Source organism: Podarcis liolepis, assembly GCF_965112155.1.
Source record: "Podarcis liolepis genome assembly, chromosome: 4".
In the NCBI taxonomy this organism is placed as follows: domain Eukaryota; kingdom Metazoa; phylum Chordata; class Lepidosauria; order Squamata; family Lacertidae; genus Podarcis; species Podarcis liolepis.
This window is the reverse complement of record NC_139558.1, coordinates 59,203,662-59,347,840: the sequence shown is the minus strand read 5'-3', so window position 1 is coordinate 59,347,840 and position 144,179 is coordinate 59,203,662. Positions and strand designations below refer to the sequence as shown.

The window sequence follows — 144,179 nt, the reverse complement described above, 5'->3', positions numbered from 1 at the left end:
ACCACTCCATCACTCACTTGGAAACATTCCATATAATACAAAAAAATGTAATGGGAATTTGTAATGTAGGTATAAGAAGAGAGCCAAGAATAATTGCAGAACAAGAAGCAGGGTGGGGACAAAAGCCTTTAACATCTACTGAAGAAAAGAAAAACGCAAATAAAAATTCCATTTGCTATCATGGAACAAAGAGGAGGACTCATTTAATTTCATAGCCATTTGGCTAAGATTCAGATCACTCAAGTACCATAATGAGGTGGGAAAGGAAGTGTACAACCAGGACACAACTTCAGTGGCTGCTTATTCAAGAGGATTTAATCTGTACATTTTTGTTTTAAAAATATTTTCTTCTTCCAAGATAGTTTTAATTGTGAAACCTCTCACATATCACATTATTAACTAAGCAGGGCTGTTCTGTCTTTATAATTTTTGTTTTGTCCTCCATCTTGTACCTCTTGTTCTGTTCCCCGATGAAGTATTTAGCTTCTGGAAAGAAATAATTGCACTAGAATGTTAGTGTTATAAATACTGTGATATGTTGAGTAATTCATACGCCTGAAATATTTCTCACATCCAATGCCATCCATCTAACTGGATCTATGAAGACATGTTCAGCAGCCTCTGATGATTGTAATATTCAACCAAAGTTATGCATTTTCTCTCTCCTTTGTGTGCATGGGAAGTATACCTTTTTGTATAATTATATATAACCATAAAGGCAGAACCAACTTAAACCCCAAATTAACAATTTTAAGTGGTACATGTTTCCATATGCAGCTTAACTCTTTCATCATTATATCATTACATTTCATCATAATGCAATCTGAGAGTTTGGCAGCCTGGAGACAACACCTTCATAGGTAACAAATACAAGGAATAGCTACCACACTGTCACAAAATTGTCCTTTAGAGATTGCTTTGCTACATAACTGGCTGTCTTGTTTAGTTTCTTCTGACAGCGCAAAACCTAGACAGAACCTGAAGCCATAGTTTAAAGTTGCTTTAAGATCCTGGGTTGTTCAGTATGGGGTTCAGTTTGTGTTTCTATAGCATATTCATGAATGCAAACCTCCATTTACAAAAAAATAATAATGTCACAATTAGCACTGTGATGATAGTAGAGCTGACTAATAATTCATAAGGGATATACTTTAGTGAGTTGGCAGTTAGGTTGGCCAAAGGAAGCAAACATTTAAAACATGTCCATATTGTAAAGGTTAATTGATAAAATAAAATTTTTATTTAAGAAGTAGCCATGTTCACAAAACTAATGCCAAAACAATCACACAGCCACCAATCAGGAAAACTCCAAGGTAATACTTGGGAAAACTAGACAACAAATAATTGAAAGAAGGAAGTATTTATGATTGCATATTGCAAATACAAGGACACCAAGTGAACAGTGTCATGGTAGAAAGATTAGCAAAGCCCAATGGCAGAAGAAAATTCCATTCAAAAGATTTGGAGGTCTACTTGCATTTTCCTGAAACCAGCTTTAGTGTCTATTTTTGTAGCTGCTGGCTTTTAGCTACTTAGAACAGCTTTAGTTTCAGTCTCAGATATGAATACTTTACTTCAAACAGTCTTTGAAGTATACCTGGGTTCATCTTGAAGCTATTATAAGAACTGCTAGTTTCCCCCCTGGTGGGCAAATCAGGTATCTTCTAGGTCCTAAAGCTGCTCTCTTTGTGACTGAAACACCTGTGTGAATGTAGGCTCCGAAGAAATTCCTAGAAAAGCATTATACAGCACACTTATTAGTTATGGCCCACTGCCTTGTTTTTACACTTTCTGAAATTTGACAGATTGAACTGCTTGTTAATTTATTGGGAATTGCAGATTCTCGACTGGGCTTGCGCACAACAGGAGACACAAAAAGAAAGGAAAGCAAGCAATGTCTTCAGTATATTTGTTATTGTACTGTACTGCTCATTTGGAATGAAAGAAAAATTGGGGATGGATGGGAGTTGTAGTCCAGCAACATCTGGCGACACTCAAACCTGCACTGTAGCAGGGGTGGGGAACCTGTAACCCTTCAGAAGTTGCTGGGCTCCAATTCCCATCATCCCTATCCATTATGGACGATAGTCAGAGATAATGAGAGTTTCAGTCCAGCAACATCTGGAGGACCCCAGGCTCCCTATCCCAACATTAATTATATGAGATTTGTTCTACTAAGATGCATGATGCAGTTTGTAAGCCTTAGTCTTTATTTTGAGATGCTCCTGGTACCACGATAGTCCCATTTGCAAAAAACATAAACAGATAGTCCACAGTAGCTGTTTTTTTCAGGCATTTTTTCATGTGCATAATAAACAATATGCAACACTAAAAGAGGAACATATGCTATTCAGTGCCTATATGATAGGGTCCAGGAGGGCATGAGAATCAAAACAATGCCAGAATGGAAGAGCACAAAGCTGGCTTAGAAATCATAGGATGCAAGCCCCTCGGTTCAATGTTTTTGTGTTCTTGTGTATTATCATATGTATTTCAAGTTTTTCTGCCTGGGGAATTATAATGCTGATGGAACCCATAATGAACTTCTGCAGAGAGAATTGAACCAGAGTTATATTTTAAGGAACATGTCTCCAGGATGGTAAATGAAGTAATGGATTAGATGATAATGCACTAATTAAGGTTGTGACCAAATTTGGTATTGGAACTAACTCTGATTTTTTTACGACTGTTTGGCTGTTATATGTTATCTTTATTTATTTGTTGCCTTCTCTTTGACATGTGGTTTTCCACATGCAGGGATGCTGTGTGTAGGAACATTTCATCATGCAAGTACTGTAGTTCAGAGACAGGTTTACCACCTCACCTGCTAATATCAGAATTAGGCCTCAATGTCATTTAGCTGGCAGGATTCATTAAAGTGAAAATGCAGATAGAATGAGGAAAACACATAAGACAATCAATGTATGTTTCTGACTTTTGCAACCTCTCCATTATTATAAGCCGCCCCCTCAACGCTGCCTGTAGGAAATAATTGCCCATATGCAGACAGATATTTAAATAAAGAATTATTAGTTCAAATATGCCAGCTTTATAGCCAGATTGATATAGCTCCACTTTATTTACAGAATCTTATTGATTTTGCCAGTTCCTAAAAGGCCCTTGGAAGGCACAGTAATGGAAAGGATAGTTACTTTTCCTTGTAGATCAATCAGTGTGAATTTCATGGATGGTATAAAGTGGGCGAATTTACAGAGCTCAGCAGATTATTCTGGCTGCTTTCAGCAGCAGCCACTTAGTACTAGTTACCTACTTTCCGGAAAAGCTAGTAAGAAGAACCGAACAATCAAGCACAATTTTTGGCAGCAGATATACACGTTTCAGCTGCTTTAATTTCTGCTGATTATACAATATCTTGCACATCTCCAATGAAATATTACAGTCCAGAACTGCACTGTAAAACGTTCCTTTCACTCTTAAATCAGATGCACAGTCATCCTGGTACCTAACACTCAAGACTTTGCTGAATGGGTAAAGCATTCATTTTTGTATGGATTTTGTGTACGTTATCCCCCTCTGTTAGCATTAAGAGAAACAGCTGATTAATTTTTGTAAATTAATTGGTTTGGAGGCAAAGGTTCCTTCCATCCCACTGAAGGAATCGTCAGAGAGAAAGACGGATTCTGCTCACAGAAAGACTGCTCCCATCAGAGGAAGTTCATTCCCCTGGAGCAAGGGATTTTTTGGGATCCAACGCATTACCTATTAGACTGAAATATTTTTATGCTGCCCAAATGATATAAATGGCCCTCTTTTGCCAGTTAATCTTTCTAATGTAAGCAAAGTGTGTAAATACAGTCCAAACCTGGATCTAGGCATTCAGGAATTTTCCTTTTATGATAACATTTTTTTCCCTTTAACCAAAATACAAACAACAATAACAACAACTTTGTCACATGAGCACATTGGGAGAAGACAAAGATGCTTGGATGTAGTGTAATTCATACTGTCCCCCCTAAGAAACTGACCTGCTTTAAGCATGTTAGGGCAGTTCTGTTTATGTATGTTAAATTAGTATGCTACCAGAGTGTTTAACTTCATAATTCCCAGGCATGGATAAGCAGATGCCCTACCACCACCACTTCCAATTCTGTAATAAATAAAATTAATTTTGTGACTCGAATTATTATTATTAATTTCCCATCTGTCCTCCTGTGGAAGCGCAGGTTGGCAAACATTCTAAATGCAATTTAAAACATTCTAAAACTAGGATTGCCAGAAGCAGTGTCGTTTAGCCACCAAATGCCTGGGGAATGTTTAAAAATCCTTCCTGAATGTTAATAATGAGGAAGACAGATGCAGCTCACCAGACTCACTAGAGAGGGAATTCCACAAATGGAGAACCACCACTGAAAAGGCCCTATCATAGGTCAACGATAACTGGGCAGCCCCCAATGGTGGCACGACCATGGTTCAGCAAGCATTTACTTTCCTGTTTTGTCCCACTGACTTCAGAAGCATCTAAGGTTGCACAATTTTGCCCCACATTGAGGATTTTATTTTTATTTTATGTATTATTGTTGTTCATAGAATTGTAGAGTTCTATAGGGTCCAGGGGTCATCTAGTCCAATCCCCTGCAATGCAGGAATCACAGCTAAAGAATCTCCGACAGACAGCTATCCAACCTCTGCTTGAAAACTTCCAAGGAAGAAGAGTCCATTTCTACCAAGGTAGACCATTCCACTGTCAAACAGCTCTTACTGTGAGAATGTTGTTGTTATTATTAATTTTATTTATTTACTACCATTCCTCCTTAAGGAGCTTATGTATGTATGCATGCATTTACATGTATTTACATAACTTTATTTATGTTTTTATTCATAGCCCTATCAATGTACATGGCCCTTTACAATGTACAGGAGAACAGATTCCTGCCCTGAGGAGCTTACAATATTAAATTTGATATGGCAGGCACAGAGGAAAGAAAGAAAATGGAGCCAGGCCAGATAAGGAAGGGGGCTTACATTGATTTCAGGGAAGCTATGCTCAAATGAATGGAATATTAATAGATTGTTGAAATTCTTTTTCACCTACTCACCAAACTGTTCCCTCTCCCCATCTTCAAACATGGAAATCTGCATTTCATAAATGTCTACCCTCATTTCAAAGCAATGATTTACTGAAATAGTCGTGTAATTCAGATACACGGCTCCCCACTCCTCTATTGACACATACGAGAAAGAGTGAGAGTGCTGGATAAAAGAGTGAAAAAGCACATTAAAAAACTGAAAAGAATTAAAATATCATCCACTTCCATTAGGCTTGCAAGCATTTCTTCTGAAAAAGAATAAGCTTGTAAATTGTGGAATGACTAGTTGTGACCAAGCCCAGGCTATTAGCATTACAAGAAGCAATTTGTGGGAAGACAACATCTTAAAGTTTATTGGAAGTGGAGACAACTCAAAGAATCTCAACGATAATAGAATTTAAGAATATGTTTATCTCCTTACACTCTGTCACAGTCATCATGGGCCACTCTTTAACATTCAAGAAATGGCAGAATGAATGCATAGCATTTATTCAAAGGTTGCAAGAGTGGCACTTCATGGAGTGAATTCTTCAATATGCATGCATTTAAATAGGTTAATTAATATGCAAATTTTACTGTGCTTTTCTGCACCTGGGTTTTTAAATTTTATTTTCACTCATTTCATTTCTGCGGATGAAATGATTCCTTCTGGAAAGGTTTTTCAAGAAATGGAAAGCAGTAATTATTTACCCAATAAAGGCATGCTATATAACCTATGGTAAACAGTATTCAGTTACAATGGCAGCACCTGCTTCTCAAGAAAACCCTACTTTTCCTTAATTTTGTAGGTTGATAGTTTACGTAGTGCTGTAAACACCAATTGGCAAAATCTAAGTTTTAAGGTCTTCCCTTTGCATGAGCTCATGGGAACCACTGGTCATGTAAACACGTTTTCTAGTTGTTAACTAAACTATATTATGATTCTGCTCCTCTTTGGAGATAAGTGGGAGTTAAGGGACCATTTACACTCCAAGGCTGCCATACTTTTGAAGCACATTTCCACCCCAAAGAATCCTGGGAACTTTTAAGCTCCTTGACTTGCTTGGGAAGCCAGGCCACCTCTGTGTTCTGGCTTTAGATGCCCTAGGATGCGGCTGCGAGATTTCATGGGAATGTGAAAAGCTCCACAAGATCTCACACAAGGGTGGTTCCAAGGGTATGAGTAGAATGTGTTTTTGCAAATCTGGGGGTCCCTTAAAGTGGGCACGTGTTGCAGTGAGACCTGGCAACCAAACCCTGTGTTGTGGGTGGGTTGATTGATTAGCCACAACACCCAATTGGTAGGTCCCTTGATGCTGGGTTTAATCAGGCCAATGGGACACAAGCTAAATGGATCGAGGGACTTATATATAACCATGCATGTGACCCAGAGCTTCCTCTTTTGGTGTGTGCTTCAGAATACCCGCCCACCTCTCCCTGCTTTTAGGGCTTGTGAGCTTGACCTTGCTATGCCGTTGTATGTCGTCTGTCGTTGGGACAGGGGCACGGCAGGAATTTCCCCCACTTGGCTGATTGGCTGGTGCCCTTTGGGTTTTGCCTGCTGCATAGCAAATCGCCACAACTTGTAAGGTTGTGGATAGGCTCTGGTTCAGGTGATAGGGATGGGAGAACGCTCTCGCCATCCCTATGTGAAGGGTATTCGGTTAAAGGTATCCAGGGACTCGATGGTTTGGTCAACCCCTGAGAGGGGGTTGTGCCCGTGCCTGAGTCCAGGAGGACATTTGGGTGGCGGAGATAGCCTGTTCCTGGCTTTCCGCTTATCCAGGTGTTCATCCTAGGCTGACCTATGCTGGAACCTTGGGTCAGCGCTACCTGCATGGCAGGGAGCTAGTCAAACCAGAGCCTATGCAACCACTCACATTCTGTAATCAATAAAGTTGTGGCCTAAATTCTTCCAAAAACCAAACCAAAATTTGAGTCATGTCTGAATTTATTTTAAGGGGGGGGGGTTTAAAGGTCTGAACACACAAATAGGCGGAACCCTTTTCACTGCTGCCCCACATCAGATGTTGTATTCAGAGGCATCTTTCCTCTCACAACATCCAGTGGGAGCTAATTCCATAGTTTAACTAGCCACTGAATGAAGAAGTACTTTCTGTTCTGAATCTTCCAACATTCAGCTTATGAATTACATTGCTATTCATTGTTTGGGGTTAAAGATGCTAACATATGTGGTGGCATTAAAACCCATCCTTCAAGACAAGTTGCTTTATTCTGGTTTGTGGCTGTTGTCTTGCAGAGAGCTGATTTTTGACTGTGATGATCAGGAGATGAAGGCAAAGAAATGCAAAAATGGAACAGACTGCGATACAATGATCTTGTCTTCAGCACTGAACTTACTCTTGATAAAATATGTTGTAAATAGAAAAGGATAAAATAGATATGCCCTCCTACCATGAAAGCATTTCCAATGAATTATCTTTGTTTTAATTGTCCATGACATGAGAGTAGGTGAGTGTATTAATGTTTTAGACTGCATAATTCTACCTGCCCCCTTGGGTTTTGCATGGAAGAAAGCTAAAATGGTTGCCAAAGAAGTAGTTGTTTCAATATATACCTGTAAGAAAAGAAGAGGAATTAAAGTTTAATTACTAAATGCATTAAAACCTGGGTATTAATTAAGTGGTTGCTACTCATGGCAAATCAGGCATCAGCACTTTTCTCTGCTCTCACATTTTGCTGACTCCAGGCAGTAATATGCTTTCAAGCTCAGCACAGGCACAGTGAACACTCAAAGCAACCAGCCAGGAAAAGCAGCCAACAAATTTTGTCGATGTTAAAGACTAGGGCTCCTTCCCAATTATGTTAAAAGTCAAGTCTGCAATTGCTTCTTGACTATCGAGAAAGCAAAGTAAAGTGGTTTCTGTGGTAGAGTTTTTAATTAAGGGTTTGGAACATCATACCTGAAGCCCCCAAAGGTCCACAATCAGCTAGATCTCTCTCTCTCTCTCTCTCTCTCTCTCTCTCTCTCTCTCTCTCTCTCAGATAGTAAACATGAATTAAGAGCTGTGCAGACAAGATGCCCAGTGCCCAATCAAAGATGGCATCTGGGCAAGAACTCATTGGTTGATTGACTGGCTTTCCAAAACAGCTTTGAGATTAGGCCGGGAAGACTGGCAGAGATGAGTTTTTTTATCTGGCTGGTCCAGCTTTTGTTGTAGTCTTCCTAGGATGCTCCCTCTGTTTCAGTCTAGACTCAAGGGTCAAATTAAAATCTGAAATCTTTTAATGGCAAAAGTAAAGAGCAAATGAAAAAGAGCAGACTGTTTTAGAATCTCAGAGAAGCTCATGGATGTGAGATTGATGAGGAGCTTCCAGGATAAGCTTTTCTCTGGCTTTTCACTACATTCTCCAACATCCGTAGGCTTGTGCACTTCTATTTGGACTTTCACATATTCAGTGCAAAGGTCTGAAGAGGAGCCCACAAATTTATGGACATTGAGCCCCTACTCTTCATTCATTCATTTTATTCGTATGCCACTTTCCCACAAAAAATAATAATCACCATGCTCAGAGTGACTTACAAGAGAGATGCATTTCAAACAAACACTACAAAAACTATCTAATAATAACATTGCAAAACAATAACATAGAAAGTATCATAAAAAACACATTTCAATACTATAAATATAACAAGATTACATAACACGCAGCATCCAATAGCAAAAATGACAAGGGAGCTTCACAATTTCACTTTAGTCCTAGAAACATCCCTCCCATGATGTTGTTCACAGTCCCTCTTCAGCAGCAGCTTCTTAAATGGCTTCCAAGAGCAAAGAGTGAGGTAGCTGGAAACCCCCCTCCCATGATGTTGTTCCATGGAAAACTTTCTGGGGGAATAGATACAGCTCTGAGTTTGTGAGTTCATCATTCCTGTTCTGCCATCATTTAGCTCTAAAGTATGCTTTTTCAATTTCCACTTTAACACCATTTAACGAATGTACTTCTTCCTTCTACCTGTATCCTCCTGAAAAGTACACTCTGTTGCTGTTGAGCTTTGTATTCTGAGACCAGAGATTTTTTTCAACAACATTTTCACATACCCATCTGTCAAGACTTGCACATTCCACTATGGTAAGTGGGATAGTGGTATTTGTAAATATCTTCTTCTAGTTTAGTAGTTCTTTACATTTTTTTCCTGGAATATATGGGGTGTTAGGGGAGGTAGAGTACCTCTGGTGAGAGACATGTCATTCTCCTTCTGAGGTAAGTTTGTCCACCTTTGGTCCCCACTCTGTACTCAGGTCTCACCTGTGGCTCCTAGAAGCTGTCAGCATGCAACAGTGGCCGCACTCCAGGAAATGGCTATCAACTGGTGGTCTAAACCAGGTGAGAGGGGCAGATGGGGCTCATCAACCTGGGAAAGTATTCCATCTAGGAGAAGGAAACTTCTGGTTGTAAACCACCTCTGCTTTGAAGCTATGCTCTTTCAGGCTTCAGGAGTAAACCTCAAGGAAAAATCCGTAATTGCTGCCTTGCTAGAAAAGGCCGACAAATAACCCTACACAAATCTGGCATGCAGTCCCTGAGACAGTTGGATGGCGCTTTGAACATGGCCTTCTGCTAACTCCCAGAACCAAGTTGGTGCCAAATGTATTCTTCTGCTTTTCTTTGGACCACACCAGCAAGGCCAAGAGGGGAGTCTTGTCATTTGGGCAACCTAGGACCTCCCTATACACTGGCCAGGTTTGCACACTGGAGTGGTCACTATGTGCTCCCTGGAGGTGCACTCCATTGTCTCTTTAGATAGATGGATGTCAACAACCAACTACTGTACAACAACATTTTTTCCAAGTCATGGACCCCTTTGATAACCCGATGAAAGCTATGGACCCCCCTCCCCAGTAAATATACACACACAAGTTTGCATGAAATTTATTTGATTGCATTGGGGGATGGGGCCTTTTTCCAGTTCGCGGCCCCCCTGAAGCCCATTCATGTACCACAGGTTAAAAGCAAAGAAACTCAATCATATAATGTACAAATACAAAAGCTGATTTCCTTTTATTTTTTAAAAAATGTTTCAGATCAGGAGTCTTGAAACAAAAGTGATAAAAGTAGGAAGAGACATTTGCTTACTCTTGAAATTTCTGCTGCTGGAGGCAGATAGCCAAAAGAGATGCTAAAAAAATTCTCCTCAGTTTCATCTAGCAAAGCCATTCTATCTCCTTTGACATTTCTGTAAGGCAATTAAATATAAGTGATGACTGGCAGGTCAAACCGGCAGAAACAAATTGTTTGTTTTTGAAGATGCATTTGCAAAAATCAATATGAATCTATTCGAGAAAGGGGAGCAATTTAGAGAAATATCCACTTTCCTCATTTTGGTTCTGTCCATTTACCAAGAATACCGTGTGAAACAATAATGAAAAACACCAGGTACCACTAAACATCTGCAATGAATAGCTTGTCGGACAGAAACATGATTGTGCAGTTATTATCAAACCAACGTTTCTCTCAGGTTTGGTCATTTCCTCCCTTTATACAAAACTCATTTGAGGAGGCATTTAAACAAAACTGCCTTAAGTAAAATCCTGACATGATGTGGTGAAGTTGACTCTGTAAACTTTGGCTAATTGCCTCCAACTTTAGTGTTCTGTTAGCAAGCGGCCTGTTGGGACTTAACAGAAGAGTGGTTGAGGCAGATTGGTTGCAGCCTTTATGCACTGCAATAAAGTCTTTCAGATTCACACTTGAGACTCTTACAACTGCAAGATTAATATCAGCTCTTTATAAAAAAAATCCTTTAGTAGAGATTCATGTGGAGGCTGAGCCTTCCCCAAAGACCATGCAGAGTCTGGCTAACTCAACTCATTCCTGGGATCATATTCATCAATGACTTAAAAGCAATAACAACAAAACTCCCATGTGCATTTTCTCCCTGACCTTTCAGATCTTATGTTTCTTCACTTTCCATGCCCTTCTATCCAAAAGAGGTGCACTCCCACCCACAGTGAAATGAATTAGATATATGCCCACCAATATGACCCATCCGTAATTTCAAAGTTCATGGCTTTGTCCGCAGCGTTACTGACCATGCAGTGTTTTCAGTCATGAATCCAGTCAATCATTTCACACCGTTTGAGATATTGTCGTGTCAGGCCCAGTTTGCATGTTCTAGGTGCCATGTGGAGGTCACTTTAAAAGGTCAACGTTTCCTGGAGTGTGTAGTGGCACACAACAGCCTGGCATTTTCATGAGGCAATAGCTTGTCTTAGGAAAAACTATCCAGCTAGCTGCTGTGCACAACCTGGTTATCACCACAAAATGTCACTCACAACTTAAAGTGGCATGTCCACTTTCTTGGCAGCTGGAACGTGGGAACGCTGCTTTGTTTTGTGCCATATTCTCTGAGAAGGACATCATTTAGGAAGTAATTTCATTTGTTTTTCCCCTCACTCTTTGTTTTCTATATTACATTATAGTTTCAAAATAAATTGACAAATGCTCTGTACGAATAAATAGATGAAACATTAGGTATAAAGTTACAAGAGCTGTAGTTTCATTTACAAAATTAAACTCATTTAAAACATTTCAGAATAATTATGAATAACCGCAGTAAATCTCTTTCCTTCATTATTCAGGTTATATCCCACAGCAGTTCTTCTCTTATAGATGAATATTGATCTATATTTAAGGGGCTTAGGGATCCTTCTCTAGGATCTGCATAACAAATAAATCAAGTCAAATTAAATTAAAAAACTGAAACATTTACCATGTCAATGTGAGGGAAATGGGGCCATTTTCCTGTGACAAGAAAATACAACCGTAAGTCTTGTAGTATCTGCAAAATTCTATTTAGAAATATAGGTAGGGAAATTTTGTCCCCTTCCCCTTTTCACTGTGCTACTGCTAATATTGATGCCTAGTCCTTGGGTCAGTGATGTGCAATGTACTTCCTTAAGTTTCTTTGGTAAGACCAATGTCCTTTCTCCCACCCCATGCACAATAGTTTGGTTTTCATGGGGGCTGAAAATGTTTCCAACATATTGGCTACTTTTAACATGTGACTAATCATTTGTCTGGAGCATATGGACAACTGGGTTTCCAACAGGATACAACCACAGTGTTTCAGGACTAGTCCTAACATATAACAAACTGGGGGCTGCTTCTATTGGCAAAATTTGGGGGCTCCTTTTTCATGGCAGTGCTCTCACAGGACAGCAGCCATTTTTAAAGTTCTGCCACTTAAAAACCACTGTCCTCCAAATGTATAAAATATAGGAAAATGAGAATTGATGTCTGGCAAGTGTTAGCTTCTGGCATTAACTATGTGGCACAGGTGTAGGCAACATCTACAGATGTTGTGGACCATGGATTCCAGTGTCTCTGAGCATCATCTATCATGGATGGGGCTGTTGGGAGTTGTAGTCCACAGCATCTAGAATGCATCATGTTGACTATTACTGATGCAGTCACAAGAAAACCAAAAGGAAACACACATACACACAACAACAGCAGCCAGGAAGCAGCATCTCAAAGATGCTGGAAAGGATGGATGTTTATTCTTATGAAGTTAGCCCATTTAGCTAATTTAATAACAAACACTAATTCTTTCCAGCAACATTTCTCAACACAGATAAACCTGAATTCCTAGATCAGCAGTAGGAAATGATCTTGGGTTATAGCTCCCATCAGCTGTAGCCAATATGAAAATAGTCAGATGGGAGCTGTGTACAAACATCATCTGGGGGGCAACACATTAGCTATCTCTGTAGATGGATGGACTGTGGAGAGGTGGGCTGAAATATCAGCACATTTTATGCACAATAGCCTGGAATTCTTGTGTTGCTGGGTCGAAGTACTATCTATCTGGAGAAGCAAAAGCAGGGGAGGCAAGCATGGGATGAGGTTGTCAACTGCAATATGGTTCAGCTCCATCTGAATGCAGATGTCTGTCAGAGAAAAGGAGGAAGTTAAAATTATAGTATGCCTGGGCTCCAGTTACCCTCTCAGTGAACCTGTTCAAAGTAATTACTTATTTTAAAAATAGTCTGTTGGGATCTGCTCAGCAAACAGCGGCTGAAGCCTCTCCTCCCCCAGTTGTAAAACTGTCTGTACAGAATGGTCTCTACTAATGAGGTGCTTATGTGAAAAAAGGTGAATGATGAGGTCTGTTTCCCTTTGCTTGTTAAAAGAGATCCTTGGACATCAATCAACACTCCCATTGTTTGGCTTGTGTGCTGCTTTTAGCTGTATCTCTGAAATGGTCAAACATGCAAATGTAAAACAGGAGGTGAATAAGTATGCAGAAGGATACTGCTTTTGATAGCAAGTTATAGCTTGATAGCATATCATATCCTATCATGAAGGAACTTTTATTTGCATGTAGGTGATTTGAATAGGAGCATTAATATAATGTTAATGAACAAAATTGCACAGTGAACTGTCCCAGGCTGGCTATCAAACACCCCTCTCCATCCTCATCTAGTTCTCACCATTTGTGAGAGAGTCCCTCTTTTATACAGACACAACACTAGGCCGTATCTCTATCAAGCACGCTCTAGCAGTCTGCTGCTGTAATGGAGGCTAACATATCAGAGTTACATTGTATTATCAGGGTTCAAGGACATGCTCCAGCCAGGCAAAATACCACTTTAATATCTATTCCATATGCATGAAAGTGCACACATGGGAGGCATGGCTTCCAAGCGCTTGGGCCTAGAGTTATGATGGACCATGGGGTTGTTGCCTGGTACACCAATACAGGGGGTGGACAGTGGAGAGTAGCAATAGGACACAGACTCTAACTTCGATAAAAATGAACAAATAAAGGTTTGTATTTATTGAAAAACACAGAAGCAGTTAGTAGATAGTTACAGATATACATGCCAAGGTTTTATCCTGATAACATTCTGCCTGGTCTACCAGCTCAACTGACTAGTTCTATTGAGAAGAGGAGAGAGAGATGTGTGTGGGGGGATTACTCTTGTCCTATAGGAAGAGAGAAGGGTACTAGGAATTCAGCAGACTAATGGAGACTTAAGTACAACTGCGTAACTCAAAATGTAAATAACTTGGGTGTAGGCCAAATGAGGTTTGAATTGTGAGATCAAGAAAATGAGAAAGAGAACTGGACAGACTGGAATGCCAATAAACTGGGCTTCAGGTTCCCTTTAGGTTCTTAGCTCAGACAGAAATGAAAAGAAAGAAAAGAAATGGAAAGCAGACAAGAGTACAGGGACATAGGTTTGCCAAATGAAAAGGTAGAGGGGCATCGTTCGTAAAACTGAGCACGGAGCCTAAGTTCACATTGATCTTGACCATTAGTACCTGTCTAATGCAAAAGTACTTAATGCAAAAATGTTCTTTCTTCAGACCTGACACAGAAAATCCTTAAGAAATGCAGATCTGATGACTGAATATAGTGGCGGTGGGGAAAGTGCTTGTTGGAAGTGCTTTTGCTCTTGCGAGGGCTAATAAATGACCAAACAGGAGAAGATATGGTATTTTTCGCTCCATAAGATGCACCTGACCATAAGACGCACCTAGTTTTTAGAGGGTGAAAGCAAGAAAAAAATATTCTGCACAGAGCATGTAAGCGACTCTCGCTTTTCTTGCTTTATACCCTGAGAAGCCAGCAGAGGAAGCTGCGCAGCTCTCACTGAAGCCAGCAGACCAAGAGCAATAGCTGTACAGCCGCTCTTCTGCTGGCTTCCTAGCAAAGCGGAATGAGGGACGAAAGGGAGCCCTTACAAGGGAGCACTGAGCAGTGGCTCTTGCTGGCTATTCCGGGAGGTGTGGGAAGGGACAGAGTGCAGTCCCTTCTCCCACCTCGCGGAAAAGCTCCCAAGAGCTGCACACACGCTCTGCGCGGCTCTTTAAAGGGAGCTGCCTGCATTCGCTGCATAAGACGCACACACATTTCCCCTTACTTTTTAGGAGGGAAAAAGTGCATCTTATGGAGTGAAAAATACAGTACTTGTGGTGGCTGTGTACAAAAGGAGTAAGGTGCAGAGTAAGTCACTCACATATGTCTGGATTCCTTGAACTTTGTCGAAAAGAAGGGTAGGCGTAATCCAGCCACCGTATGCAAGAGGAACAAACCATGGTTTGCTTCCTCTGCCATGTTGGTCTGCTATCATATGTAGAATGAAATGCCAGGAGACTATTTTAATTAGGAGATGATTATGATTAATGATTGTATTTATATCCCACACATTTCCTCCATGGAGCTCAAGGTAGCCCCCCTGGTCTTTCCCTGCCCCTCCCCCCATTTCATAGTCACAACAATCCCAAGAGATATGTTACGTTGAGAGATAATGACTGACACAAGCTCACCTAATAAGCTTCATGGCTCAGTGCAGATTTGATTTTGGGTCTCTTCAATCCTGCTACTTGATCTCAGCTATGATCCCACTAGTAAAAAATGGTCTGGTCTTCTCCTTTGCCTTTAGATCAATTAGCAGCTGATTGATCTGAGGATATCAGCAGACAGAGCTTTTCATGGCACACAAAATACACATTATTACCTCCTTCACACAATGCACACATGATGGAGGTCCACAAATAAGGCAGGGAACAGGGGAATGATGCTGAAAATGCTACCTTAAATTTCATGCAGAATTCATCCCCTTCCCCTTTTATTGTCAGGGAAAGATTTTTCTCTAATTCGGCATTGGAGCATAAATGAAAATGCATATGGAAAAATCTCCAGCTCCTTTATTAAGACCGCCAATTTATTAAATTCACCAATCACTACCCAGTATTGATTTTGGATGATCTTGCACCAGGGCAGTGCCTTGTTGTGATTGTGTACTCATAACTAAACATATTAAAAATAAGAAATTTAGACTGATTAATCTTCAATCATGTAAGCAACTTTATTCATATTGGAGTCAGCCTTACACTTTGTAACTCCAAGCAAATTTTTGATGGGTCTAGGCCTCTCAAACAGCTGGCCCACAGTTTAGTATGAAATAGACAAGTCAATGCACAAGGCTAATCAATAATGTTGACACATATTTCTAAAACTGCTTTTTTCAACTCATGCTCAAATGAAATTGGCTTTAATTTCAGTGGGTGTATGGATATCCGTTTTTATGCATGTTTCCAAGCTAAGCTCCCCAATGGGAGAAAGGGCCAAATATAAATCAATCAAACAAAATTCAGTTGTGCACTGAAACACACACCCTGTGCCCAATGACAATGTAAAATAGGATAGCACAATGCAATTTTATTTCTCCACCCTTCTCTTCTGCCTTTTATTGATCTTCTAAACAGATCTGTGCAAATGCTATTATACAAGATCAATAAGCCATGCTCAGAACAGGTCACAAAATATATTGACATTTTCATCTTGGCAATTATAAAGAAGCTGCATAATAGCAATCAGAATGATTGGCATTAAACAAAGAACTGGAAGCACGATTGTGTGAGGTTTATCATCTGGTATGAGGCTTATTGATACATTCTTGGCTGTGCTTTGTTTTGTTTGGGATGTAATGATTAATTGCTTGTGATTCACAAAAGGTGCTACAAGTAGGTCGCGCACCTGTCCCATTGCCCAGATAGGATAATGTAACTGTATGCTATATCTCTATGTGGAAAGACCAACAGAAGTATATTTTTGGAACAGAGACTGTAATAGAGAGAAAGCTGTAAGCTAAACAAATCTTGGGGTGCAAAAAGGAGCCATTTCCCAACCAACCAATAAATGTCTGTTGTATTAGCCACAGAACATTACAGTACGTTCAATAGAACTAAATTCTCTTCTTTTAAATCAACATTGTACTCTTGACTCACTTCAATTTGTAAAGGAAAAGAAAAGAGAGAGAGAAAGGAGCCATATTATTAATTGTGTAGATTACCACTTTTCTTAATACTTTTAGAATTTAAGCTGCTCTGGCTGTGGAGTAAGTCTATTGTTTGAAATATATGTCACTGGGAATGAGAGGCTGTACATTTAATATGACCTTTGCAACTTTTGAATAATTTCCAGCTGACTTCCAGTCTTCAGCAATTTCTCTGAGAAAATACCTCCCGCTTAATTAATTGAAGAAAGTGTTAAAAGTAGCCAGTTTCTTGACCCTCAGTTTTAGTAGGTTAATACACCTTCTGATAAGAACCACTATCTGCTTTTCTGGTATATCAATTTATGGTAATAGCACATTATATTCAACAGTTTTCAAAATTAATCAGAAACATTTGGTCAACACACATATTTCAACAGATTTCATTATTTGATTGCTTTTCTAAGTCAAAGTTATTGTTGTACTTTTTTGTTTTAAAGATCCTCTGTGGCTCTAGTTACTAAGTATGGTACTGTACACCATATTTTTTGTCATTATACTGTCCTTGAGAAATTCGGGTGCCTATTTGGGGTCATTAATGTACTCCATTTATGCGGGAAATTTTTTCTTCAGTTCATCCAGTGATTATTTTCCACTACATGTGGAAATTGTGCAATAGACATACAAGTGTCCTTTAAAATATGAATATTGGAGTATTAAGAGGATTGCCTTTGTCATTCAAGGAAGACACCAGAAAAACTAGCTCATATTGCACTGTCCTTTGTCCTTTGAGACAAGACAATACCATTGGTTAATACTTATTGTGGATGAAATCAATCTTAACTCTTTCATAACCAAAACTTGCATTTTGGGTGTTAATCCTGGAGGACCTGCTTGCTGCCCTGACTAACTTCAGCTACAAAAGCTGAGGCTGTGAACAGAATATTGGGCAGGGGTTTTGTTTGCGGGTTTTTGTTGTAGGGCCATTGTTAATGATGCTACTTTTTGTATCTTTATTTTGGATCTTATGATTTATGTGGAAGCTGTTTAATTTGGTTGTGTACTTTTTCGTGCTTTGTTTATCCTTTTGTTATATTTGTAGCTATGCATTTTTTTAAATATGTTGTCAACTGCCTTGGACATGGCTTCAACATTGGAAAGATGGTGTACAAATAAAATGATTGATTGGTTGGTTGATTGATTGATTGATTGACTGGTCTACTGAATGACAAAGATTCTGAAAGCACAAGATGCATGGCATCCTTTACTATGACAATGACTAGAATTAAAGCAAAGTATGAAATATTTTGGCTATTATTTCCCAATTTATTGACACTGTGACAGCTTTTGAGTTATTGGGTATATCATTTTATTTTTTTAATTAAATTATTGTATGCGTTGATCATAGTACATATGGAACAGATTTTTGAAAGTGCTGTGAAGTGAATTGTTGTGGTTTGAAAACCCTGAAGCATGAGTTGGAGGATAAGATTAGATTCAAAACTTACATTCACCATTTGTATATAGTCCTCACCTATGCAACAGGTTAAAATTTAAAACTTTATGTTGGAACTTACAAGTTGAGAGCTCAAAATCCAGATCTGGATTTTGAAGCTGAGCCCCACTCATACACTGTTAAATACACATCTTGGCATTGTTTAGGAAGTCAAAGAATATTCAAGTTATGTGTGCTGAAAATGGAAGGACTGGTGTGTTTCCATTACAGCTCACATTTCTTCAAAAACACTTATCATATAATCTCACTCACACAGTGATGTGAAGTAAGAGAACAACACTTAGTTAGATATATTGTGTAAAGAAGTGGAACATGTTTCATATAATTTTCTTCCCTTTAATTTTATGGCAGGAAGTTTATCAACTTCTGATGGGAAATCATTTTTAAGTCATATAAAATCTGTGCAAATAATTGACTCCCTTCAAATTCCTTTCTGGAGAAATCTTCGTGTCAAGCATTTTTCTCATAATATATTCCATAAATTAAAAGTTAAGTGAACTGTATGTGAAGAAGCACTGAAAACACGTGACCACCAGTGTCAAGTATTAATTGAATGGTTTGTGTTTCCTCGTAATTTGATAATAAATCTCCTGGCTTTTAAGTGGTACAAGCTAATATCAATGGAAAAATCATTTAGTTTTCAATAAGGAGAGGTTATTTCTTCTGCTCTAGGAGGTAATATCCTGACCAATATAAAGAAGGTAGTAAATATTCTTCTTTGTCTATAAAGCTTTAGCAGACCAATCACTCAGTGTCAACGTGCGGACTTTGAACACCAATCTTGAATGATACATTATTCAACTGCCAGGAAAGGAAGACTGTGCCCATCATGGGCTGAGTGATTTCCATCTGCTCAGCCTTGCTCCCTTGCCTCAGAAAATTTTGGTGGAAGTTGCTGCCTTGTATGACATTAGGGAACAGCAAGGAGGAGGTCTGAAAATGCTGCAAGTTCCATATGGGCACCATGCAATTTTTGTTCCTGTGCTAGATCTGAGTGCAATTTTATGTTAAGAATCTTCTGTAAGCTGCTTTGAAAGTCTCTAGAGGCTGCAAAACAGGCTATACATATTTTAAATAAATATTCATTCATTTCCTTCCAGCTTATTCAGAACCAAGAATTTTCTGAGTTAAACAATTAGTCAAATGTTAAAATCTAGCTATTTGTTTTTAGTATAGAATATCTTGTACTGTGGATACAGGCCCATGTTTAGGAAACTATACCAAATCACAAGAGATTAGAAAGCATGTAAGTTATATTTGGGCATATCACTCATTTGTAAAGATTACAAATGAGTGGGGCTGAATGTGCTAAGGTCCTGCATACTATGCCTGTTCTTCTGCATGACTTGAAGAGCCAAATCTGAAGCTCAGCCACTTGTAAAGGATCCCTATGTGATATAGAACCCCATTTTTTCAGGCAGTTCCTCACTTCAGACTTCACTCAGCCACTTGTGGAGAGCACCAAGTACAGCAACATAGCAGGGTGCAGAGCTTAGAGCACTTGTCCCCACTTGGTCTATTTGTGTGCAGACAGCCTTTACCCACAAGTAACATACCCAAATAGGGCTATAACTGGGGCCTAATAAGAGGGTTGTGTTGAGGTGCGGCCTGTGTGCCCCATTCTAGGCATGGACCTCCTTCACACGAGTAATATGTGAAGGGAGCTTTCCATTTTTATAAGTGTTACACCAACAAATAGTCTAAAATCTTCTTGCTGACAATGAGTGATCACTAGAAATAGAGCCACGCTTACAATATTTGACACCCTGATTTGCCCAGCGTATACTGGCTTTCAGGGAACAAGAGCACATTGTAAGGAAACTCTTCTAGTTGTGTCCCATCAGTTAGGGTCCCAAATAGCTCAGCTGGTTAGAGCATGGTGCTGATAATGCAAAGGTTGCAAGTTCAATCCCCCTAAGGGGCAGCTGCATATTCTTGCATTTCAGGGAATTGGATTAGATGATCCTCAGGGTGCCCTCCAACTCTATGATTCTATGAAATGTCTGCTTACCAATTGAAGAGGTTAGATCCAAAAAATGCTTTTGCTGGCACAGGCAGAACACGGGTAGGTTCAGCAGTTTAATGCAGGACCTCTGTGGATCTGACATCCACTCTTTTCATATGGATCATATCTTAGCCGAGAGACCTAGCAAGCCACTGCCTGACACTTCTAGCATCCCAGTTAAATGAAGGGGTGGTGGAAGTCGTTCGGTAATTATAGTAATGCAGGAATGACCAAGTTGTGACTCATAAGAAGTATTTCTCTCAAAATGGAATCAGCACCCTATTAATCAAGAATGCATTTGGGTGTATTTAAATGTTGCAAAAAACCATTAATTAGAATGTTACTGCAAATATGTAGAGGAATTAATTGGTCTTTTCTCCTCAAATATACGGACAATGTTTCTCGTTCGTGTTTCAAGGAAATAAAATCATTAGTGTCCTATGCACAGAATTATATATGTGGTTTACTTATTACAATGGTTCCCAAACATCTCCAGCCTGCAGCAGGCCTTGAAATATGGCATGGAAGAATCCTGAGCCACTTGGCTCCTAAGCAATTTGTCTTGATGTCTGCTCAGATCTCTGCAAATTCCAAGTGGGAGTTGATGGCTGGAGTAGGGAATACATATATAATACGTTTATAAGGCAAACTATGCAGCTCTCTTCCTTCTCATCCCCCTTTGTGACACCTCAGAGGCTACAACAAATTGCTGATTGATTATGGCAGAGGAAGGAAATATTTGTTTTGAGGGAAGAGAGCATGGCCTGTGGGGACATCTGTCTACCCTATTCTCAATAAGTTTAACACACATTAGGGTTGTCTTTAAGGGACTTGTCATGACACACAATATCTGAACTACTTTTAGTCTCTGATCTGTCACATTTTCATCTTGCTCTTTCTCCATTTATCTTATCTCATTACAGCCTTTTGAGGTTGCTTAAGATACATTCCTTAAGCCACCAGGAAGATCTATATATGAGCATGGAATTAAAGCCAGATTTTCCTAGCTGACAGTCCCCACCACACCTTTCTGTGGGTGTATTCTGCACCATGTCATTGACACAAGAACGCTACATGGCTACTGGACTGTCAACACCCTATTCCACTTTATTAATTGTTTTGTGATGTTTCTCCAGTCCAGTGTTACTGCATTATTGCCATCTGGAGGGGCACTCCAGGAAAGATTCGAGATTTCAACAGGAGGCTATAGGACATACACCAATTGGAAATGAACAGTATGACCACCCAAAACTATTGCAGGTGCAGTGGCGTAGCGTGGGTTGTCAGCACCCGGGGCAAGGCAAGTAATTTGCGCTCCCTAACCCGGGGCAAGGCAAGTAATTTGTGCCCCCTAACCTGCACAATAAAAAGGTTGTCTGGAGGCTACCCAAGCTCAGCTCTCTATCTTCTACACTTATCAAGTAATTTCAAGAACTGACACAGACAGACAGACAGACAGACAGACATACTATCTTTAGGTCAAATATTTCTTTTCAAGCCGGCAGTGAGATTTAGCCAAAATGTAAATGCTTACTGGTCACACATTAAAGTGTGTTCAGAGGAGTGGGCATTAAATCACTTTCATTTGAGCCACAGCTATTCCTTTGTTGGTAATATTTAGTTATTGAGAAACATGATTCAGTTTAATATTAGAAATCAGCTTCTTTCCTGCCTCTAATTATTTACATGAGATTGATATTTTGTTTCTCTAAACTGAAGTTATAAAAATGCAGTCTCAATACAAGTTTGAACTAGAGTTGGATTAAAGTCATGACTATAAATCAATAATACCTATGGTTAAGCAGACTTCAACTCTCAGGATGAACTCATGCCATGCAATTGTCAAAAGAAAATGCTGAACAAACACCTGTGTCTAACATTGTTATATTTATTGCCTGAAAACAGATGGTCGATATTAGCCTGCACATTAACTAATAGCACCAATGATGCCCCTGCCCATACAATATCATAGTTAATAGCAATCATAATGTCTTGCTACCACAATAATTGGCTCCCTCAGAAATCGATGGACTCCATTTCTGACGCAGACAGAACAGTTGAAAAAAACATTTTGCATTTAGAAAGGGTTGTTTATTCAGGTAACATGGAATTTAGAAAAAAAATAAGATGGATTTATTGGGCCGTGTGTGTGTGTTTGTGTAAATTGCTACAACATTGATGCATGAAAGCCAGTGGCAGTGCAGAAGAGTCTGCTAGGTTGGAAGTCCTGAAATACACTGAAATCCAGGCATACTTGGTTGCCCCATCTATTAAAAAAACCATTGTTGTTTTAATAATATACTGTTTGTTTTAGACTGTACAACCACTTAGAGATTCTTGAAATATTTTAATATTTTTGAAATATTAAGTGGTATATAAGTGCTGTACAGCAAAAAATAAACTAAAATTGATACTTCTTGGGATCTAAGGTCTGAATTGACACAATTTGTTCTCATTCAGGTTTTGCCTACTTTCCCTCTTTCCTTTTGGACTCATGGCAGCTGAAGAAAATACAGAGATACTTAAGTGTCAAGAAAGGGCTTTCTGTCTGTCAACTCTGCCTGTTCATCTAAACAAAAATTCCTAACTTCTCATATACATTAAGAAGGTATGAAATGATGATAACTAACCAGGAATGAGATCTTGGGGTTGGATGAATAGCCCAATGAAAATGTTCACCTAGTGAGTGACATCTGTGAAAATGGTGAATTATGTGTTCCATAAAACTACCAATATCATTATACCATTAAAGAAATCTATTGTGTGACCACACCTGAAAAATTGTGTACAGTTCTGGAAGAGCTGGAATGGTGCAGAAAAGGTACTGAAACAACTCCCTAGCAAAGATACCTTACAACATTTTGGACTTCTTAGATTAGAAAAAGGCAACAGGGAACACGATGGAGGTGTGTATGCATGATATAGAGAAAATCGATAAGAGATATGTCACCCCCTCCTCTCACAACACTAGAAGCTGGCCCTGGGGTCATCCAGTGAAGCTGAATATTGGAAAATTTTGGATGAAAAAAGGAAGTACTTCTTCACATAGCACAAACTGGACTTCTATACCACAAGATTTAGTGATGGCTACTGTCAGGGGCTCAGGAACAGAGGCACAGGGGAGAGAGGAAATGGAGAGCGAAGGGGAGGGATCTGAGGGCAGCGTAGGGGAGTATGACAGTGATCCGAGAGATTCCATGAGCTTCTCCAGCGAATCAGAAGATTCCCAGAAGGAGGCGCCGATGGTCAGGGCAAGGGGGGTCCCAGGGGGGACACACCAGAAACAAGGGGCCAGCGGGGACTCCCAAAGCAGCAGCGGGAGATCAGGACCAGCTTCCCCACCAGAGCGTAGTGAGGGGGAAGAGTCCCATGTGTCAGGGCCAGCGTCTCCTCCAGCAGGGAGAGAAGATGAGTCAGGGCTGACCACGCCTCTATCGGAGAGTGGGGGAACGGAGGGGAGGTCAGGTCCAGCTAGCCTCCCCGAAGGGGGAAGCAGTGACAGGAGCAGTGTAACGGTCAGGAGGAAGGTTGCCGGCTGGGCGCGCACGCCAAGTTCAAATGTACAGGTGCGTGGGACAGCAGAAAACCCGGATTGGGAACCAGGTCCTAAAGCCCGCCGGAGGCAGGGAGAAGACTCAGGGGACTCAGCGTCAGAAGAGTCTAGGAAGGGCGAGACCCCAGCGGACAGGCGGACCCAGAGGAGGAAAGAGCAAAGGAAGAGGTGGAGCAAGGCTAGAGTCTTAAACTGGCGTCTGGGGGGAGGAGATTCAGACAGAGCTTCAGCGGTCTAGAGTTTCAGACGTAGAGCTGCGCGCTGCGGCTGTGAAAGTAAAACTGAACTTCAATAAAGACTTTTGTATATAACAACGAACCAGCGTTGGTCCTTTGTGAGCTGGGACCTCGGGCAGCTCTGACAGCTACCAACTTGAGCAGCTTAGAAGATTCATTGATGGTTAATACCCATGCTTAATAGCCATGAAAGCTGTGTACTGGAAGTGTTATGCCTCTGAAGACTAGCAGCTGGGGAACATAAGCAAGAAGAGTGTTATTGCCCTCATTTCCTACTGGTGAACGTCTCATTAGCATTTGGTTCCTCACTGTGAGAACAAGATTCTGGACTAAGTAGGTCTCTAGTCTTTTCAAGCAGGGCTCTTTTGATGTCAAAACGAAATTGATGCAAGCTAACTTATATGTATCCATACAAATTTAGAAATTGCTTGGTGTGTTGTTTAGGTGCTAACTGTTGATGGGCAATTTCCAGGCCTATGTTCTCCCTTCTTATGGATCTTTATCTGGAAACTGGGCTTGGACCACACATCCCTTCAAACTGGGGACTATCCTTTACAGATGGCCACCCTCTAATCTTCTTGAAAAGGAAGTAGGACTCACAACATGATGTGGGGAGAAGAGATTTAACATAAGTGAGTGGGCATCATCACCAAGCTAAATGATTTTTTTAAAAAAAATTAGACCTTAAAATGTTTAACCGCTCTGATATAGGAGCATGATTTTTAAAGGATGCTTGAAAAGATCATTGCATTCAAATTAAACCATGCAGTTTCCTGCAAACCTTAATGGACAGGCTTCAAAACAGATGATGGATCTGAAAGACATGAAAGACTTCCATCACTATCTCAGCAGCTCTTTGCAGATGATGATAATAATTTGCTAACTGACCACATTTTAAAGTTCCGATCATCTTCTCTTATCCATGTTTCCACACTATTTATTGAGATCTTAATTAATTAAATGCTTTAAGTGCTGAAGTAAATCGACATTGATTTTTAAACTGGAATGGTAATTCCAAAAATAGGGGAAAGGGGATATTTATGAAAAGCCATAGCTTGATTCATTTATAGGTACTTTCTGGCACCAGCTAGTATGCAAGTTATTAACCAGCAGTGCTTTGATTATTGATAGTATTGGAAAAAGAAAGCTTGCAGCTTTTTATAGAATATGTAAATGAGGTTTCTCTGGCATAAATACTAGCAGATTATTTTTTTTTAAAAAAAGTCATAGGGCTTGTCTATATATACATTTTAGTCAAGATGATCACTCAGCATTTTACCACCAGCTGGTAATCATCCAAATGCAGCAGTCCCCCTCCCCACTTACTTGTATTACTGAGGCACAGTCCTGGTGGACTTTTTTCTTTTGCCGAAAGTGCAGAAAAATATACATAGACAAAATATGTACAAATTTTAAATGAAACATTTATTCAGCAGAATTTCCCTCCTGTCCTTAATACCCTCTCCCCATATTCTCTGGCTTGGCCTCTGTTGCACAGTGGTGGATGCTGCTTCTCTGTGGTGCAACAGCAACAGGCCAGCCAGATGCCTGCCTGCCCCCTAGAAGTCATCTTAAAGTGAGAAGTTATTGTCAAATGGGGTGTCAGCTGTCTAGCTAGGAGCTATTCTTCCTGTTGACCCAGCTCTCCACCTAACCCTGATATGGTAATAATGAGGAACAGCTTCCCCAAATAAGCACTCCTTCCCTCGTTCAGGTATTCAAAATCTGATGGGACAAACTGTTCTGTTGAGGTTAGCAATCTTTGGCCATGATGCCTCTCCATAATGAAACCACCCTGAGACCTCTAATATAGGGAGGTACAGTGGTACCTCGGGTTAAGAACTTAATTTGTTCTGGAGGTCCGTTCTTCACCTGAAACTGTTCTTAACCTGAAGTACCACTTTAGTTAATGGGGCCTCCTGCCGCCGCCACGCGTTTTCTGTTCTCATCCTGAGGTAAAGTTCTTAACCCGAGGTACTATTTCTGGTTTAGCAAAGTCTGTAACCCGCGGTGTCTGTAACCCAAGGTACCACTGTATATAAATTCAATAAATAATAATAACAATAACTTACTATAGAAGATGCTAAGGGATGGTAGGGAGAAAAAGAGGAATGCCTATTTAATTAATTAAATATTTTGATTGACTAAGACTGTATCTCAACTAATCAGGCAGCAACTTCTTTTTTTAATGATGATAGACAAGTACTTATAAAAACTGCAGGTAGCAAATACCATTTTAACCAATGCATTTCCACTTTTCTCACTTAAAAATAAATACGTATCTGGTATCAGAACTAATGTTTTTACACACATGATTGATAGATTAAACAGTTCAATTGCAATCCCATGCACATTAAGAAGTAAGCCCCACTGTGTTCAGGTTTACTCCTAGGTAAGTTTGCATAGGATTGCAACTTTCATCAGCTAAAACATATATGAATGATCAAATGATATGTCATTAATTGGGTGATAGCACTAGAATAAAGCTATTCAAATGAGCCATTTAGTCACATGAGCAGTGGGAAAAAGGTGACCATGAAAACATGTGAGATCATGCTCCCATTTTTTGTAAACAGAAAATGCATAAATTATCATCTTTCTTTTCGTGGCAGAGAAGGCAGGATTTTGTATTGAGTTTGTGCATCACATATCACATTGTTTATATGAACAGACCTCTCTTGTGAACGCAGCCCCACTGCCATCATCAGCCTTGGCATTTCAGCAGGACCAAACTCTCAGTCACCCTGTCTTGAAGGATGGAAAGAAATACTGACTTGTGCACTTTGTTTGTGAAATCAAGCACTGACCCTTGTGGAGAACAAGCTTCTGGGAGGCAAGCTAAATCTGAAAACTTCTGTATATAGTATTCATCCCATTTTCTCCAAGTATATCAAAAGGTCTCCCGTGGTGTATGCAAACATCCCATGTGCTGAGAAACACTTTCCGATTCCACATGTCCCGTTGCAAATATTATGCACTGCAGGAGAATCATCTTCTTTGCTGCCATTTAGGCAACTGCAAATGGAATGTGCAATTTACTTCGCCAAAGCCTGGCATAAATCACTAAATGGAAAAGACAGAAATTTATATTTATTGAAATCAGGATTAAGCTGCACAAGTGCCAGATTTCTGGAAGCCTACAGAAACTGGCCGGCAGCCATAGACATTGAATTTCTGCTGAATACAGTTTTATGTGACCACTGCTGTAAAAGTAAGCTTGCCCACAGTTACTGTATATCATCCATAAGACTGTCAGATCTGTTTCTTTGCACACTCTTCACAAAAGCATCCATTTCTCCCATCTTATACTTCTTTCTTTTAAAATAGCTGATGTCAGATTAAGCCATCAAATCTGGTTCATTTTCCCCCCTAAGAGGGCAACAAAGATCACTTCTTTGCTTGTCAGCAACGAGACTCCGTCGCAAAGTTTGAGGCACCTGTAGATCAATGAATGTAGAACATCTAAATATGAATGACTTGTTATCATAGCAAGGGAAGTACATCTTTCCTTTCTTTTATTACATTTGTACACTTCATCCGTTTTTGGAGTAATCTGTTGAGAAAAAAATTTCCATAAAGAGAAGCAGTCTTGATAAGCATGTCTGATGCTCATAATTACAGTGATTTTTCAGGATCATTCATGTCTTCTCTCACTTGCACTCATGTTTATTTTGCCATATTCTCCTTCAGCTGTAGTGGCAGATAGTAAAGCTCCTTAGCTGAAGGTAATCTTATAATCAAAGTATGTGTTGTATGACAGTAGAAATAACGCACAGTTGCTACTTGAATGTTCTCTTTCCTTCCACTAGAATAAAAAGCCAAAGCTGCAGAAATAGGCCAGGGGTGTGGATTGAAGATTAGGCTTTGTATCTTGCTGATATAGTCTCTGAGATTCCTGCATTCCAGGGGTTTGGACTAGATGACCCTTGGGGTCCCTTCTAACACTACGACAGCTGCCCTAAGGAATTTACACCTAACATGTTTAGGCTCCAGCAACTCATTCAACAAACTTTTTAAAAGCACCTCTTATGGTCTTTTCCTTTCTAATTTTTTTAATGCCATCAGTGCACATCAGGGAATGACTTGTACATCTGCTAAAATGTACAGACTCGCCCTCAAATGTTTGTATAATAAAGCCCATGAGCAAACACATAAGGAAGGCAGAGTGATGCATGAGAAGTGGATGAATGACTGAGAACAGCCCTCCCACCCGGCAATCCACAATGATTTGTCCTTGTTGTGTTTGGAGTCGGAACATCATGATGTGAGTATATTTGCTATTGCAGCAACATATGGAACCACCCGATCAATACAATCGACTCTTCATAAGCTATTTGTTAGATTTAAAATTTCCTTTGGGGATTTGATTTCCCTTCACTACAAAATTTGGGGCTCCATGAATATGCTTCTGTCAGACAAAAGGTAAGCGATCTTGACATAAATTAACTGCTGCCTGTCACTGCAATCCTACGGATCAGCTTAACAACACAGTGCTACAAATAGTGAAATGCGAACCATTCCTGTGTTTAGCCAGGCCAGCATCAGCACCTGGTATCCTCAGGCAGAGGTTGAGGCTTCTACACTCTCATGCCCCATCATTGATGGGTGCCCTGGGCTTCCCCTTTCCATTGCTCTGATGAGTGCTGGGATGCCTCAGAGCCACAGTGTAAACATCCCACAGTGCCCTGGATTGCCCCCATTGCTCCACCCATTCCCAGGGAAACCTGCCAAGGCTCATGGAGGGCACTGAAATAAAAGAGGCCTATCAGAGGACACAGCTCAGAGAGTTTTCTTCAAACTTCAGATCAACCTGCTGCCAAAGAATCAGGGTGGTGTTGACTGGCAAACAGGGATGGGTGAAGCATTCATGGGGTCTGAATTCACAGGGGAACTCTCCTTCCACACTAGTGTGCTAATTTGGATGGAGTTCACCTGAGGAATCTGTACCACAACAAATAGTTTGAGGTGGTCTAAGGCTGCCTTTCAAACCTTTCCATATTTTTTTTCCAATCAGGGACGTGGGTAGCACTGTGGTGTAAACCACTGAGTCTTGGGCTTGCCGATCGGAAGCTCAGGGGTTCGAATCCCCGTGACAGGGTGAGCTCCCATTGTTCGGTCCCAGCTCCTGCCCACTTAGCAGTCAAAGTGCAAGTAGATAAATAGGTACCACCCTGGCAGGAAGGTAAATGGCATTTCCGTGCACTGCTTTGGTTTTGTCAGAAGCAGCTTAGTCATGCTGGCCACATGACCAGGGAAAACTGTCCATGGACAAACGTCAGCTCCCTCAGCCAGTAAAGTGAGATGAGCACCGCAACCCCAGAGTCATTCGCAACTGGACTTAACTGTCAGGGGTCCTTTACCTTTACCTTAATAACTGCATGGAGCAGTGAGCATTGGGGTCTTGGGTGGCTGCCTTTCCCTCTGTGTGATGCTACAGTTCATCATATCTTCCCATCATGGACCAGGGATATGCTGAGCCCCCATTTTCAGGATATGGCAAGAGCAGTGCTTGCTAGTTCCTCCAAGTAGCTGTTAACTGCTTTTAAAAAGTAAGAAAGAAGATGTAGAAAATAGACCACTATGTAAAAGTGAGTGATTCATTTTGTTTTGGAGTGAGAGGGGCAAAATATAGTGTTGTTGTTTTCTTAAAATCCAACAACTATAAAAATACAGTACACCACTTGATCGTAAAAAACCTCAAAGTGGTTTATAAAATCAAGAAAAATTCACAACCATACTTTAAAACATACTAAAACATATTAAAATTACCTCAAATTTCTAAGCATCTGGGTAGGCTTGTCTAAAGAATAATGTTTTTAGCAGGCACTGAAAAGATTAGTGCAGTGGAACTTCTTTGTGGGTAGAGACTACACCAAAGCCATGTTCACGTCCAGGCAATGATGTGCAGGGATGAGCTGTAATGGTCAAAGAGTCATGGTTCAGTCCTCAAATGACGAACTTCAGAACAGCTACACTCCAGCTAGAGCAAAGCAAAGAACTTTAGCTGCTATCGTTTTCCTACACCAAAGAGACTGAATTAAACATGCAGCTTGCCAAATGTGTGACAGCTCTGAACACGTCTTGGCAATCTTCCTAAAACATCTCTTGCACGTTTCTTCTTTTTATGCTCTGATTTATTTATTTATTTTAAATAAAATCTAGGTGTTAACTGCATAGCTGTAGAGACTGAAAATAAAGAACAAAAGGCAATGAATTGAAACGTTTTTACCAAAGGGATTTACCATAAAATGGATCTGATAATTGCTAAGGAATATATAAGGAATGGGGGAATCATAAGAAATAAGCAATAAGGAATCCCCATATGGTCTTAATCTCCTGTCCCAGTAACCTACTGCAGAACTGAGAACTCAAATATCTTGTCTTTGGCGTGGATCCAACTAAGGCCTCAGCTACACCATACATTTGAAGCTGAGCCATAGCTTCTCTCAAAGAAGGGTGCTGAAAGATGTTAGGTTAGCCAATTCCCCTCACAAACTACAATTCTCAGAGCAGTTTAACATTCAATCCCTTCTCTCAGGAAACAAAATTTCTGCCTCTGATTCCCACTTTGAGCCTCTTATCTGAGAAAAGTCTGATTAGTTCTTCCAGAAAGCAGCCTAGTAACATGATACATCATAGGTAGCAAGTTTAGCAGACAGAGAGCAAAAAACTCAGAATGACCCATGCAGATAAAAATTAGGTATCAGTGAAGCTCTCCAAGTTTGGGCTCAGAAATTAACTTGGGAAGCTTATTCCAAACTACTATTCCAGCTCTGATTAAAATTGCAGAAGCCCTGGGAATACTACATCATACAGCATGTTCTACAGTATGCTAGGGTGATAGAAAGTAGAGGAGGGAAATGTCTCTTCTCTATGTGTGCATTCATTGTTACACCTGCTACTGTTGATTCAAGGTAAGGAAATATAGGTTTGGAGTGTTTTGGAGGAGTAAGGAATAATGAGGGTTGTGGAAAGAAGCAGAGTTTGTCCAAGACCCTGAGATTGGAGTGGAAAAGTTACCCGAGAACTTCCTCCCCCCCCCACTCTAATCTTTGATAATTGCTGAGTTAACCTGAAGCAAGTTTGAACTGCTTGTCTGATTCCAGAAAAAAAAATGCTCTTGAGAAACCTATATTTATTTCAGTGGACCTTGTGTGGGAGATGGCCAAGTGGCCTGACCCTGAGTGAAACCCTTTGACAACCTGTCAGTTTGTTAAAATATTCCCAGACTATGAAAAATAGATTATAGTGATTTCACCACTACATACCAACTTTATTGCTCCTAAGTGCTTGATACAATGTCAACTGCTTCTGACTTACTCTAGAGGCTTTCAGTTCCTTAGTGACACGGTAGGAACATATAATTGGTGGCTGCTTGAAATGGAAACCGCTTTACCATATTGATTTGCTTAACAAGAGGGTGGCACAACATTAATAGTACCCCATTACATGTGACAAGATGTTCAGAGACCAGATGTTATTGTAAGGCTCTGTCATTTCGGCTGTAATAAGATAGGGGTTTTGAGCATTCTAGCTGTAGAAACTGACATGGTAACTATTATATTATCCTTCATGGAGAAGACCTTGTCACCATTTCCCTTCTTGAATATGTCTGGCAGGGTAGATGGATTATAAAGTGGCTGGCTAGGAAGGAATAGGACTTTCAGACAATTGGTTTTCAATTGGACAAAGCCTGGACCCAAGAATGGGCAAAGCCTGCCAAATTACAGGCATCTAAGCCCATGGGCTGCCATCCTAGCTAGGGATCTTGAAAAATTGCCTGGGTGGTATTCAACTAAGTTTTACTCAGAGTAGGCTCATTGAAATTAATGGATGTGATTAAGTCAGGTCCATTCATACCAATGTGTCTACTCTGAGTAAAACCTGAATTTGAACCATCCATATTGTCAAATCCACAATATTTTTCAAAGGGTGCATTTGGTTTGGAAAGCTTTTGAATTCTAGTGGCTTGAAACTGAACAATTCTTCAGAGGAAATGTCAAGAAAATAAAGATTTTTTTTTAAAGCCTATTACTTAAAGTCCATAAAAGCGTATTTAATAGAATGGAAGCTTTCAGAACCATTGAGAGTGGACAGCATGTCTCCTTACGTTGCTGATTTATAAAATAGTGCAAGAGTTATTGGTATTTTACAATCCGTTAACCACTTTATTGTAGTAATAGCAGGGATTGTACAATCCTCTGTGTCTTATAGCAGTAATTAACTGAGGCCTATTTTAAAGCTCCTGTTACTAACTGCTCGTACAGGCAGCTCTAAGTGTGATTTTCCATATGAACGCACGATTCCTTATATTTCACTGGAGCTATTAATAAGATTTGGACAATAGGTACTCTAGAAAATGATTTGAGGCATGCATATTCAAACATTTTTACTCACATTTAATGCCAACATGTGTGTAGCAAGCAAGGCCATGCTGAATGACTGTTCTTCAATGTATAATACAAACATCTGAAAATGACTTTTGGTGTCTACAGGCTCTTCTTGATCTGGAACCCTAATCAATTGCTCATGGTTCAAATGCTTCCATGGAAGGGCCTGTTCAGTAAGTCTCCACTTCCTATTAAGATCAATGCAGACAAAGTACAAAGTAAATCATGCTAAGGGGAAACAAGCTAAAACCCTCAAGAGCTGATCAGATCTGAATTTGCTTTGACTGCTGAGGAAAGAGATATCTGAGTCATGATAGGTCACTGAAAGCATACAGTGTTCAGTGGTAGTGAAAAAATGTAAATGTGGAGTAAAACCTAGGCGCGTATGAAAGTAATTGCAGCAACACTCAGTGGGACTTACACCCAATCGTATTTTTCGCTCTATAACACGTACCTGACCATAACACGCACATAGTTTTTAGAGGAGGAAAACAAGGAAAAAAATATTCTACATGAAACAGTGGATGTATGATTTTTGTGGTTCATGCTGTGGTACCAGACATGTGATCTGATGGTGAGTTTGGGGTAGCCCAATGCAAAAATCCTGAGGATCCACGTGGATCCCTGCTTTGTAACCACATTTTAAGTGGGGAGGCAGGGAAAAGCACTCAAGGGGCAAGGAACACACATGGGGTGGGTGGAGAAGGATGCTATTAATAATGCAGAAGAGGGGTATAAGAGGAGAAGGCTCCTCTCCTCTCCCACTTTGCTCCTTTAAAGGCTCTGCTTCTCTCCCTCCTCCCTGGCTCGCTGAAAAAAACAGTTCTGGACTCGTGTAAGCGGCCCCTCTCCTCTCCCGCTTTGCTCCTTTAAAGCAAGCAGGCTCTCTGTCCCTCTCTCCTCCCCACTCAGCAGCTCTTCTCCTGCTTTGCTGTTTCAAGTGAGCCATGGAGGAGGGAAGGAAGGGGAACCATGGATCATCTGCTCATGACTGCAGCAGATCCCCCCCGCCATCTGTAGGCATTCGCTCCATAACACGCACAGACATTTCCCCTTACTTTCTAGGAGGAAAAAAGTGAGTGTTATAGTGCAAAAATACAGTAAGTGTAGACATGACCACCACCTTAATGGAATTATTAGAGAAAAGACTGAAATTAATACAAGGATTATTTAGATTAATTTAAAAATGTAGCCAAAAGATGGTATACTGTGTGCAGTTCTAAGGGCCCCATTTCAAAAGGGACATTAGAAAGACTTTACATGATCAAGTCGTTCCTTCCTTTTGCTAGTAGAGGCAAAGTATTTACTGCAAAAGAGCAACCTGCCATGATCTCTTCCATTAGACTAGTCAGTGTGCAGGGCAATATGGAACTTCAGTATGTCAGATTTAGGAGCAGCAAATACATGAGCTGTCACATCAGGAATCCAAGGAAATGCAGCCAGAAACAAATATGACCAAAGTTGGATTCAACATGTCCTTAAGATATTAAATATATCGAATTTTAGATGTCTGCTCATTAAAAAGATTTCATCACAGAACTTTCAAATACAAATTTGTCTCATCTCCCACATTTCAGGGGATCTAGATGGATGCCTACAACTAACCAAAGTTGAACGCTAAGTTGAAGGCTATGGGTATAAAAATAGACATTTTGTCAAGGCCACTGAACAACAGTCCCATAGATCCTTCTTTAGTGTGTATGAAGGCAGTGCTGTAACAGGCACCTTAGTTCTTTGGTTCAGTAACTTGAATCCTAATATTCTCTCCCCTTTTCTTTCCCACATTGCTCAGGGAGCTCCCTTGACCCTGTGGAGAGGTGGGTGGCTCGGGTGCAGACTGAGGTTTGGGTGGCTTGGGCTTATAATAATAATAATTCCCCAGCTCAGGCTGGCAGTGGCTCGAGCTGCCTCCTTTTTTTGCTCTTCAAGGTATGACAACCCTAATATATGTAAGATTTTCTGTTTTTTCCTCATAATTCACAGATTTTAATAAAAACTGTTCAGAATGAACAATGAGTGGGAGCTATTATCACAATCTGCTCCCCACTCTGACTGTTGACTTCACACCAATAATGGCACAGGAAAATGGCACCTGTTTTAACTAACATTTATTGGGGTTAGTTACAAATGTTAGTATCTGTTTCAACGGCCACAAGATCTTACTGAAAAGAGCAAAGCAAAAATCACACATGTTCCAAGCTGTCTTAAGAATCACTTAAGGCTGAGTGCTGCTTGAAGATTGAAGAATGCTGAATTTGAAAGAGGGTAATGGATGAGTCAGGGACGCGGGTGGCGCTGTGGGTAAAAGCCTCAGCGCCTAGGGCTTGCCGATCGAAAGGTCGCGGTTCGAATCCCCGCGGCGGGGTGTGCTCCCATTGCTCAGTCCCAGTGCCTGCCAACCTAGCAGTTCAAAAGCACCCCCGGGTGCAAGTAGATAAATAGGGACTGCTTACTGGTGGGAAGGTAAACGGCGTTTCCGTGTGCTGCGCTGGCTCGCCAGATGCAGCTTTGTCATGCTGGCCACGTGACCCGGAAGTGTCTCTGGACAGCGCTGGCCCCCGGCCTCTTAAGTGAGATGGGTGCACAACCCTAGAGTCTGTCAAGACTGGCCCGTACGGGCAGGGGTACCTTTACCTTAATGGATGAGTGCTTTATCTAAACACCTGAGGGGAGAAAAAAAAGGTATGTGTATGCGACCTAAAATGCCCTTTCAGGTGCAGTGGATGGTTTCCTTCACTTCAGCTTCTCAGCTGAAGTGTTCAGTGCAGTGCAGTGCAGTGCAGTGTAGTCTCAGTGCAGTGCAGTGCAGTCTCAGGTTCAGTGCAAGACTACATGTATTGTTAGAGTTAAGAATTCATCTTCTAGATAGAACAACTTTCAGAAGAGAAGAGTGGAGATTACGGAAGTTAATTCCATAGTCAACATAGTATGTTCCATGCAGTATCTATCCCTACTGGACAGATGTCCATAACCCAATTGGAGAGTGGTCCATAAAGCAGGAATTGAACCTTTAGGGCTGTGACACCTTCCCCACTGGATGTCCTTCCCCTTGACTATTAGACAGGCACCATCTCTGTTGTCTTTTCAGCACCTACTGAATATCTTCCTCTTCCAGAAAGCCTTTTGAGATCTTTCCCTCTCTGCAACTGTGTTGGAATGGTTGTCTGTTAACAGGTGCACCAACCCTAGGGAGCCGAGGCACCTTCAGCCCCCTCAAATTTGTTTTAAGGGGGCCTGCCCCCCTCAGTGTTGATGGGGCCCAGTTTGACATCACAGAAGGCTGCACCGGCCTGCTCAGCATCGGGAGAGGTATGTGACTTCCCATGTGCAACGCACACTGGGGGCCCCTGATCTTGGGGGCAACCTGGTCCCTCTGCCTGTTAAGGTGGCTGTATTGTTTTAGCACTTGTTTGCTGCCCTGGGCTTCTTTGGGAAGAAGTGAGGGATATAAATTTAATAAATAATAAAACAAGCAAGAATTGCTTTCTTTGCTTTACTTAATAATATTCTTATAAGTTTCCATAAGCATACTGAGATCCAATTCTCACAGCCGGAAGACTTTTGTAGTTGCCTCGTACTTTCAAACAGTGCCTTTAAACCCCAATTCTGCAATTCCCTCAGAGGCAAGAGAAAAATAGGAAATGGGTGAACGCAAACAGAAAGAACAAACTTAAGATGTGTAGACAGAAGATTTGCTGAATCCAAAAGCTCCCCCTCATATAACTTGGCTGTTATATCTACAATTTATACTCTGAACCTTCAGTGCTGTTCTTCATTGTTGGAATCATGGCACTATTCAGCTTAATAACTGAGGGGCTAGGAGGGCTGCAATGTAGGACACACCCCTCAGTTACTGGGACAGGAGTCAGAGGGACAGGCTGTGTGGTTAGCACTGAGTTTGGGGCCTCCACAGTTTTTGCTTCAACATCATGGCCAGTATCCTCATTGGCCAGTGAACAACTGTCCTTTGTTTGCATTGGCTTAGACTTTTCGAATCTCAGGGCAGGGCCAGAATAATCATATTCTATTGTATCATCCAGGTTATCCTCCCCAAGACGATAATGTCTCTCTTTCTTTGTAGAAATCTGAAAACAAATAAGAAGTTAGGTAAGTTCCATTTACCCCAGTTCCAAGAGCTAGAGCATAGATACCAGCACACACTCCATGAGAAGTGGAGACCAGCATAGTCATTCCTCTCCTCCCAAGCACCAGGGGAGACATTTTAGGACCCAAAATAAAAAGGAGCTGTTGCCCACCTCCTGCAGGTCAAAGTGCATAGTACCCAAAGGTGGGAAAGTTTGGCATCCAAAGTGAAAAATCCAGAAGAACCTCCCTGGGAGTAAAAACACCATAATGAACTAAACAATTTGCTGTCATGGTGCCAAAAATCAGCTGCTCTTTCATGACACCCAATATCAGTTCTCAGGAGTGGTAAGGTCAGCCCTGCAGGGCAGTAGATGGCATAACATGGGAAAAGAAAAACTTCATGATAAGCCTTGACTACAAAGGGCTGTATTTGCACATTATCCTAGCTTTCTTTAAAGAAGTAGATTAATTTTAATGAATCTTAAATAAAATAGGATTGGAGTCTAGTTGATCTCCACAGGAAGGGCATTTAAGAGATTTGGTGCTACCACCAAGAAGTCTCTGCCTCTTGTACCTGCACATCTGATCTCATGTCAAGACAACACAAAGAGCAGGGCATCACACACTGATCTCAATGTTTGGGAAGCTTTGAATGGGAGAAGGTGGTCCTTGAGGTAACCTGCTGCATGAGCACTCATAGCTTTAAATGAAAAGGATACTGCTTTGAACTGATTTGAGAAATTAGCCAGCAGAAGCAGAAGAAAAGTGCTCCTGGTCACAGTTGCTGCCAGGCCCAGGTGCCTCTTCTTCAGGAGAACATAACCCTATCCAAAACACGTTGTAAGTCTTCTCCCACATCACAAGAACCCTGCAATGCCTCTAATTTGTCCTTATTAACTTTTAACACCAACCATCAAATTATCACTCAAAACAGAAGCAACCTGGTGGAGTGGCCCTGCTTCCCTTCTCTCCCTCTGCTTCAGTTCCATGGAATGGCTACTACTGTGCTACAGATGAGGGAAAGAGGAGCTGGTATCATATTATACGTTTTCTGGAAAATGTGTGCCATTTTTTGTCTTATCCTACGGATGGTAAAAAATGAATGATTTCACTTCCTTTTACAGCTGCTAATGTTGGATAATTTTTTTCCTGGATAGGATCCCGCATATGGCAGGCAGAAGTTAAAGCTTTTGCTACTGCTGCAAATTTTAATAGCTGAATGTCTGTTTTTGCCTTATGAGGATATACTAATAGCAAATCCTCTACCCCAGTCCACTAGCCAGATACCCCTTCTATCCTAGTCCTTAAAGAGACCCATTAACCCTTGGTTCAAGAGGGAGGGAGAAAAGGGAGAAAGGATCCTTACTTCCTCATCTGATGAAATATAGTCTGAATCCTCCATTTCTGTCCAAGTGGAAGCAAATTCTGAGAAAGAAGAATGAGGATAGTTAGGAGGACTAGAACCAGGGCTTGGTTTCAGCTGGAACTCACCGGAACTCAGTTTTGGCGCCTCTCAGGTGGGTACCATTGCCATTATAAGAGAACAAGGGAGGCGTTCATGGTTTCTAGAAAAATAGCACTGCCTAGAACAGAAATATTAAAACTCAAACTCTCAAAGCGTAACTTTCAAATTCAGTCCTCAACTATTTAATATAAAAGTCCTAATAGGATCTAAAGCTCCATAAGAAAGCCTTATTATAACACAATGGAGGGTGGGGCAGGAGAGAAAAGCAGGACTGAAGTAACAAGGATAACAGGTAGCATAAAAAGCCATCACAGAAATGTGAGTAACAGTGCCTGCGGAACACCCCACTTTTAACCTAGACTGTTGCTTTTTAGTGTAAGTAGAATAATAATTTCACCCATACAAACAACTAGGTATAAATGCCACAGGGAGGCTAATACCTTTACTGAGAGTTGCTGCCCCTTCCTATTGGCTTGTAGCTGTTCCACAAGGTTAATTATTTCAATTGTGTGAAGTAATAACTGATCGTTTCCTTTTGCAAGAGGAACCTACTGCCCACAGATCTTACAAATACTTATACACTGAAGCACCATTTAAGTTAAATGCTTCCACCTGTTATGTGCTCCCAGCTCTAATGACTTTCACATTCCAAACATCCCACAGAGTTCTCTGTACCAAGGAATCAGGCATGTTCTAATTAGCACGTACACCTCAAGACATCAAGGCAGGAAGAGGTTGCAGCCACCAACCCTAGCCTACCACACCCCCTACCAGTCACACATGTGTGAAAAGGCTAAACATGGGGGGACTGATGCAGTGGCGTAGCGTGGGGGGTGCAGGGGGGGCCAGCTGCACCGGGCGCAACATCTGGGGTTAGGGCAAATCCATGGGTTAGGGGGCGCAAATCCACGGGTTAGGGGGCGCAAATCCACGGGTTAGGGGACGCAAATTACTTGCCTTGCCCCGGGTGCTGACAACCCACGCTACACCACTGGACTGATGGACATGGGTGAGTCTCCATATTGGAGAGGATCCTGCAGCTATTCAGATTTTCCCCTCCCTTATGTAAAGGTACACACATAGGTCCCTGCTCATGCGTGCTGGCTATACAGCCAGAGTGTTTCACATCTGGTGGACATGTCAGCAACAAGGGGCAGGGCTCACATGATATTTTAATGCATTATGGCGTTCATTTTAATCCTCCTCCTCAAACAATTGGCTTCCATGGAGAGACATTTACTTCATCCCAAGTTTTCAGCCTTTTCTTTGCCTGCATAAAGTAAAATGGAACGTCACTGATTCCTTGCACCTCCATATTGACTGTAAACCACATGAGGTGCAACGAGAAGGAGATGTTGTGAGGTTACAGGACTATTTCCACTCATAGCTGTCAACTTTTCCCTTTTCTTGTGAGGAATCCTATTTGGAATAAGGGAATTTCCCTTTAAAAAAGGGAAACATTGTTCCAGAGATTCTCTTCTAGTCTTGACTTTCAATACTATTAAAAGGAAACATCAGATAAGGTTAAGATTCACAGGACTGCAAGCTAGAGCTGAAATTAAATATCCTTAAAATTTCCAGTTTGACTTTACCCAAATCAATTTTTTTATCTCAAAATATTACTATTTTTGTTATCTCTTTAAGGTTGCAGTCCTGTAGACATAACTTACACTTAAGGAGGAGACTTATTTCTGATTTGACATGCATAGGGTTGCTCTGTAAAGGAATGTTTCCCAAACAGCTAAATGAATCGCTAAGGCTGCAATCCCAACTCTAAGTACTTGGAAGTACTCTCTATTGAATTCAATAGAATTTACTTTTGAGTAGACAAGGTTAAGTTTGTGCTGTAAGTCTGCAGTCATAACCCTGCTTGCCCGAGAGTAAGCCCCACTGAATTGAATAGGGCTTACCTCTGAGTAGACATGGTTAGGATTGTGTTGCAAAATTAGCACTAAAGACCACATTCACAAAAGGCTGTTGATGTCAGGTGTCAGATACTGAATAAACCTCAAGTGAGCTATTTAAAATGTTAACTACCAAGTATAGATGATTATTAGGTATAAAACATTGACATGAAATATAAAATATCCTTAGATGTCACAACAGCCAGAAATAGAATTTGAATGAACAGAACTTATCTGACACCAGCATGTATAGAGTTAATGCCTCTCCACCTACAAATGTGTGAAGTGATGTGCAATAAATACAAGCAAGCAATGGGGACTTTTCAAAATGTTGTGTGCCCTGTGGATAAATGAAGGAGGCTGTTCAGTGACTTTGAGAATCCATCTGTTCAGCTATTAAATATTAAACTATTAAGGATTAAAATCTCTGTGCTGGATCTTGAAAACCACAATTTGCATTTGATATTAAAGCTAGGTCTAGACATATAGATATGCTATTATATAGATTATTTAAGAATCAAATTCCATAACTCATGAGATCTATTATAAATTAGAGTATTCCCAATAGAAGTGCAGTATTTTGAAGCATTTACAAAGATGCCAGGCTTTTGTGAGTACTGTTTTCATGTATGGTGCATAACTTGTTAATGCAGAAGGGAGGACAGCCATTTTAAGATTGAAAATGGACATTCCATTCAATGTACCACTTCATTTAATTCACAAGCAAGGCGAACTGGGATACAGATTTTATTATTGTGTGTCAAAAGGCACTGGGATTGGCTCAGCCACATAATTTTCCTTGTGTGACATTTTTTGAATAATGTTATAATGCTGAAACAGATTAAAATTACCTCAACATGCTAAGCATCTGAGCAGGTTTGTCTAAACAGGGATGTTTTTAGCAGGTGCTGAAAAGACTAAATGGAAGGCACTTGCTTGTGTCAAGAGGCGGGGAGTTCCAAAATTTAGGCACTGCCACACTAAATGTGGAGCAGGTATTATGAGGCACCTGCAGTAGTGCCAGTTCCTTCATGGTAGAGGGCTGTTGCCTTTCTCTCCTGCTTGTGGTCTTTTGTAGGGGATTTTGGACCAGAGATGGACTTTAGTCTAATCCAGCAGTACTCTTACCTTCTGCAGGAAGCATACGGATGGCTTATGGTTACATTCCTAAGGAGCAGGCATAGGCAAACCTGGCTCTCCAGATGTTTTGGGACTACAACTCCCACCATCCCTGACCACTGGTCCTGTTAGCTAGGGATGATGGGATTTGTAGTCCCAAAACATCTGGAGGGCTGAGTTTGCCTCTGCCTGCACTAGAGAGTCAATAATGCCCACTGAACACAGTAACAATTACTTGTAGGTAAGCAGGCATAAGATACAGGCTGCTTACACTGCTCTTCCCAGTTGCCATCAAGAAAAGGTCATTTGCGGGGCCTGCACTGGGGAAAATAAAGTCTAAACTAGTGCATTGTTTCTTGATTGTTAATCATGCAATGAGTGCCAACCAGGGACCTTTAGTAGCTTCTTTTTAATTACTTGTTTGGCTTCTTGGTTTGTCTTGGAAGCACCACCCTGTGCATCAGTGAGAACTTCAGATATGGCAATGAGCTTAATAAAGATTTTGGTCCCCAAACTATTAGATTAGTCCTGTTGGTTCTCTGTGGCTGTTCATAAAAAAGGCAGCTGTTTCATTATCTCAATCTACCCATGGAACCATAAAGAGCAAGCTAGCATTTAATCCATTTTTTAAAAAGTCTTGTAGTAGGAGGCTATGTTAATATGCATTTGAGATGGGAAAGCACCTGAAGTTTAAATGAGTCAGAACTGCAGATTCCCAGGATTGTGGGAAATTCAGGGGGGGGGGGCAGTCATTATCCACAGTCCCATTAACAAATGAGGGTTTTTTTCTGTGTATTTCTTCTACAGCTGAGGGAGCACCATGATAACGCTGAGCTCCAGTTTTTCTTTTCTGAGCTCCAGTTTTTCTTTTCTGGTTGGCAGTAGGTAAGTTCCACTTACCAATATCTCTCCACTATATGGGTCGAAACCCAGTGATCACCCTCTGCCCGCAAGTACAAAAGTGACTCTGCACACAAGTGACTTGATTCCATTTCTAAATTATTATAGCATTGCTTGGAAGTAAATCCCAGAAATAAGCACTTAGAACTGCATTACAGAGACACCTCTTGTGAGACATTTTGTGCTTTTGTGCAGAGATCCCTGAATACAAAAAGCTCCCAAATGCATTGCCTCAGGATGAAGGGCATACACACAGATGCTCAGAAAGTTGCTGTGAATCATAACCTCTTTTAGTATTTTAACTTTTTGTATGTTTAAAATCATTATTGTATTCCCACCTTGATTTTGTTTCATCTTTTTGTAAACTGCTTTGAGGGTTTTTTAAAATAAAAAATATGATTAAGCGATGTATAAACTTTATGAAATGAAATAAATAAAATATTTAAACATGCATTTCCCCTTCAAATACACACAAGTGGTGACTGGGCAATAGTAGTTTGAAAGGGAAAGCTTGGGTTTCTCCTTGTGTGTTCTTTGCAGATGACTTTGGTCTACATATATTTTGAAGTGTGCTTTGAGTATTTGTGCCGGTCTCTGTGCAAAGCACAGCATGAGAAGTGGCCCTTAGCTTTGGTCCTTCCTTGCCCTACCATTAGGCTGACTGAGGCAGGCGCTTCAGGTGACAGGTGCTGGGAATGGGGGAGTGGCACTGTGCTGTTGGAGAAAATCAGGGGTGAGGAACCTCCACCTTGTGGGCCAGACTTGGTCCACCAGTCCTCCCCATTTGGCAAACAAAGCTAATGTCATCCATAATGCCAGGTGTGGGGGATTAAGGGTGGGGCTTAAAAGGAACAATCTGGAGCTTGAAATGGGATTCCAGTGGCTCATTTGCTGGAACTAGGCATGCTTCCAACTGCCCATCAACTCATGGGTGAATGAAAGGAGGAACACCTGGGGTGATAGGAGCATGTCTAGCTCAAGGGGGGTTTTTTTGGGGGGAAGGTGCCCCATGCCAACCCTCCAATGTCTCACTTTCTTGGGTCTCCCACAGCAGCAGTGGGTGCTTGAGAACTGTGCCATGGATTTTGACAGGTGGGTGCATGGGCGTAGATAGGCTTTATGTTGGGGGAGGCAGAATCTCAGTTAGTTCTGTATTTTTATTCAATGATTTAGGGGGCAGCTTCCCCCCTGCTGCCCCTTTGGGCTATGCTCATGGGTGGGTGGGTGGTTCAACCTATCCGTTGGGCATGTGAAGTCATAATGGCACCATGTGATTGACAGGCAAACATGCTCATCCACCTGTTGAATTTGGCCTACAAAGCTGATCCTGTTAGAGCCGCAAGGATTCTTCACCACTGAAGAAAATAGTTGCATAACCCAGCATTGCTGCCCCGCCGCCGCCCCCAACCTGGGGCAGAACTTGGTGGATCTGGCTTCTGGCTCCCAGGGAGATTTTGCTGGAACCTGGAAGTCACTGCTGCCGCCCCTTTTCCTCACTTCTCTGGCGTGGGCGGGTGGAGGACATGCCTGTGCTTCTCTGGTGCCACCGCGGGCACTTCCCACCCCCTGTCACCAGATAAGTTAGGAAAAGCGACCTCGCCAGAACCCAAAAGCTGAGTGACCCCGACTTTGGAGCAGGGTGCGGGTGAAGCAGCATTTCCCCATTTTGCCTTAGGCAGCAAAACGACGGGTAGGGTCGATCCTGGTCTTGAGCCTTTAGATTGCTTAGGGTTCATTTAAAGACGCCTTTCAGCTGGCCCAGCAAAGAGCCTTCTTGGATTCATGTAATCCACAAATGGCAAAACCGCAGCCTAAAGGCAAGGCGATGCCAAAGCTCCGTCTCCCCTCTGATCTTATAGAGATGGGTGCTGCTACCTCCAGTAATATGGGGAAGGCTCTCTGTATATGCCCAGAAATATTCTCCCTCACCACCACCACCCAATCTTGCCTGGCTGCAGCGCGGATTGCAGAAGTGGCGCCTCGAGCGTGCGCTAAAGCGACAAGGAAGCCCAAAGAGCCGGCAGAATAAAGCCAGAAAGTCACGCTGATTTCCCAGAGAGGGGTTGTTGGGGCGGGGGGGGGGGTGTGGAGGCAGCCGCCCGTTACCATCTTCTGCGCGGTGGCAGAAAGACAGGGAGGCCACCCGCTCCTTTCGCCATTTGGCACCGTCGCCCTCTTTTAATCGCCTCTGCGGCTCTGGAAAGCCCTCTGCCTTGAGGAGGGGGCTGCTGAATCCGCGGCTTTCAGGACCCCCGCCCCCCAGCCCAGCCCCCCACCCCGCGCTCGGCCCCCTCCCAAGCTGCAGCGCTGCATTTTGCACCAGAAATCGATAGTCGAGGGGCTGGCCCTGCCCAACGCGGAGGCTCCGGGAGGCTGGCCGGAGCCGCTATATAACCAGGAGCCAGCAGCTTGCGCCTTCTTTCTCCCTGCGCGTCCAGCGTCTCCAGGCGCAGGCAGGCCAAGGCGAGGAGAAGGGAGACCTTGCAGTGCTTCCTGCTCCTGCTGCTTCTCCTCCTCCTCCCTTGGACAAGACGCTTCTCCTTCTCGCCCAAAGGGGTCCTGCAAAAACGCGCGCGCTTCCTTGGCGCACGGAGATGCGCGCAGCGGCAGCGGGCAGGGCAACAGCTGGCTCTCAGGGATCTCCTCAAGGCGGCTGCTGCTCCTGCAGTTGCTTGGCGCTTTGAAGGGACCCGCTTTGGAGCACCTTACCCGCGGAGGACCGGCCGTTGCGCAGGCGCTGAGGGTGCCTGCCTGCCTGACCTGCTGCTGCTGTCACTTCGGGACTTTGTTCAGACGCCCAGCGCCTCTTCCCTCGGCCGCTGCGATGCTCCCTTTTCCGTGCGGAAGGCGTCCCCAGCTGCTGCTGCTGGGCTACTGTTGGCTGTGGGCTCAGAGTTGCCTCTCGCTGCGAGTCCTGAGTGGTGAGTTGAAGGGAGGGATGAGGAACCTGGTTTCTTATTTGGGGGAGAGCAGCGAGAGAGCTGGGACCCCCTCCAGATGTTTCTGGACTCCACACTCCCATCAGTCCTGACCATTGACCATGCTGCCTGGGACTGTTGGGAATTGGAGCGCAACAACCTCTGCAGGGCCCTTTCCCTGCTGTATAAAGACCCCTGAAGTGCTCCGGGTATTCGGGTGCAATCCTTCCACTTCCCCCTTTCATTGCTTTTCAACTTGATCATTGAACAGTGGTTAGAGATTCCTAAACAGAAAGGTGGCTCTTTCTGGCGGGGATCCTCTTACTTTCAAGCGGGTGGCGCTGTATTGATTCAGTGAGGCAAAGGGAACTCAGGGAACGCAGCCTTGGCGTTGTGTCACTGGCACTAGGGAGGAGCTGTTTCCTGGCGAGTAAAAAAAAGGCTCGATTTTTGTCCCAAGTTGATGATTTGACTTTGCGGAAAGATCACAGCCTCAATCCTGGAAACTCCAAAGATGAGATCCCCAATTCATATCTTTAAATATGGGGGTGGAAAGTTTGATGTCCCTTATATTGTGTCTCCTAAGTCAAAAGGTTTTGCTCTGATCTGTCCTCCATTTATAGAGAGTCTATTTGTCCCTCATTTTTAAAAAGTTCAGAGACTGAGAAGCAGGATAGAGGATCAAATACGGAGAAGCAGGATGGGGGCTCAAATTCCAGATAGTGGTGTGAAAGAGATGCCCATCACACCTGACAACTTTCTCAGTTCCTGCTTGTCTGCAGTAACCACCGAAATCCACATTCATGTTTGTGGATAAGGATTTGTGTGGCAGGAAAGATATCAGTGCAAGAATACCTCTGAAGAACCATGTGTGCTACCAGATGTAGACTTCCACCCTGAGTAGTGGGTGGAAGGGGTATATGGGTGGTGTCCTAAACTTCTGAGCTCATACTTCTACTGAACTTTGACGTGAATCAGTATTGGAAAATCCTACAGCTTCCTCAGATGATCCCATTCTGCAGAGGGTTGGACTAGATGACCATTGGGTTCCCATTCTATGATACGATTGTCTTGCCTTGAGTATTTCTTTCCAAGGAAAGAACTTCACAGGGAATTTGCTGAACTGCTCAATTCTTTATAATTAGGAAGCCATCTTTATATATTGAAAAGCTCCTTAAGGAATTTTAAAAGAAAATATTGATTAACATACAAAGTTTTTCAACTGCGGCGCAAAGTTCCTTCCTGCCTTATATATTTGCCATAAATATGTGAAATATTTCAAAAATATGAGAAATATACTGTGCCTATCCATTCATTGCATGCAAGAGGTGGAGAAGCTGGAACCTGCCCTGTGTGTCCTGCACATAAAGATACAGTGTACATAAGCAATAAAGAATCCAGTTGTATCTTTAAGGTCAACAAACTTACTATGCAAGGAGCTTTGATAGATTAGACCTAAGTTTCCCCGGTGCAGATTCAGTGTGTGCCTATTTTCTAGATGGACCTGTACATATTATTACCTGAGTGTGTTCTATAGGGTACATTTCAGCCCAATTCCAATAGTTTCCTGAAAGGTCAGGCAGGAAGCAAGGGACTAGAAATTGGATAAGGTGATAGTTATGCTCCAGTTTTCCATAATTAGAATAGATTCATGAAACATGAACACAAGAAGCAGGAACCTTTAGACCCCTCGTCATTGGACACACCACTTTTAAAATGAAATGAAAAGAAAAACATTCCAGGGAATCTCTTAGGAATGGCTTAAATAGTTCACGTAACCTAGAACCAGTTCTGATCCTTTTCAGCTACTGATCACATGCAGCACCAACCTTAAGGTGCTATGTAGACACCAGGGGGTGTCAGTGTCAAGAACTTGTCAAGGCTGCCACCACAGTTATGGGGACCACTGCAGATCCCCCCCCATCCCCTGTCTCTGCTTATCTGGCTGTTGTTTCTTGTTCATTCAGTGGCAACAACAAGTAGAAATATTGCCCTTTTGGGCAATTGTGGAGATGGTCTCAGGGAGAGGAAATCAGTGACAGCAGTCACAAGGAAGCAAGTCCATGCAGGAATGGGGAAGTGTTGAAGGCATCTTATCCAGGGGCCCCTCAAAATCTGGATTGTGATAATAGCTGAGGGGAGGGAGTTGCATGTAGCAAACAGGAGATTAATTCATGCCGTTCCTTCTGAGCTTTCTGCCTGGAAGCCACTATACGAATGGAACATTAATCAAATCATAGGAGATAACACTGTCCATTCAGATGCCAGGCAGAACTGTTGAAAGAGATCTGTACCATCTCCAGGTTGCAAAGTCTTTACCTGAAGACAGTGGCCACCCCTTTAAAAGTTCTAAAGTATTAGGCGACTTCTTCAAAGTACTGCACTAATCTCTTTGTCCACCCACCTCTTTTCTACCAGAACACAAGGGGAAGAAAAGCAGAGTGGACTTTAGTGAATTAACTGTACAGGAGGTGCAACAACTGTAGTCTTGGTGTAGAGCATTTCAGGAGTGAAGTGCAACCTATGGATGAAGACCTTGAGATACTTTTGGGTGCTGAATCCTCTGGTGTCTTCAGATAACCTGTTTATGAAGTATCCAACCTGATTTGTTTGCAGAAAGCTTGTGCTGCAGTTAGACTATGTCTTGTCTTTGTTGAGCATCTGTTCACATTTGTTTGTGGTGATGTTATATGGCCATGAGCATTCTTTCAAAATTCATCCTGATTTGCTTGCATGATGTTTATACATCTTCCCATGAATTGTTTGTTCATCCTACACTTTTCAGTGTAGATTTTTTGTGCCAGGGAAACAGAGTGCTTTGATCTACTTTAATTGCACAAACCTAAATTTCTGGTATGGTTTGACTCCATTCCACAAAATGCTGACACTCAGAAGGTGTCCATTGCCTGTAACAACCCAGGACAAATGTGAGAGTGAAAGTATCTGATGGAGAGAAATGACCATGGGATTTGGAGAGAGGGGCATTCAATACATTGGTAACATGGAGCTCTACTTTGTGTTCCTATCTTATTCAAGTGAAGCTTTAGAAGTGTAAAATATCGATGTCTGGGAATTGGGATGGCATGGATGAGGGCGAGGGAAATAAGCTCAATTTAGATATGATGGAGCTGATGTTGCTGGGTAGTTTGTCTGGCTTGGGTTCAACTCATTCTGGGAGGATCACACCCTACAAGAGGATCATATTTGCAGTTTGGTGGGTGTTGATTGACCCAGCTTTGTCACGGGGCTTAAGAAGCACAAAACATTTCCCATTAGCTAAGGCTGGTATACCAGCTGTGGTCCCTTTTAAGCAGAGATAAGCCACAGTCATCCTTACTTTGGTGATTGCCTGAATAGATTATGGCAATATGTTGTATACAGAGCTGCCTTTGAAACTTTCTGAAAATTTATGAATGCTGTTAGACTAACTGAGATGAGCTATATGTAACACATCTTGCTGGTTCTGAAACAGCTTTGTTGTCGATCAGCCCCAAATTCTAAGAGCAATTTAAAGCCTTATAAGCAGTGTTTGAAATCGCCCAGGCGCCAGGCGCGTTTTGAGACTGGCATGGGCCCAACTGTGACTATGTGGATGCCAGGTTGGTGACTGACATCTTCATCTGGCTGGCCCCTCCAGCTCTCTTAAGCAGGTAAGCAGAAGAGCTTATTTACTGCATTTATATCCCACCTTTTTCTCCAAGGAGTACGGTACATGGTTCAAGACCCTCCTCAGTTAATCCTGAGAACGACCCTGAGATGAGGTTAAGAGGCTGTGACTGGCCCAAGGTCACCCACTGAGCTTCATGACTGAGTGGCGATTTGAACCCTGATCTCCCAGGTCCTAGTCCGACACTCTAACCACTACACCACACTGGCTTCCTATAGTATTTCTGTTATGGGGCAGCAACCTAAATTAAGTAGGTAAATAAGTATGGGAAAAGCAAATATGTCACCCAGGGAAGGATCTGAAATATTTTCCTTGAAGCTTGAATTTGTTTTATTTTGGATTGTTTCATTTGATGTTTTAATGTGTCGTAAACCACTTTGAGCTTTTTTTCGTTATAGTAATGAAATGAATAATAATAATAATAAATTTCACTGGGAAAACCATAGCTATGTTTTCCCAGTACTGCTGTATGGAAGTGAGAGCTGGACCATAAAGAAGGCTGATTGACAAAGAATTGATGCTTTTGAATTATGGTGCTGGAGGAGACTCCCATGGACTGCAAGAAGATCAAACGTATCCATTCTGAAGGAAATCAGCCCTGAATGCTCACTGGAAGGACAGATTGTGAAGCTGAGGCTCCAATACTTTGGCCACCTCATGAGAAGAGAAGACTCCCTGGAAAAGACCCTGATGTTGGGAAAGATTGAGGGCACAAGGAGAAGGGGATGACAGAGGACGAGATGGTTGGACACTGTTTTCGAAGCTACCAGCATGAGTTTGACCAAATTGTGGGAGGCAGTTGAAGACAGGAGTGCCTGGTGTGCTCTGGTCCATGGGGTCATGAAGAGTCGGACACGACTAAATGACAAAACAATAAATAAATTTCACTTCAAAAAAGAAAAGATGCCTAGACATGCCATTGTAGAAACTGTGACCCAGGTTCAAGGTGCCATTTGGTGATTAGCTGATATATTTGAGTTAATAAATTATTATTATTATTATTATTATTATTATTATTATTATTTATACCCCGCCCATCTAGCTGGGTTTCCCCAGCCACTTTAGGCGGCTTCCAACAGAACACTAAAATGCAATAACCTATTAAACATTAAAAACTTCCCTAAACAGGGCTGCCTTCAGATGTCTTCTAAAAGTTTGATAGTTATTTTTCTTTTTGATATCTGGTGGGAGGGCATTCCACAGGGCGGGTGGCACTACCGAGAAGGCCCTCTGCCGGGTTCCCTGTAACTTGGCTTCTTGTAACGAGGGAACCGCCAGAAGGCCCTCGGCACTGGACCTCAGTGTCCGCGCAGAACGATGGAGGTGGAGACGCTCGTTCAAGTTTCTAACACTGATAAGCCTTGGGACCTCAGGGTCCTCTTCCACTCACATTTCCTGTGTTAACATCAGAGTAAATGGACCTTTTCGGGATGCTGCTGCTATTAGAGGTTAGATAGGTGTCTCTCAGGGAAAAAAACCTTTTCAGCTGTGATGCCTCACTTATGGAACACTCTCCTCTGCAAAGGTTACCTGGTGCCAATTCTTATGCCTTTTCAGCAGCAGACTCTCTCTCTCTCTCTGTATATATACAGTAACATTCTCCAGATCTTTTTAAACATTAAGATAAAATTGATTTCTGCTTCTGGGTCCTCTCTCTGGGATAAACTTAACAGCAGCACAATATACAAAATCATAGTCTATAACAAGAATGTACACAATAGAAAGAAGTTGTGTTCTCAAAACTACACCATGCAACCAAATTCCAAACAAAGTTAAGCACCTTAAGCCTATTAATTTTAATGGGATTAGACCTGCCTATTTAATGGACTTATTTGCTGTATGTGCACAGGAAGACCAAATGAGGAGGTGCCAATCACAGAAGGAGACTTCCAGGTGCACAGGAAAAGGTTGATTAGGCCCAATTTGTTTTGGAATAAATCCTCCTTCGGAAGACTCTTGAATTATTGCTGTCAACCTGTCTATAAACCACTGTTGTAGCTTGTTCCACATATACGCCAGTATTCCTAATGGTGTAGTCTTAAGCCTGTTTACTGAGACGTAAGTATCTCTATGTTGAATGAGATTGGCTATTTGCTGTGGAGGACTGGGGGTTTCCAAGCCATATTGAAAGCAGAGCTACTTGAAGTTTTGTCTGAGGGTTTTTGTGCAGTCAAAGGATTTTTATTTTTATTTTGAACAGTTGACTCCCTCCTCATTGCTGCATCACAGACTAATTTTGAGATGCCTCTAAAAAAACAACAACAGTGCATTATGAAACATAATGGGAGAGGTGACAGCTGTTGCGGTGTGTGTGTGTAAAGCCCCCTTGGATTCAGGGAACTAGTTCCATGGACTTACAAATACTAGTCAGGGTTGAACTGTAGGCCACAGTAGGGATGGGGGAGAATTTCAACTCAGTTGCCATTTAAGGGCAAACCCACCTCTTCTGTATTTGCTGAAGAAGTATGTGAACCAAAATAGAGCCATCCTTTAGAATTTGCTCTTTCCCAAACTGTGGAGGGCAGTTCTCCAAACCAAGTAACATGTACACAGATGCAAATACAGTGGTACCTCGGGTTAAGTACTTAATTCATTCTGGAGGTCCGTTCTTAACCTGAAACTATTATTAACCTGAAGCACCACCTTAGCTAATGGGGCCTGCTGCTGCCGCCACACTCCCGGAACACGATTTCTGTTCTCATCCTGAAGCAAAGTTCTTAACCCGAGGTACTATTTCTGGGTTAGCAGGGTCTGTAACCTGAAGTGTATGTAACCTGAAGCATATGTAACCTGAGGTACCACTGTACTAGGGTGTGTAAACTGCATGTACCGGTATATATTTGTGAAAGTAACACAGAATAATACATTATATTAGTGGAAATTGGATTGCAAAAAAATTGCGTATTAGGAGAAATTCACACTAAAACATTCAATAATTTTCAAGAGTACTTTTTTTTTTTTTTTTGCTTTTAAAGGAAAAAGTTTAAAAATGAGAAACAGAGAGAAAATGAAATGGATATATTTTCCCATCCCTGGTCACAGCGAACATAATCTTTATTGGGTTCTAAATGAATGTTAGAAGGGGTAGAAATGGAGGCAGTGAGAGATTTTACTTTCTTGGGCTCCATGATCACTGCAGATGGTGACAGCAGTCACGAAATTAAAAGACGCCTGCTCCTTGGGGGAAAGGCAATGGCAAACTTAGACAACATCTTAAAAAGCAGAGACATCACCTTGCCAACAAAGGTCCGTATAGTAAAAGCCATGGTTTTCCCAGTAGTGATGTATGGAAGTGAGAGCTGGACCATAAAGAAGGCTGATCGCCGAAGAATTGATGCTTTTGAACTGTGGTGCTGGAGGAGACTCTTGAGAGTCCCATGGACTGCAAGAATATCAAACGTATCCATTCTGAAGGAAATCAGCCCTGAGTGCTCACTGGAAGGACAGATTGTGAAGCTGAGGCTCCAATACTTTGGCCACCTCATGAGAAGAGAAGACTCCCTTGAAAAGACCCTGATGTTGGGAAAGATTGAGGGCACAAGGAGAAGGGGACAACAGAGGACAAGATGGTTAGACAGCGTTCTCGAAGCTACCAGCATGAGTCTGACCAAACTGCGGGAGGCAGTGGAAGATAGGAGTGCCTGGCGTGCTCTGGTCCATGGGGTCACGAAGAGTCAGACACGACTAAACGACTAAACAACAACAAAATGAATGCTCCATAAAATCACTGGAAAGGTGTCTAATTGAGTTCAACAGGTATGACTCCAGGACTAGCAAGGTAACTGCAATTAAATGCCATCTCTGCAAGTTAAGCCAAGATCACATAAAATGCACCTTGGAGCCAATTGTATTTGTAGTAGCACCTGATTCAAGTTTTCAATGCACTTCTGATGTGTAATAGTGCCATTATTTTCTCTTCTCACCATAAATTAGCTCCCCCAATTCAGCTTTTGTCAATAGGATTGAAAAGATACGGGCAGCTTGGTTGTTATCAGCGAATATGATGGACATTTCTCCCACTATTTATTCAAAACTCTCTCTGCAACTGTAAGGGCTATAAGTATTTCTCCAAAAAAACAACAAAAAACCCCCCACTGGTAATAATGTCAAAATGATAGAATGGTGGAGATGAAAAGGATTTGATCTGTGGGATTCATAAATGAGCTCCTGAGAACTGCGTGCTCCTTATCCCTCAGCAGAGCAAAATTATTCTATTCTGTTCTCTTATCTCTGCTAACTCATGATACTTCATGGTAGCTTGCAGCATTTTTACATTCTACCATGTCTTATCTCATATCCTCGTAATTGACCCTATAGCAATTTTTCTCATGGTGGTAGTGCTATAAGAAGTGATAGGGAAACACATTATGCTTTTGTGTTCATATTGAATTATTGGCAACAATAGCTGTTTGCAATGCAGTAGTTCAGAATGCCTGGAGTTGGCTGAAGACCAGTCCTTAAAAAAGAAAAGAAAAGTGAGAAGACAGGGTTAGGAAAAACTGCTGAGTGTTACATAACCCGCATTGCTGTACCTATGACATCATAAAGCACATAAAGTGATGATAATGCAGTTTGCAAAAATGCAATTACTTTAAGTATCTGTTGGGCAGGAAATACGCGAGCTAATCTTTTTACTAGCCACTTAACAACCAATGTATTAATCAAAGCCATTATGCCTTAATGACTGCTGTTTGCTGTCAGTTTATTTTTGCCCTTTTATTTGTGATATTTTCTTGATTTTGTCAAGTGCGCATTCCAATATTTATGTGACAGTACTCAAAATAAGATCTCTGAAGATCAAAAGTAATTCATAGGGGTGTGTGTGTGTAAAGTTGCCATTTACTAAAATGGAAATATCAGCAACAGAAGTGTGGCACAATTCCAGAGATAGTTGTTGTGTTAATAATGGGCAGACAATAACTACGGTAGCCCAAAGAATAGATGGAGATGCATATGTCAATCTGTTTCACAGTCCTTATGGAATGGTAGATTCCTCTGGACACTGGCATGAGCATCTGGTCTGTGTGGACACTTTTTGCTTTTCTATGAGCAGTTACTCTGTAGCTGATCACATGAGTTCTTGCTCTAGAAACAGGCATTTCATAGAATCATAGCTCTCAAACTACTGGGGTAACATTCAAAAATGCCTTTATGTTTGCACATGCTCAGGCACACTCTTGCTTTTAATTTTACTTCACACATTCCAGAAGAGAGTTCTGGAAGTTACACAGCTTCTGGAGCCAGCCCCGGGCTCACATTAGAGCTAGTTAAAGGCTTTCTAATATTGATCCAAGACATTTGAATTCACATCACCTCTTCACGCTGAATAGGAGGTTGTGACTTATGCTTCTCTACGAAGAATTACAACTGGCTGAAGCATGAAAGCATTTACAACTTTGCAATAAGCAATACCTCTGATTAGGGCAGCACTATGTCAAAATTAGACTAGCTAATTTTAAGGTTGGTTTCCCATTGTCAAGCTTGTATCACCCTTATGTTCAAGATGTTGGCAGCAAAATAGATGGGACTAAAGTAAAGGTAAAGGTAAAGGACCCCTGGACAGTTAAGTCCAGTCAAAGGTGACTATGGGGTTACGGTGCTCATCTTGCTTTCAGGCTGAGGGAGCAGGTGTTTGTCCACAGACAGCTTTCCGGGTCACATGGCCAGCATGACTAAACCACTTCTGGTGCAATGGAACACCGTGATGGAAACCAGAGTGCATAGAAACGCCGTTTACCCTGCTGCCACAGTGGTACCTATTTATCTGCTTGCGCTGGTGTGCTTTCAAACTGCTAGGCAGGCAGGAGCTGGGACAGAGCAACAGGAGCTCACCCTGTTGTGCGGATTCGAACCATCAACCTTCTGATTGGCAAGCCCAAGAGGCTCAGTGGTTTAGATCACAGTGCCACTTCCATCCCAGGCTATCTCACAACGGAGCTATGAGGAGCATTAGGCAGAAAGACGGGCATTTGCCCAAGGCCTTGAATCCAGGAGTATTGCCAGACTGCTGCATCGGACTTCCCTACAAACAAATCAAAATGAGTGCTCAGTAAATAATAATGTTTAGTCACCCTACAAACAAATTAGGATGAATGCTCAATTGGTGGCTTGGAAGTGACCCTCTGTCTCCCCAGTTCAATACAATAATCATGAGGCTGCGCTGACTCACTTTGGGTGTGATTGGCCATTTTCAAATATGCTTTTGATCTATTCACTTACTTCAGAAGATAGAGCAAACTAATGCATGAATATATGTTTTCAGATTCTTAATAACATTCTTGGAATAAGCTTAGCGCGATTTATCAAATCATGTTGCAAAACATAGTTGGAAAAACAAAACAAACCTTGTTTCAAGACTTGAGCTTTTCTGAATATTCATCAAGAGCTTTGATAAACCAAAGATCCTTGATGAAAGTAGGAGTCCTCCTAAGATGTTATCTCCTCCGCAAGCAAGAAAAGAAACATGGAAGTGTGATGCTTCACAATGTTTTCAGTTTAGAAAAATGACCCTTGATCACTGTGGCCACAGAAAATAAGTGCAGCTGCTGTAGAGGATCTGCTGCTTCTGTTACTTGAAGTGAAATGAGCATGTTCCACTAGGTAAATGTGGGTTTCACTTGTGGGAGGTGATACATAAGTAGCAGTCAAGTACAACATTCCTTGTTTTCCTAGAGTAGACATGCGGGGGAATGTTTGGTCCAGCCAGTTGAAAACTTACTGTTTACTCCTGGCTGGGACAAACTTCCTTTGCATGTGACTAGAGGTGGGTGTGACCTTACCTGTCCAGGTAACAAAAGGACAAGGCATGCTGCCTCTCTCTCTCTCTTTGACTTCCTCCGTCATTCGAGCAGCTTTTTAGCTAGAAATGCTCTTTTGGCTTTTAGCCAACAGAGGACACTGGGATTATTCCCATTTGGGATAGATCCACATGCATATACTTTGTAACTAAGTCTGCCTTCAGGGATCCAATTGTAAACTGATGATGTGAGTAAACTTATTTTATACACTTTAAACAAGATTGTGACATTTTTATTCTTTTAAGAGGGATATAAGGAACTCACCAGGAACCTCATATTGAGAGGCTTAAACAAGCCTGCAGCCAGCTATCCACTGGGCGTTTAAAAGGGGAATGTAAAACTCTGCTAAGTAAAGGAACTTGCTAGTGCAAGTTAGGAAAGATATTAATAAACAATATAACCTCTTCTGCCTCCTTGAACATTCCCACAGCACTTGTGCTCCGAGCCCCAAAACTCATCCCTAATGGAAATAAAGACACAGTGGAGACAGAATTTAGTTTAAATGTTAATGGGCAAATTTTGGCCACAACTTTATTGAATACACAAATGTGACTGGCATTGGCTTAGGCATTGGTATCAAAACTGTATCTGGCTCCTGCCCCACCCTGCAGGAAGCCTGGAAGGGTAAACAACCAGCAAGGGGATCTCCGTCAGTGTATATTGACAGGTGCTCACCCCTGGGGATCCCCAGGGGTCCTGGCATGGCCCTAGCCCCTCTCCGGGCTTCAGACGAGATCCAGACCCCCAGATTCTTTTAATGGAATACCCTATTCATTGGAGGGGAAGGTGATGGCCGCACCTCCCCTCCCCACATTTCCCTAAACCAATGCCTAACTGCCAAACCTTACAAAGTTGTGACGATTGCTAAGAGATTGCTAAGAGGTGGGCAAAAACCAAGTGGCCACAGACAATCTGCCACAGTGGGAAAAATTCCTACCTGGCCCCCATTCCAAAAGAGGTGACCAAACATGACCTAATTAACGGGTGGGTGAGTGGGTGTTCGGCAGCGTGAAGCAAAAGGAGGTCCCTATGTCGCTCTGCCAAATAAGATACCCCCAACCCCTAACCTTGCCACGCTGCTGATTGGCTAAAGGCCGGTAGCATAACTGTGGCATCACCGGCTTGGGGTGGGGCAAGCCCCACCCACAAGCCAGTTGGGGAAGAGTTTCAGGGGCCAAGCACAACAAGGACCCTCTGTTAGGAGGATCCAACTTGCCAGGCATCTTTAGATTGCCCCTGATACAAGCAAATCTGCAGCAGGAAGGTAAAGAGAAAAGAGGCAGGTTATGCTGAGAAAGGCAGGTGAGCAGAACAGGTGAATTGGGTCCAGAGCCAGCTTCAGAGTCCAGCTTCGAAAACAAGGTCTCCCACTGATCAGAACATCTTCTACTAAAAAGAAAAGGGGGGGAGTTAAAAACATCACAGCAGAATGAGAAGCAACTTCATGTGGATTTAGTAATACCATATTATTCAAATACAAACAATTTAATAGTACAATTATCATGAGTTTCATCTGAGTGACTGTAGAGAAAATAAATAAATGAGTGTACACATACATATTATGCCTTTAAGTTATTCTCTGTTCTTTTGAACCAGGGCACAGCTAGGGTGTGTTAAATAGAAATCCCCAAAGCTGAGAAGAGCTTGTGTGCCACTTTTGACTAGACCAACAGAAGCCTGCACAGGAAAGCCATTGGTTAACCTTTAGCTTCATGTTTAGAGAGAGCGTGTCCCATCCTAGGTTTCAAGTTATGCTTCAAGATCTCTGTGAAGCCACAGATACCACCAGTTTGAGACTGCTGGAACATTCTTAAGAGACTTCTGCTTAGACAGAACTCTGGCTGTCTGCCAATACTGATCCTATAATTTACAGCTGCAGGGTCCATGAGATCAAATGGGGGTGGGGGGAAGCATCTATTACAGAAACAACTAAATGGGTCTCAGCCTCACATTTTATAGCATATTAAATATATGGAGTGGAACTAATGCCAAAAAATAGACATTTTCTACTTAGAACGGTAAAGCTGTCAGAATTTTAATAGTTTGGCGCACAATTGCCTTCAGGAAATACTGTAATATGCAGGGCTTTTTCCTTGATAAAGGCATACCACTTAAACCAACAAGTAAAACAGTGTTTCATTTGCTCCTTCAGCATAATACCAATTTGCTGGTTGAAAAACCATTTATCGTGTATTGATCCAGGTAATTAGACTTCTGCGTTTCTTCTGGAAATCTGTGAAAACTAAAATGCTGAGTCTGTTTTAGTCAGATGTGCAAATAAACTTTGATACAGTACTAATGTATGCTCTCAGGTCTGAAGAGCTCTGTTCTTTGTGGATTCTTTCAGAGCTCACTTTTTCTGTGATTGCATTAAATTGGAAGTGTGGCACTTTAGGTTGTAGGTGATAGATGCATACTGCTCAGAACGGGTTTACACATCCATGTACATTATTTGATTTATCTGTATTTATATACCACCCAACTTTATCAACCCCTAACTAGGATGTGTGTCTTCTGGGATGTGCTCCTGGGTGAGTTACGTGACCCACACCTTGCTTTTGCCCTGGGTTAATGTGAATTTTGCTGAGGAAAGGCACTGTGTATATGAGACTGTGGGACCTGCACATTGACAAGGAAAGGGAAGGGATTGTTACAGTATTTAATAATAGGCAGAGAAGATGATCACGAGGTGAAGCCATAAGACGTTTGGTAGAGATAACTGAGAATATTCTGATTCAAAATTTGTTTACGAGATAGTGGGACAAATCACAATGACAGTGCTTAGACTTTCCCTCTGATTTTTATTTTTTATTTTGCAAACAAGGAGAGTGGAATAGTCCCCACCTCTTAGCAACACAGAAAGGTCTGGCCTCACCTCTGATTGATTAATATTGATTAATTATATACCACTTAATGCCAAGATAGGCTTCCATCCATTTACAAAAACCATGTGTAAAATCCTTAAAACATTCAACTCTGAACATCCATAGTTTAAAACATGCAGCAAAACAATAATCTTGCAACAGAGTAACTAGAACAGGGTACTTGGATCAAGAGATCAAGAGAATTCAATATGAGAAGTTCAGGATTAGTGAGTTGGAGTATACACTCTCTGCCTCTCTTCTCAGGGGAGTGATGGGTAGAAAAAGTTCACCAGGCCCTTTGTAGTGGTTGATATGAAGTACTTTGAAACTCAGAAGGAGCTGGACTGATTTAACTTTCAAGTAGGTGGACTAGAAGGGAGCTTTGGATAAGAGGAAAGCTTGGCTTCATTTGTTTCTTATCTTTTTAATTCTACATGGCTGTACTGTTTCTTTATTTCTACAAAGTTCTTTATTACCCTTATTGTTTTATCATTTCTTTATCACCCATTCTTCTTTGCATTTATAGTATTTCTCCTATTTTATTAAGCAGATATATAATTATTTCTCTACTACCCCTCGTGTTTTAAGTTTAGTTCACATGAGTTACCGTTTTGAGTGTATGGTCTTTTATTAGTGACTCAGCTGTACCCATGGGGAATAGTTTTGAACCCAGATTCACTTGCTACATTTGCTGGAAAAGATGGCCAGTGGGAGATCTCCTACCATAAGACTTGTGCCTCATGCGCTTAAGGGAATCTTAAATTCTGAATGCTCGGGCAAGATGTTCTTAAGTTCTGATTCTCTGGATGTAGTTAGGTAGGACATTTGTGTACTTAGAAAAAATATATTGGCAATATACCTCCCCAGGGGATCTTGCACTGTTTTAAATAGTCACTCCCTGACTCACCAAGTCATGTATGGTAGCTTACAAGAATTTGATCAACCTCCTTGTTTTGCTTCCTACCTGAGACCACCAATAGTGTCTGTTCTCAGGCACCAGGCAGGTTACTATACCTGGTTGGTCACCAGAAATCAGCTTTATGGGTCACATTTTGTTCAGGCTTGGCAAAAGATAACCAGCTAGAGGGATGAAAGACCAGCATAAATGTTGAAGCAGAAAGATGTTTCTTAGTGGAAAAGAAGCTGTTAGTTTCCATATATTTATCTTACTAATGAATACAGAGTACAATTATGAAATTATGCTGCGGCAGTAGTTTTTGAAGAGGCATAATGTAATGTGATTTATCCTAAAATGCAGATTAGATCCCATCGATGGAACAAAAAAGAAAAAGAAAAAAAGGGGTATGGTGCAGTGAAACATCAATAGTACTTAATGCAATTCATCACAAGATTGGCTTCTGAATCGGATCAAAGTTCTAACATAATAGGAAAGGATGATTGCTAATCATATGATACATCATGGATGGGTCAAAATGCTACCCCAGAGATCTGTTCTTTCTATTTATCAGCTCACATCTTGCATTTTCTGTGGCATGTTAGCTCTCAAGCTGAAATTGTGTGTGACGTTTAGGTAGTCAGGACCACTTGTAGGATGAATAAAATAACTTTGGTGCATTAACAGAAATATCAATGAATTTGTTATCATCATTTTCAGCAGCTGTGACAATCCGTTGCCTATTATGTAACATTTGAGGGTATGGCTGTTAATTTTTAAAAATGTCAAGTTGGTCTTTACTCCTATTATTCCCTTCAGGTTTTTTCTCTATTGGTCTCTTCATTTCCTGATCTTCCAGGGATTCTCATACATCCCTCTTCTTTAAAACTCATGGGCATTCGTCAACATCACTCTTTGCCTCTCCAACAAAACTCTCCAGTTTCTTATCCTCCATGGTTCTCTTTAATTCCCTTTTGAAGCTGTCCAGATTGGTGGCAAAAATCACACACTCTCTGGTAGAGAATTCCTTGGTTTAACTAAGTGCTGTGTGAAGTAGTCCCTCCTCTTATTTGTCCTCATTCTTCTACCATGCATCTTCATTGGAAAAATGGGTTCTAAGTATTATATGAGAAAGAGAGAAAGACTTCTATCTACAGTGTTACCTTGGGTTAAAAACTTAATTCATTCTGGAGGTCCATTCTTAACCTGAAACTGTTCTTAACCTGAGGCACCACTTTAGCTAATGGGGCCTCCTGCTGCCGCCACGCCGCCACACGATTTCTGTTCTCATCCTGAAGCAAAGTTCTTAACCTTAGGTACTGTTTCCGAGTTAGCCGAGTCTGTAACCAGAAGTGTCTGTAACCCAAGGTACTACTGTACTTTTATACACCATGCATAATTCTGTCATGTTCCCACAGTTTACTTACATTTTAAAAATAAGTTTAAAAGTCTCAGTGATTGTAGCCTTTTCTCATTGAGAAGTTGCTGCAGTTGCTTGATCATTTTTACTGCTCTATTCCAGCTCTGTAGCATTTTTTTAAAAAATAACCAGACTTATAGGTAGTCTTTCAAACGTGGTCACACTAGATTTGTATAAAGGCATTTTGATAACGGTATTTTTAGTTTCTTTTATAAGGCCATAACAATTTGACCTTTACACAACAGTCAGACAATGGTTTGATGTTTTCATCAAGTTGTCCACCATAACCTCAGATCCCATTGTCATTTATGTGGTTAGAATTCTTTTTGCTCTAATGCAAATCACTTTCTACTTGGACTTACACAGTGGTACCTCGATTTACGAACATAATCCATTCTGGAAGTCTGTTCTGAAACTGAAACCATTCTTAAACTGAGGCCCGCTTTTCCTAATGAGGCCTCCCACTGCCAGTGTCCTTCCACTGTTTGGATTCCATTCTTAGACCAAGGTAAAGTTCACAAACTGGGATACTACTTCCGGTTTTATGGAGTTCGTAAACTGAATAGTTTGTAAACAGGGCTATTCTTAAACCGAGGTACCACTGTACTTAGAATTTATGTGCATACTTTATATGTATGCTGAATTATATTTGCTATGCTCATCATGCAGTTTTGTGAGTTTCTTTTAAGAGTTCCTTGCAATCCCCTTTTCTTTTAAGAACATTGAACAATTGGGGATCGTGAACAAATATGGATATCATTCTGTTCCCCCAGAACTACTGATAATTTATGAATGTTTAAAGAGCACTGGTCCTTTACAGATCCTTGGGGGACCCCACAGTTCACATCTCTCCTTGATGCAGTATTTCTGTTATTTAACTAGTTTCTGATCCATAAGAGGACCTCTCCTCTTATCCCATTCCTGTTGGCCTTATCTGGTACTAGATATGCTTTCTCTTTGTGGAGTTGGAAAGTATTTTTATTCAATTCATTCATGAAAGCCAGCAAGGAATAAATGCATGCCTACCTTCATTTAATATTGCATGCTTTTGATATGGTATTTGTTGGATATTTCACAGACGATGTGGTAGGTATAGAGCTTTCTGGTCTAAATTATATTTTCATGGGGAAATACAAAAATAAATAAAACAAGGATGATGCTGTGATTCTTTCAGTAGGCTGAGTCCACATCTGAGTTTGCAATTTGTTTCTTGTTTTCCTTAAACTATTCGGATCACCTTGATTCTGTGTCTTAACTTTATACTATATTGTTAAATAGGATGTTTACTCTATTAATATAGATATTTTATTATATATATATGTTTATCATATTAAACATGACATATATGTGTGTGTGTGTTAGATAAATATGAATTTGGTTACTAACAAATGTACATCTGGTTCCTTTGTCTGGATACCATAACTCATGACCACAGCCTAGGGTTGCATATGATTTTCTGTTGCAGAATTGGGACCACACATATGGCACTGAAAAGTTGACCAGTTCTGCCATATATGGTAGGGCTAATGTGCTTGGGCATGAGGGACAAGCAGTGATGTGCACATATCTCTGAATCAGAATATGCAACCATGAATTAGATTTCTATCACACTGTCCACTTAATCCAGTAAAGTCAGATTAAAATGATCCAACAATTTAGAACTATGTGACATAATCAAAACCCAAACCTGGCAATTAAAAGGCAGCAAGAGGTGGCACATAACTGACCCCAAAACGAAACAAAAAATAATGGTTAAGTGATTAAGTTATAGTGCAATTCTATGCATGTATTCTTGGAAGTAAACCCCATTAAGTTCAGCAGGACTTGGGCTGCATTCAGGCAGCACTTTATTGTTTCCCTGACATTTCCATACCTGATAATTTCTTATCTTTTATGTGGTATTTCACATGACATAAAAGCCACTTTTGGAAATCTGGTGGAGGTTTAGCACTTATTTCCATACTAATTGTTGTTGTTTTTTAATCTGTTTGTAATCCCATTAACTCGCAAGCCTGATAACTTGGAAAGCTGAGTTTTGTATTGTAGTTCCATGTGATGAAAAGTGGGGCAATATCCCAGCAAGAGTTCTTTCCCACTGTTCAAAATTCGCTTGACATGGCAGTATGTCAATCTAAAAGCCACAGTTCCATAATGCAGCTGGTACTGCAGTGTAAAAGGAACATTAGAAATTGGGATAGAAGCTCTAGCCTTATAACCAGTAAAACTAATGCAGCAAACCTCACATTTGAATGCAGCCTTGCTTCCAGCCCATAACCATGTGTATTAGCCTAGCAAAGAAGTTTTGAGAAAGGCACTGAAAATATTGTAAGGTGGGGGATGACATATCTACCTAGGCAAGGAGTTACATACGCTGGGAGCCATCACTGAGCAGACCCCCTTCCACATCCCTACTGGATGTACTGCAGACAAATGGAAGATATACAGCATAACCTTATCAGATGTGCTCAGTGATAGAGTAGCCTAAAATGGGAGAAGGAGGACCTTTACATATTCTGGTCTCAAGCCTGGTAGACTTCAGTAGTGCCAGCAAGCACTTTGATTGGAGTCCAAAAACTTATTGGTATCCAGTACAGTTAGTACAGCAAAAGTGTTATTATTATGTCCCAAGGACCAGCCCACTTAGTGCTCTTGCTGCTAGCTGAAGTTTCTGAAAGCTTCTCTATAGCAGCCTCACATAGAGCACATTGCAGTAGCAGTCCATTCTTGAAGTAACTAGGGAGCAATGTAGTGTAGATAGATATTCTTTTCAGAGTCCTTAGCAGGGCTTTTTTTTTTCCCCTATCTGGAACTCGCCAGAGTTCAGTTCCAGCACCTCTCAGGTGGGTGCCATTGCCATTATAAGAGAACAAGAGAGATGTTCATGGTGAGTTCCGGCACTTCTTTTTCTAGAAAAATAACACTGGTCGTTTGGAAACCATAGTTTCATGCTATGTCTGCTATGAACCTGTGTGAGCATTGGGTTCATGCGCTTCACCCTCTCATAATTTTTCACAGTCACAAGGAGAGGATTAGAAACATTCATTTCTGCTTTTGAACAAATCAGTGTTTCTGATTACTGGTGCTGGTTTTAGCCTTTAAAGCCCTAAACGGTTTGGGCCAAGGATACCTGAAAGACCACTTTCATCCATATGAGCCTCACCAGATGCTCAGTTCAACATCCGAGGTCCTGCTGTCTGGCCAATCAATAAACCAAATATTTATATGTTTATATTCTTACATTTGTAGCCTACGTTCCTTCCATTATGTAATCCAAGACAGCATTCATGTGCTTCCCAAAGACAGCCTTTCATCTATTCACTGACCAGAGCCAGAACTGCTTAGCTTCAGCAATGTGGTGGCCTCGTGATTCTTCAGATCAGACCTTGGGCAGGCTCCTTACACAGGGCATTCTCAATGGTGTCCCCATACCCTTGAACCCTCTCCCCATTTCTGTTTTTTGTAACTTAAAAGGTTTTGCAAGAACAAACCATGCTTTAGATCCTGAAAGGTGTATTAGAAAAGTATTTAAAACATGAATACTGGGGAAACTGGTTTGTTCTAATTAAACCTAGTTTGTGCAAATCACAACTCTCTGAATTCATAATGGAGGACTGTAGTTTGTTTAAAAGCTGAAAGGATGCTTCCATTGAAGCTCACTCCATTTAAGCTTCTCATGAGGTCCTTTCCAGTTCCATTTTAACAGGACCAGTATCAGCATTTTGATGACTGTTCAAATTACACTTGTCTCAGGACCTATCATGTGACATTTGCTCAGGAGACAGCTTTTGCTCATCAATCTCTGTAGTTGGATAGGAGCAGAGCAGTTAGGGTAGAGAGGATCAATGGAGGAAAGATGTCATTTTCATTTCATTCCATTTCTTTCATTTTTCACAAAAAATTGTTCATGGCTCCCACAAAAAATAATAATAATGAAAATGTACACATGATTCATTGATTTCCCCCCCTTTAGTCTGCACTTGTGGGTTGTAACCTTCACGAATATTGTACCTATTGCGTCTCAAAAGTTATCCTATCAGATTCTTACATTTTTAAGGCACATAACATTATTGAGTTGTTTATTAATTTTTCAATCATTAGCATGGGATTCTGGGGAAAGTTAAATAAAAGATGGTGCGAGAGTAGAGGAATGTAACCCTGATGTCATTCATATGCTGTTTTGCTATGAAAGAAGGCTCCATTAACCTATAACTGCATGTCTCTATATTGGTGTGTGGTTGTTTTTTTAGGGCAAAAGATATGTTATGGTGATTCAACACACCCCTGCTACAAGATAGCCTATTTTCAAGACTTGTCCAGACGTCTGGGATTCCAGGAGGCTCGCCTGGCCTGTGAAATAGATGGTGGAGTACTCCTCAGCCTTGAAAGTGAAACAGAGCAAAAGTTAATAGAAAACATGCTGCAGAACCTCACAAAATCAGGCCTTGGCATTTCTGATGGGGACTTTTGGATCGGGCTGTGGAGAAGTGGAGAGGGACAAACCACATCAAGTGCCTGCCCTGATCTTTACAAGTGGACAGATGGAAGCAATTCACTCTTCAGGTAAATATTTTGTGTCATTTGCTGCTGCTGCTGCTGCAAACAGAGACCAAAAGGGGATTTGGGGCTGCTAGGCAGACTTGATATTGCCCTGGGGCCCCATAATCCCTGAAGAGAAAATGGATCCTGTGAAATAAGAATAATGAATTATGTATTAGTAATTTATAAAGAAAGAAATGTTTACTAGTGAAATACCCACCAAATGCTGGCAGCATGTATAGAAATGTGACTAAGTGGGTAGATAAATGCTAATCTCAATTTTCTCTGTTTTTGTCTCACTTTTCCCATTTCTCTGCTCCATCACTGAATCTAGCATAGTATCATTTATATCCAGGGTAGTCAACATGCTGTCCTTCAGATGATGTTAAACTGCAGCTCCCAGCTTCCTTAGCCATTGGCTATGTAGGCTGAAGATGATGGGAATTGTAGTCCAACAACATTTGAAGGCACCATGTTGGCTACCTCTGGTCTTCATAGGCATACAGTGGTTTTCCAAAGCTTCAGAATGAAGTATTTCTCAGTCCTTGCTGGGAATTGAACCTTGGATGTTTTGCCTACAGAGAATGTGCTTTACCACTGAGCTACTCCTGCTCCCTTTTTTAGATCCAGCAAAGCAAAAACGGACTCACAAGCAATAATAGTTTTTAAACTAATTTTTACTGTAATTTGTGTATTGTTACAGAAATTGGTATACAGATGAGCCTTCCTGTGGGAGCGAAGCTTGTGTTGTGATGTATCATCAACCAACTGCAAATCCTGGCTTGGGAGGGCCTTACCTTTACCAATGGAATGATGACAGATGCAACATGAAGCACAATTTTATCTGCAAATATGGTCCAGGTAGGAAATGCTGAAGATGAGCTTCATATGTTGTGTGTGATTTCTGGTTGATTTTTCAAACCCTTGAAGTCCTGGTGACTTTACCCTAGTGCAGGCCATGTATCTCATTAAGACAGGTGAAATTCACTGTTTAGTTGGATTAGTGTATAGAAGCAAGATAAAATGTAAACAAGGGGGTACTATGTTATTCTGTTACTAAGAGGCAACATCACCCCGCTTCAAATTTTAACAGAGGGCCTAGATTTTAGCAGAAGTTAAACTAATCATTACACACTATTTTATTTTCTGCCTCAAGCATAGGATCTTGCATTAACTATCCATACAGTAGTATATATATCTCCTTATAAATAAATTCCATTGAGTTCAATGGGACTTATTCCAAGGGAAGTAGGTATAGAATTGCAACTCTAATTAAGTGCTTCTTAAGATGCTACAGGATGCATTGTGTCCTTAAGTACAAAAATCTATCCTACTGAACACAATTGTCAACATATGGTTTTAAGTATCTGAAAAGCTGTTTATTTAAATTTAGGATTGCCTGAAAAATGTAAACAACCTATTCCTCCCTGCCTTGTTTGTATATTATTTTAACAGATGACATCCTAGAAAAAGAATTAGGAGACAGAGCAGATCCAGATTATGGTAAGAAACGTTTGGATTGAGTTGCAATGGTAAAGCAATAGAATCTCATCCATCATTTCCAAAAGCAAAACAATCCATAGATTGGAAAAGCAGAGTAGCCATGGAACAGCTGAACAATGAATCCTGTAGAGAATAATAGTTACCATATATGTTTTTATAAGTGTATGGATGCATTTTGGAATATTTCCGTTCGTAACCCTTATTCCAGATGTTATCCCTATGTTACAGTAAAGTCCTTAGACGAGTTTATCACCTACACGTATTCATGTTCAAAACTGATTAATCCTGTTGCCTTTGGAGCTTTTGCAAAGTGCAGTGATATGTGCAGATGTCCCAACACAGGAATTCGATTTTGTTTTGTTAAAATATGTAATTACTTTCACAGAAGCCCAGCCAACGGTGCCAGCAGGGAAGCCTCACGATTCAAGCAAGCCAGAAGATCATTTTCCGGTGGTTGTTACTGAAACTGGTAATTGATGCATATGATTCTGATATCTGAGTAATATTTAAATATAAAGCATAGACTGCAGACATGCAAACCCCACTTATTCATCATATGAATAAACTGGCTGTACTCCCAGAAACTAAAATGAACCTGAGCTCTGGGATTTTAAAAAGAAGAAGAATTCAAGATGTCGTTGCTGCAGGGCAAATAGCTCTACTTGGGTTTTTAAGGGGAAATGCTTTTTGTCAAGGATAGACATCACATTGAAAACAGCCAGAGTCAATATGCCAAGTATTTTCTCCCACAGTTTCCTCTCATTCTTACTTCAGAGCCACACACAGTGAATGAATTGCAGGGGGTTCTGCATGTTCAAGTCTTAATCTAGTTCATTAAGCTTAATGGACCGCAGAATAACTAATTAAAAAAAATGATCTAACAAAACATTGGGTTAATGAACAAGTTTTGGAAAGTCAGCTTTTTGCTAAAGTTCTGCACCTTCCCAATCAGGTTCTTGTTTTGTTTGTTTGGCTTTTATAAATGGTGGCTTGTGAGGTTGTTTGCTGAGTACAACTGCCTACAGCTATGATGCTGAAGTATGGGGCATGCATTTCCCCCTACTTTGTTAGGTAGTGCTGGAGGTGGGGTACTATTGAAGCAACCTGCACCCGTGCTGGGTTGACCATCCGGTTACCAATCATACATGGGACTGGGTTCAGCACTCCCTGCTTCCTCTGCCACCGCTCAACACAGAAAGGAAATGGTGAGAACCAAAAGCCCTGGCCAGGACTGAAGATAAACCCTGGGACACTCTCAAAACTTTTACAGTTGTACTTTATGTGGAAAAGTCTTTAGAGGCGGGCAAGTTGTCTTTCATGTCTTTGCCACAACCAGTTTTTTCACTGATGCCTTGAAAGAGCCTCAGGGTGGTGTTCTGCAGTCTACAGTTTGAAAATTGGAAGAGTAGAGTTCTTAAGATTGGATACCTCTTGGGTTGTAAGATTTCATGGACTAGATCACGCTAGTTCATACGTGTGAGCCATTGGCTTAAGAGATCTCTGATTGTTGTGATTGACTGGTGCAGTACAAGATTGACTCTGTGCAAGCAGAGCCTATGATTTCAAGCAAAATACAATAATGAAACCCTTTTTCTTGTAGGTTTAATTCCCAATTTAATTTATGTTGTTATACCTACTATACCACTGCTGTTGTTGATATTAGTGGCTTTCGGGACTTGCTGTTTCCAGATGCTGCATAAAAGGTAACTATTATGGCTGGACAGAAAGAGTGTCTTGGAACTTAAGCTCATGTATTATAAAATTAATCCTTCCAACTGACTCATATCCAAGGCCATTCCACACACAAAGCAAGGCCATTATCATTTGCACTTGAAAATGAACATTATTCCAGTGTTATGCCTTGACTAAAATGGCAGGAAGTCCACATTTAATAATGTAGCCACATCGTCAAATAGATAATGTGTTCAACATTAATAGCAGGTATATTGAGTTTGCAAAACCTAGAACTCGTTGCTTTTGTAGATTAGTCATGGGGAGCCTTGGCCTTCCAAATGTTATTGGACTACATTTTGCATTTTTGTTGCTCTTTGGCCATGCTGCCTGGGGCCGATAAGAGTCTAACAACATCTGGATGGCTGCTGCTTCCACACACCTATAGTATAGAAACTAGAAAACTAACATTTAAACCCAATGCCTAAGCAAACAGCCCTTAGATAGAAGAAAAGGTCCTTGTTGTGTACTTGATTACAATGCAAAACTCAACTTACTACTTTTTCAACCCTGCTCTGATACCCGCCTAGCTTTTCCTTTCAAAAGTCTGTTTAAGAAGAAATCAAGGTCAATCATACTCAGTGAGTTTCCCAGCTTTGAAGATTTGGTTAGTTTCTGTTATCAAAAGGATCACAGGAACAGGCTGTTTTTTAGGGCTGAATCAGCTGAAACACTTTCTCTGACACAGGCTGTGTACCCACCAAACATTTAAAGTACATGACACCACCTGAAGAATCCTGGGAACTGTAGTTCAACCCATCACCAGGGTTCTATGGGGGAAGTAATGTGCTATAAATGCATGATGTGCACACAAGCACAGTATGTAGTCTTGGAATATTGTGGGCACTGTTCTCTCTGCACTGCAAGCGAGGGTGTAGCCACTGCTGCTACTGCTACCTATGCAGAAGAAAGAGCAATGGCAGGAACACAAGGATTTGATCCCATGCTGAGCTTTGTCCTCATCCCCATAAAGTTTAGTCAGACTTACATCATCCACATTTCCTTAACCAATCGGCTGCAGTCAAAGATGTGGAGCTGAAGTGGGTTGGGAAAACAACACAGGCATATCTGACTGAAAGTTGCAAGGAGAGGTAGGAGTTGACGCACAAATGCCATTTCAGCAGCAAACTTATGTCAAGAACACACCAAGTTCTGCTCCAACAGGATGCTCTATTGCTCTTGCTCTCAAAGGAAGAAAAAGTTATGATGGTCCCACTGGTAGTGCTAAAACCAAAGTAAGGCACGAGAAGCATCCACACTGAGGATTTCTCCTGTGCTTTATGGCAAACCAGCAACTCATTCATGCTTAGTGGCTTTCCCTTTCCTTTCTTCTAGGGAAGCAAGGAGAAACTGCTTCAGTGACTCATCTCCATTATCATCTGAATGCCTTGCAGAAAGTTTAGATTCTAACTTGGTATATTTCTCAGTTTCTATGATTGTATTTTTAAGGTAGAGCTAGGATTCCTGGCAACTCCTGTGATCTACAGAACGCTCTTCCAAGAAACTTTGCACAGGGACAGAATCTCCTCACCAGGAGGAGCTGGGTTGGCTTCATTTAGTTTGGTGACCTTGAAATTGTGTTGCTCTAGATCTATGGATATAGTTCAATCTATGCACTTGGCTCAGAACATATTTTTGCTACCTTTGTTCAGATGACATCCCACTCAAAGTGTCCTTTAAAAGCAGCAGTACTGGATTGGGAGTAACTTTTCCTTGCTTCATTCCATGGCACTGTGGCAAATTCTAAAGGCTTGGCACAATGTGGTTTGGATCAATTGTGCTTTTATTATCAGATTGTTCCTAGCCCAACCCATGCATCTCAGACGACTAACAGTTGTATGGGAAGGACTCAAATGTATTGCTAGGCTTTTAGCTGCAGTGCCTTTGAATGGAGCCATAGAAAATAAGCTTCCACATTATGGATATAGTGCCCTTAGGTTAGCTGAGAAATAAATGCATACTGCAAAACGGGTTTCAAAGTATAACACTGCTAATGGTGGATTGAAGAAGGAAAGCCACTGGGCTGATTCAACAGCTATGGCTATTAATTACCATTAGGGATTTTTGACTCAATACAAAGAAGCTATAGATCAGGTAATGAATTAATGTACTGTAAGATAAATATGTAAAGTACCACACGAAGCTTACTGGATCTAAGCTTTAGACTTTAAGGTTTGCCTGAGGGTGGGCATAGATTTTGAGGACCATATAGATGATAGATCTGTGAGAAAGCACAGCACTGATAGGCTCATCTTGTATACTTCCTTACCAAGAAAAACATCCTGTCGAGTGTGAGGTCACTTTCCAGCGGCTAAGTGCATAATCTTTTTACAGGAGGCCAACCAAGCAACATTAGTAGCAGAGACCATTTGGAAAGCCTTATCAATTGTTTTTTGTACACCGTCACCCATCTTTCATTGCATACTTACATGAACATATGAAAGGAATAGATGCATAATAAATGCATGTATATACAATTGTGTTTCTAATTTTCCAGTAAAGGAAGAACAAAAACCAGTCCGGACCAGTCTACGCTATGGATTTCTAAGAATGCACGGAAAGACAGCAGCATGGAGGTATAGAGATATGACTGAAAAGAAAGCAGGAATAACACTTTTCCATTCAGGATCTATTATAATGTCATGTCAGATATTAGCTTGGAATGGCTTGGAATTGCAATGGATCAGCAAAATGAACTGGAAGCTCCCCCTTGAGGCAATTGTTCAGATCATTTTTATATGCAATGTTTGATTTTGAATTCAGTAGCAAAACATGGCACTCCAAAAGAAAAAAAGAATGCATTTATTTTGCTATGGAAACTGACTCTGCTACAGATAGTATTGAGATGGAAAGAGCATTTGGAATATATATGGGAAAATGTCTTCTGTATATGTCACTTCTAAACAGTCATTTCTAGTTTAAATTTTAACTCCCTCCTTGTTAGTTTCTCATACGTTGTATTGTCTCTTATTAATGGGTGTACTGTAAATTCAGTTAATATAAATTTACAGTGTAACAAAATAATTTATCTTTGCATAAAAATTTGATAAAAATATTGACTGTAGCATTATTTATTTGAAATAGGAGGTGATTTTACTGTTGTTCTTTGACTTACATTACTAAAGACAATGGCAACACTGTGCTATTCTGCAAGGATAAACTTCAAAACCACGGGGAAACAAACTGATGAACTGTAATGAGTACACTTTGGTAGCAAAAAGGGTGTTTTTATATTATGCTTGACCAGGGGCAACTTGAGTCATTCTGCCTGTGAAAAGTTATTCATTCAATCCTTGGAAATGAAAAAAAGGGGGGGGATGACCAGGCAAAGATCGCTAGTTATTGCTGTGCCAAGTAACTAGATTTTAAGAACAATTGTTGATGATCTAAATAAATAAACTGCCCCCCCGGGTCTAGTATAAAGAAGCCAGTCACTGGCACAGGGGGGACATTTTGTCTCCTTGTTTTGGTGTTTTTCCTCTTTCCTGTACTGGGAGAGAGAAGACACTGTCCCAGTGCATCACAGTTTCTAGGTCACTGATCCTTTCAAGACTGCTATTCAAAGGCGGTGGCAGTTGAGGGAGGGATGTATGTGGCAATTGAGAAGAAGCTTATATGAACAGCTTCTTACAGTGCAGTATCAGAAAAGCACAACTACAGTCATTCTAATGATCCAACACCAAAGGAGGTTGTGTAGGTATATCCTTGCAATAAGGAAGTGAAGCTGTGTTGCGTTTTGACCTTCAGAAATGGACGGCTCTGCTGAAGTTGCCTGTTCCAGGAACATTTTTTTGACAGCAGAAATCTCTGCTTCTACCTCAGCATCTTAAATAATACTTCAGGATTGAGATTTCCAGTAACCAAAATCAACAGAAGGAAGGCTTACTTGCAGCGTCTTCAGTACTTTATTTGTGATGAGAAAGGCACCACGAAAGTTAAGCAGAGAGAGCAGGCATGAACAATATTCAGTACTACAAAAATACATTTTAAAGACTATGATTCCTTCATTGCAGGGGGTTAGCTTAGATGTCCCCTGGGGTACCTTCCAACTCTACAATTCTATTATGCTATGGTATACATGTCACAGTTGATGTTTCAGGGTAAAGAGGTGCATTTATAGCATACAGTGATCGATGAAGATGCAAGACACTTCTCTCTTGGGAGAGAGTTCTACCATTTAGGGCTGCCATGGAGAATGCTATCTCCTGGGGTACCGTTCTCTGCACTTCTGAATGTGGTGCCCTTCTCTGCTGATCTTGTAGTCCTAACGGGACACTGTTGTCCCCAGAACATACTTATTGTGGGGGGTGGAAACACAGGGGGAGAAGAAGCAGTGGAAGTTCTTCTGAACAAGTGGAAATCCTTGTAGTAATGGAGTGGCTTTGTTGAACATAACCCTCTGGTTTTCCATATATATATATATGCATATATATTAAATGGTGCTAATGGATAGTCTTTTTTATCCAGTCAACAAATTTCGAAACTTTCACATAAACGCCGGGACGATTTGGCAGAGCACACTGACGGCCAAAGGATATCACGCCAGCCAGTAACCACCTTTCATTCTCCTGACACATGAGTGGCCCACCAGAATCTCCCTGGAATGACAAATATTGTTACATACATTTGTTTTTAATTGGAGACAAAATGCTATGTAAAGCTAAAATGGGATTTGCTATGGCCTTCAGCATTCACTGAGATGCCTGTCAGTTATACGCAGTATTAACAGAACCCTCTGCATGAGCTTCTACTTTAAGCTAAATTCTTTGAGCCAGCATGAAAGTTGTGTCAGAAGGGTTTTTGTAAGCATTGGAGAAATAGACATTGCCTTTCTCAGACGGCAGAATATCTTTAGAAACAATCTGAGGATGACAGCAGCCTATGGCCTGCAATGCTATCAGTAGTTGCTTTGTATTCCCTTGGAGGTGACAGAGCCTAGAGGTTGTTGTTTCTCTAAATAAATTCAAGTATGCTAAGGTCATAAATGTGAAGAATTGAAAGCAGTAAGATAATGATGATGTTGATAATTATGCTGTCCTTAAAGAAAGCTCCCAACTTAAGTAATGCTTTTTCCATTTATCAGTTATCAAATTATGATATAGAACATTTAGCACCATAAGTAATGGTCAGAGAATCAAAAAATGTGCCTAATAATAATAATAATATGATATAATAATAATAATAATAATAATAATAATAATAATAATAATAATAATAATAATAATTTATTATTTATACCCCACCCATCTGGCTGGGTTTCCCCAGCTGTATTGTAGCAGAAAAGACATATGTTATCAATTTTACCTGACAGGAATCAGTTCCTCCTTCATCATATCCTGCACATATCATATTTTCAGTAATATTGTACTCTGGCATCAATTGCTGGCATTTCTCATGTGTTATAAGAGGGACTTCTGCTTCCTGCAATATGCTTGCCACAGAACCTGTTTAAACATATTCATTGAATGATCCTGATGCATAATGTAAAACAAGTTCTTCAAGCAATATTTTCATTCATTCTAACATTGCTCGTTTCCAACGGACAGTTTATAGATGCCTTATACTGCCTGTGTTACCATGCTAATAAATCCAGTGAAGTCTATGAGCAGCTAGCTTTCCATAATGGAGCTTCATAACTGCTGCAGGAAACAACATATATCAGGTATTTTCTGCTGCAAACACATGAAGAGCGAAAGAAAAATATGCATATATATATTCAAAAGCCGTCCGGGACAGCGGAGAAACGCGCTGTGTTTCTCCGCTCTCCCAGGAAGGCAGGCAGGGGGGAACAAAGACTTTCGCCCCCCGCCCGCCTTCAGAAGGTGTTCCCGCCCCACCGCCCGGCTTCGGAGGAGGTCCGAGGACAGTGGGGAAGACGCACTGCGCTTCCCCGCTGTCCCGGATATTTCCCTATGGGCTGTCGTCTTGCGAAGCAAGCCCATAGGGAAATTTGTCTTGCGAAGCGCCTCCAAAACGGAAAACCCTTTCGTCTAGCGGGTTTTCCGTCTTGCGAGGCGTTCGTCTTGCGAGGTACCACTGTAATTAACATGTTAGGACTGAATGGGGTGTCAAAAGAAAAGCATTCATTGTTGGTTTACATTTTAGCTTCCATTTTACCTTCCATGGAAATGAGGTTGCTGGCTGGTCCCAGCTGCATCTCTGAGCCTTGGTAAAGGGTACCCCCCCCCAAATGTTTGGGTCCTTACATGATTGCTCAACCTAAGCAGGTTTTGGCGTAGTCAGTACCTGGATGGGAGAGTGCCTGAGAACCTATGTCTCTTTGAGTTCCATGATCGAATACAAATGTATTAGATGAAATACTAATGTTCTATTAAACTACGAATAAGTAAGATATTTAAAGCCATAAAATTGTAAGAATGAAACGCTAAGACTAAATCTAGCTGAATCCTAAGATCAGTTCTCCACAAGAATCTATGAAAATTGAAAGGGGGGTGGGCGAGAAATCACATTTAAATTTGTAGGCTGTTAACTGAAACTAAACTATTTTAAAACTGGCAGATTTATGTTGGTTGCACTACCAAAAGCATTCCATTTAATACTGCACAAAAATTTAGCCAAAATATTTCTCTATAGAACAATGAAAATCATCTTTAACTTCTTGCAAGTCACAAATAATTCCTAAAGGATAATTGAATATCTGTTTGAAAACGTGTGACACATTCAAAACAGATTTATTGTGGCACAAGCTTTTGTAGACTAGAGCTGCCCTCGATTTACAGGGTTTTTTTGTTTGTAAACATCTATGTGTTTGCCAAATGAAGAGGATACTTGATGCATCAAATGAAATAGGCTCAGATCCATAAAAGCTAATGCGACAACAATTCAGCTAGTATTTTTTAAGTGCCAGAAAACTCTTTGCTGTTTCTGATTTATTGGTATCTTTAAATATAGCCCCTTGTTTATACATATAATTGAGAGCATAGTCTAGAACAGAAGGCCTGTGGGCACATTTGCAAACCAGAGAAACTGTTGTGGGCACCCCTCCTGCAACCAAGCACACAGCACAACCTCTTCCATTGTCTACAATAAAATGTATCTGAAGAAGTGTGCATGCACACGAAAGCTCATACCAAGAACTAACTTAGTTGGTCTTTAAGGTGCTACTGGAAGGAATTTTTTTTTATTTTTGCAATAAAATGCTTCTTTCAGAATGAACCTCAGTGGAGAGAGATACCTTGTGAATGACAGGGAGGGTCTTTGTGGGCACATGTGCATCTGCTGGTGAACCATGGTCTAGAAGCAGAGGCCAACATGCAAACTAACATATCAGAATGGAAAAAATAACTTTCTTCTCCATGGAGCAACTTGATGGGATTGGTAGGCATTTGTGAGAAATGAGGCATTATGTATTTGCATCATGTATTGATGTTTCCTGATTTCCTTAACCCTGGCCTTGACTGCATTCTGTCCTTTTTAACAGGTGCAGATCTATGCATATTGGTTGCAATGTGCATTATTTATTCAGGGCTAAACTACATGCCATGTATTATTGAAAAGCAGTCACCTTGATCTGCTAATTTGATTGGAGCAGGTGGCTAAATTACTAATTCCTTGCACAACATTTTCCAGATAAAAATCTCTACACCCAATCTGTTGTTTGCCCCACAGAGGAATAAAAGGGCTTATCTTTTCTTCTTATGGCCCACACTTTGGTCCAACAGCTCTCCTGGGTGGGGGGTATAATTTGTTCTATTGCAGCTAGTGCTATGACAGCTATAAGAAAAATATTTTTCTGCATAACAACATATATTTACTTCAAGTACCTTGTATTGATTGCATCATGAAAATACCAAAACACAGAGACAAAAAAAACACAGAGAAAAAGTTATGCTCCGGATTTTAATAGGGCCTTTTAACAGTGTGATGACGTACCTTGATTTGTAGTTCTTCCCCAGCCAGCAATGGAGCAATTAGTTCCTGGCAAAAATTGTTTTGTATTTTCTGGGAAGCAAATGGGCTGAATGTAATCTGTGAAAAATAAATCATCAATCAGTTTCAACTCCAGTGTCCATTATGTCCATTTTGTGATGTCATTATACAAGCAGCTCCTCCACAGCAATGAGTCCAGGATGCGTCCATTACTCAGGTCTATTTTATTATTTTATTGGAAACATGTAGTATCTTAACTTTCCAAAGTTCTTCCAGATTTGACTCTAAATCACTTCACCATATGAAAGAAACCAGGAAAAGAAAATGATCCCACCTGTGTAATTCACTTGGATTTGAAGATGCATCAAAGCAATGTCACTATCTTTCGTTCGCTTATTGTAATGGGGATTTATGATGATTTGATCGATCTCTTGAATGACTATTTGAGGATATGACAAATTCAGATTGTTATGCGCACCAAGTACGGCTTTCCACTGAGATGGCTTTAAATTCCTCCTGAGGAATTAGAAGGAATATTCTGAGTCAGAATCAACTGTGATCAAATAACAAATCTGAGCAATTTGTGACATGTAATTTCTGTTACTTTCTACTTTTACACCACTTTGCACAATGTCTCAATCATTTGAATGCAGCTGGACTATGCAATGGGCTCTTACTGTATCATTTGAAATGGGTATGGAGGTCTGACAGTATTGTTGATATAAACCAGAGCATGCCAATTTTTTACAAGATTCCCACATATTAAAATTGGAGAGACATATTATTTTAACACAAAAATTACACACAGCCTGAAAACTGAATAAGCAAGCTGTTTGCTACTGTGAGAAAGGTAATCTAATATTGTGTCCTGCATACCACCCAAAACTTTGTGGGATGCCAGGGTGGAAGCAGCCAGAATTGGAGGAGGGGGACAGGGCATGTCAGAAATGGAGGTAGAGGTAGTTTGGGTGAGGGACCTGATCTCTTCTGCCCCACTGCCCCCAATGGAAGCTTGTATAAAAAAAGCACAGGGACAACTTTCATGTCTCAGGTTGTGTCTGCGCACTCTGTCAGACAAGGCTACACAAACGGTGGTGGTGGAGGTCAGAGTGGCTTGGTCCCACAGTTGCTTCAATTGCTTCACCCAGCACAAACCTGGGAAAGTTAATGCTAGCTACGTAGACGCTAGAAGCATGTGTGCATTTCTATCTGGTGCGCTGTAATTGTGTGCTTTTGTCAATAAAGAATTTACTATTGGCTGCTTGTCTTCCTTGGCTGGGTGTGCACAGGACACCATGTCTGGTTTTACCACATAGTGAGGGATGATCCAACAGGAAGGCTTCAGCTTCTGCCAAGGAACTATGGTGCCTGGGGACACCATTATGGAATACATCAAAATGTTTGTACATTGCTTTCATATTTAAGCAGCTTTTAGATTATTTGTGAATAAAGAAAAATATTTTTGATAGTTACAGACTTTAATTTAACCTGACTTACCACTGCCTGTATTTTGTGTCTCATAGCACTGGGAAGTGGGGTGTAATCAAAGAGGTAAGGATAACTGATGTACTTATTCCACTGCAGAGACATGATCACCGTCTAGCCCAGTACTATCTATTATGCAGCTTTGAGAAAAGAGGGGTCTTTTTATAGCAGCCAAAGGAAGAGGGCTCAGGAGTATATTACTGTGCTTTTATGACAAAGGCTAAATGACAGCTTGGTCAGTGACAAATGGGGTGCTTGCTAATACCACTTACACTGCAGAGTGTAATTCATTGCTCGAGTGGTCAAACACGAATACCTTGGCTTATTTTGCCTTACATGGATGGGTTGTGAAGCTGAATCTACCTTTAGAAGATATGAGGTCATTTCTTAAAGACACCACTGGCAACATGTTGGATGAGTAATGCAGATACTCAAGTGATTCTAAATAACGTGGGAACACTTAGCCTGGTATAGCATATTTCATGTAGATAACTTTACATTAATCACTCATTACTTGCTTATATCCCCTATTGTAACTGATGAGATATAAGGTTGCAAGTAAATTGAAGAATCATCAAACTGGATTCCATTTTTAGAAGTGAAGAGTTTTGACTGTATTAGATACATTACAATAAATATGTTCACATTCTGATATACTGTAGAAGGTTTTAGTAATATGTAATCTGATGAACACTGATAAAAAATGAACTGAAATGAAAAATAATCAGCAGAATGTTAAATATATGTTAATAATTTATATATATTTACATATGCACACACACAAATATATAAATACTAGAAGGAAATGCCTGGCACTGCTCAAGTATTTTTGGAAACCAAGAAATATTGTGATTTTTAAATGAATAGTGTTGAGTTTCTGCTTGTCATGCCAAAAACTGGGTGAAGTCAATCCAAAGAACCTAATTTTGACTCCACACACACTTTTCCTTTACACCAAGATGACAATGCAGTTGCTTCTAATACTACCATAGCAGTCTTTTAGATCTCTTCCAAAACCATTAACACCTCATTAACACATCAGCTCATAGTGATTTTGGCCCCAGAGTGTAACTGTCAGTAAAACAGAGCTATTGCTTTGTGTCAGCTCTATTAAAGGCAGCATTTTGTTAAAGAAAATAAAAGGCAACAAAAACCTTGATAGAGGCAGCTAAAATATCTAAAAGATTGACAGACCCACATGATGCTGTGGAAGTATGCTGTGTAAGTTTGCCTAGTTTTTGGTTTTTTTTTAAAAAAAATCATTCAATATGCCAGCATATCCTTAATTGCTAAGGCATTGGAAAATGGCATGATTTAATACTGCTAAAGTTCTATGTTATTGTTAGAACAGTATGAATAAATACAGCTGAGTAAGAATTGCCCAGAAGATCTTCATAACATTAATAAATCTAGATGGGAAAAAAAATGAAGAATTATAACTGATTATTGCTATTTTCAATTAACCTTTGGGAAATCTGGCAGAAGAATTTACACACTTCTTTTGTCTATATAGCAGAACAATCTTCATTGTCTCTATGTGCAACAGTGCTTTTTTGTATAGTTCTTAAATGAGCATTACACCAAGATGCCTGATAAAACCTGATTGAAAGAGGGGGGCTGAATGTATATGATTCATTTTCACTAGAAAGACATTTTGGCACCTGAGGCGAACTACAAAATGGCACCTTCCCACAAGGGATGAAGAGGTGAATGAATTTCTGCATTAGGAAAAAGGGAAGAATAAAGATCTACATTGGGAACAAGGTGGGGAATCCAATCAACCTTACCCCAAGGCTGTTGTGGTGTGGGGGAAGGGCCCACTGAATCACACCAGGCAGGTGAAGATTCCAGATCCCCACCATTTCTTCCCTAGGGAAGGGAGGAAATCAGTAGTGTCTCCTATACACCAAGAGGCCACTGGTAGCAAGGTGGAGAATCCAGCCTCCAAGGAGTGTGCTTTAGCTATTGTTGATGGAGCAGCATGAGTGGGCCAGCCCTGACCAGAGCTAAGATTAATCCCCGGAAACACAGCATGCAACAAGGATAATGAGCTCTTTGCAGCACCAGGATTAAATGTTGATATAATGAAATGATACAACATGAAATTTCATATGATCCCTAACCCTGATCATTCATGTTGCTGAGTTTGAAGATTTGTCAGTTTCAAGGTCTAGGGTACCCCCACCCCACCCCCAATGATCTAAGATGAGAGTGACATGGGCTAAAACAGGTAATGGGGTCCTACATTGCGTCATGGCCATTTTCCCCAAGCCACATCTACCTGCTCTGTAGCTGATGCCATATGACATCAAGTGTGGGGCAAGTAAAGCAAAGGCTGCAAAGAAATCTTTGGGAGCCTTAAAGTGCATTCTTGATATTACCCAGCAAGAAGGGCTGTTTTTGGTGCCAAAAACCTAGCCCAGCTGGATTTATGCAGGAGCTCCCAATTTGAGCTTCTGCAGTTGATTTCTGCATAAAGTGGTGCTGAGTTTTGACAGGAATATTTGCAGCCCCAGCTTGAATTCAAGCCATGGCTGCAAAGATCCATCCTTTGCAAGCCCAGTTTAGTTCAGCTGGTAGAGCAGGAGACTCTTCATCTCAGGGTCCTGGGTTTGAGCCCCACATCGGGCAAAAGATTCATGCATTGCAGGGGTTGGACTAGATGTCCCTTGTGGTCCCTTTCAGCTCTATAATTCTATGTTTCTATGAAATTAAAGCTGGGGTTGCAAAGAATGAAGAATCAGGCACGTACCTGACAAAAGTGGCCCCTGAAAGATGGGTCAGATTCATGTATCCACTCAACCCTCATTTTATGTTAGCCTATGACTCTCCCTGAAATGGCAAATCAAGCACCATAGCTCAGTTGTAGAGCACTGACCTCTATGTGCAAAAGGTCCCAGGCTCACGCCCTGCTATGTCCCTATAGGGTTGGGAAAGACCCCTGTTTGAAACCTAGAGAACCACAGCCAGTCAGCATTGGCAATTTGTTTCTCTATTTAAAGTATTTTTATACCGCCTTTTATTTGAAATCACAAAGCAACATAAAACAACATGCTAAAATTACAATAAAACAACAACATAAACAGAATCTAAATTAAGAAACAGCGTCATACAGAAGTCAAGGAATACTAAGCAAGATGCACCAATGGTCTGACTTGGTATAAAACAGCTTCCTAAATTCCTAATTCCTGCTAAGCTATCAGAAGTAAAAATATTATGACAACAAAGAACCAGGTACATATTACAAATTAAGGATAGAATTAAGCTTACCCATAAACACAGTGTGCAGCAGAGACCAGCCATTCATTGCTGACAAGAGATGCTCCACAAACTGGCCTGGAATTGAAACGTAACGAGACCATCCAAGGCCAAGCACCTTCTGGAGCATCAGAACCACCTATAATTTTCATTCCATGTTCCTGAGTAATCAGCCTTTCCCCACATGCTACCATTAAAAGAAAAGGTTAAAGTTAAATCCATGTCATTTGTGGGGCTCAAAATCCAGAAGGAAGTATAATGACTTTCCAAAGTGTTGGAATTTCATTTGAGATTGCCTTCTTTATGAACAGTTTATGATCTCCAGAATCCCAGAGCTATATTATTTGAGTTTACTATACAGACAGATGTCAGAGACAGATACTTGGGGCAACTACCCATAGTGGAAATCCTTTCTCTTAGAGCCTTCACGTAGCATGAAGATGGATATTTTGTGGAAACACTTAAAGATTATTTTATTTGTGCTGCCTTTTGGTGTCCTAACTTAAGCTAGGATTTACAATACATTTTGCTCCTGTGAAATCTATTTTATACATGTTAAATATAAAAAACCATATCGTTACATATAATATGGTAAGGGAAAATGTACATGGTGCAGTCACTATGTATTAAACTTTTGAATGTTCATACACTCACGTTTATTGTTGCATTGCAGGTGAATCACTGAATTATTGAGACAACTTGCCCTAGAATGAGAACACAGTAATTGTATTTAAGCTGTTTAGCAAAAACAGATTTTCATTACCTGTTGGAACACCATAAGGTTTGTGACATGGTGCTTCTCACCAGATACATTTAATATTTTTTGTTTAAAATATGCAAGTATCTTTAAGGATTATGTAAACTCTACACTGCTGGATAATCTACAAAAAAAGCCACCCCAAACCCTGTACTTCCTTAATCATTAGTATTAGGGAGTATGCACATTTTAAAATAGTCTATAGACTCTCAGTACTCTAGTAAGAAAACAGTATTGCTTTCTTATATGTTTACACAGTCATTTGCCACTAGAGATCAGTGTGACCAAAGATTTAAAAATGTTGTAGTACTTACATAGATATAACTCTGCTCTGTCAGGACTATCTTAGCTTTGCTCAGAAGACTGAGAAATATTTGGTCAAGAAAAAAAGAAGATATATTCCAGAACAGTAAAAGACCACAGATCAAACCGACTCTAGTATTTCTGTGATCCAGGGGCTTGAAGAATATTTCATTAGCCTGCAATTCATCTGAGCCCCAGAGGCTTTGACAGAAGAGATGTGTGTATCTGAAGAAGTGTGCATGCACACAAAAGCTCATACCAAGAACTAACTTAGTTGGTCTTTAAGGTGCTACTGGAAGGATTTTTTTTATTTTGACTGTGCCATTAGTTAACACATCACAAATCAGTAAATATCAACAAGCATCATAGATAAAAATTTGCAGATAAATAGAAGACAACTGCACAAGAATACACACAGTGAGAGACTAGGGCAGGGGTAGGCAACCTAAGGCCCAGGGGCCGGATGTGGCCCAATCACCTTCTCAAGCCGGCCCGCGGATGGTCCGGGAATCAGCATGTTTTTACATCAGTAGAATGTGTGCTTTTATTTAAAATGCATCTCTGGGTTATTTGTGGGGCATAGGAATTCGTTCACCCCCCCCCAAATATAGTCCAGCCCACCACATGGTCCGAGGGATGGTGGACCGGCCCATGGCTGAAAAATGTTGCTGAGCCCTGGACTAGGGGCTTCTGCCCCTGCTTGCATTGCTTGCCAAGGCTGCCTCCTCCATCCAACCCCTCACTCTATTGCCAACCCCCTGCTTACCCATGGTAATCCCCTAGAACTTCCCACCTGATGTAACTAGTACTATTGGCCCTGAGAACTCCCCTCTCACCCTATCCCCAACCATATGCCTTCAACCCAGGCCATACCCCTCACTGGCCTTGCTTCACACACTGCTTGTGAGGAGAGTGGTAGAAAAGGAAGATGAAAGGCAAAGTCAACAGGGTCAAATCTCCAGAGGACTTGGAGGTTGTTCAAAGTCGCAATAAGCTCAGGTAGAATGTATACTGCAGTTCAAGAGGTACCATTAGAGCCAAGAAGATACCAGCATAGTTAACAAGCAGAGCAAAGGTAGCTGTTACAGGCAAGAAGGCTTCCTTCAGGAAATGGAAGTCTTGACCACATGGAAAGAAAAAGGAAGACTAACTTTGACGGAAGAGATGCAAGCAAAAATAAAAATAAAAATGGAGGCAAACCCAGCCCCCACTATACCATTGGGACTGACCTGCAGATTCTGCCCTCTCCTAATGCCACTAGCATGATCCCTTTTTATAAAAGATGAAAGGATCAGGTGACAAGCTGAATTTAAAGAAAATATATATATTGTAAATAATAATCTGCCCTAAGCACAACTTCAATTGTTCATCATCATAAGTTTAGAATACTTACTTGGGTGTTAGTATTAAACTGTTGTTGACTGCTTTTGTAACTTCCACAAAAAGTCCTGCCCGATCAAATAAGACAGGATACGATCTATTCACACTTCTACAAAGGAAAACAATGCTTGGAATATATTCTTTAAAATAATAATAATAAGCCTTCTAGAAACAATTATGCCAAATGCCTTATTAATATAGCAGTGGCTTTAAGAAATGGTCTGATGGATTTCTTTCTTCCTCTTCCTCAAGGAATCTTCCCTTTATAGATACATGTCACACAACATCTGTGATGTATGGAGAAATGTGGCCAGTAAATTGAGCAGTCAGAATATGACAGCCAACAATTCCTGTGATCACAATGGTACTTTGGCCAGCCAAGGGCAAAAAGTGCTGTACCTATCACAGTGTTGTACTGTTTCTGGAATGAGACTACACATGAACTTTCCAGACACAACCCATTTGAGAAAAGGGAATCAATCCACTTACCTTCTTCCTTTCCCTTCCCAAAATGAGAGATTAGTGGCATAAATACTGACAGTGCCAAATTGTACAGTTTTCATCATCAACCAGTGATGATAGTAAAATTCATTACGTATTCTGAAAATGGTTAGTTAGGAAGGATGCTCTACATGGACCAATGCACTCCCTGGTTTCAGTCTAACCATATCAAATGATGTATTATTATTATTATTTTACTGTACTTGATTGTAGTAAACAGCTACATAATCTGTGGATGTAAGCATTGCACATGAAATCCTGAGCTTCTATACCTAAAGCAGGCTTTGGGGACTAGAACAAGAAAGAATAGTGCAAATTTTCTCCATGAAAGCTAGAATTTTTTTCCTGAACTCCATTCCATTTTATAAATCCTAGCATGTTTTAATTTAGGTGAGCAGGAGAGAAGGTTAATGTCTAACCCTTAGGACTTTCATTTTACTTACCATTGACTAAAATAACATTTAATTTTAGAAGTTCTGTATGACGGTTCAAACATGATTTGCTCTTGGGTATTGTGGTGGCAATACCCAGTAGGACTCTTCATGCCCATTGCGATAAAATATTGAGGAAATGAAAATATAGGCCAAATATCAGCAGAGCTCTAGAATGCAAGGCTAAACATGCAGAAGTCATTGGGCGATTGGCAGAATATCCTGGAAGCTGGAAACTAGGCTAGCTAACACTAGTGTGGAAATACAGCTGGAGAACAATCCCACACTTGGCAGGAAGATGGACTAAGTGACCTAGCAGGTCTTTTCTATCTGCAGTTTCTTTGATTTTATGATTGACTTTGCTCTTGCCACTTTACCAAAGTGCTTGGAAGCAGCAGGATATGTGCAGAGGTTTGAGGGTCTGACGGAATACAATACATCCATTATAAAAAGAATACAACATAGTCATATTCCCTCAAAATTTCAAGCAACGGGGATGCTGTTGGCAGTTAGCTGAAGCGCACACACTGTGCTAAAGACAGCCCTAAACCACTCTTTCTGTTAAGCTGGTCAGTTTTACACACTGTTCCTCAAGTCATTATCAAGAAGGATGATGCTGAGCACATGCCCAGCCCCTCTGATTTACTTCTCCTTGTCACCATGGGAAGACCAGACATTTCCAATTTGATCAGCGGTTAGTCTTTTTCCTCAGGAAAAGGCTAAGTAAAAAGTGAATTTCCTCATAAATCTCAACTGAAAAAAATGAACTCCTTTAAAAGATCTGCCTGCTCCACAAGCTGTTTTAGCTGCTCAGTTCAGTGCTATCTCCAGTTCAGTGCAAGAGAGAAAAAAGCTAAAGTGCATTGCTTGCAAGTCTCATTAGCTACTGGACAATGCTCAGGAGGACATCACTGGCATCAAATGGCAACTCCCTTTGCTCATGCCCATGCAGTTTTTCAAATATTAGGGTGGTATTCAGCTATATTTTATTCAGAGTAGAACCATTGAAATGAATGAGCATGGCTTAGGGAGCAAGCCAGATCCAAGATCTGCCATGATGTGACTTAGGATCCATCTTAACTCTACTCAATCACATTGCCTGACACCCTGGCAGAAGTGAGGCCAGCAAAAAGGATGGAGTAATTCAAACCACACAATCAATAGAGAGGACACAAGTCAATAGAGAGGGCCCAAACCTCAGAAATCTGGTCCTAGCTCGCCCTAATGTCCCACACCACTCTGAAAGAGCACTTGGGTAGGGGTGCAGCAGGGGCCTTGTGAACACTCCAGGGAACATACTTCACAAACACTGGGCACTCTGAACACAGATGGGGAAGAAACAATATTGTCATGCTAACATCTCTTTCCCAAGCTTTTTCTCCCCACAGGAATGCACCAGCAGTAGCAGCTGCAATTTGGAGATCCAGTAACAGCAGCAACTGCCCACAAGGAGCAGCAGCCACAGAAAGCAAAGTCAGTTCAGGTAGGGGGATCTTCAACAGAAGACCAGGCAACACCCCTATTCCCAGTGAGGAGGGTTGCCTGCTAGTGTATCTCACCAAACAATTCATGGTTGCCATTGCTCCTCTTAGGGAAAGCCTCTCTGGCCACAGCAGCCCCACTGGTATCCTAAGAAGAGGTCCCTCCTCTCCCAGCTGGCCACAGCTGATGCCAAGATAATGCTGTGTGCCTGGCAGGTGCTCCTGCCAAGCAATGGTGTTGCAAGTGTCTTGCTGCTACTGCTGCTGTGAAAATCATTGTCCTTAGCAGCCTACCCTACTTGGCTTAATGGCAAGGACTGGAATGATACCTACAAGAGGCTGATACCTCAAATGATACCTACATTTGAGGCTGCCCACCCAGGTGGCCATGGTGCAATGCCTGTCTCAGAATGAGGTGGTCCTCAGTCCAATCCTGTAAATGAAAACCATCTGTGGGGTGGATTTCCTAACAGGTGCATGTCCCTACAGAGGAGATGGTGTATAGAGGGGGAGCTGGGCCTGAGTGCCTGGCAGCTACAGGATGGACGGACAGCCTCCTTCATGCTGATAGCATCCTTAAGATTAAAGGTGATGATATTATCAATTGTATGTTATAGCATTCTGTACTTTTCTTTAAAATAGTGCTACTAATAGATGCTGGTAACACTCCCTCTAAGAAGTTGTCTTCTAAAACTAAAGAAAGAAGGCAGAGTGCATTGGCCAATGCAGGTTTTCCGAACGATTCAGCATTTGTTTATTTGTAATAGACTTTACGGAACTAAATCAGCTATACTCCACAACACATTCAAGAGGGTACCAGTCTTAGGGCCCTTCCTGCATCCCTGCTCTTTCTCAAAGCAGTGTCATAAGCTGCCCACTGCCCTTTCCAAGAAGTGCCTTAGTGGAAGAACAAAAATATAAATATATAACCTCATAGTATTGATCCACTAAAAATGATGCTCTATATTAAGGATGGGAAACCTATGGCCCTCCAGATATAACTGGACTTCAGCTATTGTCATCCCTGATGATTCAGCTAGAGCTGATGGGAACTGGAGCCGAACAACATTTGGAGAGCCATAGGTTCCCTATTCTTCATCTACATTTTATTAGATAACCACACATGTATGTATACTGTCCTTTGCAAAGTTGGCCAGTCTTCTACCAGATATAGGTATTATGAAGCATATACAGTCTGAAACAGAATGTATTAAACAGCCTTACTTACCCAAGTCCCAACCAGTGACAGACACTGCTTGACAATTGTTCAGCCCACTCATCTGCACAAGCTGTGTACCATTCATTCTCAACCTTGAACTGGACCAATCCATTGAAGCTGAGAGAACCATTGACCAAGCGCACTGTTGACAAAGTAAATAGACTCAGAAGTAAACTTCTAACAGTGCACTATAGATTGTAGGATATTTCCACTCATGAAGAGGAGGCATGGGCTCAACTTAAGGCATCCTAGCCAAGAATGGGAAAAGGGAACTAAGACTTGTGCTAAGACTTCTCCCTAATTTAGGTGTTTAGAAAGCTACTCTGAAGCCAGCCATAGTGTGTGTGTGTGTGTGTGTGTGTAATTTTGGGTCCTGAAGCAAACACCATTGCCATCATGAACCCATTACCTGTAACCCAAACAGGGTGGCTGACACTGTACCATGGTTAACTCATGAATGGCCAGTAAAAAGCTTTCATCTATCAGTTTCTTGCAACTGTATGTTGCTTAGCATCCCTTAGGTGCATCTGTGGATGGTATGATAAGTACACTGTTAGAGGAAACATATGGACAGACGATTTTACGAATGCCTTGACCAATAAAAGAGGAACAAGAAAGGTCACTGCAGTAGCAAAGTACATGCAAATAAAGTATTTCATATTGCACTTTAGGGATAGGTGTTCAATTAACCATAACCACAGCCGCAATTTTATGGGAGTAAAATTGAACAAATAAATACTTGTATTATTCAGATTTTAAACCTTCTATAGAAATTACTGCCAACATTTGCAGGTTCATATTTGTTAAAAAAATAATGAAGTATCGTTTTTTTAAAAATAAGCTTCTGCTACAAAAAGTAGACTACCGATAAAAATGTCGTCTTCTTTAAATATACCAAGATAAGATGTATTAGGAGCTGTATTTTGCCTTTGGACACATATACCACTAATGATATAGCCCAAGATACCTGCCAACAGATGTCTAAGAGTTTCACTACTAACAGTTATGATTTATCTAACATAAGCCAAGGAAATACGTGTCTCCAAATCTAAACATCCACCCACAGAAACGATTGTGTCAGACAGCTCTTTGTCTGTGAGAGCAATTTCGTTTTTTAAAAAAAACAGACCCTAGCATCATTTTAACATCAGTTCTGCATATAAATTGGTGCACAGAGACCATTATTTCTGTTTTATGAGAAACAGAGCTATGTATGGAACATTTAATTTTGGAAATAACTACCTCCACAGATGGTACTGTGACAACAGCTGTCATAGTTGTCAAAGTAACCCGCATATGTGTTGCAAAAGAGTTGAAATGGTGCTCCCCCGCAGCTGTTTTATGCTCCTGTCAAACACTTTTATCAGGCTTACACTTGATCCTAAACTCGTTTGCTTGAAAGTGAGCTTGAGAATTTAGTCCTAAGTATGCTTTTTAAACAAACATTGAAGTGAATAAATAGGACGTTGCAGAGGCAGTAAATCCACAGCTCCTACGTGTATAGGAAGGCCCTGTATCAGAATGAATCCATTCTGGATCAAGATACTAGGCTGCAAGTCTCAGTCCTCAATAGTTTCTTCTTTCAGTTCAGTGGAAACAGAGCTGCACAAGGTGTCTAAGGGATATCATGTACAGTACTGAAGTCCCTTTACCACTAAAATGAACAGAGCTCACAAAAGATCATGTGTATTCTCTGGCCCAGGGCATACTAATTCAGAGAGGGTATGTGCATAGATACTGAGCATACAGAGCTCAGAGTACATTTGGCTCTTCACTCTGTGGCCTCAGTCTGCTTTAAATATTGTATATGCTGTACATACAGCAGTATGTAACATGGTTTACATTTTGGTCAAGAATCTTGGCCTGTGTGAAAGTTTCAGTAGGGTCAGTGGAATCAAGCCTATTAAATATAAACCAGTGGGTAGATTGTTCCCATGGAGATAAAACAGCTTGTACTGCTTCACATACACAAAAAAGCCCTTCACCTACCAGAAAAGTAGATGTGCAAGCAGGGCATATCTACTATGAAACAGTACATCTTTCCAAATGTGCACTTGCCTACTTGTGCCATCCAGTTTGGTTGTTGTTATAATTCCTTTGCTTGATCCTATAATCCACTCTACAGGTATAAGAGCTCAGGAGTTATAGCACTTCTCCAGTGAAAGCAAAAATTCCATGAAGAAGTGTTAGGATGACTTAGTTTTCTAACTAGTGATCTCTGTAAACAGAGTTCTTAGTTCTTCACATTTTTTGAGAGAGATTAGCACAGGAAAGGCATGGTGATGTCACCGTCAAACAAGATAAAGTTGTTCATTACACTTAGGTAAGAAAGGTTTGTGAACAAGCTGGGATAGCAAAGCAAAGTTTTTAACATCTACTTTCCTCCCTGAATTCCTCACAATTTCTTATTGAGGTTTTTTTTTTTTACTTATTCAAGAATGTCACATGTATTAGAAGTGGGTGGCTTGTTTTTCATTTTTGAAATAAAGATTTACCACAGTCTGATTCATCAGAATTATCTTTACAGTGCTGTGATTGATCACAAAGGTAAACCAGCAGGATGCATTCTCCACTTCCACACTGATAATAATTGGGACCACAGGGATCTGTAAAATAAAAATGTAGCATTTTAATTATTGTACTGAACTCGAATTCTACATAATGTTAATAAACACAATCTGAATCCATTTTATCTTTAGAAACTTGAGGCAATTTTCTGGTCTCTCATGTGTAAGGGTATTCTTGCAACTCCTGCAAGAAGGACTTACGATTCAAAATGGGGCTTAGTTAACCTCTTCTTGTGAAGAGATACTAGGTTACCCTGATAACCAACATTAGCCCAACAGCCACTTCTTCGTTCCTCCATCTGTCATCAGAGGAAGGTGATTTGCAGTGGGGAAAGAGCAGGGAGGATGCTTAACCCTTTTCTTCATAGTCAAAATAATAAAATTCCTTCCAGTAGCACCTTAAAGACCAACTAAGTTAGTTCTTGGTATGAGCTTTCGTGTGCATGCACACTTCTTCAGTGTGCATGCACACGAAAGCTCATACCAAGAACTAACTTAGTTGGTCTTTAAGGTGCTACTGGAAGGAATTTTTTTATTTTGACTATGGCAGACCAACACGGCTACCTATCTACTACTGGAACCTTTTCTTCATACTATTTCCTCTCTGAAAGCCCATGCTTTCTTAGACCCATGTTTTTAAGGGAAACACAGCCTGGCATCCCACAGGAAACAGAAGTGTATGGGGTTGACAAGGAATCTCAGGGGAAAGTGAGAAGAGGGCAATTTTTCCCTCCCTGGTTCTCTGCAGCAAATCATCCCTGCTGAGCTTCTTTGAAGTACAGAATTAGCCATTTGGCTAATGCTAGGCAGAATAACTGAAAGTTAGTGTGTAAGATGTAGATTAGCCCAACAGAGGTCCTGATAAATGTGAATTACATTTGAAGGCTTTAGCCTTCTACACTGTAATAGAGGAAGCTCCATTAAACCCAATGAAACTAACTTCTAAGTAGACATGCATAGGATTGCACAGAAACAAATCTTTGTTCACAGATTCATGTGCCCCTTTTAAATGTTTGATTAAAAATGTGTGAATCTCACCTGGCATGCCTAAATGGTATCCTGTAGTGAAATTGGCTGCAAATCCTTTCTTAGTTACAGAATCGTCAGTAATAAAGAATACAGTCATCTGATGAGTCGTAGAGAATATATCTGGCACCGGGGACTTTCCTGTATATACAGCTACCCATAGAGAAAACAGAAAGATGTATATTTTAGATATAGGTCAAATGCTTTCTGCTTAGAAATTGTGTGAAGTGTTGTTATACATAAAAATAAGAAGAAAAACCCCAACCCCATAACTTTATGAGTGAAAAAAATGCCATTGTCCTTCATCTATATCTAGGGGACACAGTTTTTCAAGACTAGTCTAGAAAAATTATCCTGAATTCTTTCAATATGTTTCATCCACATATATTGGTGAATTCTGCCCAAACTGGAATTTTTGGGAAATGTACCTAAAACAGGACCAACATCTGTAATCTATTAGCAGTTCTGGTTCAAGCAAGTTGTGGGTTCACTACTAGAATCTGCCACATATGCATGGAAGCCTTTCTACCACATTGTGGTACAGCATGCTACAATGGTGCTACAACAATGCCTGACACACTGAAAGCCTTACTACACAGAAACCTATGGAGCATCATGGGATAAACGGCATTTCAGAGTCCAGAATGACCTCTCTGTAATTCTTTTAAACTATACCAGCCAATTTGGAAGTTTCAGTGAAATCCGTGTGAAAAGCCCACCAAATTGTTTCCAGAGTAGAACCTGCCCACTTCTAGTTTCACCTGGATTGTTGCAGCTAGTGTTATTGATGTTATATTTTTAAGTCTAGCAAGGATAAACCATCAAAATATTATCTCATGCTCAGCTCAGTGAAATTGTCACAAATGTACTATAAGCAACTTTCATTTTGTATTTTTTTAAAAAAACTAACTAAGGTTGCCTGTGTTTTCCAGAAAGGATGAAATACTGCTCAACCACATACAGTATTCTAATTTTGCATAAATTTGTGGGTTATACTTGCCTAAAAATAAAGAACCAGTTCCTGTGCCATCTCTGATTTCTACAACGTCATTAATATTTTCCAGATCAAGGTACTGGAAATGAAGTTGGATATTTTTTCCTTTCTCTGCATTTAAATACCATACACCTAGGAAATAAAAGACAGAGAAAAACAGTCCCTTTGTTTTATAGATATACTAGAGCTTTGATTTATCAACATCTCCACATAGAGAGATATGAGTAGCAGCTTAAGCAAAGAGACAGACATAACAACATTCTCTTCCAGTCTGAGAATGAATATAAAACCAATTCCTGCCTCATGTGAAGTCACTCTGGCATGTCACTTCTTCCATTATGCTCTACCTTTCAGTATGAACATCTTTGAACATCAATACATCCTACAATCATTTACTTGGAATTATCTGACTGTGTTCTATGTAATACAGAGAGACACAATCAAAACTGCATTTTGATTTTTTTGGAAATTGCACCTTTTACTGCAGGCTGTGGGCAAAGGGAACCATAAATAAAGAACCATGTTATTTCACACTAGGGACAGTGAAGAAATTTGATTCAGTTTGCATTCAGAGGCAATCATGCCTAATTCATACTTTTTGATACAATGAGAACCAAAACACAGGAATCCTTGAAATTCATACTTTTCTTAATTGTGCAATACAGTTCTCCAGTCAAGCAGTGTCTACAAAAATGCATATATCCTGTGTAAGTATACATAAAAATCAATATTTTGGTGAGAATAACAAACAAAATGCACTTTATTAGGGAAACTGCTTGCAAAAATATGTACATCAGTCAAAACTGCATACAAAAATGTGTTTATTAGAAAAATAAATGCTCATAATTATTATTAGTTTTAAAATAGCAAATTACTGCAGAAATGTGGGGAGGAATTTAACACTGAAAGAATGAGAAACTGAGAGAACTGAAAATAACAGTCCAGTCCACCCCTATTTCACACCAAATAAAAGAGGGAATGCAACCATTTTTGTGCAGCGTTTAAACACAGTGTACCTTTCTAGGCTCCTAGTAGGTTCACAAGATTTTCCTCATGTATAAGCACTGTTCATGACCACATACCATATTCCATCCAGTCTAATAACAGCTTATGATGTAAATTGCTTAACAGAATTTTGTTGATTAAGTGGTATATAAATGTTGTCAAACAAACAAACATTCATTAAGTTCTGAAGTTACAGTACTTACAAGAGGCTAGGTTGGGGTAATTATTTGGATAATTCATGGAACTAAATGTAGTGTTTGGTTCCCACAGATCAAATGGTCCACCGCAGTCAGCTGAAAGGGGAAAAATGCTAAAGAAATGACAATCCATTTATTTATTGACTAGTGTATATCAATACAGTTGTTTACTTGGCTGAAAATTTAGAAGCTGTGCTCCAACCTTACTCCCTCTTCCATGTAATGCTGTTTGGACATATCCTTATCTCATCCTTAGAAAGAGTATATGCACCATACATTGCTGTGCACTTGCTCCAAATATGTGCATTCACATAGGCACAGGAAACATGCTTGCTTGCATTCATTCATTCAAATGACAAAAGCCCCATGCTTTCGTGAGCCTTTGGTTTCTAAAACTATAACTGGATTAAGATATTCCAAAGTGGTGGAATTTCAAGAGCAATGTTGCTAAGAGAGATACAGCCTCACTGGCTTTTGGAACTCTTGGCTTGGCGTCCATTCTTGCACTTCTTAAACACTGAATACAAAGAGATTTTTGGAGAGTGGCTTGCTGACCTGGCTGCTTTCTGAATCCCAGGACATATCTTGCTGGGATAAGCTTAGCCTTATGACTTGTAAACTCCCACTTTGGTTTTCTGTGCTCCTCCTCATCTACTGATCTTTGACTGGCAAAGTCTTGACTGAGGAGAACTGTCTCCCTTTTGAACTTTCCCTGATACACAGTAACCTTGCCATTGTTAGCTTTCCACTGCACCACTTCAATGCCCCTCCTTTCCCTTGAACTCTAAAGCATCACAGCCTTCTGGACATTGCAGTCATCTCAATTCTTATCCTCCCTCTACCTTTCTTTTCTCCGAGAAAGCCTTCAATGTATAATTTTCCAAGTACCTTACAAGGGCATCCCAGTATCTAGACTAATTCCTTAATTGACACACACTGACCTGTGCATTTTTGTAAATGTCTCCAAACCCAGCTCTACCAGATGGATAGTGACCTCTCTTCCAGCTGAATAATGCCAGGCATGCAGTAGAAAAAGGACTGCACCAGACCTAACCTCCCTCTTGTGTTTGAGAAGGGCTTATTCCTGAACACAGGAAAGCATTTTTGGATTTATGTACCCCAAGTAAACAGGGCAAAATATTATTTTGGGCTCAATAAGTCGTTTTGCCTAAGACATTCTAATAAAAAATAAACAAACATTTCTCAAGGGGCTAAGAAACACAACATTGTATTTATAATAAAATCAGCAATGTCACAATCCTGTCTACTGATTTAAAATCAAAATTGGGGATTGCTAACCCCTGCCCTGGAAAATGGATTAGGTCTCCACACTAATTTTTCTGTCCCTGCTAGACACCACAGAGTTTGGGGGCAGCGGCAGCAAAAGGGAAATTAAAAGAGACACAGAGCTGGTTGGGCAGAGAGGTTTAAATCTCTTCACTCAGCCGAGGGCCCTGGAGATGTTTAATTACACAGAAAGAACTTGGGAAGTTCAAAAAGTAGTCTGTTTATCTTAAGATGGTTTTTATGGTCCTGCAGAAAAAATATGGAGAAGGAAAGAAATGTCATGGGCATTAATGAGCCTGGCAAAATTACTAAGCCTCTCTAATATCTATAATACATACTAAGTAGAAGATGTATTCTTAAATAATGAAGACCCAAGTTTTAGAATAAAGTATAATTTTACGCTGAACACCTCACCAGGCAATGTATCTTTTATTCTTTGTCTAACAAGATATATTAACCGCTGTCTAGGTACAGATGGCTTGAAAGAAGCACTTACAGGATCAGCTATTATAATTATAATGATACCATTAAATCTAATGATAATTTGACTACTCTGTGTGGAACAGCTCTTCCTCTATAATATTGCTTCATGCATCCTCTTATACTATGCTATTAGATATACTAATCATACAGCGGCAGAATACGCATTCAATGGAGAAAGGTTGAGAGCTACATATTTAAAGAAAGAAGCCTCACTCTGTACTGTCTGCCCTAATAACCTTCAAATGTCAAGTCACAAGGTGGTGGGGCAAAGCTCAGCTTTTAGTACTTCAGGCAGCTTGTGTATCTGTTTCAAAATAATTTGTTTTCTCTAAGAGAAGTTGAGAAGTGTACCAGTGAATTATTGTGTTTAAATATTCCATAATTGCAAGGGGTCCAAATAAGAAAACTTTTTTTTTTTTGGCATGGAAAAAGAGAGAAATAAACTTGGTTGACTATTTCATGTTACTGATTAGTGCACTTTAACATCAAAGAACATCCAGTCACCTGGGTTCTTAGGAAAACTGTCACCACATAGAGAGAGCAACAGAATGGATATGTAGGATGGTAGGAGGGGGACAATCTGTGAGTGGCAAAGCTGCCACTACTTCCTATGTCCTGCTGGTTAGCTGCAGCCAGGGTGGGAGGAGTGTTAAGTTGTGGGCGAACATAGCAGACGACACAATTGTATCCCCCCCTCTGGGTCTCTCTACTCCTAAATTGATTGCAATAGGAGGGGATTAATTATGTCTGCTCTGAGTTGGTATAATTAGGGGACCCGTTTGGGACTATGGTGGGGGAATGAAGAGGCTTAGGATCCAGCAGATTCACTGTATCCCCACCTGGAGTGTCCTGTTTCCACCCCCCAATGGGACATGACCACAAGGTGGAGTTTCCTATTGCTGCACCAGGGGACCTCTGGTGATGGACCTCTGGGCACTGGAGGTGCCTCAGCCACCTTCCCTTGGAGCAAATGATTGTTCTCACAGTTTATTAACTGAATTACTCCCCCCCCCCATTTTCTAGGACAGAGTAAGATATGTGTCAGTACATTCTTTTTTTGTTCTCATATGCCAAATGCACAAGATCACACCCTTGTATGTGGCACCAAACAGAAAAACTGCAGCTCCCGAGTGACATATTAATAACCATTTGCACAGCAGACTCATCATTCACCTACCTGTGTCATACTCTTGACATGAAGTAGATCTATCTATGGCTGTCAAATGTTTGTGAAGGGCAGTAAGCTAAAGTTCTAAAGATATTGTAGTTACCACTGTTACCAGCTACTTTTGCTACTGCTGTTTAATCACTGCTGAGGATAACACAGTAATAAGGGATATTCTAGGTATGTGCATTTGATTCTAATATATGGCATCCCAAATAGGACACACCCTTATTTTTTTAAAAAAATAAAAATAAAATTATACAAATCCCACCATTTTTTCTATGCATTTGTGGCACATTGAGGCTGAAAGATGGCAGCACTATGGAATCAATCTTTGTTTTACATTGAGTTTAAACACTATTTGCATGTATCACATATTTCAATTTGGCGGAACAACTGGATATATAAGCCACATAGGAAACCCTCAAGAAACCTGACATCACGCATAATTTAAGAAGCTCTTGGTTAATGTCCTCCATGGCTAGGGCTATAGAGACCAAGGTTATTCGAACTGTTTACACATGGATTGGTCTCCCCATATTGAGACATATGGCGTTAAGTGAAGTGTACTCATACAAACAGCCCCAAATGTGTCTCAACAGAATGCTCTCTCACATCTACTGAAAGTTTAAAGAAATTTGGAGCATGGTCCTGTGAAGACTGCGCCTTGATTGGCTGTCATTTTTTTTGTTCTATGAACTGCTGGGTGCTACAATAAAGAATAGACTTGTTTTCATTTTTCAGTGTTGGCCAATCTATATGGTTTTCTAGTTGACTAAATTGCCACGTCCAGAGATAGCAAAAGATGTGCAATAGAATGAAGCTACACATCAAGTGACATAAATTTAATGAAGATATTGATAGAACTAGAGTCAGGGGAAAACCTGAAGTGAAGTCCATTCTCAACAGATATAAATCACTGGCATTTTGTTTTGGAGCAGGTTTTTAAGGCAGGATAACAAGATGAGGAAAATAGTGTCTCTCAGTGTGTGATCTGATGATTTAAACAGAATCATAGAAGCAAAGTCAAAACTTGAGCTTGGCCAAAATTTGATTGTGTATGATTCCTGTACACAAGATTTCCTATTCATGAATAGGAAACATAGTTCTATGGGCAAAAATAATGTAGAAAAATACTTCTGCTTTTATCTTGAAATGTACTTTCAAGATTGTTCATAGTACCTTCCAAGCCATCAGACTGGAAGATACATCACTTTTCTGTTTATTTTGAAATTGTGAGGTGATCCAAAACTAAATAAAGGAGTAAGAAAATGTCAGGTATCATTGTATGTGCATAGTAAATTACTTAGGGACAAAAATAAATTCCCAACCGGATGCATGCTGAATGGATCTTCAGTGTCTGTGGCCACCCAGAAAAGCCATATTGGATCTATAGATGGAAGCTCACTGGAAATGTCATCTGACTTCAGTGTTAAGAATTATTACGAAAACAGAATCTCAAGAATGACAAGGCCACACAGTCAAATTTGGAACACTGTAAATGGAACAGCTTCCTTTCGAGGAAAAGGCTAAGGCACTTAAGCGTTTAGTCTGGGGAAAAACCTGAAGATGGAACATGTTAGAGGTTTATAGAACTATGTAAAATGAAAATGAATAAGAGAAAGATGACAGATGCTGCCTAGTGGGGCTGGTTGGACAAAGGATGGGGCATTTAAGAGCAGGGGTAGGAAGAGCCAGAGGTCACAGTAGGTAGAGCAACCCCACCTTCTCTCTCACACACACAAATCTACACAAAGTTTAAGCAATGAGAAGAGAAGAAAGAGCAAGGCAAAAGTCTGGGAAGGGTGTGGTGAAGAGTGCAAGCACGACCTGCCTTTATGTTCAGTAGGTGGACTAGAGTGAAGACCAGCACATGAAGTCTTCATTCTGGTCCATCTAGTAAACCATATCCTTTCTCAGAAAGGAACTGAAGCAGCAATGCAAATGGTTGAAAGCATTTTGAAGGAATTCTGATTGGTTCAGTGCACATTTTGTGTGCAATGGAACTTCCATCCCTATCATGTCCCCATGTAGAACAGAATCTGAAAAAAGAGCGATAGATATTAGTGATATACTAAAAGATGGCAAGGGTGTCCCCTTCCAATGATTTTAAACGCCATGCCCTGTTTTAAAATTTCACTAATATCCATCCTTTTAAAAAAACCATATATTTCACATCTGGAAATGGGAATATTAGAGCAATGTGTAAAAGACGGCTGATCCAATTCCTTTAAAATCACTGATGCTTTGCTATTGTCTCCATTGAGTGCTGAATTACAGCTAATGTTTATTGGAGTAGGCTGAGGTAGGCTCAGGTCCTTTTTGTCTGTTGTTTTTGGCAGAACAGATTTAATAATATCAGTAGCATTATAAAAATGTGACAAGTTGAAAGATTGAATTTGATGGTATTCAAGATTTCTGATAGCTCTAGAGGGAAAGCAATTTTCAGCATGCTTTAGCAGAAGAAGGAATATAATAAAACTAGACGTATTAGCCATCTTTCCCTGGCCAGAGTTAGTATAGAATATGCTATTATTTCATTATGTGAAGCAATCTGATCCTGCCTCAGAACCTCATTAACAGTTTCATAAGCATGTATTGCTGACCCTTTATCCTTTCCACCCTTGTTATTATTTGTCAGTTCACTGAATGTTCATGAGATATAGGTTACTGTTTCTCTCTGAAATGGACAGAAATTACTCATGTGCATCATCAACTCTGTGTCTTTCAGCATCTAACACAGCAACAGCAGCAAAATTGGAAAATATGTGAATTTAATTAAGACATCCTTATTTCCCCCCTGCCCACAAAAGTCATATCCTATCAATGCTTTTGCTGAGATTTCCAGTGAACATCATGTTGTCACATAATGCAATTAATGGGATTTTACATTAGTGATGATCTGCAAAGTGATGCCATGGATGAATTTGCATCAGTGTGTGACGTTAGTAGGAAGTCTGGATTTTAATAGGATACAGTTAATTTGGGGATGCATTAGAAATATTACACTTTCGTCTTAAGGCCTACAGATAACTTCCAGTTCAGTACATTGGCACCACATAGTAAAATATCCCTCCTTGCTCAAAAACTGGCTTCTGTGTGGCATAAATCAAATAGCCCTACTATTTCCCCCCATCATCTGCCATGCTACAGGGTTGAGGGCTAGCATGGCACTAGCTAGTTGTTTGGAATCAAGGGCTCAAATGTGCCAAATTAGCACAGCCAGTCCCCAAAGAAAGTCCTGGGCAAGCATGCCATTCAAAATTTAAAATAGTGGAACAGCAGAGCATTATAACCCCTTGCACCGCATAATTGTACAGTGCAGAGGAGAGCTATAGTGCAGCAATGCTGATAAGAGTCCAGCCCTGGCAGTGCTAAATCCTTAATTCCCACCTTGACTGGCTGCAGGAAGCAGAACAGCCAGTAGGAAAGAAAGAGATAACATAGGAATGGCAGGTGAAGGGACGTTATTCCTTCTTCAGATATTATGCCTCTAGCTTTGCTTTGTTTTTCTGTCATCAGCTGTTCCACTTACTACTGATAGCCCCCTCCAAGAATACAACATAGTAACCCAACCTATAATGAAATGCTTCTGTGATCACAGAAAACAATAATACTTACTGGGCAGTTGAGGGGTCGTAGGGACTGTGGGGACCAACGTAGGCTCTGGATAAACAGTTTCATTGCAGCCTCCATTTGTCAGACCAATATCATCGAGGGCAATGCCATCCCATCCTGGTCTTTTAAAGGCATCAAAAGCAACCTTTTTAAAAAAAATCACATAAAATGTTATGCATGCAGTTTCATTTTAGACTTTACTTATTTATTTTACTTATTCTACTTATTTACATATAATTTATATATCGCTATTCATAAAAAGATATAAGAGCTATCATATATAAAACCATACGACACAGACACATTTTTAAAATCAGACACACATGGGAGTAAAAACCATGGGATTCAGTGATGGGGCTTGCTTCCTAGACATGTATGGGATTCCACTGTTATAGAAGAAATCTTTCTACATTTCTAATTTTAATAAGTAGAAATGTGAGCAGTCATCTATGTGAACCTTTTAATGGCTTTACAAGGAATTCTACCTCCCCTAAAAGGAATCACTACACATTCAGATTCTCAAAACATCTCTAGCCATTTTTGCTAGTGACAGTGTTAGTGGATGGAAAGATGACATATGAATACAGTAGAACTTATGGACCGAATCCATTTTTCAGTACAGGAAAGCTGAAGGAACAATTCTTCAATAGAAAGGTTCTGTTGATTTATTGGACATGTTAGGCCAATAATTTATAAACTAGATCTAAGCACGTTCTCTTTAGAAGCCAAGTTTGACAATGTAAGCATAACCAAGTCCTAGAATTGCTGTTTTGGAATCGAAAGGTCCCTGGTGTGAGTCCCAAAAGAAATTGGGGAGGGGGAGAGAGACTTCATATTGCATTCCTATATGAAGTACTTCAAGTAGAGCAGGTAAATTTCAGTTGTAGATATATTTCATCACTCTAGCCAAGGGTTCTTAACTGGTGACAAAGCTGGCTAGCCCAAGACAGAGAGAAGTTTCAGTGTTCCAACATAATCATAATAATTTCCTCTGTCAAAAGCATACAGTCTGCTCATATTAACTAGTCTTGTGTGCTCTAACCATTTTTTGGCAGACTGTAATGATAAAAGTATTCTTTTTGCAGATACGAAGATTGGGACAGAAGACTGGGAATGGTCATAAAAGCCCGCTGAACTCAGTGACCTGACTACATTCTTTACTGATGATAAATAGCTTGACATACTTTAAAATTAGATGTTTCATTTAGTGTTATTTGACCATAGTTCCAGTTATTTCCATAATTTCCTTCTTTCTGGAAAACTGTCCTTTCAGTGTTCTGGTCATATGTGATGGTAATGCTCAAACGATACACATTAATACCATACATGTGATACCTGAATTGGAAAATGAGAGGTAATTATTTATTCTGGCATATTAAATTGAAATCCACCTGGTATCCACTAGCACAGCAGACTTGTGCAGTGAGCTTTTCCTCCCTTCTGCAGCCCCTCGTGGACCCTCAAAATCTGTTCCAGAGGGTTGAGGGATTCTCTGGAACAGATTTTGAGGATGTGTGGAGGGAGGAAAGACAACTGACTTTGCTATTAGTACATATGGTATGTTCACAATACCAGAAACTTAGGCAGAACACATCTGAAGAGGGGACTAAGGATAAGCTTAAAAGTCGAACTCTCACAAGTCTGCCTCCAGACATCATTGGTGTTGAAATGTAATAGCCTGCAAGACAGATAATAATATATATTAGTTAATTATTAACTCCTCGTTCCACCAACTACCTAAGGAAGTACACTTGCTAATTTGCCGCCCTGAACTTCTACCTTGAACAATGGAATATACATTGAATAAATAATAATAAAATAATTTATATGATTGGCTTCAATGGGACACTTAGTTGCTGCAGTTTTATAAAAAGAGACACACATAGCCCACTGGCTCTCATACAGATGCCTAAGCATGATGGATCACTGGGCTGAGGGGAAAGGTCCAAGGAGCCCATGTTTTGTAGCCCCAGGCCTGACAAGCTAAAACTCTCAGTTTTTAGAGCAGACATTGTTTCCTTTGCTAAATACAAACAATCATTCTTTATTTTGAAGAGATAACAAAAAGAAGCGGGGGCATTGTTAACTCAGATGAACAATAAATATAATCCATCAGTTCTGACCTAAACATTGATATTAATATATGCATTCCATTGGTCCAAACAGGTATCCAAATGAGATTGATGATTATAAGATATATTGTCAAGTGTACAAAGAGTAGTGAGATCTTCAAGAGGGGAAATTATCCCTTCTGCCTTGCAAGACATTTCTATTTTATTTTGCAAAAATATATTGGTAAAAAAAGAAAATTCAAATCAATTCATGTTTTGCTCATATCTTAATTCTTACCTGATAAATTGCCAAATGTATGATCAAAGTTAGGGCCAGATGTAATAGGGAATGTGGGACCACTAATTCTTGCCCATTCATCATCGTCATCTAAATCTTGAATCCAGTAACAAAAGCCATCTTCAAAAGTGCAGCTAAGTTTCTGACTGTCTTGAAGCGAAATGTGAATAAATTAATGAAACGAAATTTAATAAATTAACTCAATGGACTGTGAACAATGACATTCCACCATGTACTGATTTATTATACCCTAATCCTTTTCATATCACAAGCAAAGCGACTGTGCTGAAAGTGCTTCCTATCCAACCTGAAAATACATCACCCAGATGTTAGCTTCTATGAGCCTGGGCATGGTTTTCTGTAGATAATCCACACACACTTATTTTTTGTACTAGTTTCATGGTAGGTTTAATGGCCTTTCCCCATTGTCAAAGCACTAAACATGAATACTATTTCCCTCAACTGGCATTAGGGGATTGGTGTTCGACTGGATGACCCTTGGAGTCCATTCTCACTCTGCAATTCTAGGATTCTCTATATACAGTAAGCCTGTAATGCAGATGCAAGTCTCCCTCCCATCTCCATTCTAATATTCAACCATGGACTTATCCACACTCTTATTTTCTCTGCTTGTTCTAGGCATGGTCCACGCTTTAAAGCTCTGTGTCCAAGCACCCTACCCTTTTTTGCTCCAGAGCCTTTCCCCACAAAATTCCACTCTTTAAAGCTCAGTTGGAACAAATGGCAATCCGTGGAAAAGCCAAATTGATATTTGCTTTGATGGTGTGCTCAAAAAGCAGGTTTTTGTGGGGAAAGTTCAGGGGCAAAAATACCCTCATGCTCAGACACAGAGCTGGATTGGAAAAGAGTGGGGGGAAAGGTAAGTGTGGCTAAGCCCTAGGCCCCTCTGCAAAGGAAGACAGAAATGCCTAGGCAACTGGACAACTCTCCCTCTCTTCAAGATCAGTGCAGCAACTTGTATCTTTTATGACTGTAAGGTTTGTTAATAGCCACAGAAGAAATGAATATAAAAGATACAGGCCTTTGTTTTCAGAGCCAGAGGATATTTGTTTCAAAATAACACATGATATTACAACTCAGCAGTGGTTCTTATGCATGAATGCCTATATTTAGTTTGAACCGTGTGTGTTCCAACAGGGTATCTACTTATATGAAGAAAGAAGACTCAACTGAAAGCACTTAATGTCTTCTTAATGAATATAGAAGTTGTGTTTTTGTTTTTGTTTTGTACAACATGCTGAGCATAGTTGTTACCAGCTCTGACTTTTAAAGCCCTAAACAGGTTGTAACCCAGTTATCTTAGGGATCACTTGCAACCACATCAGACTACTCATTTCATGAAAGCTATGCCAGATGCCCTGATGTGATGCCTGCAGCCAAGCACAAGAATCAGGGCCTCCTGCCTATCATGCTTCTGCCTATCATGGTTTTCAGTTATGGAGGAATTTAAATTTAAAAGAATTTAAAGAACTGTCAATGCGCATTTTTAAAAATGCCATTTGGAGAGTAGAGCGTGATGCTGGATGCTGGTTTGAAGTAACTGGATATTGTCCTAAATTGTGCTACAGAAATTACTTAAACAAAGAAATATATTCTTGCATGCCACTAGTCAGACATTTCAATCAATTTAATTTAATTTTCCAAACCAGGGGGTACTAACATCTAGGAAAAAAGTAACATAATATAGTAATTATCAAGGTGAAATGGGAATTAGATGGGAAATCATCTTCATTAATCTGTAAATCCTGGGGTGCCACAGGGTTCTGTCTTGGGCCCGGTCTTATTCAACATCTTTATCAACGACTTGGATGATGGACTCAAGGGCATCCTGATCAAATTTGCAGATGACACCAAACTGGGAGGGGTGGCTAACACCCCAGAGGACAGGATCACACTTCAAAACGACCTTGACAGATTAGAGAACTGGGCAAAAACAAACAAGATGAATTTTAACAGGGAGAAATGTAAAGTATTGCACTTGGGCAAAAAAAAAATGAGAGGCACAAATACAAGATGGGTGACACCTGGCTTGAGAGCAGTACATGTGAAAAGGATCTAGGACTCTTGGTTGACCACAAACTTGACATGAGCCAACAGTGTGACACAGCAGCTAAAAAAGCCAATGCAATTCTGGGCCTCATCAATAGGAGTATAGCATCTAGATCAAGGGAAGTAATAGTGCCACTGTATTCTGCTCTGGTCAGACCTCACCTGGAGTACTGTGTCCAGTTCTGGGCACCACAGTTCAAGAAGGACACTGACAAACTGGAACGTGTCCAGAGGAGGGCAACCAAAATGGTCAAAGGCCTGGAAACGATGCCTTATGAGGAACGGCTAAGGGAGCTGGGCATGTTTAGGCTGGAGAAGAGGAGGTTAAGGGGTGATATGATAGCCATGTTCAAATATATAAAAGGATGTCACATAGAGGAGGGAGAAAGGTTGTTTTCTGCTGCTCCAGAGAAGCGGACACGGAGCAATGGATCCAAACTACAAGAAAGAAGATTCCACCTAAACATTAGGAAGAACTTGCTGACAGTAAGAGCTGTTCGACAGTGGAATTTGCTGCCAAGGAGTGTGGTGGAGTCTCCTACTTTGGAGGTCTTTAAGCAGAGGCTTGACAACCATATGTCAGGAGTGCTCTGATGGTGTGTCCTGCTTGGCAGGGGGTTGGACTCGATGGCCCTTGTGGTCTCTTCCAACTCTATGATTCTATGATTCTATGATTCTATGATTCTATGAAATCCTGTTAATTATGTATGTTCCTGGGTAACATCTCTAGGTATGGATACATTTTCCCAATTTTGATTGATTTTTTTTTTAAAAAAAGTCTAAAGAGTTCAAAGCTGAAATACAAGTAAGCAGCCTTGATGATACAGCACCTTTGGTATCTATAAGCAGCAAAAAGGGTAATGCTATCAGGCCTGACCAATATAGAAAGGGATAATTATTCATGGGGTGTTTGAACAAGTTAAGTGGATAACAACACATTGTTACATTAGCACTTCAAAATGGATTTGATTAAATAATACAGTGTCTGTAGAATAAGGCTATAGACACAATGTAAGACTAACATTTATGGGAGCTGATTTAATACATCCACCGCATGTGAAGTCACATGTGAAATCAGGTGCATTTGTCTCCATATCAGAGCAATGTCACAGTTTTGCTAGCTGTGGCTAGAGCTCCTCCCACCACATATACTAACAATGTGATATTTAAACAGAAGTTAGAAAGACTACTTACCTGTCAGTTCACTTGTGTTAAATGCACTGTAGGTTGCATTAAAGCCATTATAATTTTCAGCGTAGTCTGTAACAAATTCTACAGTGGCTTTATTAGAAAATATGTAAATTGTACCAGGATCAGAACCTGAGAGGAAACCTACAAAGAAAGAGATGGCAAAGATATCTAAAGGGCATAATGCCACATACACGCAAATAATCCAAATCAGTAGTCTTCAGTTTACAGAAAAGTGAGCCCAAACACTTATGCTTTTTCTACTATTATCCATTTGTATACCTAAAAATGAATGGCATTTAAGCATCAAGCTATGAGCAAGATTACAATTTGCCATTTAAATTGTTTCTGCCCTCATAAGAGTTCGAAGTGTTATCCTAGAATATATCAGATTATCCTCTAGAATCTCATGATGAAAATAGACAGCAATTTATAATTAGAATTAGAAACACCATTGACTCGTAACTTCATGGAAAACAAAGAAATCATTTATATGACATTGACACATGAAGAGTTCAGCATTATTGTGGCCACTGGTTCCCCATGGCTTTGGGCATATAGTAGTGGTTGACTTCTGCATAATCAGAAACTCAACTAACCGAGGCTTTGCATGTGGTTAGAAGTGCAATCTGGAATGCTTTTAAGCAGAGATCCTGCAACAAGTGTTGTGCTTTCATCCGCAGGAATAGTATAAGTTGGACATTGCATTTATTATAATAGCAATTCTTACTTCTCTTAGAACTTTTGGAAAATGCAAATGGGACACATAACAAAGCTGTGATCAACTAAAAGTCTATTGAACTGACTAGCACATTTGCAATTGCCACAATGAAATTGTTGAAAGGAATGTACACAAGGTGCTATTTCCTCCATTCAGGTGAATGGGGAAGCCTGTTCATGAAAAAAAATCCCTGCTTATCTTGAAACACAAAACTCTGGATGAAGAGCATCATTCTCACCACAAGGGATTATAAAACATTGCATTGTAAAAAGAAAAGGATGCCTGGTTGCTGTAAGTATCACAGATTTAAAACAGTATTAAAACGGTGTCTTACCTCTTAAAATCTTCCCTGGGCCTACACCTTCATAAATACTTAGAGTGTCTGCATACTGCTGTGTATCAAAAGCACTGAAATTCAGCTTAATAGACAGTTCTTGATTTACACTAAAAGGGGCAAAATATTCTGTTAATAGCTGCGTGGTTGCTGAATGCAGTAGACATAATACACAGAAATGTGAGGACGTATATTGAATCAAATCCCCTCCACCCAGCCAGCAGCAATTTTGCTTTGCTTTGCAAGCTAAGTGCTGGAAATATGCTGCTCATGTAAAGAGCATTGGAGCTCCATCCAGATGTTCAAATAGTTGCTTGCACATTTTATTTACTTACTTTATTGCTTTCCACCCCACCTTTCCTCCCAAAGGAGCCTATAAAGGTGCTCCTTGAATTGTATCCAAGAAAAGCAATTCAGGGATAGTTATATTTTGAAAATTACACACTTCATTTATTTATATTTAGGAAAGTATTTATATACTGTCCAATCATAAAATACCAGAGTGTTGTACAGCAATATGAGCACATTAAAAAAAACATTTAAAACAGTGCAAAATGATGATTGAAATGACTGGCTAGTGGCTACTCAAGAAAATGTTAAACAACCACATAGGCCTGGTGGGATAAAACAATATTCAACTTGTCTGAAAGTCAGTGTCTGCTGAATCTCTGTTGGAAGAGTGTTTCAAAACATGGGGCTGGAGACTGAATGCTCAACTTCTCACTGAGGCCAGCTGGGCCTCTGTAGCATGGCAGACAAGTGGTTGACATCCCATTCTAAACAGACTCATTTTGAAGCAAGTCCTAACTTCAATTCTATGAGCCACCTAATTTAGGATTGCAGTCTGAATCTGAATCCTGTTTAACTAAAATTTCTCTGTCCCCCCCCCCAAGTTTGTGCAAATCTAAGTATAAGTTGCTGATTTGTATAACAAATAAATATAAGCATTAATTGTGCACTATCTGCTCTGAAAGTTCATGGCAATTTTTAAATTATTTGTTGGAGAGTATTGTTTAGATTATATTTTGTCAACTTGGAATTTAAGGCAATGAATTTAAGATATCTGGTAATACTATGGCCACCTCACACATTACCACGTTAGAAAGTGTGCTACATATGCTGACAATGTATCCTGTAAAATGGGAGAAGATTGCAAATTTATTTGAGCAATGCATGCATCCTGGGTGGAGCTGATTTATACAAAGTATATATGCAATGTACGCAGTTTTTAAAACAGGATACATTTTATCATTATATCTAGGAACTTGCACTACATCCATTAATTATGTAACATGAAATGGAACTATACACACAAACCCCTTTATTTTAGAGACATGCATGTTCAGAAAATGATACAAATCTGCTCCAGGATGTCCTGTATCCTAATCTTCTGGAGCAGATTTTGGGGGTGTATGAGGGCCGTAGGGGAAAATTCAGTTATGCAAGTGGAACTCTGTAGCATGAACAGAACAACAGTGCTGGAAACAATGCATAGTAATTTTTTTAAAATAAACAGTAGCATCATCTCAGAAACAGTCCTCATTTCCATTGTCATGTCCTCCTTTTAATTCCTTTTAGAAACTAGAAAATCTGGAATATTCAGGATGCGAATACAAACTTCAAACTGGCAAACTGTTTTGAATTTACTAAATTACCTTTTCCCCCCTGGTTGCAGTTCCCAAAAGGAATTGAAGTATTTGACCACAACCATTTCAACATGCTTGTCAGAATCAATTTGGAAAGTGTAGTAGAGCACATTTTTAATGCAATCTGTAATCCTTTCTATTTATTCTTTTGTTAGCACTTGCGTAGATAGAAGAAGCATAGAAAATTATATCTGACAATAAAAAAGCTCAAGGAAAATGCTGGGAAAAGTAACTCAGCAAGGCATATTTGGCTAATTTAATATGATAGGGTAATTTGACAACAAGCAAGTTATTTTTCTACATTTATTAAAAAGAATAACAATATTATATATTTCTGTTCAGGAAAGAAGCACAAAATTGGATGAGGAAATGGAAAATCTTCATAAAAGCTTAAGTCAGAAGAAAGCAAAAAAGCAAAACAAAACCCTAACAGATCATCTTTGTCCTGCTACTAATTTACTTTTGAATCACTGACAACAGCACGTGCAGGAGTTCAACATGTTTATATCATCATTCAAGGACAGGAAGTGTCTGAGTGATTTGTTGAATCCTTCCACAAATATCCCACATGCCACTCAGCTCCTTCAAAATACTGTATACCCCTCCAGTTTGGCTGGAGAAGAGGACTGGGGTGGAAGGGGAAGAAAACACCTAGGATATTTCATCCTATATCCTGAGCTTGTGCTTATTTTCCCCACCCCTCAGGTATTTAGCTGGGAGATTGAGAGCTAAAGGGCTCTCATCCATCAGCCAATATTGGCCCTATATTGGGGGGGGGGACATATTCCTTCTCTGCAAACAAGACAAGCAACAGCTGTACTTTGGAGATGTATGTTCATCAGTAAGCCTCCCCACCCCCTGACCTATGAGGTGCTCCTAGAGATGTGTCAGTAGTCTCTGATGGTGACAACAGTTGATAGTTAGGTTATTAAGGAAAAGGAAAGGAAGTAATTTGTTGCATGAGACAATGTTAACTGACTGATGCATAGAAGCAGGAAAACTGGATGAAACCCACCCTGAGGTTATGTATCAAGACCAGGGCCAGCCCAAGACATTGAGGTGAACCACAAGATACCTTCCTACCAGAGAAGAAGGTGTGAGTGAAGATTTACACCAGGAACCAGGGAGAGTGAGTGCGTACATGTGTGTTGTGATGTACATTGGGAACAAGGTTGGGAGGAGACCAGCAGCGCCTCCTATCCACCTATTCACTACAGGTGCAGGGCTGCTGAGGAAGAAGGAAATCTGGCCTCCAAGGAGTGCACTGCAACCATCGCTTGGAGGCCAGATATGTTGCCACTGTGGATTCTGGGAATCACCTTGAGGAGACAACACAGAAAATGGCCCCTCTGGGGTTTTCCCTGCTGTGATGCCATTGGGGGCCAAGAATTGCACCCCCATGAAGTTTGCAGATAGGTGGTGGAATGATCCCGAGTGAAAGAGACCTCCGGGTATAGGTTGGTATAAAAATTCAATAAATAATAATAAATAATAGAAGGCAGGGAAGTGAAGATATTCCAGGGTGAGAGATGCAGAGGGAAGAAAGGCCCCCAGGTGAGAGCAGAGAGGGAATATTTCCTAATGTTTTATTTATTGTTTATGACTACTTTTATGTTGTAGTTATTTTTTTATGTTGCAAGTCGCCTTGAGCATGGTTTGTACTATGGAAAGGTGGCATCCAAATAAAATTATATACCGTATGTATGTAAATAACTTATTGGTGCATATTATGCCCCGCATTAACTGGAGTGTATAAAAAACATTGTTGAGAAAAAAGTGTTTGCATTTTATCTGCAAATACAGTCTAGTTGATAGAATGTTGTCAAGTGACTTACTGTATAATCCATCGGCAAGCAAGGTTTGAAATATAAGGCTCTGGATAATGAATAGAGTGGAAAGATCCAGTGGAGCCAGTCAAAATAAATTTTCCATCACAGGATGTAGCTGTAAATAAATAATAATTATCTTTTCAAGAAATTCAGTCTCAGAAAGAGATTGCTCCAGTCCTTGATTATAAAGAACAATTGTACTTTGTTTTCCAACTATATTGTCTCAGTAACACATTATGGGAAGAGGCAAAGCTTCGCTGTTTGAGATAAATTTGGTTATATTAGCAGACAGAATATAGATTTGGTATTCCTCATTTTATTTTTACTGTCTTGAAGGGGCTAGGTTTCTTGTTTCCAGGGCTCCCCCTCATACATTGAACTGATTTCTGGAGCATGAAAAATTACCTCACAAGTCAGCTGCAACCATTATTCTAAGACAGCAATAGTAATTCACCCACTGCTGCAGTTAGAGCCTCCTTTCTGGATATGCCTTAACTATTACTGGCACCATTGCAAGGTCTGGTTAGATAGAACTTGGTATACTAGAGACATGGAGCTCATTCGTATGAAGGGCCAGCCATACCATTAGCCACAGTCACAGAGTCACATCAGGCAGCAGATGGTGGGAAGTGGTGTGGTAGTCGAGAGAGCTGTTTTTGTGCCACTTGCTCTGCTCTAGCTTTCTATCCTCAAATTCAGTAGGAGATGCTATTCCATCACTACTGTTGATGACCCCATCTGCACTATACATTTAAAGCTGTATCATACCACTTTACACAGTCATAGCTTTCCTCAAAGAACCCTGGAAATTGTACATTGTTCAAGGTGCCACAATGCCCAGAGTTCCCTGGGAAGGGTAACTGACTGGCAAAGCACTCTGAGCTCTGTAGTTCAGTGAGGGGCATGGGGTCTCCTAAATAATAGCTCTCAGTACCCTTAACAAACTACACTTCCCAGGCTTCCTTGGGGAAAGCCATGACTGTTTAAAGCATTTGATAATGCTTTGAATGTATAGTGCAGATGGCACCTTAGATTCAACCAATCTAATAGAATGGGGGAGAGTGCCATCTTGTCTTTTGCCTCAGACAGCAAAAATCCTTGTGCTAGCCTTGTGCCCATGAAGTAAATCCTTGTGTTGTGAATGTTAAGAAATACAAATCTGGTCACTTTTCTCCCGCAAGGGAGACCAATCTCTGGCCAAATGAGTTCAAATGCTCAGAGCCTATTTTGTTTTCACTTCTTTGCTGACTCATTACAGCAATCCAAGCAAATTTTCTTGAATTTGTCCTTAGGATAATGAGGAAGGGTGTCCATGTCTTCACAGCCAATCCATGCTAACCAAGATATTTTGTTGACAGGTAGTTTCAGATACAATATTAGCCCTCTTCAGGCATTAGTAAATGGTGACAGTAAACATGCAAGGGAAGGCATTGGGGATGAGTGTGCTAGCATTACTCATTTCGCCCCTCACTGTTTTCATAGCCTTCATGGAAGATGACAATTTGAAGCTGACACTCTTTGGTATCCATGGGGGCTCCCCCCACATTTTACAACCCTGATTTTGTGTCTACATTCACTTTTTAACAATGCCTGCAGAGGGTGATTACTATAAACAGTATATAGCTGTTCAAATTTGTTGTGTTTAGACTTAGCTGACATCTCTGCCTTACAGTCATACAATCCACCACTTCTTTTAAATAAAGTAACAACTTAATAAACAAAAACACACTTTAGATTTCCCATATACCTCTGTCCTCTTTTAACAAAAAAATCTTTTAGTACCATGACTACTTCTACTATGATTTACTACCTGAATTTCTGTATAGGACATGGTTCTCACTTTCTAAAGCTGAATTAAGGAATGGGGACAATGGTGGAGTCACTTCATTTCACGGCGATTTTATCATTAAAACTAGGGGACAGAGGGTTGCAATGTCACCTGTTGTCTGCATTTCAGCTGAGAAGCTAATTGATTTCACTGAACTCTGACAGTATCAGGAAGAAACTGTTAGAATTACACCCTTCCTGTGCTGTGGTTTTATACCTCTAGCATATGCTGAACTCCGTAGCACTAAAGGGAATTTTAATGGGGACCGGATGGTGTTGGACATAGGTTCTTTTGTGGACAAGAGTAGTTATAAAATGACTATAAATCCTGTTGTAAAATTTTCCAAGCTTTGCAGGCAGCTATTATGGAAGAGGTAATGTCCCTTTGGTAATGGGAACCAAGTGAAAAATCACAGACCTGGAAAACTTGGCTCCCATGAGATCTTCTGAAAGCATCTCTTGCCTTCCAGATCCAGCATGCTGAATGGGCAGAGAGCTTAAATGCTCCTTATGCACCAGGTATCCCCAAGTGGACCAAATGTCCCCCCAACCCCCCCCCCAAGCTTTTAAACTTTCTGTCTTGCTTGCAGGGCAGGGCCCACTCAGCACACAGGATTTGGCAGTACTGAGGATTCTCTCTCTCCCCGCCCCCCTCACCCTCTAGCTGCAGGGTGGCTCCAAGTGTTTGATTATAGGTAGTTTTCATGTATGAGGGACGTGGGTGGCGCTGTGGGTTAAAGCCTCAGTGCCTAGGACTTGTCGATCGAAAGGTTGGCGGTTCGAATCCCCGCGGCGGGGTGCGCTCCCGTCGTTCGGTCCCAGTGCCTGCCAACCTAGCAGTTCAAAAGCACCCCCGGGTGCAAGTAGATAAATAGGGACCGCTTACCAGCGGGAAGGTAAATGGTGTTGTGCGTGCTGCGCTGGCTCGCCAGATGCAGCTTGTCACGCTGGCCACGTGACCCGGAAGTGTCTGTGGACAGAGCTGGCTCCCGGCCTATAAAGTGAGATGAGCGCACAACCCTAGAGTCTGGCAAGACTGGCCCGTATGGGCAGGGGTACCTTTACCTTTACCTTTAATTTTCATGTATAAGCAGAACCCTTTGAACCAAATCCCCGCATAAGATGGGACCATACTGTATATGTATTGTGATGCCTCATTTCATCAAATAAAAAGAAGACATCAAAAGCTTTTGTACACTGAGTAATAGCAATAGTCCAATAATGTCTCCGACTGGCAGTAGCTCACTCTGGCTCAGAGCTATTGGGTTTCTTGAACTAGAAAGCTCAGAGGTTTATCACTGAACTGAATACATGCTAAGCATACCACGGGGATAGAGAGCTAAGCTTAATTTTTCAATTCTATGCATATGGATTTTTCACAGAGTCCCACTAAGCTGAAAGCTGAATTCTATAGGTAGGAAATACAAAAAAAATATATCCTTGTGTATTGGCTTAACATCTTTCACTGTTCCTACACTTGAGGCTGTGATATATTAATCTTGCATCTACATTGTTGACATACTAGGAAAGAGACTGTATTCATAGTTGCTCCCTTGATGGTTTGTGAAGTTTTGTTTTAAATGTCAGGAAAAGAAATGGGTCAAATGAGCAGCTTGTGTACATGCTAGCTTCTTAACATCTTAATATTAACACCAATGCTCTTGCTATATTGTCAACAGCAGAAACCTGAAATTTGAAAGAACGAAACAAATATAAATATTGAACATAAGCACCCACAGAGAAACATGATATTGGAACTGGGGAATAATATTTGATAGCATGTAACTAGAATACTTCCTTAAGGCACTTCTTGTAAAGTTTCACCCTCAGGGGGCATCAATATGAGTTGTGGACATAAGTGAACAATCTCATAACCTTTGTTTGTATAAGCAAAATACAGCTCTGGGTTATGTGAATATGCTCAGAGTAGTTGTAGTGGCAGAAGGTGAAGGTGTGCTTAACCAGCTGCGTTAGGTGCAGAGATTGAAGAATCAGGTAGAAATACTACTACAAATAGTAGTAGTAGTAGTAGTAGTAGTAGTAGTAGTAGTATTAGTAGTACAGTGGTACCTTGGGTTACATACGCTTCAGGTTACAGACTCCGCTAACCCAGAAATAGTACACCTCGGGTTAAGAACTTTGCTTCAGGATGAGAACATAAATTGCGCGGCAGCAGCGCAGGAGCAGTGGGAGGCCCCATTAGCTAAAGTGGTGCTTTAGGTTAAGAACAGTTTCAGGTTAAGAACGGACCTCCAGAACAAATTAAGTACGTAACCAGAGGTACCACTGTAGTAGTAATTCCCTGTCCAACTGGACCACTCTTGTTGGTTGGTTTGTTTTAAAAAATCCTGATCTCCACTGCTTTTTTCCAGAAGGGGAAAAGAGACCTTCTATCATTTTCTTTACAACAGAAAAGCAGTTGTGGGAGGAGGGATTTTGACTGAGAAAATCATCTGCAGTGAAACAGTCAAGCATCTTTCTACCACTCTTCCATTCAAATTTCTAGCCCTTCCCTGGTTGTAATAACTAATAACAACCACCGCTAGACTGTTCATGTGTCTCCCATGCCTTCTCTAGTTTGGTGCTTAAAGTCCCAACTGCTGAAATGTGATTTATTTCCCCACCTTATCTGAATGCTCTGTTGTTGGCCTCCTGATATTGAAATCTCAACACAAACAGTCATCATACAGTTTCAAGAAAACAACCCAACTATCCACCATAGACTGGCCTGCACATGAAGGTAGGAACATAGGAAGCTGGCTAATGCCGAGTAGGAGCATCTAGTTCAGAACTGGCTACAGTGACTGACAGTGGCTCTCCAGGATTTCAGGCAAAATGTTTTCCCAGCCTTTCCTGGAGATGCCAGGGATTGAACTTGAGACCTTTTATATGCAAGACAGATGCTCTATCATTGATCTATGGGCCTTTCCCTTAAGAATGGGCTGGGAAAGAGGTGGTCGACTTATAAGGTAGAACAGACTACACAAGGAATTATATTTCTTAATGTTTCTCTGAAAATCAACACGAAAGCAGAAAAACACACACACAGTAGTGACTGAACTGGGCTACACCAAAACCATCCCCAATCTTGCCACCCAAAACACCTCATCTGTGCCAATACTACAACTAGAATACCAATGGTGGGGTGGCAACGGCAGCAGAGGCCTCCATGCTTATAAAATGGAGGCATCAACCGGAGACCTCCTTCTCTTCCTGTGGATCCACATGCTATCATATAGTCTCCAAGATGCCTTCCATGGAAGACCATCTCATCTTATATATGCAGCTTGGCTTTTCACTTCTATTTCTTTCTATTGTAGCCTCTTTCTGAAAGGAACCAGACCAGACTGAGGATATGAATACAATATGAATTTAGAGCAGTGAAAGCTGGATCTTTGTTTCAAAGCAACACCATATCTCAGCCTTTTAGTGGGCATAAAACAGCTATTCATGGTTAATTGCATAAATCTTTTTGTAGTCAGAATATTGCTTTTCTGTAGTATGTCACCTATAATTTCTTTATCGTTATTCTTTTATTTTAAAAACTGGTAACTCAAGTTGCAAGAATTTCTTTCCCCTGATGGGTTAAAGAAATAATATTCTATTACCTTCCACATATTGTATTACCTTCCACACAACACTGCATGATGTTGAGAGAGTCTGTAAAGGGTCAGAGGTTAATTGAAGGAACTCAAATTCTTACCACATGTTTTTTCATTTTCATCAGAACCATCTGGGCAGTTTGGTATTCCATCACAAAATGATTCTCTTCTTATGCAGCTTACACCATCAGCACAAAGCTCATCAAGAGGTAAGCATTTCACTAAAATAAGTTTTTAAAAGGAAGACGGCATTATTCAGAATGTTGCTTTGATCATACACAGTTTGTTGTTTAGATTGTGCACCAATTAGAGATTTTTGAAATATTAAGTTACATATCAAGCTTTAAAATAAGTAAATAAATATAGCAAGGGTGGTCTGGGATGCCCAATCCAAAATACAGTATTGACAGTGCTCTCTATACTTCCAGTGCAAACTTTACAGTGTACAAACCTGGAGCAAAAGGCAGACATGCATTCTTCTCCCAGAAGTGCTACTCTAGACTTTCCAATAGGATTGCTAACTGGCCCTTTAACAACAGTTTGGTTCTGCAGCAATCAGGAGGTTAAAATGTTTAGCTGTGAAGGATTGAACCTAGGACTGCATCAGTTTTACCCCTGAGTTACAAGCCCTCCATCCACTTAAGAGAACTTGGTGCCTTCATACTATTCTGTGAGCCCAATATTACCAGTGACAGAGACTGATTATAAGTTCTGAGACACTTCAAGTAAAGGCATAATAAATCCTGTGAAAATAATCAGTAGTAGTCTGCAAAAACTCAAAGAGCTTGAGTTTTATTGACGTTAGAAACTGTGCTTATAAAGGACAAGTTTAAGTCCTTTTGGAATTAAACTTCAGAAAACTAAACCACACTGCCATCTACTGGGGAAAGAAAATGTGCTTTCTTCCATTACTGATTCTCTTTCCAAGTCAGAATAACAAGCATATCCAATCATCAACCTTTTTAAGCACAAATGTTCCTTACTTGTTCCTAATATCCACTAATTGGTACAGACACTGGTTACTGAAATAGATGTATATTAGTGTAATGTGGCAGAAAGTGCTGCTCATAATTTGAACACAACCTTTTAAAGCCTTATCTGCACAGGCTCAGTGTGGATCTTGTGTGTGGAAAAGCACATGATTTACTTGATTACAAAAATACCTGGAATCTTTGATACAAAAAACACTATATCTTGCCATTTTCTATCTACTAACCTGGTGTTGTCAAAGGACTTGTACCAAATGTTCTGAAGTCTTCAAAGCAAAAAACAAAGAAAATGGGGGGGGGGGGAGGCAGAAAATTATTTATAAAGCAAATGTTCCTTCGATTTATATTATAAGCTTGATAGTGCAATCCTATGCATGTCTACTTAGCAGTAATCCCCACTGAGTTCAATGAGACTTACTCCTAAGTAAATGAGCACAGTATTGTAGCCTTATGCAAAAATGTAGAAAATGATGTGAGCAGTATATTACTTTGGTTGTTGCACTTCATCAATGACTTTGTCTAGATTTCTTTTAATATTAGATTATATGCTTTGTATTTACTAACCTGATGTTGAACCAGACAGAGGACCTTCTCGGTAGTGGCACCTGCCCTGTGGAACGCCCTCCCATCAGATGTCAAGGAAATAAACAACTATTTAACTTTTAGAAGGCATCTGAATGCAGCCCTGTGTATGGAAGTTTTTTATGTTTTATGCTTCGTTGTGTATTTAAGAATTTGTTGGGAGTTGCCCAGAGTGGCTAGAGGAGAATAATAATAATAATAATAATAATAATAATAATAATAATAATACATATCAGAATGATATTGGAAAGTGTGGGAGTATATGGTTTAGCCATTGGAGACCATCATTTATTTTTCACAGATTTTCCTTTTAATTAGGCTGATATAACCTTTAGAACATATTAACTAAATGAATTGAAATTATATTTATGTTTTCTTTGGCTTGCTTTTTGGTGTTAGCTTCTGTTTTGGACCCATCTCTGCTATTTATTCTTGTTAAAACTGAATGATGTTGTTTTATAAACTATCTCCTCAGTGTCTCTCTATCCCTGCTTTATTCAAACCTCAGTCATTGTTTAAAACCTCCATTTCCCTCAGTGTCTCTTACCTTTGCTTTACTCAAATTTCTTTCATTGTTTAAAACTACTATTTTCCTCCTCTCAGTGGAGAAACTTTCACACAGCACACAGAGAGAAACTCTTCTCCCCTTCCTTGCCTCAGCAATACCTTCCCTTAACCACTCAAAGTCATTTATTACAGACATGAGCATGCCTTTTCCTTCCTGCCCCTTCCTCCTTTCTATGTCCCGCCTTTAGAGCCTTGGGAAACAGCCAATGAAAAGAGTGTGATGATAGACTAATGCAAATATAGTACATGAGAGAGAGAATTTTTTTTCCTAACCATCCATTAGGAAAAAATAACAAGTAGGAAATAAGAAAATCACTCCAACAGTCTAATTCAGCCACTTACACACTAGTCTCACAGCTAAAACTGGAAGAGAATGACCACTCTCATAAAGGACTATGTTTCTTTATTTCAATACCCCTACCCTAAAGTACTGTTACTAGAGATTTGCTGTGATTTCAAAATGAGAGATCCCCCACCTCTCTACCCAATTCCTTTTTTTCTACATCTTACCTCCTCTCAAGCTCTGGTTTTTTGTCCAATCAGCTTGGTTTCATTTCTCTGAAAATGCTATATGATTTGTACTTGTATTTACTAACCTGATGTTGTCAATGGACTGTTTGTGCTAAACATTCCTGAATCTGCAAAGCCAAAACAAAACTGAATATTATTTCAGAGAAGGAAAGGAAAAACAAAAAAATAAAATAAAGTGCCATTTTTTTTGGAAAAGAACAAGGAGAAAGAGTTGGGTTGGAGACTCCCTGATCCAATTTAACATGCCTTGTTAATTGCACGGCCCAACTTGGGAATGTGAGAATTTGCCCTGATTTTACCCTGATTCACCCCTACCAATTAAACAGAAGGTCTAGCCAGTAAGGCTGATGCTAATTAGATGACTGTGCAACGAACAGCTGCATTTTCAATTAGTGGTTTCCATAACAATGAATTCCAGTTTAGACTTCAATTTCTGAATCTAAAACACACTAGGTATGAAATATTTACACAGAATATAACCTCTCAAGTGCAAGCTATTTTCAAATGATAGTTTTACTATGTGCCAAACTTAGAATGGCTGCTGAGGGGTGGGCAGCACTTGCAGCCTGTCGCAGGCTCTCCCCATGCCTGGGGGGTGAAATTCCTTTTGGTGCAGCTAGCCACTGAGTCCTCCCCTGGTCAGCTGTTTTGGATGGTGGGATAGCCTGCCAAGACTTAAAGGCATGATGCATGCATTTCACTCATCTCAGTCACCCCAATGCAAAGCAGGTGTAATTTCAGGGCACCCTATTAGAGGGGACTTAGTGCAAGTCTCTGCCCAGAAGCCAAGTGTGGGGCAAATGGGCCATAGAGCTTCCAGCAGCAGTCAATGATGGGCCCCATCAGTGGGCCTGCATCTTGTCATGGTCCAAATCCCAGGCACGCCCGTGCTTAAGCATCATCCCTCCCATCAGGTGGCTGATAATAGATATACCCCCAATGCCTGAGTCAAAACCTAACCTATATCTGTAATCAATAAAGTTGTGGCCAATTTTTAATTCTAGACTGTTGTAAAGTTTGTTCCATCACACCACTGATATTCGCTTCACCCTTCGAAGTTGGGGGTTCTGCAAGTGGGTCCACAATTGATATTGTATATGTAATATCCTGTACTATTTTTTTTAACATTATTAGATGCAAACTATTAAATACTACTGAAGGCAGAATACCAGATGTTGAGTCCCAAATAACAAATGCCAAATACTGAACAGTTTTCTAGTCCTGTCACTATGGGGATGGATTTGGGGGTTGTTAATTTGGGGTGGGAAAGCAAATAAATTGGGACACCAAATTTCCCTATTACATTATATTGTGGATATTCACCCCCATTTGGAAACTTTCCCATCTTCTCTCACATCTTCAATGTACACAGTGCCTGAATTTCACTTCTGACTCATCTTACTGCACCTCACAAATTCAGTCATTTCTTTGTTTTAAGTCAGCCTTGTTGTGGCTGTTGTAGGTAAATACTTTAGGATGAGGAGTGCTGCTGACTCTTATCGACACATAAAGACTTGTTGGCAGGAGCAGGGGTACTTTGGAGAAGATGCCACGGTTGAATCAAGAATCAATGGATGGTAGTTGAAATAATAGCACAATGCAATGTTTCAAAAGGAAATAATGATTACCTGTTATTTCTATGCTGTTCACATCAATGCTGAGAGTCTGCAGAAGATCACTTTTATTTCTTTCAATGCCCAATGCAAGTTCATTCTTTATTGTTATACCAGGCACCCATTGTATAAAGGAAAGGTTGAATAGTACAATAACGCTGCCATTTCTGCCAAAGATCAACAACAAAACAAAATTAAAGTCTGCAAAAAACTTTTTTGTTTAGATAAATTAAATTGTAATACATACATTTATTTTTTTAATATATGAAAACTGTTTATTTCATTGATACTTTGATACAGTGGTACCTCAGGTTACAGACGCTTCAGGTTACAGACGCTTCAGGTTACAGATGCTTCAGGTTACAGACTCCGCTAATCCAGAAATAGTACCTTGGGTTAAGAAATTTACCTCAGGATGAGAACAGAAATTGCGTGGCAGTGGTGTGGCAGCAACAGGAGGCCCCATTAGCTAAAATGGTACCTCAGGCTAAGAACAGTTTCAGGTTAAGAACGGACCTCCAGAACAAATTAAGTTCTTAACCTGAGGTACTACTGTAATTTTATTGTCTACTGTTCTTCTCACTGCTTTGATGATCAGTGGGATCATGGAAGTTTAGGCAGTGGGCCAGAAATGGTGCAGATTTCAAACTCCAGATCAGGAGATAGTAAAAAAAAGTCATCTCTCCCCCTTAAAATGTCACCACACCAAAACTACATATAATCCTTGTTTATATAGTGCTATAATGAAAATGCAAGATCTGAAATAAGGGAGAGGAGATCTTGAAAAAAATATTTTTGTAAGAGACTGCAAAATACATGGGTGTTGACTCTGAAAGCAAAAGGGGGGGATGAAAAGAGGCTTGTAAATGAATCTGGTGAATAAGTGGGTGTGAATTCAATCAGGCTAAACAAATTTAAAAGAAACTAGTGGCATATTTTAGAATATACCCTTCATAAGCGGGGAGAGTGAACATGACCTAAAATGCTTGCATCCTTTGCCGTTTAATCTGAGTATTGGGATTTTTGACAACATTAGTTTACCCAGTGGAAGTTTCTGCTTGGTTTCCTTCATTTTCTTTACTCTCAATATAGATGTCTCTACTTGTAGCAATATCTGGACTGGCGATGATGTGTGACTCTATAATAATGCTTACTGAAGTGAAGAAAGTTTTCTCGTGGTTAAAAATCAGCAGTGACCTTTCTTATTTCAAAGAATTCCTGCCAGCAGACTGTCACTGATACAGCTGTGCTTTGGGGTAAGAGGTGATTAATCCTATCATGGAGCAAAGCAGAGGCTGCGGCAATGTAGTGAAAGATTCTTCCCTTTAATTTCTTAAATGATTCTAACAACCTCTAGGCCATGCTGAGTAAACAAAAGCTTTTGATGCTATCTTTGTGACTCATCTGATTTCCAGGGATGAAATAAGAAATCGGATTGCCCTGAAGGATAGGGCAAACACTTTTCTTAGGAAAGCTGCACAGGGACACACTCTTTGAATCAAAGTAACAATTGAAGTTGGTCGGCATGCAAACAATGTTGTCTAGGAAAATTTAGGGCAATGCTGGTAAGTTTAGGCCCTGAAATTCTGAAGTTGTGCTTCCTCCTTTATTGCCCTGCCCAGTTGTAAGGTTGTGGGGTTGGGGAAGACCTATTCACAGAACCATCACTAAATGAAGCATATAGGTAGGGCTTCTTGGCAGTAGCCTCTAAGTTGTGAAATGGATTTCTCCAGTTGCACCTTGCATCAGCTTTCATAAGCAGGTGAAGATACACAATTTTTGCTCAGGCTTTTGGAGCAGGGTGGTGAAGTGATGCTTTTAGTTCAGTGGTTCTCTGACTTTTTTCTCTGGGCCACACTTTCAGAATAATTTTTTTTCTTGTGCCACACAGCATTGATAAGTAACAACTGCTAATGGCGCAGCTTGGTAATATGATTGTGGCACATCTAGAAAGTGTAAAACACTGCAGCTACATAAGAACATGAATCATTCTCAAAATATAATACTGATTGTTCTTGAATCTTCCAACCACAATTGCCATCCTCTCCACCACACAGTTTGAGAACCAGTGTTTTAACCAATTCCACCTTCTCTGTGGTGTTGATGTGCTTGCTGCTTGTACTGTATATTTACTGTGATTCTAAGCCACAATACTTTATGGCTTGTATCTAATGCAGCACATAGTAGCTATCCTGTGAGTGCAAGGATTTTTGCCTGAACAACAGGACTTTCCCAACTCTCCTCCTCCATCAGGTACCCTGCACCTTCTCCAAAGCTACTCTAGAGGGTTGGAGGAAATCCCAGAACAGATTTAGAGATGTGTGGGCAGGGGGAAGGGGTGGGCGGGTGGAAGTCCCATTGCACAAGCAGAAACCCTTGCGCTATTGGGAAGGTTACTTGGTGCTTCATAGGATTCAAGCCAGTATTTTTACATTTTATCCAGCATGTCCTGGTACCCTTGGAAGAGAGGCAGAGAAAAAGAAAACAGTGGGTGGGTAAACTGAACTCCACATCCCAGAGAAAGCCAAGGCTTATAGGTCAAGGAGAGAGTGATTCATCAACATACAGGAAGTGCTGATTAGGGATCATTTTTCAGTGTTGAGTTGAGCAACCATTGCCTGTGAATGCTTGAGTATACATGTTGGCACTTTATCCAATGTAATCGATATGTGGAGGTGTTCATGCAGCCTAAAGCTTCATCGACAATCTGAATTACAGTGGGGTTAGATGTTCAAAAGATCTTAATTGATACTGCTTTGGTTATTAAAAACATTTATGTTGTATTTGGTTTCATTTTATTTCTCAGATTGCAAGCCAAAAGGTTCTGGTTTTACTTAATTTGAGTATAACTTGACAGCAAATGTTATTAAACTTGGGAATGGTGATTCTGTGCTTCATTAACATTGTCAAAGGCACCAGCCAGCTGCTGTATTTAGCAAAGGGAAAATGTGTCTTATTTCTTGACAGATCTTCTGGAGAACTGATTAGAATGGCAGTCAGATACGCTATGAGGAAATGCACGAAGTAACAAAAATCTCGGAAAAATCAAAGAAACTCTCAGATGAAATAAGCAACAGACGTTCTATGGCAGCACAGTTCCCTAGGCCTTGCTGGAAGTGTTATTATACAAGTCATGAAAGACACTAAATAAACAAATCCGGGTCTTAGGACCCATTGCTAAATTTGGAAGGTGTTGGGAGAGCTAGCATGCTCCTCCCCACAGCACTATTCCTGTCACCCTCACCTTGTGGAAGGTATTTGTATGATATGGGCAGAATCCTGTATCTGTGAGGTTCCATATGCCTTATGGAATCATGTGAAAACTCAGGATTGTAAACCACATTGTGATGTGTGGGTAGGGTTCCATGGATACAGGAGACTGCTTGCTTCACACAAGAACTTCCACAAGTTGAGAGTTACAAAAATGAGGCAGGGTGGAGCTAGGATGCTTGTTTCTGCTACCCCACCTCAAACGTTTAATACCACATTGTCTTTAGTGGGCTAAAGAGAAGCATGAAGAGGAATATAATATGCTGTATTATTATCAAAATAATTTAGCCTCCATTCCTGCACATTTGCATATATTTCAATCTGTATGATTTTAGCAGTATTTAATGTACATAAAACTGCAATCCCCCCCTCTTTTGGGAAAAAAAAATACACCTCACCTGAATTGCAATATTTTACAGTCCTTGTAGTCATTTTGAAGTTCACTTGACTGAAATATATCATCCACCTAGATAGAAAAGGATGACATAAAATGTTTCAGCTATCTAGAGGGGGAAGGATGACAGGCAATTATGACAAAATATTTCAGTCAGTGCCTATATGCAAATTTATGAACTTTCGAGCGAGGTATAGCTCTGTTAAAAAGAAAAAAGCTCTGGAAGGTTCTGTGGGTGGAGAGAGAGAGGGGGGGAAAGACTGAGAACAGGGTTTTTATTTAAATCAAATTTTCCACAGAAAGGGTAAATCTGGATTAAATGAAGAAAAAGTGTAAAAACACTCAAGGAAGATGCAGCACCAGGGAGAGGTGTGGCATGGGGAGAATTCTGTGGGATAGATAGGGAGACCTGGAGGGCTGCATTTGATTCCTGGACATGAGATTTCCTATCCCTGCCTTAAACTAGGACACACTACTAAACATCACCACTATTTGGCATTGGAAGGCATTCAGATATTGATGCCAATGGCAGTTTTCATTCTGTGTTAAATAGCATCTTTCAGGATATAGGGGTGCTTTTGTCCAGACCATAGCATCAACTCCCTCCCTACAAGCCCATGGTGGCTACTTTAATGATAGAAAACAGCCACATAGTGCCATGTTCATGTACATCAGTAGATAATAAACATCACATCAGTCGATTCCAATTAAGTTTCTTTTTCTCCCCTTCCTGCAGGCCTCAACCATGAATCTACTCTGGAGGGTCCCAAACTCTCTGAAGCAGATTAGAGGTGGGCTGCAGGGGGGAGAGGATGAAGGGTAAATTTCATTTCCACAAATGGCTACCACAACTGGATGTCTCTCACTACTGATATCTGCATGTAAATGGCAGAGAATTTAGATAGATTTAAAACTGAAAGACAATATAGAGGAACCTGTGAAAGCTAATTGATTGTAATTTGGTAAAGAATGTATTGGTTGATACTTACCATTTGCTGAACATCAAAGGCAAGAGCTTTAAAGGCTGTTGATGATTTATCTTGCAAAGCCGGACTGAAAGATGCTCCTGACAGTATGGTGAATTTGCCCTGGGCTGTAGTTCTGCTCACATCTGATATAATTAAAGGAGATATATACCAGCAAGGATACATTTCTCTCATTTTATTTAGAGCTGTCCTTTGCACTTTCTGTGAATTCCAAAATGGAACCACAACATCATGGAGGAATGAGTGACAAACCTTATGTTATGCTTATAAGTTTCCTCACAATTTTGAAGTATATCTCTGACAATGGGTTTGGTGTAAATACCCAACCTTGCAGTGGCAGACCTTGGGATCTCAAATTTCAGCAGCTTTTGGGCAATGCCAAAATTCTACACCCTTCACATGTCACATTCTGTTCAAAATAATAGTTGCAGTGTCCTCTGTGGCTCTGCTGAGGTTCAGCTACCACTGCAGTCAAACTCCCTTAAATCCACCTCTGCAACCGCAGCCTGGACATAATGCTTTCTTTTATATAGTTACACTTCTACTGCAGAGGAATGATGAAAATTTCCTGTAGCAACACACACACACACACACACACACACACACACACACACACTGTGGTTGGCATCAGCTATGGAAGTTGTGTCACTTCTGTCTAAGGAAGGGACAATGGCTAGGCAGCCAATTTTACCCCATACAGGAAATCATGCTGAGGAAATTGAATACTTTCAGGGTATTATAAGAACTAAGGATTAATGCTATTTCCTCTGGGCATGAAATAGATACAATTCTCTGATGTACCACTTTGAAAGAGGCTGCTTTGATTTGACACAGATATGTCTGACCTTTTCTGTCAGAACTCATGTATTGCTTTGGTGAATGTAGAGAATACCTTCCTACAGTCATTTTGATCTTTCAGATTGGTAATCTTATAAAATAAAGTTCATTTCAGTCATTTGAGATCTAAAAATAGCACCTTAAATATTCAAATTATTTAATCCAGCCTAAGATTTTTTTTTCTTTTTCCAGTTCTGAAAAACAGCAAGGTTTGAAAAGCAATCTCTTAAATAAATCCAATGTGGTGTAGTGGTTAAGAGCGGTAGTCTCATAATCTGGGGAACCGGGTTCGTGTCTCCGCTCCTCCACATGCAGCTGCTGGGTGACCTTGGGCCAGTCACACTTCTTTGAAGTCTCTCAGCCCTACTCACCTCACAGAGTGTTTGTTGTGGGGGAGGAAGGGAAAGGAGAATTTTAGCCGCTTTGAGACTCCTTAAAGGGAGTGAAAGGCGGGATATCAAATCCAAACTCTTCTTCTCGTGTTGTCCCTTTAAATGCAGCTTAATTTGTTCATGGAGCAATGCCTCTGCTTCATGTTCCTGGTTGTCACTAGCAGATGCAAAGAGACTGACATCATGTGGTTGGGCACGACACCGTTAGTGAACTATGTTATCTTTTTGATGTTGTGAGTTGCCCTAAGCATGGTTTATTTTCAAAGGTGGCATACAAGTAAATGATGGTGATGATGATGACAGTGATCAATCTTCCATGAAAATATAACTTCTGGTGACAGTTCTGTGGCAAATTTAACATGATCTCCAAATGTAACATGAGACTGGGACTCAAAGTGTTGAATTAAAAGGTAAAGGTAAAGGACCCCTGACAATTAAGTCCAGTCACAGACGACTCTGGGGTTGCGGTGCTCATCTCACTTTACATGCCAAGGGAGCCAGCGTTTGTCCACAGACAGTTTTTCCAGGTTATGTGGCCAGAATGACTAAGCTGCTTCTGGTGCAATGGAACACCCGACACCAGAGCAGTGCATGGAAATGCCGTTTACCTTCCCTACCTATTTATCTACTTGCACTTTGATGTGCTTTCGAACTGCTAGGTAGGCATGAGCTGGGGCAGAGCAATGGGAGCTCACCCCGTTGTGAGATTCAAACCAATGCGTCCCAACCAAGTGTTGAATTACTTATTAGTAAAATGTACCACAGGGGTACTGTCATATTAGAAACACTTAGCACTTTGCAGAATGTGGTGCCAAACATGCTTCAACAAAAGAACTTATTTTTCCTTCATCTATCTTTTCGTTCAATGCACTGTAACATTCCATTGATTTAAGCAAGTGCCCTATAGCTCATACAATCAATTCTCAAACTTGTAAATTAAAGGAATTCACACAAAAGGCTAAGTACAAAAGCAACTTTCATATCAACTTTAAAGTCACCCTGTTCTATTCTGTCATTAACTCAGTGAACATATGCTTTAGTATTTAAATTATGGTCTAAGGGTTCACTACTTTTATGTATAATGATTCTTTTTCAAAGCAGCAGTACATCTGCCTAGCATCAAACATGACAAATAATTAAAGTAACATGAGCAGTTGACTTTAGAACTCAAGGTTGAATCCTACCTCCTTACCTTGTTCAGCTGGTTTACTTTCGAACCACAAAAGTGTTAATAATCCAATGCAAATGCATAATGATACTGCAAACAGAGCAGCAAACAAAATTTCATAGCTGGTAAGAGGAATGCAGTTTTTCTTTGATCTTTTTATCAGGTTCATTTCAGGATGGAAAATAGTGACAAATTAAGGATTGCCACCCGATGCATGTAAGAATAACAAGAACAATGATCTGCTTGAGCAGATATTTATATACCGATAGTGATTAGAAACTAATTGCAACTTTAATCTTCATTTACACTCAGTCATTTCAGCTCAGGTTTCTCTGTCATCCAGTGTAATGATATGTCCTCAAGAACATATACATAGTATGAAAATGTAACTCCTGTTTACAAAGATAATATTTTTCAACATAACGTATGTAAACAAAACACCCAAGGTTATAAATGTTAATTGTCAACTTTACATTATTATTATTCTACCATTTATCTGTCACCAGTGAAATGAATGTGATATTCTATATTGCTACTAGGCTAGAGGTATTGGAAGCCTGGTGTCAATTTACCTTTGCACCAACAAGATAAGAAATCAAAGTTCTAAACTGCTAGAAACAGTGGCAGTCAGCTTGGAAAGGTCCATTCACGTTCAAACTACTTATCTTCAAACCACACACCCAGTTGCCCAGGGTTTGCTGAAGAGATACTGTCACCTTACACGAGGTTTTTAAATGATCTTCCATTCCTGGATAAAGATAAGTAAAGGTAAAGGGACCCCTGACCGTTAGATCCAGTCATGGCCAACTCTGGGGTTGCGGTGCTCATCTCGCTTTATTGGCTGAGGGAGCTGGCCTACAGCTTCCAGGTCATGTGGCCAGCATGACTAAGCTGCTTCTGTCAAACCAGAGCAGCGCATGGAAACGCTACTTGCACTTTGACGTGCTTTTGAATTGCTAGGTTGGCAGGAGCAGGGACCGAGCAACGGGAGCTCACCCCATCACGGGGATTTGAACCGCCGACCTTCTGATTGGCAAGCCCTAGGCTCTGTGGTTTAACCCACAGTGCCACCCGCATTCCCCTGGATAAAGATAGGGATAAGTAAAACCATTGATTTTTTTCCTGATTATGCTATTTTTGTAAGAGTTCACCCATTAGTCTATCCCATCCCATTTCTACATGTGAAGTTCTTTTTTTTTTTTTTTTACATTTTAAAATTTTATTAGTATTCCATTATATGTACATTATATCCGTATTTAGAACATCTCATACATTTTGGACTTCCTTCAACGTCGTTGACATTCATTCGTATTTGTTTCTTTGTAACACATTCCAATCGTTCATACTGCCATTCATTCCTCCCATTTCTACATGTGAAGTTCACATGGGCAGAGAAATCTGAATGGGGAGGGAATGCAGGCAGCTTTCCCCCCTTCTCCTTCATTCTGGGAGCTTTACAACAATTTCCTTTCCATTTAGTTCATCAGAGTGAGCCTGAGGCCACTGGGGCTTGGGTGTGGGAAGCATAAAAAATGACAACAGTCATACCTCGAGTTACGAATGCTGCGGGTTGCGAGTTTTCGGGTTGCAGACTGCGCCGAACCCGGAAGTACTGGAATGGGTTACTTCTGGGTTTCGGCACTCGTGCATGCGCAGAAACACAAAATGACTTCACGTGCATGCGCAGAAGTGCCGAATCACATCACGGGCATGCTCAGACGCGGTCCTTCAGGCTGTGAACGCTGCGGGTTGCGAACGTGCCTCCAACACGGATTACATTTGCAACCCAAGGTATGACTGTATTGGGATTGAAATGGCCACATCTTTATTGATTACAGATGTAAGTAGGCTTTGGCAGAGGTGTTGGGCATGTACCCCGAATTAGTGAGCCCAACTGCTGGCTGGTTAATTCACCAGGGTTGATTTTTACTTCTTCATGGTTTAGAATCCCCCCATGACACACATCAAATAGGGAGATCCCTCCATGGTCATGTGGGAAGTTCTATGGCACTTGCTGCAGCTTCTGGACCAGATACAAGGGCAGTCTGTGGCGATCTGGGTTCATTTTCTTGCATGTGGTGGGACTGCAAAAAAGTTAAACATTTTTGGGATTCTATTTTTGCAGAAATAAATAATAATAATAACAACAACAAGAACAGCAATAACTGCAATACCAGAATTGGCATTATTAAATGTGTATATGGGAACAAACCGAGTGTTGCCTGCTAACAAGAAACCAATTGGTTTTCTTCTCATGGTAGCTAGGATATTAACAGCCCAACACTGAAAAGCTCAAAAGTTCTTACTCTGGATCGTTGGTACAATAAAGTATGGGACATATCCTTCATAGAAAAGCTATCTAAGCAACTATACCTGGTGAAGGGACAGAATAAATGCCTGAAATTACCTTTCATGTGAATGGACTCCTCTCCAATGATATCTGTTTTCTTCCATGTTGCCACCTACAAAATAAATGGTTATATTAATTTATCTTCCAGGTTATGTACATGTTTATGTTCTTGTTTTCTCACACTATCTGTTTCGTCAGGAATTAATTGAAAACCTCAATAAACATTGTTTTTATTTTGTAATTTCTTTTTAGCGTTTCATAGGAGACAACCAGCCTCTGTGTCAACTACTGTTAAATGTCTGTTACATGCAGACGGGCTGCCATCAAGCACTGTTTTGTTAAGTGCTTTTCATAAACCTTGTCAGTGTCAAACTGGCCAGAAGTCTTGCTGGTTCCTTTTCTGAGAAATGTTTTACATATCTGAATCCCCACAGATTCATGTTTCGATGAAGTTTATGTTGGCTCAGCAGTATCTGCAGTTTCTTTGAGATTTACAGTCTCATTGTGCTGTTTTTATTTTCTCCTTTTAATCATGACTACACAAGCAAAAGAAGTTGCTGACACAGAATGGGAAAGCATAGTGATTTTTTTAATTATTTTTTTTAAGAAGAAGAATCCCTTTAATTCCAGATCTATGTGAAAAGAAGCTAGTGCCTGACATATTGTTAATCCATCTGTGGGGAAATGATTTGGTTACATGCACAGGATTGCCCTCCATTAGCAAGATGAAGTCAGACTCAGCTTTCCTGTGGCAGGTGTGTTAAATGATTCGATCCATTCTGCAGTGCTAGCTGCTGTGAAAAAAGGTGAATAAACTGCATCGACGGATCTGCGATGAAAACCTGGGGAAAAGTCCAGTTGCTTATTTTTGCTGACACTTAGAGCCTATGCTTATGAAAAGAACTCTTAGATGGATATCCTTGCCTGCTGGGGGAATGTAAGAATTGTGAAATATAAGCAGGTTGGCCGTTTGACACACATCCAAATTAGCACAATGTCTTGTTAAAAGTCATATTTTAAAAGAGTATTAGCAAAACACCAATTCTGCAGTGTGTTATTTTTATGTCATACACTTCTGTTAAACATTTAAGCACATCTGCTTTCCCTGCATAACTCTCATTGTGACTATGTTACAAAAAATACCAATGCATTTTGTGCCTCTGAATTAGCCTCCTGCTTATGAAAGTTAATACAATTATGACAACAACCAATAAAATTAGCTGGTTCTTAAGGTGCCTTTCTTACTTGGTTAACTTTATGGGAAAGTCACTGTATGGGAAAGACAAGATCCCATGATGAAATCTAATAAATAACATAACAATAACAACAATACACGGAAGATATCTTGCAACCACAAGAAAAGAGTGGCATTTCAGCAGATTATCTCTCAGACCTTATACAGGGCCTCTATATTAACCTGAAACTATTTGGCTAATTATAGACTCTTTTGGGGCTGACTTTTAAAGGAGTTAATGGTGTGCAGGAATGTATAATGTCATGAGAAAGGACTGTGGTCTTTTGGTAAAACTACAGCATGAGAAAGTACAATTGCAAGGGTGGTGGGCTTTGCTTATTAGCCATGATTCTTGGCCACTGGCCAGTCTTTGAAGCCACCAGTCAGGAGAATGGAAAAGTTTGGTGACCTCATCTTGAGACATTACAAATTCTATATAAAGCCAGTAGTGCCCTTGCTTAATTGAAGATTGCAATGGATGCTTTAGGCTGCATTCACATGGCTCTTTATTCCATTTCTTTGACATTTCCCTAATGGTTATTTTCTGCATTTTATTTGAGCTCTCACACAACAGAAAAGCAACATAAAATACTGCAACAGAGGAATTAGAAAATGAGAAGTGACATGATACACTTAAAAAAAAGTTTCTCTCGGGAAATAATAAGCATAGAAGTATTTCCTTTATTTCTTTTAAGAACTTAGGTGCACCCAGGAATTGTTTACATTTTGTGGGGTAAGTCACAAAACTGCTTATAAAGTATAGATTGAAGTGCAACGCCATGAATAGCTCATTTTTAGCCTTTATTCTCCCTTTGTATTGTTAAATTTGCTGGAATTGTTTGTTGTGGATGTTTGGCTTGTATTTTATGATTTGTGCAACAATATGTGTTGTGCTACTGATAAACACACCCATTTCTCCGCTTCTCTTTTTTATGGGGTTATCTACTGATTCAATTGAGATCATATTTGCGATAAACCATGACTTGTTCTGCTTCAGTAAATTGTACTACTTCAGTAAGTGTTTCCAATCTTTATCCTAATTCAGAGTGTCAGATACATGAGAGCTGTGGCCTTAACCATACATGTAAATTAACAGGAAGCACGCATATCTGAGAGAAGGCCAAAAGATTACTTCGGACATTGCATGAGAAATTGTGTGCATAAAAGCTCATCACACACTGCAGTATACTGAGACCAGGACTGTAAGAATCTTGTGGTTGGGCCATCAGAAGCAAGTTATGAGCGATAAGAATGAAGGATGCCACAGAAGATGTAACGATGGACTAAGGTGGTCCATTCACATAGTAACATATAGGGCTCTGCACTGAATTCAGCTGAGTCCTGACCCAAATCAGTAAAATTTGGAGGCCAGTCATGGATCAGTGCAAATTGGGGTGGATGGCCCAGAGCAAACCATCTGGAGCATGGGGCACCATGCAGAAAGAAGAGATACACAGGACAGGAAATTGCAGGGGAAAGCTGAGACCTGCCTGACTGGAGGCTACCCTGGAAGTTTCCCTGGAGATGGTAGACCCACTGCTGTGACTCTCCTTCCTGTCTGAGGCCTGTGGGATCAATGCTTTCACTCAATAACCATCATGTGGAGGCATCAGTCCCATTGAGTGCAGGTGCTACTTCACAACTAGCTTCCCTGCAAAGCAGTTTTCCCCAGTTTAAAGCATTTTTGTCTGTTATTTTTACCAATAAGAACATTTTAACATGTAGTTTACTGTAATATGTGCATTTCTCCCCACATTACTTGGCTAGAGACCTGCATTTCAAAAGTCAGAGAAGCATGCATTTTGAAGTATGTCTGCCTTTCAGTCTGCATATTCTTTCAGAAAGCGTGATTTTTTTGTACGTTTGCCTTTAAAATCAAACTTAATTGCATTTCTCCTCATCCCTCGCTGCAACCTTCTCACTGAAAGTCCAAAGGCTTGTGCAGTCATATTTTGGCTTACTGTGCCATGTGCCAGTAAAAGGCTTATTTTGTTTTCGTGTGGGTTATGGGCAATCAATTGTTTAAAAGCATTACATAAAGCAGAAGGAAGCTGTGGGCTCATTAGGGCTCAGTCTCTTTTCTGTGTCAGGTTCACCTAGGATGTGAAGCAGTTCATTGCTAGGAAAATATATGACTCAGTCCATTCACTAGGCACAGAATTCCAGGTCACAGAGTACTTAGCACCACTCTAAAAAAGGAAAGCACTGAAATGATGAGGGGGAGAGGTATACAAGAACTGCATTTATAAGATAAGAGGCATCATGGACTATATAAATATACATTCAGATGAGTCAAAGTCCTCTCTGCCAAAGGTAAGGGCACCAGTCACTGTGCTATAACTAAGAAAGAAACAGTTTCTTATCTCCACTGATAATGCTAATAGCATAAGAGACACGCACAGCAGGAAGAACAAAAAGAAGCCACAGCAGCACTGGCGTCAAAATGTTTTTTGTCAGTGAAAAGTGGAATGAGTTAATAATAACTTGGTAATGGGCAAAGTTCTGGCTCAGCTTTCAACAGGTGATTTTAACATACAGTATATTACATTTTGCATCCACAGCTGAGACAGCAACCAAGGTTAAGTTCTCATCACAGATGATGCGAGCCCGTTCCCCAAACCTAGGAATCTGAACAAATAGAAGTTTGGAGCTTTGGAAGGGAATTCTGCTCCACTTGCAATATACTTAGGGGTTAATGGTTTGGGGCCAAGGTACTTAAAAGACCTATGAACCTGCTGGAAATTTGAGATCAGCTACAGAGACCCTGCTTGCATACATGTCAGGAAGGGAGATGAGGCTGCCAGGCTAGAGAAGCAGGGCCTTCTCAGCTGTAGAGCTATCTCCCCTGAGATTTACAATCAGCTCTTTTCTTGGTACTTTCATTGTTCCCACATCTGGCAGACTCCAACTGAAGGCTGATATAGCCCAGGCCACAGCCAACACCAGCTGCAAGTGCCTGAGTCTGCTCTAAAAGCCTCATCTCTTGAGCATTATCATTACTCTCAAGGAGCTCTTTACTTGTGCAGTGAACATTGGGCTCTCAGGCACACACCATTGTTGGGTGGTTTGGATCTTCTGGAACAAATGTTCTGAAGGATACGGTGTTTGTGTGTGACTCAAACTTCCCCTCTGACTTGGCCAAAGCCTCTTGTGTCAGAGGTGGATCGGCACCCTCACCCCAAGGGTCCTTCTAGAGTCCCCTTTGGTAATAGACCTGGGGAGATCCTTCCGATGTACCAGGCTCTTCAGTCAAGGGGCTCTCTTTGCTCAGCTGGGCTTTTGATCATCAGGAGGTCCAGGTCCTTAGCAGAGGATTTTTCCATCGGAGCTTGGCATAAAAGTTTAAGCCACCTGGGTGGGTGGAAGGTGTTGATCTTTGTGCTTGGTAATAAATGATAATGGATTGGATCTAGACTGGGTTGGTTGCACTTACTTTGCATTCAAAATCAATGGGATCTAAGGCAAGCTATGACTAACTTGTCCCATTGATTTCAGTGAGACTGAAGTTCAGTTTACTTAATCTGGATCCAACCCAATATGTCCAGAAGAAGGATCTGCCTCACTTTTAGTTTTAGTGCATGTTTTGCATAACCATATGAACCTTTGATTATGAAACTTTATGGTGCAAATCAGCAGTTATTACTGAAACCAAACCTTGTTTGTGTGCTTCCTGAGATACATAATCCTCACATAATTTAATATTGGCAGTATGCTAACTAACTGTGTTAGAATGAGTCTCATAAATTCCTAAGTCATAAGACAGCACTGCTATCATTTGAGTAAACAAAGAAGCATAATAATTTTATGTTTTGACATAACCAACATGAAAGAAAAACCCACAAATCAAGCCATCTTACAGTGTTCTTGAATATTTTGTGCCTTTTGTGTGTAACCTTCCTCTATCTTCGTTTTATCACTGGAAGATTGATGAGGATAGGAATGCCTGAGGGATCTATCTGCCACCCCCTGTTAATTGTGGTAATAAGATTACAGAGGTACATTTCTGGATCATCAGGCTTGCTCAATCACACTTACTTTCTCTTCCTTGCAGGATCCACAATCAACAGGGGAGCTGAATGCTGAACGAGAGATAATTTATGCACTTTTAAGCACCTCATGAGGAAAGACATTCAGGTTAGACCTCTGTGGTAATCCAATTAACTCCTTGCTCCTAATTAGCACTTCACAGTGGACACTTGACAAGATGATTGAGAAATAAAATGATGACAGAACTAATGTGGTGGGCTTTCTGGTTTTCTTTTGGTCAGATTATGTGAAAAATGCACAGGAATTCTTAAAACAGGGGTCGCTTATTATATATTTGCCTACGGTTTTGCAAAATGTTTTTTATCCATTTTTTAAAAGATGGAATGCCTTGGGATGAAATGAAAATCCTGCAGGAAACACAAAGCTGGCACTGATTATAGCAGGCTCCCTGTTCTTGCCTTAGGAATACCTAGTGAAACATACCATACCACACCACTATTTGATTAAATAATAAGAATGCAAACATGAGAAACAATTTCTAGAAGAAATAACAAAATACATGCAACATTTAAGACTAAGCACAAAATTAAGCTCCAAGCAATATAGAATAGGAATGTACACTCTGTCGCTCCCTAGTACATCCCAGTTCTGTGCTTATACAGCAACATACACAGAATCCGCTGAGTAGGTGCATCTGTTTGGTGCTCTTATTATTAATCTTAGTTGTACTGGCTAAGGAAATCTAAAAGGAATACCAATGATGCATAGTATAAAACCAAGTTCCAGTTAGAATAACCCACAAAGAGGCACTCTTCAGGCACTTCTCAGCGCAGGTAGCACTGTGGTCTAAACCACTGAGCCTCTTGGGCTTGCCGATCATAAGGTTGGTGCTTTAAATCTCTGCGACAGAGTGAGCTCCCGTTGCTTTGTCTCAGCTCCTGCCAACCCAGCAGTTCAAAAGCATACCAGTGCAAGTAGATAAACAGGTACCACTGCGACAGGAAGGTAAACAGTGTTTCCGTGCGCTCTGGCTTCCGTCACGGGGTTCTGTTGTGCCAGAAGTGTTTTAGTCATGCTGGCCACATGACCTTGAAAGATGTCTGCAGACAGACGTTGGCTCCCTTGGCCTGAAAGCGAGATGAGCGCCGCAACCCCATAGTTGCCTTTGACTGGACTTAACCACCCAGGGGTCCTTTACCTTTTTACCTAATTGAATTCAGCAGTTGTTCAAGGGAAGGGAGGAATTCCTGTTCTTGATTCCTCTGTAAAGGCATTGAACTGCTTAAAACCTTAGTAGAGAAAGGTAGGTTCTAATTAGTTTACATTTTTCATTTAAATGAGGTTATACTATGATCAATGAAAATGCAGCCTCCTGAGTCTACTGCAAATTTTTCTTAAAAGGTACATTATTTATTCATTTTAATAACCTCTCAGGATTACTAAATTTGGCAGACTGCTCCTACAATGTCTGCCTGACTGATATTAAAAGAAGTAGGGACTGAGTAGCTCTTTATTTTGGAAGGATCCCCCCCCCCTCAAATCACGTCTGTATCACATGATGGACAGATCCTAAACTGAAGGGACTGAACTGCCAGCATGATGGATGATTTTAGATTTTCCAGATTGTATGTGGGCACATTAGTAAAAATTCTGACAAGTGTTTCTACCGACTGACTGTGCTGCAGTGCTTCAATAAACAACATTGGCTGTGATATGCAATATTCCCTAATATCAATGGGGTTTCTCTGGAATCTAATATTTACTAGTTTCTCAAAGTAGTGTTGGTTAAGGGTTTTTAAAGAAAAGAATACAGTGCAAAGAGAAGCAGAATGAAAAACCGGCTTTCATATTTACATACTAAAATCTCTGTTTGATATGCAGCTTCTGCTATGTAATAAATAGTGCTTGCATTTCTTTGTTTTTTATTTGGCGAGGAAGGGGGGGGGCTGCATCACGACCCTACCTGATAAAAGAGGTGGTTGTAAAATATATATATTAAAATGGAAGTTTTATAGCTTTATTAAAAAGCATCTGGAAGCCCCAAAAAGTTTAGCAAGTGCCTCTAAGGGACTGGCCAAATGGGAAGACAACAGCAGACTATTCAAGATTCAGGAAGAATGGTGTCCAGAAGTTGTGCTGATGTTATAGTAGCATTTCAAGTCTTCAATCTCACTTTGCAGACCATCTGTTGTATACGTTGTAAACAAAACTCTAAGGGGAAAAAAGGAAGTCAACTCTATAAAAAAAATCTAAAGCTATTTCCATGTGCGATAAAAGCCCCCTTATGCATTCAAAAAGGCTGAACAAACATATGTGGGGATCAGGGAAGTGGCATCGCCACGGCAGGTTCCGCCCCAGACCAACACATATTCATTAAAACCTGTGTTCAGAGTCCAAAGCATATTGGTATATGCTCTCTAAATAGGGGGCTTCAGATGATATTCCTCAAGTGTTACAAGCATGCTGGGTCACCCGTCTGCCTTACCTGCTAGCCATACCCTCGCCACTAGTTGTGTGTTCTGCGATGATGAAAAAGGATTATATGCATGTAAAAAAAATGTAAAGGACCCATGGATGGCTAAGCCCAGTCAAAGGCGACTATGGGGTTGCAGCACTCATCTCACTTTCAGGCCAAAGGAGCCGGCGTTTGTCCACAGACAGCTTTCCGGGTCATGTGGCCAGCATGACTAAAACACTTCTTGCGCAATGGAACCCCGTGATGGAAACCAGAGCGCGCGGAAATGCCATTTACTTTCCCGCTGCAGCGGTACCTATTTATCTACTTGCACTGGCATACTTTTGAACTGCTAGGTTGGCAGGAGCTGGGACAAAGAAATGGGAGCTCACTTGGTTGCGGGGATTCGAACTGCTGACCCTCTGATCGGCAAGCCCAAGAGGTTCAGTGGTTTAGACCACAGCGCCACCGGCTGTACCAGAATAGGTACACAGAGACCCTCATGATCCCCACTAGGAGTTAGTACATTCATAAGAGGCCCTTCTCCCAGATGTAGAGCATAGGGCTGGTGGATGTGATGGCAGCAGAGACAGGACTGGTGCTATTATTTATGTATTTAAAATAATGCTGTCAATTACAGTTTCTCTCATTTTTGCAAGCTTAGATTTAGTTTGCCACGTTTCTGCATCAGAACTGTTGGAACAGATACAACAATATTATTTGCACACCTTAATCACAAGCCTACAAGATGTCAATATAAAACAGTATATAGTATTAGCTTAACTACTCGCTTACAGGTTCCTTTGATAAAATGAGGATCTTTTAAAGCAGGTACACAGAGGTCAGGTAGTATTTACGTATGTAACATATTTCCCCCCAAAATATATTGTTTGTTTTCATTATAATAAATTATGGTCAATAATTCTGACTATACCATATGCTTGAATATTTGTTCAGCAGAAAATGTAAGTCAAGTGCTCTTGTTTCATTTTAGCACACAAAAAATTGCTGCTGTTGCACTGGGAAATATCCTAGAAAAGAAAAACCTACAACCCACAGAGTTCTATAAATATTTTACTGGCCATTTCAATTCTATACCCCTGGGCACCTTCAAAGTCTCAGATCAAACAATCCTTTTCAGTTGGTAACTACCGTACTTGCCGTTTGGATAGTTGGGAAAGTTTGACTTTTTGCTTTGCATTTAAAATCCTGGTAAAGCCTGAAGATTCGTGCTGGAACCAATGCAACATATATTTGACATAACTAATACTATTTCCAGAATTGTGAACAGTCTAAAAACTCTTTCAAATATCGCAAACAATATTACCTTAAACAGCATTGTACACACACATACACCCCTTCAATCCATCCATAAGCGGAGTTGCTGTTGATGTGTGGCTAGATTATCATCAATTATGTAGCTAGATAGTGGACCTACCCTATCTATTTATGTAGCAGGTTTTCAAACTTTACTTACTTCCACTTTCGACTTGTTTGTAGCAGCACACTACATATTTGCCACACAGAGCTCCCATGGGCTGCAGAGTATTCTGCATTCGAAAGCACACTCATATTTCACATAGACACAAGACAGGCATGATAGATGTCATATCCTAGCCGTGCTTGAGCTTGGGATTGAGAACATTCCCAACGCATGTCTGTGTATTCCAGAAGACCAATAACATTGAACAATCTTTTTTTTTTTAAAGGGATGTTTGTCTGCCATTATTAATCTATAGGATTCAGTAATAAGCTTCCAAGAAACCCTAAGGTCCCACAGAATAGAGTGCGAAAACGACTGCCATAGGTAATTTGACTAGATAAAACTGAAACACGACTGCAAATGGAATGGTTCTTAGCACACCGTGGGCTACAAATAAGCATGGCAGCAGCAATCATACTAGAACAATGAAGTTTCCCTTTAGAGAGAAAGTTTTCATTTTCAGTTTTGATTTCCAGCATTGTTTCATTGTGGCTGCCCTACTTTTATGGCTCATTTTCAAATATAATGGGGGGGGGGGGAGCAGTTGCATTATAAACTCTCAATTTAGGGTTATATTCTCCTTTGAATGCATAATTCCCATTAGTGCTAATGAGAATTATGCGCATGCACCTAGGGAAGAATCATGTCCCTAAGCTCATTTAATAAAAAAAAGCAAAAGATAAAAGCAATTGCTGCTGCTGTGCTGTTTGAAAGTCTTTGCTCTTGTGGCCTGCTCTTTTTTACTGAAATTCCTGGGTGGCGAAGCTCTATTGCATACAAATGAATATACTTTATTCCACTTCAGTGTCCTTTGGGGGAAGCAGGGAGCAATCATTTCAATTTATTTAGAGGAAAAAGAAATGTGCAGATGTTTTGAATGGCACAAAACTCAAATTTTTCTCTATTTTCCTTTAATGTTTCTGGAGTTGTTGGGATCTTGATCTGCTTCTGTAAACAGCAAAGCTGGTTTGTTGAAAGGTCAAATTTCCATCTCGTATATCTTCTCCTTTAATTATGCTACCTTTTAAAGAATGTGCCTTTCTTTCACAATCAGAGAGTTTGTCTAATATGGCCCTGATCGTGAGATTTTCTGCAGAGTAAACCTCTCTGCAACCTACCTGAACCCAACACCCACTCATACACACTGCTGGTGACCCATATTTTCTAGACTCACCTCTGTGCATGATCAGCTGTGGCTTCACCAGGCTAACTCTTCTAGTCATCTCTCATCCTGAAGATGCAGCACGGATAGCTAAAGTCTCACAAACAAAAGGCAAAACCTAAGGCTCATTCACATGGCAATATGAGCAGTTGGCAGCAACAGTGTTTTGTCTGGTTTATGCTGGATTTTAAGCCTTGCTGCCGAATGGTAAGTTGGTCAAATAAAAGTCACTGGCTACCACCTGATATGTGCTGAGCAGTTAATGTGCTTTTACTATGTACTCCAAAGCTACAGGTATGATGATATGTATGCAAAAGACTTATTAGCACTTAACTCATGGTGGGTGGTTTTCACTTTCACAAAATTATCTCAGCTCAGAGCAAGCTGGGTGAAAGAATTGATCTTCTTGCTAAAGAAAATCCACAGTCTCAAAAGAAAAATAAATGAAATGGCCCTTGGGCTTGAACAATTCATATTGGTCACCTCTAGGTCCATATGCAGAATACAGGTAAAAGTAAAGGTAAAGGGACCCCTGACCATTAGGTCCAGTCGTGACTGACTCTGGGGTTGCGGCGCTCATCTCACTTTACTGGCCAAGGGAGCAGGCGTACAGCTTCTGGGTCATGTGGCCAGCATGACTAAGCCGCTTCTGGCGAACCAGAACCGTTTACCTTCCCGCTGGAGGTATTTATCTACCTATTTATCTACTTGCACTTTGACGTGCTTTTGAACTGCTAGGTTGGCAGGAGCAGGGACCGAGCAATGGGAGCTCACCCCGTTGCGGGGATTCAAACCGCCGACCTTCAGATCGGCAAGTCCTAGGCTCTGTGATTTAACCCAGAGCACCACCCTTCCCATATGCAGAATAATTAACATTAAATGGTCACATGGGCGTCCTTCACAAGGTTACTAAAAATCTCATGATTATGCACAAAAGGACACTTACGGTAGGGATATGTGAAGTGATCCATAGTGGAGTATGATTTGTTGAAATGTCTGCCACAAATTGCAACAGAAATTTTCAATTTTGTTATCAAATCAATTCTGCTTCATCAGAATTCTTTCTATCATATGCCCAACAATTTTAAAATGACAAAACACTGCTAAAACAGAGAGGCATTTTTAAAAAATTAATGTGCAGCATAGTATTATGCATGTTTACTTTGAAGGAAAATCTCAATGAATTTAATGGCACTTACTCCAAGGTAATGTAGAGGATTTCATCCTTTGTGTAGAAGATTTCACCCTTTATCTTGAATCTACAGTATATACAAGCTATGTCAGACATTAATGAACGCTGCTCACCCCATCAAATCTGAAATGGCGCTCCTGAAGCTAGACATAATGATTCAAATATTTCCATGCATCTCTATCATACAGCTAATATGGATGTTTCTTTAGAATTGTTTCAACTAACCACCTCATTAGCAAAAGGTCAGTTTTTGAGGGAATTTCTTCCAACAACCAAAAAATAAAAATAAAAAAATTGTCATGGATTTTCTGATGCAATACAAATTCCATATATGTGTGTGCCTGCGTATTATGTTCTTATGGGTACTAATACTTATTGCATTATGAATAGAGAGTTTGAGCAGCCAAATTAGAAAATATGTGGTTCAGATGAAACATGATCTATGAACTTTAGATACTTTCCAATTTGCAAGAAATTGAACATGGATTCCTAGGGGATGGAACTGTTCAGAAGCTTAAAGTGAAATGCTTATTATTGGGTCCCTATTGAAGGCATTCCCAGCTTGGGTCTAACATGACATCCTTTTTTACTTCTAAATCATAGAATCATAGAATTGTGGAGTTGGGAGGGACCCTGAGTCCAACACCCTGCAAAGCAGGAATCCTGCCCACAGCTGTCCCTGGGTGGGCTCGAACCACCAACCTTCTGGTTAATAGATTGATGCACTAGCCCACTGTGTTACTGGCTTACTATGATATCAGATGCCCAAACAAAACCACCAGTAAGAAGATAGAGGATTCACAGTCACCCCTATGGACCAATCCAATATTTCTAATTATAAAATATCATATGTCAGAATCAGCTAAACGTGAATTGGGAGCATCCTATGTATATGCTAACATGTAGCGTCCAATGGTGCCACTCCAGCATTCGGAAAGAATGAGAGAAAAACAATGTTCCCTTTCCCAGAGCTCCAGTGTGATTCCACTCTTGAACTCCAGCCCAGAACCTCACTGCTCTGGACTGACTTGACTTGACCTGGCTATAAACATTTCTGGATCAGGTCTTGGTCCAAGTTAGTCTTCTTAGTGTGGCTCTACAGTTTTTGTCTATACTCTTCTTCCTACTGGCCTGCCTGCTTGCCTGCCCCTTGATCTCTTTGCACATAAGGTGCAGATCTCTGTGATACAGATACTCTGGTCGTGGGACAGAACACAGACAAGATACAAAGGAAGAGCCTGGGGTGGACTTTACTCAGTTTTGATTATCATGGGGGCAGACCTTAGCAGTCTTTGATGGTTCCCAAGTGGAGCCATGGAACACAAGTTGTCTGTTTAACCAACGTATATGTCTACCCACCCCCAAAGAAAAACAGGTGAAGAGGGGAAACTGCATTGGCACTCTCATTGTTTATCCCAGACGCTGAGGTCCAGCTCTGAGGACCTTCCGGCAGTTCCCTCACTAAGAGATTGAGACTATAGGGATCCAGAAGGCCCTTTCAGTAGTCACACTGGCTCTGTGGAATGCCCTCCCAACAAATGTCAAAGAGTTAAACAACTATTAATTTTTTTGTAGGTGTCTGAAGACACCCTATTGGGAAGCTTTCAAAGATTGTTGTTGTTTTTCCTGTATTTTTGTTGGAATCCACCCAGAGTTGCTGAGGCATCCCAGTCAGATCTGCAGGATATAAGAAATATATTATTATTATTATTATTATTATTATTATTATTATTATTATTATTACAGCTGGCCTGCAAGGGGGGGGGGGACATTTACAGGCAATGAACAATTTGCAATCCTACATGCACACTAACCAGTCCTTCTGCCTTTCTATCGGCCTGGCTACATATCTGCCCAACGTTTTCCCACATTACTGAATCTCCACTCCAACCTTTTTTGGACAGACTTCTTGATTTATAAATCAATCAGTTAAGTAAATTAGGCTGCAACACTTGTCTGGGAGAAATTCCCACTGAACTCAATGGGACTTGTGTCTGAGAAAACATACATAGGCTCACACCACTTGTCATATTCAACACCTTTATGCCCATTTTTCCTCCCCTTTAATACAACAGTAGCCATAACTGAGAATACTGAAATGTGGGGAAACTGCAGATTGATTTTAGATTATGTGGGACTGTGGATTGATGCTGATATGACCCTTTAAACAAACCTTCCTTTGCCAGCATTAACTAATAGGTACACGTTATATAACAGACCTCCTTAAACGTCCTGGGAAGCTAGATAAGAAATTGGTGCTGCCTACGTTGATAGCTATCTCTTTTTGCATCTTACTGTAGCCAATGCACATAATATTTTCTATTTTGAATTACAGGTGTTATGGTTGCTTCTCATTTATTTTAAATAGTATGCTTGCAGAAGACTAACATATTAATTAGATAAAATTCATATATCATAAACTTAGATAAAAGCAATTATGTTTCCTTCTTTCTGTTTGCTTTTTAAGGAAGATATTTGTGGACTTTGTCCAGAATTGATTTCCTCCTATATGAAACCTTGGTTCTTATCTATCTCACTACACTGTAATCTGTAATTATATTGGCAAGCAGCAGGGATTGCAAACATACCCTATTTCTCACAGTGCCCAGTATGATTTAGGATACCAAATAGGAGAATAGATCCATCTGAGTGCATTGCACATCCTTAACCAACAGCAGACTTGCTGACAATGAAAAATATTCCCCATAATTGTACATAAATGTAGAATCACTGCCCCTCTGAATGCTATGGCAGTTACTTCTGAGTAAGTTTGCACAGAAGTGGAACATACTGTAAGAGTGTCTACTCAGACGGCTGCATCAAATTTAATTGGGTTTACTCCCAGGTACATGGTTACAGGAGGAAATCCTATGATTCTCTGAAACTCTCAGTCTAGGGAACTTTGGGAGTGGCCTTCAATTAACTGCAAGTAGTTGGGATGACAAAGAAGCACAGAAACAACTGGGATAAAGATGCAGAAGCACTGGCATGTGTCAAAAGTGTTCTTGTTGTCAATTTTGATACTGTTTTCTGACCCCTGAGCCATCTGAAGGCAATCCTGTATAGGGTTTTTTATGTTTGATGTTTTATTGTGTTTTTATATATGTTGGAAGCTGCCCAGAGTGGCTGGGGCAACCCAGTAAGATGTATAAATAGTAAAATTATCATTATGGAATGGGACATCCCTATTTTCACCGGAGAAATGTTGGGAGAGTATAAAAGTGATATGGTTGTATCAAACGTTAGTGATATTCAGAGTAGACCTATTGAAATTAATGGACATGACTAGCAAAGGTACATCAATTCCAATGGGACTACTCTAGTTAGACAGGGGTCAGCATTTTTTTCCAGCAGGGGGCCGGTCCACTGTCCCTCAGACTTCGTGCGGGGCCGGACTAGTTTTTTTTGGGGGGGGGGTGAATGAATTCCTATGCCCCACAAATAACCCAGAGATGCATTTTAAATTAAAAGCACACATTCTGCTCATGTAAAAACACCAGGCAAACCCCACAAATAACCCAGAGATGCATTTTAAATAAAAGGACACATTCTACTCATGTAAAAACACACTGATTCCCAGACCATCCATGGACCAGATTTAGAAGGCGATTGGGCCAGATCCAGGCCCCAGGCCTTAGTTTGCCTATCCATGTATTAAAATTTAGTTGGCTACTACATCTCATTGTTTCATTAGGATAGTCAGAAATAATGTCATTTTTATGCCACTAGTATGGCAAAATCTTGAACCTATGTAGAAGAATAGTTTCAGATGATTGTACTGTATATTAAATTATTAAATTACATGCCTCTAAACAAAAGCAAAAATAAACAATAGCCATTAAAAAAAATAAAGGAAAGGAAATTCAAAATCCCTTTAACAAAGAATGCATATTACCACCAGGGGGCATGGGTGCTCTTTCTCAACATCATTAGCTATCTTGCTACTAAGAAGAAGCTTAAAATTCTCTGAGCTGGGATTTCAGGTTTCTGTTTCTTCATGAAGAAAGATAATATACAGTGCTAGTAATATTATTTCTCAGACAATTCACAGTGTAGAAAAGCTTAGACCAGCATTTGTGCTTAACAACT

General features: G+C 40.5%; 2 protein-coding genes across 4 annotated transcripts; one reads left to right on the top strand and one right to left on the bottom strand.

Annotated features, from left to right (window-relative positions):
* The first annotated feature begins 44,277 nt into the window (after window positions 1–44,277).
* On the top strand, window positions 44,278–71,677 carry CHODL (chondrolectin). Of its 2 annotated transcripts, XM_083500381.1 has the most exons (8): window positions 44,278–44,875; window positions 64,763–65,075; window positions 65,755–65,912; window positions 66,507–66,554; window positions 66,940–67,023; window positions 68,155–68,257; window positions 69,621–69,699; window positions 70,783–71,677. In XM_083500381.1, exons 1-8 carry the CDS (start codon window positions 44,779–44,781, stop codon window positions 70,783–70,785), a joined length of 885 nt encoding a protein of 294 aa, XP_083356507.1. In that variant the 5' UTR covers window positions 44,278–44,778; the 3' UTR covers window positions 70,786–71,677. The 2 variants fall into 2 exon arrangements, with proteins under 2 accessions (XP_083356507.1, XP_083356506.1); XM_083500380.1 differs by lacking the exon at window positions 69,621–69,699 and having other exon boundaries at window positions 44,279–44,875.
* A 193-nt stretch (window positions 71,678–71,870) lies between these two features.
* On the bottom strand, window positions 71,871–126,580 carry TMPRSS15 (transmembrane serine protease 15). Of its 2 annotated transcripts, XM_083500333.1 has the most exons (26): window positions 126,252–126,580; window positions 123,834–123,955; window positions 122,849–122,916; window positions 119,196–119,347; window positions 117,633–117,674; window positions 116,115–116,153; window positions 115,000–115,119; window positions 109,476–109,584; window positions 105,995–106,104; window positions 104,946–105,083; window positions 101,682–101,831; window positions 100,905–101,010; window positions 100,517–100,667; window positions 99,336–99,477; window positions 92,786–92,875; window positions 91,584–91,709; window positions 90,596–90,736; window positions 89,486–89,596; window positions 87,000–87,132; window positions 83,372–83,467; window positions 81,573–81,622; window positions 80,931–81,105; window positions 76,510–76,691; window positions 76,179–76,274; window positions 73,590–73,729; window positions 71,887–72,883 (listed from the first exon to the last, which is right to left on the bottom strand). In XM_083500333.1, the coding sequence occupies exons 1-26, from the start codon at window positions 126,394–126,396 to the stop codon at window positions 72,728–72,730; spliced, it is 3,090 nt and encodes a 1,029-aa protein (XP_083356459.1). In that variant the 5' UTR covers window positions 126,397–126,580; the 3' UTR covers window positions 71,887–72,727. The 2 variants fall into 2 exon arrangements, with proteins under 2 accessions (XP_083356460.1, XP_083356459.1); XM_083500334.1 differs by lacking the exons at window positions 80,931–81,105; window positions 81,573–81,622; window positions 83,372–83,467 and having other exon boundaries at window positions 71,871–72,883.
* Window positions 126,581–144,179: the final 17,599 nt, after the last annotated feature.

Bases quoted from the DNA above. Each gene is read 5' to 3' on its own strand.
- CHODL (XM_083500380.1), top strand. From the start codon at position 44,779: ATGCTCCCTTTTCCGTGCGGAAGGCGTCCCCAGCTGCTGCTGCTGGGC. The intron at 65,913-66,506 runs GTAGGAAATGCT...TTATTTTAACAG, and splicing joins TATCTGCAAATATGGTCCAG to ATGACATCCTAGAAAAAGAA. The intron at 66,555-66,939 runs GTAAGAAACGTT...TTACTTTCACAG, and splicing joins CAGAGCAGATCCAGATTATG to AAGCCCAGCCAACGGTGCCA.
- TMPRSS15 (XM_083500333.1), bottom strand. From the start codon at position 126,396: ATGAACCTGATAAAAAGATCAAAGAAAAACTGCATTCCTCTTACCAGC. The intron at 109,585-114,999 runs GTAAGAATTTGA...ATTTATTTACAG, and splicing joins TGAAAATGAAAAAACATGTG to CTACATCCTGTGATGGAAAA. The intron at 87,133-89,485 runs GTAAATCTTTAT...CTTTGTCAACAG, and splicing joins TTCTGATGAATCAGACTGTG to TGCGCTTGGTCAATGGTTCT.